The sequence below is a fragment of the Triturus cristatus genome, unplaced genomic scaffold (genome assembly GCF_964204655.1).
Source record: "Triturus cristatus unplaced genomic scaffold, aTriCri1.1 SCAFFOLD_491, whole genome shotgun sequence".
NCBI classification, from domain to species: domain Eukaryota; kingdom Metazoa; phylum Chordata; class Amphibia; order Caudata; family Salamandridae; genus Triturus; species Triturus cristatus.
Window position 1 is genome coordinate 5091 of NW_028187504.1, and position 144179 is coordinate 149269.

General features: G+C 48.2%; 1 long non-coding RNA gene across 1 annotated transcript; it reads left to right on the top strand.

The window, feature by feature from the left end:
- The first annotated feature begins 14081 nt into the window (after window positions 1-14081).
- Window positions 14082-72949, top strand: LOC146771121 (uncharacterized). The gene is made up of 4 exons (XR_014975220.1): window positions 14082-14178; window positions 23444-23488; window positions 70754-71027; window positions 72723-72949. It is a non-coding gene; the product is annotated as an uncharacterized LOC146771121 (long non-coding RNA).
- Window positions 72950-144179: the final 71230 nt, after the last annotated feature.

The window sequence follows — 144179 nt, forward strand, 5'->3', positions numbered from 1 at the left end:
TAATCTCATCCAAATATGTAACAGCCCTACACACGACAAAGGGTGCGATTCTCGACCTAGTAATCTCAAATGTGGACTCCACACATCTCCACTCTATCCTCCCATGCGACTGGTCTGACCATCACATTATCTCTTTCCAAGTCTTGGAAGAGGTCAAACGTCTCCCAACACAACCCCTGAGAACTAAGATCTGGAGGAGAAACCTGAAAAACGTTGGCTCTATCCCTTTAACATCTACTAACTCAAACCCTCTATATCCCCGGATGACCTAAACGATGTCCAGGGGCTGACCAATCACTACTTTCACTCCATGAAAAACCTTCTTGATAACATAGCACCGCCTCAACTGAAAAGAGCTTCCACAAAAAACTCAAAACCTTGGTACGATGGGAGGCTAAATAAAGATAGACGCTCTCTCGGATTAATTGAACGGCGTTGGAGAGCTTCACCCTCAGCTGACCACCTCAAGCTTGTAAGATGCTCCAGAAACTCCTATTTTAGGAAAATCAGGAAATCTAAAACAGACTTCTTCAGGACTCAACTAGATCAAGCCAAGAACCGCCCCAAAAAGCTCTTTGATCTTATCAATACCCAAACCAAGAACATACCCAGTCTCCCGAACGCCATCCCTTTTACTCTACCCACCTGTGAAGAATTTGCCTCCTTCTGGCTTCTAAAACAGAATCCATAAAATCAGATCTACTCAAGGACCTATTATCCATCTCGGACTTGGACAAGAACTAATCTGTGCCGCTGGCACACAAACTAACATCCTCCCAAAATTCATCCTCAAAAACGCCACTTGGTCCCTTTTCAACACTTGCAGTGAAAACGCCATATTAAAGGCACTAACCTCTCTGAAACCCTCTCTATTTCACAGACCTGCTCCCGGCCAATTATTTAAGACTTCATTCCCCTTGTACTACCTCTCTGGACCAAGATCATAAATACGTCCCTCCTTCAATGTCTCATTCCAGACAGCCTGAAAACAGGTCCGGTATCGCCTATCCTAAAGAAAACAACAGCTGACCCCTCGGACCCTAATAACTATCGTCCGATCTCGAACATATCTATGCTAGCTAAACTCCTGGAAAAATGTGTTAACTTGCAGCTTAACAGGCACATTGATCAATTCAACCTGCTTAACCAATTTCAATCAGGCTTCCGTGCAGGTCACAGTACCGAATCAGCCATGACACATAATTGACGACTTCAGTTAGCTATGAGGTTGTTTCGCTCAACAAATTTGAAAGCCCAACAATATAAAACCCTGTTTAAGTTGTATTTTACGCTAGAGAAATTGTTTATTTGGGGTAAAAGGGAGAATGATAACTGTCCTAGGTGTCAGGAAGGGCCAGCAAATTTAGTACACATGTTTCAGCAATGTGAGAAACTAAATGTAATTCGTGGGGAAATTGAGAAATTTTTGGAGATGCTGTTAGGAGTTAAGATTAATTTATCCCCTACTCTTATGATAATGGGAATGGACAGTAAGTTGGGGCTGAATAAAGAAGCAGAAGCCCTTGTTTTTATTGCTGTTTCGGTTCTTCGGATTCTTATCTCCGCGGGCTGGAAAGACACACAAGCGCCGGTGTTTCATATGTGGCTTGCAAGACTTTTGGGTATACACAATATTGAATCTTCCCTTTTTGTTCATTGGGGTAGGAAAAGAAGAGAAGTGGGACAGAATTTGTGGGCTCCATTAAAAAGATGGAGGGAATCTAATCTGTAATACTTTGCTCAGTTAATAGGATCCAAGTATGTTAATTACAGAACTATATTATTTATTTTGTATAAACTATTCGAATGTGATTGTAAAATGTAAAGTGTATATTGTTTTTGGTACCTGGACAAATAAAAAAAAAAAAAAGTAAATTTTCGAAAAGATAGCATGTATTCTTTGGACTTGACTCCATGATCGCTTTCCAATTGTAGCTCAAAGTCAAATTCTTAATTGCTTCATTAGCAAATATGAAAATTAACTTTTCAGTGCACTTAGTTTAAAACAGGTAAATATGTGAATTTAAGCATTATGAATAGATAACATTTTATCAGAATGCCTTGTTACATAGACATTGGCAAAATGCAAATGTTTATTTAAACCTGTTGCAGATATTGTTTTTTTTGTGAAACATTACATCAATTTAGCATGAAACACATAAAAGGTGATGGGAGGAGTGCTTGCAATTTGTCTAACCACTGCCATTTGCTCTGGGTAGCATCCCTACCCATCTTTCTTTTGCTCACCATGCCACTTCAGTTTGGACCCACCCAGCTGGAAATCAGTCTTGCTCCTGTTCCTCATGGGAACAGTACAGCCCGAACCGCCAAACCAGGTCCCCCCTGAACCAGAACACATCCAACACAGGATCGGTCTCACCCTGGGTATGGGCTCATTAGCCAGGTACCCCTTGGTTCCAGTGACACATGGAGCACAGACCCCACGTCTGGGCATACCCATGCCACTGAGGGCAGTACATGAAACACACAAACGGTGATGGGCAGAATGCTTGCAATTTGTCTAACCATGGGCAATCGCTCTGGGTAGCATTCCAACCCATCCTCCTTGTGCTCACCATGCCGCCTCAGTTTATACCGAGCCATATGCAAATCAATTTTGACTCTGCTCCTCATGGGTTGGCAGTACAGGCAGAACTGCCAAGCCAGGCCCTCCCTTGAAGGGCACATTTATAATATGAGACCATCCCTCAAACCGCTGGTACACCGAAATACCCACTTTGACTGTCAGTGAGGGGCCCACTATATATAGAGATGTTAAGGTTCCAAGAGGGTGCTGGATGAACCCGTGTTGGAATAATTAATTTGAGTCCTTCCATGAAAGCTTTGATGGTTAAAATTTTAAAAATTGAGAGATGCTGTCTATTTTAGAGGTAGGCAGCAACTGGAGAGAGGTGGAACCATATGAAAGTGTGCGCTAAACTAGCTTTTTGTAAACTAAGCAGGTAGCAGACAATGTCCTGTACTGTGGCTTTTAGAGGGTCATTGTGAGAAGGTGGCCTGATATATGCTGTCCACTAGTTCTAGTGGGCACCTTGTATCAGTCCAAACAACCCCTTATGGTGAATGGTTAAAGACAACCTTATATGAAAGCTATCCTAGTGGTAGCTATGGAGAGCAGCCTTCAGGCTAAGTCTTGAAGGGATGTAAAGCAGCTTGTTTTACCAGTCTATAATCTCTTGAATGATCAAACGAAAGGACAACCACACCAGGTATATATTTAAAATACATGTATTTAAGATAACACACCCCTCTAGTCTGTTTGAGACTGGAGTTCGAAGTACTTAATTTACAAGTTAGCAATCGATAGTAAAAGCACAAATACACGTTAGGGCCCTAGGGGCATACCAAATCATATACCGATAAAGTGGTATAAGAACCATGACTGAACTAGACACAAGGCCTAGAGCCTGTATAATTGCTGGGACCCCAAGGAACCACCCAAGGTAGTGACACGGGACCCATGGGGGCCGTGTGCAGTGTGTAAACACAACCGCGGGTTCCCGTTGGCTTCTATGGGCAATGTCGCGGTTGGAAGTTTAAAGTTTAGGGACACTTACAATCGAGTTAGGACCAAACCCTTTTGGACTTAGGAATTTCTAGGGCTAGCACCCACGGGAGCACCAGAGTACTCGTGTTACCTCAACCAGGGAAGCCGGGTGCATAGGTGTCTTTTGGTGTTGGGTTGTGTCGTCTATTTCAATGGAAGCTGGAGAAGAAGTGCTGCTTCCGTGAAGTGGAGAGGTGTCCAAAGAGATCCAAGCCTGGATCTAGGATGGAAGGAACCTGGAAGCAGAGGGGACAGAGTCTGGGTCACTAGCCAGTGCCCGAGGGCAGGATGGACCAATGCCCACAGATGTTGGGTGCTTCAGGTGAGTTGATGGGTGTCTTGACTCTTCAGCCACGAGGTCCAGGAGGTGCCGATGACAACCAGGAGCTGGATTCGAGCTGTCCCACGAAGTTTGTCGAGTGTTGTGGTGTCAGCGACCAGATTGGACCCAACAAGCCTTGGCAACGGCAAGTCACTGGAAATCAGAGAAAGGACTGCAGTGCAGACCATCAAGGTCTGAGGGACTCACCCAGCAAGGGTAAGTCATGGCACATCTTGAGCAACCAGAAAAGCCCAATTAGGAGTTGCCTTCGTGGGGATCTACTAGCCAACGGGCTAGCGATCGCGAAGGAGCCTCGAGCGGTCGCACTTGAAACTGGCCCACGGGTCACTCGTGGAGTGGAGGCCAGCAATCTTCAGTGTAGGAGGTGCTCAAGGCTGGGGCTACTCGGAGCCCAAAGCACAACTTCGAGGAAGTCCCAGAAGATAGTAGTGTTGCAAAAGTTCACGATGTCCAGTGGTCACAGTTCTACGTCACCCACGATAGCCACGGGCCTCAGCTTTGCTGTGGACTCAGGGTAGCCTTGGGGAAGTCTGAAAATCCACCTCTGGTGATGCAAAGACTTCGGCAGGAGCTTCAGTGATGCAGACCAGTCAGTTGCTTCTTTGGTGCCTGCCAAGCAGGGGAGTCGCTCCTTGTCCCCAAGGGAGATTTCTTCAGTCTTCTAAGCAAAGTAGAGCATCGAAGGTCCAGGATATATGTTGCAGAGTTTCTTCCAGGGTAATCTAAAGGTGCAAGTACTGGGTTCCCATACTTATACAAAGTTTAGGGGTTGGACATACTCTAGGGACCCACCTATGGGAGGGTTTGGAAAGAGGGGTGGTTACACCCATTTCCTTTGTCCAGTTTCACGCCAGAGCAGGGGCAGGTAGCCCCTGCAACCAGTTTGAACTGGACTATGCACAGGGACACCAAGTGTGCCCCCAGTGCAGGACTTCAAAGCACCAGAGAGTGCTCCTGTCCAGCCCCAATACACATCTGCCTGTCTGGGGAGGTGGTTGCACCTCCCTGGGACAGGAAACTTATTGTCCAGGCCTCCCCTGCCGGCGTTGCGGTCAGCAGCAGGAGGCCAGACCCGTATCTGTGGCAGAGGCATCCATTTTGTGATGCCAGAGCTGTAGAAAGTCCTGCTGGGTTAGACCAGTGTGAACATCTCTCCCTCTACAAGGGTGGAATGCTTCCCCCGCCGCCAGAACTGGCGGGGTGTAGTATTCCAAACCGTTTGACACCAAACAGAACATGTTTCCGTGCAGCCATCCCAAAGTTAGCATTTACCGCGAGGTTATAATGCACTTAAGAGTATATGGTTGGGCTGCACCACAAACAGCATCAGAGAAGGTACTCTGAACACTGCAGAGGGATTTTGCTCATGCAGGGGCACCCTCTCACATAAAAACCAAGCGCACTCCCTTCAGGATTGTTAAGGCCTGCCATAGGAGTGAATTGTAGGTTTTATATGTGTGCGCAATGGTAGTTGTTAGAAATGTGATTTCTGGCTGGCTAAGGCGTGTGCCAAAGCCAGGCAGGAACCACCACTCTAGTCAGGGCAAGGAAGTTACATGCCAAAGATAACCCCTGCTCACCCCCTTGGTAGCTTGGCACGAGCAGTCAGGCTTATCCCGGAGGCAATGTGTAAAGCATTTGCATTCTCACCCAGCGACAACATCCCAGGCCCACCACAAAAGAAACTCCACACAAGGTTATATAAAAATAGTCTTTGTATTATCATAACTCATTAGAATAGTGAGCACATATTATACACTGTGCCAACTGGCACTGGTCAATATTTTCAAGGGATTATGTACACATGACAGGGCCACATGGACCACTGTCAGAACCATCACAAAGCGAACTTAGTAAAAGTACAGCAGATCATAAACACTGGGAATCACTGTTCTTAGCATCCGCCTGTAACATAAACTACATTATGCACAGTATCACATTAGGCACCAAACGCATTGTACGCCAACCTCATCAACATAACCACATTATGCAATTCTCTCAAGTCTACACACATTAAACCCTAACCTCCTAAGTATAACTACATTAGGGAATAACTCTCACTAGCATAAACCATTATATGCGAACCAACCTCATGATCATAACGCACATTTAGAGGTATCAACACAGGTGTGTAAATCATTCTACATACATTACATTTCCCAGCACCCAAGAATCACAGTAGGGCCTGGCGCCCTATAACTCTAACACTCCCCCTGGCCAACTGGCCATCCAAAAAGGGGGGGCTCAAATACCCGATGTCCCAAGAGTCAGGGCCCGCTGCCAGAGCAGCGAAAGTCACGGGTGCGCAATCTGCGTAGGCCTAAACATTGCAACTACCCACTACTTGCTGGGTAGCTAAAAACCATAACATGGGGGCCTAAACAATGCAGCTGGCACTAATTGCTGCGCAGCTGTAAATATCAAGATGTGGGCAGGGGCTCTTACTGGCCCTGGAAATAGATGTGCCCAACGTTGGAGCCACCTAGGCTCTACACCTCATGTCCCCTGGAGCACACTGGCTCCAGACGTAATTGTGCGCAAACTTAGAGAAAGAACTGGCCCCCAAACACTGTGAAGAGGACTGGCGCTTTAGATAACACTGGCCCCACATCGTTGCAGTTGCACACTGGTAACTGGGGAAACTGAGACCATGGCACGGGCCCCTCTGGGCTCCCTTGTGCCCAAAACAAAACTTCCCCCAAGCACTGGAGCGGCTGGCTCCCAAAACAGACGCCCCCGATGGAGTGGCCCTCTGCCATGTGGGGCCACTCAGGCGGTAGGCGCCGGTACTTGTGCCTCGGTCCCCTCTTCCCCCCCCCAGCCCTCTTCACTCACCGGCTGGGCCGAAGGCAGGACTCTCCTCCTTGCGGGCAGTCTCGGTCAAGGCTGGTGCATGGGACCTCTCCTCCTCCACACGGGGAGGTCCAGCTCTGGTGCCGGCAGCCTCTTCTCTTTACCCGGGGCTCCCAGCAGCTCCCAGGTGCTCTGCTCTTTGCCCGGGCCCTCTCCTGGGACCGGGACTTCAAATACCGTGGCCGCACTCTGCAGGGCACTCGAAGGCGGGGTAGGCTCCCGCCAAGCTTCGGCCACCATTTGTTTGCACCGGGGCTCCCACCAGCTCACGGGAGCCCCGCTCTTCCTGCAACCTCGCTGCCACACGTTGCGCTGGTTACTTCCATTTCCGTACGGCGGCCCCGCCCACAACCAGGTGGGCCGCGGATGGCGGCAGCGATCTCGGGGGCAATGAGGGGTAGGCTCCCTCCGTACAAAACAAAAAAAGAAATAGCAAGCGGGGTGGGCACCCGCTCAATCTAATCCTGGCAAAGTCGCGGGTGGGCACCCGCGCAATTAAGGCATGAGGAGACGGCCATAAGCGGGGTGGGCACCCGATTACAATCATGGAAATAGGTGGGGTGGGCTCCTGCTCGACAAGGCAAATGTGGGGTAATCCCTACGCTGGGGATTCCCTCTGAGGCGACGTGCAGCCCAGTGCTGCGACGATCCAGCGCTCCTCTTTAGAAAAAAATAAAGTGCTTAGCAGCAAAATGAGATAAGCGATCGCCAGGCACTAGGATCAGGACATGCTCCTCCACGGTCTTGGGGGATCTGAGCAAAAGGTCCCAAAACCAGTATTCCAGGCATCCAGTGGCAGGGCAGGGCCCAGGGAGGCAAGCCTTCCCCTGGGCCCCAGCACGCCCCTGGCAGATTCCAGTCCAAAAACAAGAACATTTTCATGGGGTCACAGCCCCTTCTTTTATACAGCATTTTCCTTTGTTCTGCAACTGTAGGGCAAGGGGAGAACCAGATACAACTGGTTCAGGAGCACTTTGTTTTGCCCAGCTCCCCTCTCTATTTACTGGACAGGCCAGGGACATCAGACGCACCACAGGAGGTGGAGCCAGCATTGTGAAGGGAAGGCCCAGCCCTATTCAGGTCCCAGGTGCAACTCCTCCCTCCCATCTACATGCAGATCTCTCCAATCACCACCGGGCAGACTCACCCTGGCTCCTGGAATTACCCAGCCCTCTCAGCTCCTGTCAATCACAAGCCAGACAGGCAATTCACATCACTCAGCATACAGACATGCCAATTTCTAGAAGTGGTACTTCCCCACCAGTCACCATAAATCTGCACACACCATTGCACAGCATTTATTCCCACGAGTTTGCACATACCAAACTCGCCCCTGCACTCCTCTCACCTCAGGAACTACCATGGACACACATATCCCCCATGCAATCCTATGGGAGGGCAGGCCAGTTTCACTACATGTAACAGAGTGCACGCACTTTACACTGGGACACAATGCTAAAAGTGCCTATAGGCCTAAAACTACTAACACTACATAGGGAAAAAGGCCAGGATAAATGCAAAAAGTTTGGGGGTGAACCTGCCAAAAGGGACAGGTCCAACAGTAGTGATATAGGTAGCCTATACCATAGTAAGGGGTGCAAGCACACCCTTACCTAGGCTGCTGTAGCAGACCTGTGGTGCCATTTTGGAGTGCTTCCCAGGGGTGGCATAACACATGCTTCAGCCCCTGGTAGGCCTCTGAGGTACCTATGCCCTAGGTACATAGTATACCATATACTAGGGGCTTATAAGGCACACCAGAATCTACTTGGATATGTACCTAATGTACATGGAAACCATTTTAGAGAGGAAGCAGCTAGGCTGGGGTCCTGATTAGCAGGGCCACAGCCAGACTAAGGTCGAAAAACAGTGAAACACCAGCAAAAAGTGGGGGTACCCATGTGAAGCAGATCCTACTCTCCTACAATGTACACCATCATTCTTTTGAAAATCTTGACACACTTCAAGCACCATGTAGGGGTGGAGTTTGTAGCCAACACCAGCCCTCTTTCCACATGCATAAGTTGAGTATAAGGTAGGGACTGTTCAAAATCTCAAGTTACTTTGAATCATTAGTCTTGGGCGATATTTTAAATATGCTGACAAAATTTGTGTAATGCTCACATTTTGTGTAACTTGAAATTCCCAAAATTACTGGAAATATTCCATTACCCAAGTTAGTTATTCTTGCATGCAAGCCTGGTTTTTGCAGAAGATTTCTTGTCAAAAGACATTTTTTCATTACACCACTCTCTGGTATCCCATGAGGTTTTTTTTATCTGAAGTGTGCGCTCATGTAAAAAAAAAAGAGAAATATCACTAAATTGTTATGGTATTTACATGGCTTTTTGGGAACACATTGTGCAATTTCGCTCACCCTTACATAAAGTAGTGACATTAAATAGAGCTGAATTCAGCAGACAAGGGCTACTCCTCTTGGGGAAAGCGCGTTTATATGACATACATATTTGCTCTTCACGTACTAACATTTAAAAACATTTTTGACAGAGGGCTACTGATAGTTTTATAGATCTACTGACATAAACATAACTCATGCTGGCAGTCAAACTCGACACCTGGGGTGACCAAATGAGCATTGGATGATCCAGTCACTGCTTGGTTCCTGCACGTGGGGCAGTGTAAATTCATGTGGGGTACAAGAGTACGCTACTAGATAAAATGTGAATCTGATATTCGGAGACCAAATTAGTGTGCATATACTAAAATGGAAAGCTTGTATTTGAGTAAAATTCTAGCATTTTTATCAAATTAGCTTTGTTATGCGTTTATTTAGTAACAATGAAAAAATAGTTTTTTCAGAAAAAGACAGAGGTTTTTGTGGGAATGTGTTTAAAAAGATAAGTTTCTATTTAATGGCACATTTGAAATGTTTTCAGGAAATGACCAGTTGATTATTGAGAACGTGTACATGTCGATATACATTTTAAAGTTGATTGTTTTAGTGATAGTGTGTCGTTACAGGCATGTATCCTTTTCATGATGCTGCTGATGCAGTTTTTTCAGACCTTATGTTGGAGGCAAATTCATTTTCTGTATTGACAGGGTTATATAACATGGTAATCGCTGTGTATAACTGATACCCAAGCTCCGAGCGTGTAAGATTGCTTATCACTTAACGGATTTGTTTTTTCAACCTTTACCACGTGGGTGAGCCTGTAATATCTGTCTTGCTTTAATGCCAACTTTCCTGCTACAATAGTTTCTCAGTGCGACTTTTCATTTCCCCATCGTTCTCATTCTAATTTGATTTTAAGCCATTTTATGTCTAAATTGTTTTTGTTATCCAAACCATCAATCGAAGATATAGCAAGTCCCCATCCAATTGTTCTTCACCAGAAGTCTACCTTTAACCTAGCAGGGTACAGACACCAACCATTTCTTAATAAGAGAAAATATCTGTAAAATCATATATAGAATTTCTCAGTCACCCAATGGTCATGTGGAGCAATGAAAAACTTACAAAAGGAAACCTATCCTGGAGTGTAGAATATTCCCCTTGAGCAATCATGGAGGGCGCTTAGTTCCCATGCCTCTGGCTAGTCAGAATTTCAGTTTACTACTCAAGCCTTACCATGTCTTCAGTTGTCCGGACCCTGGGTGTCTCGAATCATCTAGCTGATTTGTTGAGTCCTGTATTTCACTTTCTGTAGCTTGTAGGTGAGCCTAGGTGGTATCTGCTATATGTTCCACCTTCCAAACGCAACTTGTGAGGTCCTCCCTCTTCTCCATGGACCATACTCCTGTTACAGTAATCGTAGTTTTCTTGTTAAGGTCTGGTTTTAGGGTATAAATGAAGCTCAGCAGCATTTTCTCTCATAAGGCAAGTCATTTGTCCTGGAGATTACCTTCCTTCTTGTGTTCTTTTTTTTATTTTTATGTGCTGGAACAGGTCTCAAATAAATCTTCCTTGTTCTGTATCTGCCCCAACATTGTTTTAATCCAACTCCCAGGCCTGCAAGATTTAACGTCTAACCTGCATTCCTAACAGTGGACCAGGAAATAGATTTTTCAGGAGAGCTGTCACCTCCAGGAACACAGGCAGTTTCTGCCCATTGGTGCCTCCACAGGCAGGAACCAAAGATCTTAGGCTGCTCCCTGCCAAGCCCCCCCACCCCCATCCAAGGCACTGCATTTTCTGTCCTTTGGTAGTCTTTCCCTCAGCCCTGCTTGCCCCAGCGACCTGTAATTATGCTTGTGGTTCCATAAAAGCTGGGGGTATAGTAGAACACTAGACATTTCTCTTCACCGCACCTCTACTTGTTACATGGTGCTCCCCAGGTCACACCCCAAACACGGCTATAAATCTACATCATCCACAGTACACAACAACATACGTGCCCTCAAGATATGTTGCAGAGTGGATAGGTGGGTGTCGCAGATGATGTGATCGCTTGAGCCTCTTCTTCTAATTCAGTTAGATTAGAGTCACTGCTCCATATCAATGATCAACTACCATGATCCTTAGTATGCTAGGCTGCCTGAAACCATGTGAGCAGGATGGAGAAGGCAGTTAACAATGGATAAGAGATGCCATCTATGAGCTTGTCTACCTCCATACCCTCTTACAAAGGAAATTAAATGTTTGTAGGAGTGAACAAATGCCCAAAGGCGTCAAGGTGCTAAAGACTGGTTAGTTCTGATGAAAGAGAAGTCGGCAAGGATAACAGGCTCTGTTTATGGAGTCATCGCAACCTTCCTTTTAGGTCTAAAAGCCAGGTTTGAGACTACCGGGGAGGGAGTTATAGAGCTTGGCTGTGACCACCGAGAAGGCTCTGCCTCTCCATCCGGAACTTGGAATTCACTAACAAATTTGGATTTGCAAAGTGGAGTTGCCTGGAAGGAACATAACATTGGAACATTGTTATGGTTCCTCCAGGCCCTGAGTTATGTAGGGCTTTCTGTACAATACACAGGGCTTTAAACCTAATGCGCTTTTTCACAGGGAGCCAATGAAGCTTGCTTAACCCCTTCAGCGCTGCGCGGATTCCCCCGCGGTGCTGAAGGGTTCTAGCGCGGGCGTGGTCATGACGGAACGGTTCCGTCATGAGCACAGCTCAACCGATGCTCATGACGGAACCGTTCCGTCATGAGCATCGAAGGGGTTAATCCTGCAGAGACTGAGTGGTATTTAGGAATATCAATCAATCAGTCTGGCCTCTGCATTCTGTACCATCTGCAGCTTAGTTGATGTCAAGCTAGAACGCATTACAGTAATCAAGCCTGGATGAGATGTAAGCCAGAGCTACTTGTTTGTGCACCAGTAGTGGGATAAAAGGATACACTTTTCCGAAGCAACCTTGGGACGCAGAAGCAGGTCCACACTGTGCGGTTGCCTGAAGGTTGAACAATAGATTATTGTCCACAATCACTCCCAATGTTTTGCTGGCAGAGTACCTAACATTTCTGGCCACCTTGTTCCATATGGATGGGCTAGCTGCAAAAATCAAGACATCTGTCTTGTTTCCATTTAGTCTTAGTTTTTACCCACCCAATTAGTTGCTGCCTTCATACAGTTTTTAAAGTTGGCAGAGAAGGCCTCCATTTCTTTAGTGATTGTTACACTTATTTGAGTGTTGTAGGCTTACGATGTAGCCTCTAGCCCAAAAGATTGTATCAGTTTGACTGGTGGGGAGACTTATAGGTTGAATAAGATTGGGCTCAGGGAGAATCCCTGAGGAACCCCACATGGTAAGGTGATAGATTCTGACTTGAATTGTTTGACAATCACAGTCTGAGTACTGCCCTTAAGGAAGGATGCCAGCAGTTTTAATGCTGAGCCTTTTAACCCCAATTCCTGTAGTAGACAGGTAAGCAGGGTAGGAGAGATGGTATCAAGGCCTGCAGACTGATCCAAAAGGATCAGTGCTGCAGCCTGCCCTGCATTGACCATCAACTGGGAAATGGGCAAATGTCTTGCTTTTTTTCAGAGCACCTGGGCAAGACTTCAAAATACCAGGACACAATGTAAACAAAAAATCAAAATAGGACTCTCTAAACTTTAGTATACCAAAATACTATGTGAACAAAGCTCAACATATTTGCCAAATAAAGGGGAATATTTGCTACAGCAAGTTCCCATAAATCAAATGGCAATAATACACATGTAAAATAAATGGATGTAGTGAATCTATATACACAAGAATAAATGTATAGAAAGAGAACTGTGGGTACACAACGATAAGCCCCTCCTGTCCCTCCTTCCCACCAGGGCTGGAACTTTGTTACCTTCCCTCCTATCCCCCTATCCTTCCTATCCCCCAATCCGCCACTCCCTCCCTTCCACCCCTCCCTCCCTCCCACCAGGGCTGGATCATAGTGTTAGCTTCCCTCCTATTTGCCCATTCCTCCTATCCCTCTATCCCTCCCATCCCCCTATCCCTCACTCCCTCCCTCCCTCCATCCCTCCCTCCCTCCCACCAGGGCTGGAACAGAGTATTACCTTCCCCCTATCCCCCCTACCCCCTCCATCCCCCCTATCCCCCTCCACCCCCCCTATCCCCCTCCATCCCCCCCTATCCCCCATCCCTCCCTCCAGGGCTGGAACGGAGTGTTACCTTCACCCATCCCTACTTTCCACCATATCCCTCTATCTCTCCCTCCCACTAGGGCTGGAACAGTGTTGCCTTCCTCCTATGCCCCTATCCCTCTTATACATCCTATCCCTCCTATCCCTCCTATCCCTCCTATCCCTCCTTTCCCTCCTATCCCTCTATCCCTCCCTTCCACCCCTCCCTCCCACCAGGGCTGGAACAGAGTTACCTTCCCCCTATCCCCCCCTATCCCCCCATCCCCCCTATCCCTCCCTACCCCCCATCCCTCCCTCAAGGGCTGGAACAGAGTGTTACCTTCACCCATCCCTACTTTCCACCATATCCCTCTATCTCTCCCTCCCACCTGGGCTGGAACAGTGTTGCCTCCCTCCTATCCCTCCCATACCTCCTTTCCCTCCTATACCTCTATCCCTACCTTCCACCCCTCCCTCCCACCAGGGCTGGAATAGAGTGTTTTCTTCCCTCCTATCCCTGCCATCCCCCTATCCCTTCTATCCCTTCTACCCCCTATCCCACCCTTCCACCCACCAGGGTAATGATTTGATTGCCCTTGGTTTAGCATTATATGGTTTCACTAATATCAACCATGTTCTCCATGAGAGTTTCTAATGAGATGCTTTGCCTCTGAAAGCGCTACTTGCTATCCAACTCTGCGTGGTAAGAGGGTAAGTATGAAAGAAATGAATGGGTGTGATTTGGAGACGTGTGAATAGTAGTACTTAATCATTGTTTTTTCTTCATATGGTAGAAACACTTTCATGGTGTCTGTGATGAAGGTGAAGAAGATAAACAATCACGTCATGCTGACGACTGTTAGATGTTACCAAAGAAACATCATTCAGGTAAGTCGGTGACTAGAAGGTATACCAAATCTGTGGGCCTCCTGGGAAGCATCTTGGTATATGCTCTAGAAATCCGGATTTAGTTCTTACTCTTTCAACTAGAGGAGCACAGGGTCAGGTTATAGACATACTCTTTTTTTCCCTCCTAAGTGGACCAGGAACTTCAACAACCGTCAACTACACATGTTTAGCCTAGGGACAGTTTGTAGGTTTATAGCAGCTTGCCTTGAGCTAATGCCCTCACTGAGGTGTTTTTGCTCCCAGCAGAGCCACCGCACCACTTTGTACAGTTTGTTCAAGGCAACCTGCCTCTCGTTTTGTATCTCCTCGCTATAACATGAATGTTTAGTACAGGGACAGGTTGTAGGCACACTCTTTTTCCCTCTAGGTGGACAGGGTCTTCAACAACCGTCAACTACACATGACTAGAAGGTATACCAAATCTGTGGGCCTCCTGGGAAGCATCTTGGTATATGCTCTAGAAATCCGGATTTAGTTCTTACTCTTTCAACTAGAGGAGCACAGGGTCAGGTTATAGACATACTCTTTTTTTCCCTCCTAAGTGGACCAGGAACTTCAACAACCGTCAACTACACATGTTTAGCCTAGGGACAGTTTGTAGGTTTATAGCAGCTTGCCTTGAGCTAATGCCCTCACTGAGGTGTTTTTGCTCCCAGCAGAGCCACCGCACCACTCTGTACAGTTTGTTCAAGGCAACCTGCCTCTCGTTTTGTATCTCCTCGCTATAACATGAATGTTTAGTACAGGGACAGGTTGTAGGCACACTCTTTTTTCCCTCTAGGTGGACTGGGTCTTCAACAACCGTCAACTACACATGTTTAGCCTAGGGACATCTTGTAGGTTTATGGCAGCTTGCCTTGAGCTAATGCCCTCACTGAGCTGTTTTTGGTGGCAGGAGACCCACAGTACCACTTTGTACAGTTGGTTAAATGCAACCTCACTCTCCAATTGTTTGTTTTGGCTGTAATAACCATGTTTATTAAAGGGTCAGACTGTAGGCACACACTCTTTTCCCCTTCTAGGTGGACCACGAACTTCGACAAGCATCAACAACACATGTTTAGAGGAGGGGAAGTTTGTAGGTACATGCTTTGCAGCTTGCCTTGTGCTAATGCCCTCACTGAGGTGCATTTGCTGCCAGCAGAACTTCGGCACCACTTTGTACAGTTGTTCAAGGCAAACTCACTCCTGTTTTGTCTCTCCTGGCTCTGCCAAGAATGTTATTTTTTTAACATCTTTATTGGCATTTTACAACATATATTCCAATCATATATTCATAGCACTAAACATGGATGTTTAGATAAATTATGCTGATGCTCATATCCAAATATGCAGGAGTTGTGATTGCAGGCGCTTCTGAATAGAAGCTCATTCAGGACACAGTATTAGATTTGGTAGGTTACTCCAGAGATTAGTTAGTGATTAGTCAAGTCCTTCATTATTATTGCATTAGAATAGTAAATGTGCATTTTATGTTCCTTATATTGATGTGCCTAAACTACTATGGCTAGCAATCAGCAGCTCATCATTTCATCCTCAACCCTGAGAGACGGTCCAGAGACACAGCCAACAAGCGTGAGCAACTGTTAGACGGCGACCTCAGAGGAGCCCGGAAGGGGGTCCTGACTACCCTGAGTCCCACCCGTGTAGTATCGTAGCCGGGCGTTGGCGGGAGATTCCCCAGGGGGAGGAATCTCGCAACTAGGATCGTACTTCTGGCACCACACGACACAGAGTGACCACACTGGATATTCTCAGAAAACAAGCTTTATCAGATAGGTATCACTGCAAATATGTACAAAGTGAGCACGGGCTCAAGAGTCTCGGAAAGGTAGGGGGTAGCGGGACAGTCTCAGGTAACGGTTCAAGCAGGGACGTATCCGGCGCACAGCTCACAATCCTCGAGCTGGGGGATACGTGGTCGGAGTCGGGGTCCGGCGGGACCGTGAGAGTCTGGGGGGGGGAGCCGCGAGTCACTCAGCGGGCTCAGGTACAGGTTCGGAGGTCTTACGATCTTCAAGGAGCCGCGAGTCACTCAGCGGGCTTTGGCACAAGTTCGGAGGTCTTACGATCTTCAAGGAGCCGCGAGTCACTCAGCAGGCTTCGGCACAAGTTCGGAGGTGTTACGATCTTCAAGGGGGCCGCGAGTCACTCAGCAGGGCCAGGCACAAGTTCGGAGGTGTTACGATCTTCCAGGGGGCCGTGAGTCACTCAGCAGGGCCAGGCACAAGTTCGGAGGTCTTACGATCTTCAGGAAGCCGCGAGTCACTCAGCAGGCTTAGGTGGGTTCAGTTCCAGGAGCCACGCACACGTCGCAGGCTCTCGTTGTTCCAGCGTCGAATCTCCCGGACAGTCTCAGAGCACCCCTTGTTATAGGTCGACCCCTCTTTGATGTCCGGAGTCTGTGCAGGCAGGGGTCTCGTCACCTGGGGGCCGCTGGTCGGGGTTTCCTGCTATTGTCTTTTGATCCTTTCAGGGCCGGGTCGGCAGGAGTCCCAGACACCCAGCAGGTATGGAGCCAGCCCGCAGGGAGGCCGGAGGGCCGATCGAAACCCATCGTCCCAGGGGAGTTCAGAGGTGCGATAGAAACTGCTCCTCCCTCTCTCATCCCCTGGAAGCGTGATGCCCACCCGCCGGAGTGGCGCCTCGAGGCCCGGGTCGCGCTGGGGTCGGGCGGCCATCTTGTTGCATGGAGTGGGCACGCGGGCCCGGGGTGGCCGAAAGGAGAGAGGCCATGGACGGGGATGTCCGGGGTTGGTGCGGGTGTCCTGGTGGGAAGGGTCGGCTGGGCCGGGTGCTGGGGTTGCAGGCACCAGGTTTCGGGGGTGCGGGGGCACGGAGGGCCATTCTACGAGGCCGGGTCCAACATGCGTCCCCCCCAGCTGAAAGCCGGAGAGAACTGCCCATCACCTTGGGGGGTTCTCTTCGCTGAAGCGGAAGAACCTGGAGAGGCCGTCAGCATTGGCGTGGTCCGTGCCAGGGCGGTGTTCTACGGTGAAGTCCATTCCCTGGAGGGAGATTGACCACCGCAGTAGCTTGGGGTTTTCTCCTCGCATCTGCATGAGCCATTGCAGGGGTCGATGGTCAGTTTGCACTCTGAAATGAGTGCCGAACAGGTAGGGTCGTAGTTTTTTGAGTGCCCAGACCACGGCAAAGGCCTCGCGCTCTATGGTGCTCCACCTCTGCTCTCGGGGTAGCAGCCGCCGACTGAGGAAGGCGACGGGCTGGTCTAGGCCTTGATCATTCACTTGGGACAGGACGGCCCCAATGCCATGCTCGGAGGCATCGGTCTGGACTATGAACTCCTTGGCGTAGTCGGGAGCCTGGAGGACGGGGGCAGTGCACATGGCCTTTTTTAGAGCATCGAAAGCTTCCTGGCAGGCAGCCGTCCACTGCACCTTCTTTGGCTGTTTTTTAGACGTAAGTTCAGTGAGAGGGCCGACAAGGCTGCCATACCCTCGAATGAATCGGCGGTAGTAGCCCGTGAGTCCCAGAAAGGCTCGGACCTCCGTTTGGGTGATGGGTGGTTCCCATGCCAGGATGGCGTCGATCTTTGGCTGTAGAGGGGCGACCTGGCCACTCCCGACTTGGTGCCCCAGGTAGACTACGGATCCTTGCCCGATCTGGCACTTGCTGGCTTTTACTGTGAGGCCTGCCTGGCGCAGGGCGGTTAGCACTCTCCGGAGGTGCTGGAGGTGCTCACTCCACTCTGAACTGAAGACAGCGATGTCGTCCAGATAGGCCGCGCTGAACTGTTCTAGCCCGGCCAGGACCCTATTCACCAGTCTCTGGAAAGTGGCCGGGGCATTTTTCATCCCGAAGGGCATCACGCGGAAGCGGTAATGCCCGTCAGGGGTGGAGAAAGCAGACCGCTCCTTGGCCCCTTCGGTGAGCGCAATCTGCCAGTATCCGCAGGTGAGGTCGAAAGTGCTGAGGAACCGGGCGGCCCCTAGTCGGTCAATGAGTTCGTCGGCTCGTGGAATGGGGTGGGCATCGGCTCTGGTAATGTCATTGAGCCCCCGGTAATCCACGCAGAACCGGAGCTCGGGGGCGACACCGGGGGCCGCTGCCTTCGGGACCAGGACCACGGGGCTGGCCCAGGGACTGTCAGGGGGCTCGATCACCCCCAGGGTCAACATCTTCGCGACTTCAGCTTGAATGCAGGACCGGACCCGGTCAGGGACCCGGTAGGCTCGGTGTCTCACCGGCGGGCTGTCCCCGGTGTCCACATCGTGAACACACCAGTTGGTGACCCGGGGGGTCAGGGAGAAGAGGTCGGAAAATTGTCTTAGGAGCTGGCGGCAGTCCGCTTGTTGCTGGGCAGTGAGGGCTGGGGAGAGGTTCACTCCCTCCACGGAGCCATCCTGCTCCTTGACACACAGGAGGTCCGGGAGGGGATCCGACTCATCTTCGGCCCCGGCATCGGTGGCCAGCAGGAGGCTCAGTTCTGTCCGCACGAAGTGAGGCTTGAGGCGGTTCACGTGCAGGACCCGGAGGGGATCCCGAGGCGACTGGACGTCCACCAAGTAGGTGACTTGACTCTTCCTCTCAACCACTTTGTAGGGCCCAGTCCATCGGTCCTGGAGGGCGCCAGGCTTCACGGGGGCCATGACCCACACCTGCTGGCCCGGCTGGAACTCGACCAGAGTAGCATTCTGGTCGTACCAGCGCTTCATTTCTTCTTGACTCGCCTCCAGGTTGGCCTCGGCCAGTTCTCGGAACCTCCTGGTCTGGTTCCGGAGGGCCAGGACATAGTGGAACACATCTCGGGGAGTGGTCTGGGGTGCTGCCTCCCACCCTTCCTTAACCAGACTGAGGGGACCTCGGACGGGGTGTCCATAGAGCAATTCAAACGGGCTGAACCCTAAGGACTTCTGGGGGACCTCCCGGTAAGCGAACAGGAGGCAGGGGAGCAGGGCGTCCCACTTACGCCGGAGGGGCTCTTCTAGGCCAGCGATCATCCCTTTCAAAGTCCTATTAAACCTTTCTACTAGGCCGTTCCCTTGGGGATGGTACGGGGTGGTGAACTTATAGGACACCCCACATTGTTGCCACAGGGACATCATGTACCGGGATATGAAATTAGTGCCGCGATCGCTCACGACTTCGCGGGGGAAACCCACCCTGGAAAAGATCCCCATCAGGGCCCGGCCCACCACGGGGGCCGTAATGGTGCGTAGGGGAATGGCCTCCGGATAGCGGGTGGCGTGGTCTACTAGGACCAAGATGAAACGGTGACCTTGGGAGGTGGGGGGGTCCAGTGGCCCCACGATGTCGATTCCGACTCGTTCGAAGGGGGTACTGACCGGGAAGGGTTGGAGGGGAGCCTTGCGCTTCCCCCCACTCTTCCCACTGGCCTGGCACGTGGGGCAGGACTTGCAGTGTGCCTCTACCGCTGCTTTCATCTTAGGCCAATAAAAATGGGTCACGAGACGGCTGTAAGTCTTGTCCTGACCCAGGTGGCCGGCGAGGGGGACGTCGTGGGCTAAGCCCAGGAGGAAATCTCGGAAGCGGAGGGGTACCACCAGGACCCGTCCGGATCCCAGCTCCACCGACTTCTGCTCACTATACAGGATGTTATTCTCCCAATAGATTCGGTGCGTTCCGGTCTGGTCACCTGCGGCTTGGCCCTCGGCCTGGCGCCGCAGCCCGACCAGGGAAGGACAAGTGGCTTGCTCCCGGCAAAATTCTTCCCGGGTGGGCCCGCCCTCGTGGCGCCACTGGGCCAACTCGGGTAGATCCCCCAACTCGGGGACCGGGGCGGGGTCGGATGGTGCGGGTTCGTCGCTGGCGACGGACCCTTCTGATGGGGGAACGGGAGGACCCTCGGCGGGGACGGTACTGGTTTCTTCGGCCGGGGTGCTCTCGACTTCTCTCGGGGGAGTGAGTCGGGCTGTCATAGATCGGGTGGTGATACACACCCACTCGGGGAGTCCCATCATTCCTAGGTGGGCCTTGCGCTCTACATGCTTCCAGGGAGAACTCTCCAGGTCGTTCCCTAGGAGGCAGTCAACCGGCTGGGAGGTTCTTACGGCCACCTTGAGTTTACCTATCACCCCTCCCCACTCAAATGGCACCAGGGCTACCTGACACATACTTTCCCTATTGTCTGCGGATATCACGGGGCAAAAGACATTGGGGAGGATCTGTTCCTCGGGGACTAGGTGCCTGAGGACACCGGTGATACTGGCCCCGGTGTCCCGCAGGGCCTCTACCTGGTGGCCATTGATTTTGACGAGCTGCCCATATTTCTGTGTGTTGGAGGGTAGGAGGCTACCAGGAACCATTTCCCTATCTCCCAGGGATACTAGGGCCATCGCTGCGGGTTCCCACTCCTCGGCTTCCTCAACCTCCTCCCCCAGGGCTACGTTGGCTATCTGTCTCGCAGGGGGGACTTGGGTGGCCATGGGACACTCGGGGTCATTGGCGTAGTGCCCGGGTTTCTGGCAACGGAAGCAGGTGACGGTCACCCGGTGTCCCCGTCTCCGAGGGGGCCCGGTCACTGGTGGGGGGGGCGCCGGGAAAGGTGGAGGTGGTGTCTTGCAGGGGCTAGGCTGGGACTCTCTCGGCCCTCCCTGGTTCCCTCCTCCTCTCTGGCGGGGTGGTCCCTGACTGGTTCGGGGGTACTCTCCTACCATGCCCCGGGAGACCCGGGTGTTGGTCCAGCGGTCGGCCTCCACAGCCAGCTTCCGGGGATCTGTGAGCTTGCTATCCAGCAGATGTTGACGTAGCTCTATGAAGCAGTTCGCAGCCAGGTGTTCCCATAACATGAGATCAGTGAGTTCGGCAAGGGTGGTGACTTTGCTGCCCTTGACCCACCCATCGAAGGCCCGACTAAAAAAGTTTACATACTCCACCCAAGTGGTGCCCGGGATCTTCCTGCAGTCCCGGAACCGTTGGCGGTACATTTCTGGGGTGAGGCCGTATCTTGTGAGGAGAGCCTCTTTCATGTGGCTGTAGGAGGTCTGCAGGGAGAGGGGAAGGTCGAGCAGGGTGTCTCTTCCTTCGCTCAGAAACTGCCCCCACAACCCCGCCCCCCAGTCCTTCTGTGGGATCCGATGGGAGGTCATGGCGACCTCGTAGGCCCGAAACCATTGCTGAATGTCATCGTTTTTATAATATTCCTTGACCACATCCTTGGGGATGTGGACCTTCTGTTCCGCTGGGGGGGTCGTCTCTCGGTTTCCCGAGGGCCTCCCGTCCTCGTTTCGGGCCTTGAGCTCGAGTTCCTTTAAGCTGCGTTCGTGCTCTAGTTGGAGCTTCCTTCCTTCGTGCTCCCGTTGGAGCTTCTTTTCTTCCAGTTCGCCTTGTACGCGCATTTGCTCTACCGCTAGCTTTTTCTCCGCTAACTTCAATTCGCCCTCGATTTTGAGTTTGGCTAACTCGAGTTCATGACTGCGGCTTCTCTCTCTGTCCGCGAGTTCTTCCGGGGATAGGCCCCCGTCTGGTACGATGCCTTGCACCTGATTGCCGCTGCTTTCCCTTGGGGGGGGTTCGGCTTCATCGGGGCGCTCCCCCGTGCCTTCCGGGCGGGAGGCCCCGGTCTCCACCCAAGTTTTCAGTGCTTTCTGCAAGTCTTCCTTAGTGTTGCGGCCAGTGGTAGCGATTTTAAGTTCTTTGCAAAATTGCTTTAGCTCTTTGTGTGTGTATTCTTCTAGCTGCTCCACCTGGAACACTCTGTTGGCGTTGGTTTCTGTGGAGCTCATGGCGCTTCCTTCTGCCATCCTTGTTGGTCGTGCGTCCGTTGTTCACTGTACGATCTCTAGGTGATGGGCCCGAATCCCGTCGCTTGCCACCAATGTTAGACGGCGACCTCAGAGGAGCCCGGAAGGGGGTCCTGACTACCCTGAGTCCCACCCGTGTAGTATCGTAGCCGGGCGTTGGCGGGAGATTCCCCAGGGGGAGGAATCTCGCAACTAGGATCGTACTTCTGGCACCACACGACACAGAGTGACCACACTGGATATTCTCAGAAAACAAGCTTTATCAGATAGGTATCACTGCAAATATGTACAAAGTGAGCACGGGCTCAAGAGTCTCGGAAAGGTAGGGGGTAGCGGGACAGTCTCAGGTAACGGTTCAAGCAGGGACGTATCCGGCGCACAGCTCACAATCCTCGAGCTGGGGGATACGTGGTCGGAGTCGGGGTCCGGCGGGACCGTGAGAGTCTGGGGGGGGGAGCCGCGAGTCACTCAGCGGGCTCAGGTACAGGTTCGGAGGTCTTACGATCTTCAAGGAGCCGCGAGTCACTCAGCGGGCTTTGGCACAAGTTCGGAGGTCTTACGATCTTCAAGGAGCCGCGAGTCACTCAGCAGGCTTCGGCACAAGTTCGGAGGTGTTACGATCTTCAAGGGGGCCGCGAGTCACTCAGCAGGGCCAGGCACAAGTTCGGAGGTGTTACGATCTTCCAGGGGGCCGCGAGTCACTCAGCAGGGCCAGGCACAAGTTCGGAGGTCTTACGATCTTCAGGAAGCCGCGAGTCACTCAGCAGGCTTAGGTGGGTTCAGTTCCAGGAGCCACGCACACGTCGCAGGCTCTCGTTGTTCCAGCGTCGAATCTCCCGGACAGTCTCAGAGCACCCCTTGTTATAGGTCGACCCCTCTTTGATGTCCGGAGTCTGTGCAGGCAGGGGTCTCGTCACCTGGGGGCCGCTGGTCGGGGTTTCCTGCTATTGTCTTTTGATCCTTTCAGGGCCGGGTCGGGAGGAGTCCCAGACACCCAGCAGGTATGGAGCCAGCCCGCAGGGAGGCCGGAGGGCCGATCGAAACCCATCGTCCCAGGGGAGTTCAGAGGTGCGATAGAAACTGCTCCTCCCTCTCTCATCCCTTGGAAGCGTGATGCCCTCCCGCCGGAGTGGCGCCTCGAGGCCCGGGTCGCGCTGGGGTCGGGTGGCCATCTTGTTGCATGGAGTGGGCACGCGGGCCCGGGGTGGCCGAAAGGAGAGAGGCCATAGACGGGGATGTCCGGGGTTGGTGCGGGGGTCCTGGTGGGAAGGGTCGGCGGGGCCGTGTGCTGGGGCTGCAGGTACCAGGTTTCGGTGGTGCGGGGGCACGGAGGGCCACTCTACGAGGCCGGGTCCAACACTAGTGAATTCACAATAGTCCAAAATGTGGGCAGTGCAAAATGTGTGGCTATGCTGTAGGAATGCAATTACAATTTAAAGGAACTAATGTGCAGTCTATTAACTAATCCGTATCTGATACTGTTGGTAGAACTATTAACCTTTCTATTCTTTTTAATTCAGGTGGAATCAACGAAGCCTTTACACTCAACTGGAGCAACAACATAGGTACGTTTACACTTATTATTCTAATGAATTAAACCTAAGACTCTTTGAAAAATTGCCTTTTCAAAAGAACCCTCTGAATACGAAAGGTGAGAGCTATTTGGGGTCTGAGCAACGGAAACAAGGTTTCGAATAACTACCGAGTACAGAGTCTTTATTTTGAAATTGGCCCCCACAGCTGAACTTGCGCAACTGGAACTGGCTTGACTAATCTTTCAACTCTGGAAAGAAGATGCCGATACAATGCCAGCTCGGAAATCTTCTGCCTCGGAGCTCCTTTGAACAAGCATTGGCATAGCCAATAGGTCTCGCTTTTGGGACCTTAAGTGATTTTTTTCAACATCATGCCATCCTCGGTGTAAATAAAAGCAACCTCTGTTATTAAATGTCAATGCTAATCACCGTGAACCATCTGCTTCAAAACACTGTAACATGGTTCAAGTAAATGTTCCATTTTGCGGGGCCTGTTGCTGGCTACAACGGAGTGGGTTTTGGGGCACATTTTGCCAATATCAGCCTATGTTTTGCTAAGAGATGTTAAACATGTGCACTCGAGTCCACGACACTGCAGGAGGCAGGGGAATGAATTAAAAGATGCGCTGTTTTTTTTGTATAAGTTAAAATGTGCGCGAGCTCCATGCGCTTCTATGGCAACATATTTTTCAAAGAAACAAAGGGTAATCGCTCTTCTAAAACACTGTGTGCCATGCTGCAAGTAAGTGTTCCCTTTTGCGTGGCCTGTTGCTGGATACAGAGGAGCTGAGTTTGGGGCACATTTTGCCAGCATCCGCCTGTGTTTTATTGAAAAGTGTCACAGATATGCACTAAAGTTAGCAAGAGTGCAGGAGGCAGGGGAGTAAACGACAAAATGCGCTGTTTTTTTTTGTTGGGCAATTTAGAATGTGCGTAGGCTTCGGGGACAGTGCTGAATTGGTGTTGGTGAAACATCTTCATATACACCTCAGCTTCCACTACCGGGGGGATCTTGGTAGAAATCTCACAAAACCAGATGGTCATATGAACACTTAATATGCAGACAGCGTGCTTGGAAAAGTGTTCGGGCAGAGAGCAGTCGAGTAAAGAAATGACTCTGAAAATTGAATCTCTTTATGTTAGCGGAATATGAGCACAATTGATCAGAAAGGTTCAAGGTCCTGCCGACATTGAAAACTAAGCCATCTCGATTGAGGTATTTAATCTGCTTTCCCATTGCCAACCTGCACTTAAAGCTGTAGCATTACAAACAAGCGCGTGGCAAAATGGAAAGAGAAGCAGGATTCTGGAGAAGGGGAAACACGCTTTCAACATTTATGTGGCAAAAGTGAAAGCGAACATTTATAAACAAAGTCAACTTAAAGACGCTGGAAAAGTGAAAGAGAACGTTTATAAAAAAAAATCAGCTTAATGCGGGCCGTGACTGCAAGGTTGAATGCTGTGCTGTGTGCAGAGCTGGCAGCGTACAAGGTTGAATGTTGTGCTGTGTGCACGCAGAGCTGGCATGCACAAGGTTTAATGCTGTGCTGTGTGGGTGCAGAGCTGGCAGTGTACAAGGATGAATGCTGTCATGTGTGTGCAGGGCTGCCACTGTACAAGGTTGAATGCTGTGCTGTGTGCATGCAGAACAGCCAGGGTACAAGGTTGAATGCTTTGTGCGAGTCGCGGCCGGCATTAATCGTGGGTGGGTGGATCGAGTGGGGAAGTGGTAAATGTAATAATACATTTTAAAAACGTACCTGTCCACCGACCAGGTCACACGCTTTCTTGGCTCCTGCTCTCCTGCCAGGGACAGGAAGCAGGCAGCCTCCCCTCCCTCCCCTGAGCCAATCACAATGCTGAAATGGCAGCATTGCGATTAGTCGGGACAGCACCCAGCCTAGAGCCTATGGGGAGGCCATTTTTACCATGTAGGCTGTATTGCAGCCTGCATGGAGAAAGGGCAGAGTGCACATGGCTAGTATGGGAGGTTAGGCGTAGAATGTAGGAAGCAAGGCTATCTGGGAATGCAGAGGACTGAGATTGCTGGGACAAGTGACCGTCATGGATAGCTTGCTGTGACGTCCTTCCTCCATTCTTTAATTCCTGCATCCTTGCCTCACTGCATCCTTGCCTCACTGCATCCTTGCCTCACTGCATCCTTGCCTCACTGCATCCTTGCCTCACTGCATCCTTGCCTCACTGCATACTTGCCTTCCTGAAGTCTTGATAGTGTTTTTCCTGCAGAGTGAAATTACACCTCAAGACCACTAAGACAGGCTTCCCATGTGTTTTTCTTGAGTCCTCATCAGGTTATTTGGGTCTGTCGAGGACACGTGCACCTACACCACAGTGATTGGTTACAACCTTCACCTCAGCAGGCAGTTTCAAAGCTGTTGGTTGGTGCAGCTGTTACAGTTTAGTTTTTTATTCAGCTCGTAAACTTTATTTGTTTTTTTGATAAACCATAAGTCACATATACACACAAAGATGCAAAGTATTTAAAAAACGAGTTTAAGACATAAAACCAACAATGAGCAGCTATTCGAGGTAAAACATAAAACGTTATCAATTTTCAAGACACCGTATCTCCGCAATAAAAACATAGTGCTATTTTTTAGTGCAAACTTTCTTGGCTAGACAACAGTGTATAAACTAGAGCAAGTAAACATTAGATAAAGTGCATAATAGCTTTCCACTGAAACTACATCTTTCAAACATTAGATAAAGTGCATGGTGGCTTTCCAATGAAACTGGATATTGACAGGTTGAGAGCCTGTATGCAACTGAGCACTGTTCACAAAGTGTCCTACTTGACACTACTTTTTTTGAAAAATGTATGTTTAATTTTCAGCATTGAAACATGACATACTCTAGAACTTTACACATTATTTTCTTATGTGGAAACGCATAAGAATGTAGCAGTTTGTACCAATACAAATTAATGACATTTAAACAGCATGGATACAAACAGTTTTCACATGTAGCACAATACCAAATTACATGTACTAAACATGATGCAATAACACAAAAAAATTCAACACAGCAGAAATTTTTTTAAATGCCCAATGCATTTCGGAACCAGCCGGTTCCTTCGTCAGGGGCCAATCTGAAAAATATAAAGCGAACCATGTTGCTAGTTAGGATTATGTTGTGGGGGCTCAATCTCAGTGACTCTAATACAGAGCAGACGTGTCTGACAACAAGTTACCTGTTTGTCTGTGTGGTTAAATGTTATCTGCAACGGACAGAAATATGACTGAGTCAGCATGGGCTCAAGTGATGATATATACGTGAAAGAAGATTGTAAAACATAGTCAACTACGCGCTTACCTGGGTGTGCAACACTCGTATTTCTGAAATTATGAAAGCGAACCAGATCATGTTAGTGAAATTAATCAGGACAGGAGTCCTAATGCAAGTGCTCGATAATTGATAGAGGGTTACAGTAGTGGTAATGAATTCATACCTTACGCAAGATGGTCGGCTCTGAAGCTGTTGGAAAAATAATAATTGCGTGTGTAAACCATTAGCGTATCAAGTGAACTATACTAGACGCACAAGATCCTCAGAAGTACAGTCTAAAAAAAGTTGCGTGTAAGGCTAAACGGGTGAAATCTTACCTCCGGAGGTTTTGTGAAGAGCTGCGTAAAGAGAAAGGGAGAAAAAAGGAACGAGTTTTGTTTATAAAAAACGGAAGAATTAACGGAATGGTGTGACCAGAATGAACAGCGTACTCAACCAACGAGAAGCACGTCACAGAAACCTCACCTTAAAAATGCTACGGGGGAGAAATAACGAACGTCTCTGCAACACCAGTGAACGAGTGCAAAGCGTCAGCTGAAAATGCGCTTTTGTAAGAGAAACAATTCAGGACATAAACCGGAAGTACCCGACATAAACGATGGACTAAGAAAGTCTTGGTTTTAATCTAATGAACAGAAGGTTCTCAGTGCTAACATGGGTGCCATGTTGGAACGGAGACGAAACGCTGCAAGATAGGGGGGAAATTCATAAATGCAAGATATAATGAGCGATAAGAGAACGGAACAATCAGAACTAAGAAGTATTTCGTGATCATTACTTTTACGAGCTCCTAGTCTGAACAAATGAGATCGGGTAATGTATGTGGGCATACATCGGTGCCAAGTAGAAACAAAATAATAAAACATCACAGTGCATAAAATGATGACGACTAGGGGATAAAAAAAGAGCAGAGTTCTCTCAGCGGAGATATGTTCAGCAAACTTAAAGTTCCTCATCTTTCGGACTAATAGATCCGTTGGGTAGTGTTAACATATGTGTTGTGTACAATAAACTGTGTGCACAATGTGGATGAAATGCGCATCGAGATATATAGACAAGTGCTGAGAGTTCCTTTGAAAACTGAAAGGTGCGTGGTAACCTAAATAATCGTGCATAAGGAGTTGGTATGTGTGTAACATGATATTAAGTGAGTTTTGCTGTAATGTTCGTAGTTGGTTTTACAGTTTAGAAGCTGGCCTAAGGGGATGCTGACTAGTTAAGAAACTCTTGGTTAAATAAAGCACGACATGTCCATCCGGTCATTGAGACCGGTGGGTGCCATGGTGTCCAGGCTTTTGATCCAAAAAACTTCCCTTTGGAGAAGTCTCAGGTGATTGTTGGTACCTTGTTGTAGCTCCACATGTTCAATTATTTGAAATCTTAGTTGTGATATAGAATGGTATCAACATTTACTCTCTGGTTTCCCAGATGCTATACTCTTACAGAATGCTCTTTCAAACAATGGATGTTGTGAAGGCAGTCAATCAGTTTTAGCAGGACTCTCACCGCCACTTGCTGCTTCAGGGGGATTGTGAGCGCTACGGACTGCGAGGACCAGCAGCCCTTCGGACCTCAGCTGCAGCTTCTTCCACCCTGACTCCGCCCCTCCTTAGGACATTGATAACAGCTCGTGGCCCCCGCTCCGCGGGAGCCACTCGCAGGACTCTCACCGCCACTTGCTGCTTCAGGGGGATTGTGAGCGCTACGGACTGCGAGGACCAGCAGCCCTTCAGACCTCAGCTGCAGCCTCTTCCGCCGTGACTCCGCCCCTCCTCAGGACATTGATAACAGCTCGTGGCCCCCGCTCCGCGGGAGCCACTCACAGGACTCTCACAGCCACTTGCTGCTTCAGGGGGATTGTGAGCGCTACGGACTGCGAGGACCAGCAGCCCTTCGGACCTCAGCTGCAGCCTCTTCCGCCGTGACTCCGCCCCTCCTCAGGACTAACCCCAGATGACTCTCTACACACAGCGCGGGTCGCAGCGCGGGAGAAGCCCGGGACAAGGGCGGGACCGTTTGTGGCCGTTCGTGGCCAGTAGTGGACGGGACGGGCAATCCCTCTAACCTCCGCACTCTGTGTGGTACAAGTGCCCGTATAGTTGTGAGTTCTTGTTGTACCCATGTCCCTTATTAGTTGTGTGCATTAGTTGTTATGTTTCATTAATGTTCCTAAACCCAAAGTGAATATTGGTATCTGTAATATATTGTATCCTAAGGACCTTTGTTATTGCCACTGGCTGCCCTATTGTACGCTTGTCACGTACGAAGATGACTTCCTTAAGGTCTGGAAGGAAGATTGTGCAGGGCAGTACAGGGGGCTGTGTATCAGGGACTCTCGATAATTTCATCACTAGAGCAGTCCGTTTCCTTGAACACGAGATCATTTTAACAGAAAAAAGACTGTCTTTAGAAATATCAGCGAAGAGATCGTCTCTTGGTAACATCATGGCAGCCGTCTCTCCTGAATGCAGGCAGCCTCAACCCGTTTCTGATCTGCTGCCTAGTACTGTGCAAGGGATGTTGGACACAACACATAGCACTTTGGAAATCATTCCTGATACTATAAACATTTTAGAACCCAGTCGCTTATCTGTCAATTCTAGTGTTATTCCCTCTTTGCCTCCTATTGAGCAGCCACGTAAAGTTATTTCGAGTATGGGTAGCAGGCCCCAGTCTACCAATGGGAAAAGAAAACGTGTGGGAGTGCCATCCAAAGGCAGACGTGCCAAAGTGCCCAAAGCGTTTAAACCTGCCAACCCATGTAACGATCCCCAATCCCATATGTCTCGTAGTACCCCTCCCGTTGTTGGGAGTCTTATGCCCAGTCAGCCCTCCCCTATTATGCCTAACGTCAATTCTCTGCCTACCGGCTTTTTTGAGTCTCTGGACCGATTGCTTAAATCTTTCTTCTTACCACTATACGAGAGAGTCAAGCAACTCTCCACTTCCATTGGGAAACTGGAGAGTACTGTGCTCACAAACACGACTCTTTCGGAGAAAACTTTAGCGACTCCGCCAGGTTCCGAGATTTTACCACCTCCTGGTTCAGCCGTCAAAACAGGGTTTGTTTCTAATGGTCCTACTTCCCCGGCTAGTGTATCTTCCTACCCACCTGCCCACAAAGATCATGTCGTGGAAGTTACTCATACACCTGTTGGCGCTGTTATGTCCAATAAACTAGCTAGTAATGTTGTTATCAATAAGAGCAACAATACAACAGGGCAGACTTCTTCCCAGGGTGAAGGTCCGTTTTTAAAACTTCCATGTATCAATCTTCCTCCTGAGTCCTCACCCTATACTGTTATATTGGCTGGTGTTCCAAGGCTCCCTCAGGTAAAGATTGAGTCCCACAGCGAGTTGAAGAATAAGGTGATTCACTGGCTAAATGTGAATAGGCCTTTGCCACCTAGACTAAGTGCGGAAATTTTGTCTGTACGTAGGGTGAGTTGGTTGGGTATCAAAGTAAAGAAAGTGGAGGGAGATTGTATAATCCTTAACTTTCGGGACCCTAGAGTGGTGAGTCATATATATTCCCATCCTAATACCTCGAGCGTTACTGGAATACACACCTTGGATTTGTCCTATTTCTTTTCTTTTGACTTTCGCGACACACGTTGCGATTTGTCTACTGGTTGGGAAAGGGTCAACAGGGGCTTTTTTCGCTGTCCATCCAGATTGGATTTCCATCTCCCATTGTCTAATCATTTTGCCCCGTTGAGTAGTATGGAAGGGGTTGATTGACTGTCAACTAATTTTACTAATTTGGGTTGTGTGAGTAAAATTGCTATTGGCCCTGGATGTTCTGCCAGTACGGGGACCGTAAGTTGTAGCGGGCCCAGGGTGGTACACCTGGGTATGGGTGACACGTATTCCAACACTGCATATGTTTCTCTCATTGTGCCCCCTAGCAATTTTGATTCCTTTCTACCAGCACTGGAGTGTTTAGATAATCCCCAGGGCAAAAACTTTGTTAACCCCACACCCATCGAAACCGAGACGGTACCTCTTACTCGCGCGTTGCACAATGATAGATCATTAATTTCACACATAGATCCTTGTCCCAACGAGCACGAGTGTTTGGAACCTGGCAACACTGTAAACCATTCTGCCGCACAGGGTTCTTTACTTGCCCATTTGCCAGCTGTTACAACTATTTCCCCCCTTCTTACATTGGCCTCGTGGAACATTGCCGGTCTAAGAAGTAAAATTGTAATGGAGGAGTGGTCTGCCTGGGCGAATAACCTCGATATCCTGGTCTTTCAGGAAACGTGGGCTGTGGACCCGATTTACTTTTCTGGTTATGTTAATTTTTATAAAGGGGCCTCTAGTGGGATAAGGGGTCATCCTTCGGGTGGTCTCTGCATATGGGTGAGGCAAATCCTTAAGTATAGTCTCACCGAACTGGCCATTGATAGCCATTGATAGCCCCGACATTTTGATCATCTTGTTGCAACTTAATGATGATCCTAATATCTTGATTATAAATGTATATAATAGGGGCCTACCAGGCGGGTGAGGTACTAATACTTTTCTACAATTAGACGGGTTCTTGGAAACAGTCAACCCCTGCACAAATGTGATAATAGTGGGTGATCTAAATTGCTGTTTCGAACCTTTGTACACTGCTTGGGACTCACTTACACTGGAAGTGGACGCAAATTGGAATATTCCACCTCTTGACCTTCCCCCCATCAAGAGGTGGACTGAATCTGCTATTCAGTGGATGAGCTTGTGTATGGGGCGTGGCTTTAGGGCAGCCAACGGACGGACCCTCTCTGACAAAAATGGCAAGGATACCTTTGCCGATGGTCGTCGTTGTAGTAGAATCGATTATGCCCTAATTAAGTTTTGGTCCACTTTAAATGATATGGTGATTCTTGATCGCCCCGAGAGCGACCACAATCCTTTAGTTCTGAGTTTTCTGTTTTGCCCAGCCCATAGAAGTGAACCATCCGAGATAGTTACTGCTGACGCCCTCCTAACTAATAATCAACGGAGAGTGCGCTGGGAAAAGATTGCTATCGATAGTGCAGTACTCACCGAAATTAGCTCGAAAGTTTAATGTGCGTTGGAAGCCCTTCATTCTCTCCAGAGCCAAGAGGCTGTCGTTGGCGAGTCTACTCATATTCACGAAAACCTATTTTTAGGCTTCCAGGCTCTTTTTTCTAAACCCTGTAAGGTTAAGAAATCGTTTTTACCAAAGCAAAATCCTTGGTATAACAAAGCATGCCGTGAGTCTTATGGCAAACCGAAATCCACCATTAAATCTAAAAATCAGGCCAATATCAGATTAGCCAGGAAAGACTACAGTAAGGCTAAAGTCTCGGCTAAACAAGATTGGGACAACGAACATTGGAACGACCTTTTGGTCGCTAGTAAACAAAGAAATCTGACCATGTTTTGGCATATTGTGAAGTGGGGCAACTCTCCGAGTTCGCAGGCTCCCTCAAACCATGTTCTCCCCGAATCTTGGGTGTCGCATTTTGAGTGCCAGTTCTCGGATACTAATCTGGTTGAAGAGACTGTTCCTCCCATCTTACAGGACATGTCCACCCTCCAGAACCTTACATTCGATTGTAAAGAGGTCGAGATGGCTTTAACCAAGGTTCCTAGTAGCAAGGCACCGGGCATAGATTGTGTCTCCGCGGATCTTTTTAAATTTGACCATAGTAATTGGGTGCCCTATATTGCATTCATGGCAACTGCTATAGCCAAAGGGGCTGTCATCCCTGAATCCTGGAAGGGCGCCGAGATACTGCCCATCTTTAAGAAGGGTGATCGCTCGTGCCCGGGGAATTACCGCCCGATTAGTTTAATTGATTCCGTTCAAAAAATTATTGCCAGGATGATCCTGGCAAGAATTCAGTCATGGATTGAGCAGGAGGATATCATCTCACCTCTGCAGGCCGGGTTTAGACCCTGTACCAGTACCATCGACCAGGCGTTCAAGTTCCAACTGATCGTCTGGAAAACGGTCTATCTTTGTGGCGGTACTCTGTACGCCGCTTTTGTTGACCTCCGGTCAGCCTTTGACTTAGTCAATAGGACTAAACTTTGGGGGGCTCTAGCAGAGTTAGGGATGCCTGCTGACCTTTTGAATATTGTCATTAGGTTGCATGACAATAACTTTGCACAAGTACGATGGGGGAATCAAGGGCAGGTCACTGACAGATTCAAAGTTAATAGGGGTGTTGGGCAAGGGTGCGTCCTTGCGCCTACTCTTTTTCTGTTATTCATTAATAGAGTTGTGCAGTACTTTTCATCTACATCCACTGACGCCCCCACGCTGGGCGGTATAAAAATCCCACTACTCATGTTTGCCGACGACACCCTACTACTATCCCAGACTCAGTCTGGGTTACAGGCGGCTTTGAACGTATTTGCCAACTTTTGTTCTGACTTCGACCTGCTAGTTAACGTCTCAAAAACTAAGTACATGGTCTTTAACAAAGGGAAAAGTGTGAAAGGTCATGTTACCATGAACAATGATTTACTCGAACGTGCCAAAGTTATGACTTATCTGGGGGTTGTTTTCGAAAACAAGTTGAATTGGAGGCCACAAATAGATGTCCTATCTCTCAAATTTGCCCAGCTCTCTGGGTGCTTGGTTAAAGAACAGAAACAGTCCCAGATGAAAATGATAGGTCCTGCTAATAAAATCTATAATGCCAGGATTAATTCTGCGATCCTTTATGGTGCAGAACTCTGGGGTTTTGCTGATCTTTCCCCTTTGGTCAAGGCACAACACAAATTTTTGAGGATCCTCACTGGTCTCCCCTGTTCAAGTCCAGTGAAACCGCTCCTGCTGGATCTTGGTTGTTATTCTTTTGAAGATATTGCCAGGTTTAAACCATTGGCTTTTTGGAGGAGACTATGGACCGTACCGGAATTAGGCCCCTATGCAAAGGCATTTTTGGATGTTCGCTCTATTCTGGGCTCCGGTAACATTGTGTGGTTCAAGCAAGTTAGTCTGCTATTGGAATCCATGGGCCTGGGACTGACCCTGCTAATAACCCTTTTCCTCCTAAAAAGCTCTTTAAAAGCCTTTACTGGTCTATGGTACTTCAGAAACAACTATCCCTTGTTCCAGCAGAGTCTTTGACAGGCAGGTTTCTTGTGAGGAAAAAAGTCCCACTCTTAGAAGCCTATTGGGACATTATTACCAGGCCCAGTGACAGGAAACTTTATCATCAACTGAGGGTTGGCACCCTACCCACCAAACTGTTTAATAAAAAATGGAAGGGTAAGGTATGTGACTCCTGTCGCTGGTGTAAAGACTGTGCTGAATCTGTGGGTCATATATTTTTTGTCTGCCCGGACTATGCAGCCCCCGGCATAATGGCTCAAACCTATACGTCGCACTTTGGGCACTAGACTGGGGCTTGAGGCTTTAAGAATCTTAAGATCTGATACTGGTGAATGTATCGTAGTCGCCGTGGCCAAATTCTTGGGTTGGGTTTGGATTATTAGAAATAGGAATCACTAGATACCAGTGTTGTGTTTAATCATGATCTTATTTCTTTTGTGTCATTTTGGAACCGTTTTTATCTTTTATCTTGTATGTAATGCTTATTTTTACATTGTAATGTCTTTTTATGATGAAATTGATCGAAAATAAAGACTATTGAAATTAAATGAATGCTAAATGGGAAACGAAGTTAGGTAAAACAGATCTAGATATTTCTCAGGCTTTAGAACTTTCAAACAGCATCTTTATATCAGGAAGCTTACGGTCCCAAAGCTAAATGGCACTGTTTGACTTGTACTATACCCCGGCCAAAATTGCTAAATGGGAAGGTAGAGGAGGTCATCATTGCTCGAGATGTGGGCTGGCAGCTGCTAATGATTTACATATGTTTTTTTCTTGTCCCAAACTGTATATATTTCTCCATGATATAAAAGTTTTTTTAAATTCCAAACTCAATATCTCAGTTGTTCTCTCGGCAGAGCTTGTTATATTTGGTTGTGAGAGCAACCGTTTGAAGCAGAGAACTAGGTATGAAATTGCTTTTTAGTTTACAGCTATGTCTGTGGTAAGGCTGTCCATAACATCGGAGTGGATAAGCCCGGATGCCCCTACTTTCTTAAATTGGAGAGCAAGGATTCTGGCTCTATATAATTTAGAATCAGCTATTTTTTAAGATGGGGTAGAAGAAGGCGTGAGATGGGGCAACGCATTTGGGACCCTTTGGAAAAATGGACTAAGGAATAGTCAAAATTGGGTTGGCTAAACACGAATTTACCTATTGTATTATGCTTTAATTACTTTTTCTTGTGCTTGACCTTACCATCCCTTGTATTTGCTTTTGAAGTTAACTGTGGAGGAATGTATTATGTATTGTAATGAGACCATGTTTTTGTTCTTTTTTATTGTTAAACAATGTTGTTTGTTCCAAGCTTCTTAATAAAAATATTAAATAAAAAAAATAAAAAAACAGAGTAGATAGAAGTGGCAGGACCATGGAACATGGTGGGCAAAAATGATGGAGCAGGGGCACGCACAAATACATCGGAGGGCAGGGGGAGGGAGAATAGGGGCAGCAAGCTAAGCACAGAGGCTAAGCAGGAGGTCAATGATGGGGCATAGAATTGGGCAATGTAGGGCAGGAGGAGTGGACTGGTACATCATACTAAATTGAGGGCAGTGGCAGCACATCAGACCATGCATGGCAGGAGGGAGGAGGATAGTCCATGGATTCACACAACAGAGGATAGGGAGGTGGGGGGTGGAGCAGCAAGCTAACTGTTAAAAAAGAAATTATCCACATTTTCCTTACCCCGTGTGCAAAAGGTGCCCGAAGTGCACCTTTTGTGCATGGCATAGAGCTAATTTGATCATCTAATAGATAACCTTTCACAACGAAGCGCATAATATGTCCTCCGTGTGTGGACGATGCGCGATGCGCATCGTGCGTACATGGCCCAAGGCATGGCCCACGGCACTAACTGCGTAAAGTGGGCGCGCGGTGCGCTTAGCGCACCGCATGCTCACTGTGTGCGAAGCGCACCGTGCGCGCACGGAACGAACTGCGTGAAGTGGGCGCGCATGCCACGAACGGCGTAAAGTAACTTAGCATTTAAAAAACCGTACAAATTCACTGAAAAAACCATAGGTTTCACACACGTTAAAGTTAGGAATTACCATTTAAAAAACCTTGCAAATTCACTGAAAAAACCATAGGTTTCACACATGTTATAGTTAGCTGGACATTTCACTCGTAAAAAACCATTGAAATTCCCCCGTTATAGTTAGTGCAGGCAACTATAACTCACGCGACCGCAATCCTCTGCTGATGACATATGTGTCTTTATGAAAAAAAAATATTTGCAATATATGTATAGCTAAAATTTAATGGAAGAAGACATGGGCAAATAAGTGTCTAAATACAGTATTAGCATCAGCAGAGAATTGCGGTCGCGTGAGTTATAGTTGCCTGCACTAACTATAACGGGGGAATTTCAATGGTTTTTTACGAGTGAAATGTCCAGCTAACTATAACATGTGTGAAACCTATGGTTTTTTCAGTGAATTTGCAAGGTTTTTTAAATGGTAATTCCTAACTATAACGTGTGTGAAACCTATGGTTTTTTCAGTGAATATATATATATATATATATATATATATATACATACATATATATATTATCTACTGGCGGTCGCCAGTAGACAGTTATAGTTACAACCTAGTTTCCATAGGAAATCTCAAAATTCTATTTTGAATATCTTTGGCGCCGGTTGACGATTCCTCGCGAAACATTGAGAATTTATGGCAAATGTGTGACATATCTGAATACCTTCATGATGGAATCAAAGTAAAAAGCTGAAAGCATTTCCTACTGAGGAGACTGCAGTACATGAGGAAATTAGGAAACTTCATAACAAATAAATCTCCCAAGATGGCCACCGGAGACAAAAGAGCCCAAATGTAGCCCAAAATCACCCAGATGTAGCCCAAATATAGCCCAATGACAGAAGTGTGCAAAACACTTATTATTTTGTGTTTTTGCAGTGTTATATAGTGCAGACTTGTCAGGTATTGGAGTGCTTTACATGAGCATTGGTTACATCACACAAGAACAAATTCATTTTGGTTGTAGACATGGGGAGACTAAGTGATTTGACCAGAATCACAGAATGTCGAGCTGAAGCAGAAATTTCAACCTGGTTCCCCAGTTGCAAAGTCTGCAGTTCTGGAAGTAACACCACATCCTCTCCCCTAAGTGCAACATTTAATCAAGTGGTCAACTGGATAAAAAAACATAAAGATAACAAATAATTTAAAAGTGCTTTGTCGCTATTTGAAAACTCATAAAATATGTCCTTATTTTAGTCTTTTAGAGCACTAACCATAATTTTGATGCCAATAAGACCCTCTCATATATGTAATTTCTAAAGGAAATGCTCTAGGTATTACAGTTTTGATTACATCAAGATGATGTCAGGCGTTCCACACTTTTGTAATAAATATTGAATGTTAGCAATCTAGTTGTTCATTAGGATACTGTTGAGAGGCAGAGGCCAGGGGCAAGGACTCTGAAAATTGAAGGCAGGTAGGAGGGTGCAAAGGAAAAATTTAACCACACTGAGCAGGCAGGAAGGGCCGTGGAAGCACAACAGACTATGGAGGGCAGTGGAAAGGGGGGCAGGGGCAACAAACCAACAATACAGGACTTGCAAGAGAGGCTGTGGCAATGTAATAGACCATTGTGGGCAGAAGGAAGAGGCAATGGTAGTACAACCATACATGCCAACAGACCCGATTCAGCCAGGAAACGTCCAATGTGTTTAAGCTCAAATGGGCTTTATTTGATCTGTCTCCTGTCTACAATCTCCTCTTTTTCAATGTAACTCAAAGGGGAAAATCAATACCCTAGTTTTTTTTCAAAATCTCCCTCTTACCAAGTTCAAAATGTTCGCAAGTATGGTACATTGGATCATGAAAGGAAATGGGGTAGGGACATGGACTTGGATAACAGAGGACAGAAGGGACATGGAGAGGTGCACCAAACTGATCCTCCAGGGCAGGCATCAGGGTTTGCAGCAGCACAATACACCACACAGGGCATGCAGGACGGGAGTGCAGCACAACAATCCATAGAAAGCAAGAGGGAGGGGACAGGACCATGCATATGGACAACAGAGAACAGAGGGGCAAGAGGCAATGGTAGCTAGCTGACCATAATGGACAGACAGGAGAGAAAGCTGCAGCATAACAGACCATATAGGGCAGGAGGGATGGATCAGGGGCATTACAATGGAACAGACAAGCCAGGAGGGAGGGAGTAGGGGTCTGCACATGTAAACAGAGGGCTGGGGGCAAGGGGGCAGGGCAGGAGCAGCAAGATAGCCATGGAGGTCAGGCAGGATGGGCACTAGAAGCAAGACACACCATGAAGAGCAACAGTGAGACTGTGATGGCATACACACAGACCATGGAGGGAAGGTGGGAGGGGGTCAGGGGCAGCTAACTGACCACACAGGGAAGGTGGGAGGGGCCATGGCAGCACAGAAGACCATGCATGGCAAGTGGGAGGGTTAGTGGCAGCACAATGGCTATGATGGGCAAGAAGGAGGGTGCAGGGGCATGCACAAAGGACGATGGAGGATAGAAGGGAGGGTCAGGACCTGTGCACAGACAAGAAAGTTCAGGGGAAGGGGCCTCACAACAGACCACACGGGGCAGGCAGGAGGAGCAGTTGCAGCACAACAGACCAGGGAGGGCAGAAGGGTGTGGCAGTACAATGGACCATGTAGGAAGGGAGGAAGAGGATAGGGGCATGGCATTTGGACAGGCAGGGTGGAGGTGGCAGGGACAGGTTACAGTCATCTGACAATGCTAGGCAGGTGGGAAGGGAGTGGCAGCTCAACAGAACACTCAGAGTAGATAGATAGTGCCAGGTCCATGGAACATGGTGGGCAAAAAGGATGGAGCAGGGGCATGCACAAAGACATCGGAGGGCAGGGGGAAGGAGAATAGGGGAGGCAAGCTAAGCACAGAGTTTAAGCAGGAGGTCAATGATGGGGCATAGAATTGGGCAATGAAGGGCAGGAGTAGTGGACTGGTACATCATACTAAATTGAGGGCAGTGGCAGCACATCAGACCATGCATGGCAGGAGGGAGGAGGCTAGTCCATGGATTCACACAACAGAGGATAGGGAGGAGGGGGGTGGAGCAGCAAGCTAACTGTTCAGAGAAGGCGGGTATTAGGAATTTTATTGTTTTTAAAACATTGTGTCTGTGCGAACTACTTAAAATATGAACAAGTATGCAGCATAATCTCACTTTTATTCAGGAAGAAGAGGACGTTTGTGACTGTGACTCCGGGCTCACTTGGCAGAAACACCCACAGACCCTCCACGCCCTATCGCAAAATGTAATGCCCGTGAAAAGGGTAGGTGAACACAGTGTTATATAGAACATAGTCCTGAGAGCACGATTGAAAATGAAAACTAGATATAGTGTATGGTATAAACTATGCACCAAAAAGTGTGATATAAGATGAACCGGACGTGAAATATAATATGCAATACATTGTGCGCAATGACAGATTCATTGGAGAGCGCGAGATAGCACAGGCACTAGCGCGTGCTATGCGATATGCGCCTTGGAGTGTAATATGCACAGGGCAGTGTTGTGTAACCTAACTAGTCTCTAAAGTTGTCATATAAAATATGTGCTGGGGAGTGTAACGTTGCATATGCACTGTGACAAAGATATGGATCCCAGATTGTAATATGTATGGCATAGCACTGTGCGTTATAACATAGGCATCGAGGAAGGCACGTTAGATGGGGCAATATAACCCGTGCGAAGACAAGTGTGGCATGACATCTTCACGGGGTGGTGTTACAGTGCACATGGGCTAGAGAGTGTCATAGCATATGCACTAGCTAGTGGAATACAACACAGAGGTGTGTGGCACTCAGCAGGCAATGGTGGGTGTAACACAGCATTGGGCTCTGTCAGGAGCGCGCTGTGACTCTCAAGTGATGTTCGTCCCCTTTCCAGAGAGTAAAATAAAAAGTATTACACATCCGGCAGTGGATGTGTGTTTTATTAACCGTGAAGGGGGTTTATTGCATAGTTTTGATCGAATGTTTGTCGAATCCCCTTTGAATGGCTTGGTGTGCATGTGTATTAAATGTGCCCGTCAATAGCTACCCATGTTTGTATAAATAAACGACAAGGGTGTCTACCGGGATTAGGCACGGTAGGGCATCAGACATGTCAGAGCTTCACTAGTGGTGTAAATACATTCCACGTGGATTCATTGTATGCATAGTCACCTTTTAATGAATATCACGCAAATCGTCATGGTGATAGGTACGTACGGTTTGTCCAGCATGTCCTAGGTGTGTCTATAAATATATATTTTTTTAAAATAATAAAAAACAGTGGCCGGCCCTGGGGATTGGGGTCAAAAAAATATAATTAGGAGACAGGCCCTGGGGGAAGGGGTCATCAGGGCCAATAAATTAGAATTAGAAGGGGAACCACACAGCCCCCCTTCTTAAAAAATTAAAATAAATAAAAGACTGGCATCGTGCCGGAGGCCATGCCCCCTCCGTGCAGCACTCTGCAAACGTGCCCCCAACAGGCATCTCCAGTATGCGCCAGGGAGCTGCGCTGCAGACAGGTGTTCTGAGGCCAAGCCCCTTTTTACACCTCTCTGCAACGCAGCTCTGTGGCGCTTACTGGAGGTACCTAGTGGTCTAGTTTGACCCTAGGGACCCTTAGGATTCAAGGGGACTTAATCTCTCAACTTAGAACAGCCACAGGGCGCGTTTACACAGTGGTGAAGGGAGGGGACGGGGCCTGAGGTGACGTGTGCAAACACGCACTATGGCACGTTTTAAATTGGGGATATAATTTCCCTTCAATATTGAGGGCCCCTGGGGGCTAACTAGCCCACCAAGTGCTTCCAGTAAGCGCCACTGAGCTGCATTGCAGAGAGGTGGTCCAGGCCAAGCCCCTTTTTACACCTCTCTGCAACGCAGCTCTGTGGCACTTACTGGAGGTACCTAGTGGGCTAGTTGGACCCTAGGGACCCTCAGGATTCAAATGAACTTAATCTCCCAACTAAAAACGGACACAGGGCGTGTTTACACAGTGGTGAAGGGAGGGGACGGGGCCTGAGGTAACGTGTGCAAAAACGCCCTGTGGCCTGTTTTAAGAGGTAGTTTTAATCCCCATGCCCTATTATATACTAGGGGCTTACAGAGGAGGTCATGCTAATCACAGGGGGACCCCAACGCATAATGTTCCCTAGTGTATGTAGGTGTTTTCACTGTATTCTAAGTGTCTTTTAACATAGCACTGGCTCTAGGACTGGTTAGTCAGACTCAGTTACCACCAGTATCCATCTGAAAAAGTTGAGGGTACAGGATGATTTTGCAACAAGGCTTCTTTCTGCTCTTCTTTTTGTTCTTTCTGCACGTTATCCTTCTTCCTGCACTTTTCTTCGTCTTTGAGGACTTTTGTTGCTTCTTTCTGCACTTCTTTTTTTTCTTTCTGTGCATTTTTTCTTCTTTCTTCACATGTCCTATCTCTGTAGGCATAGTTAGAAATTAGCATTTAAAAAACCTTTGAAATTCACAGAAAAAACCATAGGTTTCAGGCAATGTTATAGTTAGGAATTAGCATTTAAAAAACCTCAGAAATTCACTGAAAAAAACATAGGTTTCAGGGGTGTTCTAGTTAGCTGGACTTTTCACTTGTACAAAACCATTGAAATTCCCCCGTTATAGTTAGTGCAGCTAACTATAACTCGCCCGCCCGCAATGCACTGCTGATGACGTCACATATTACATCACTCATGACATGGTCAGTGACATCACTCATGACATCACAAGTGAAAAGTCCAGCTAACTATAACACCCCTGAAACCTATGTTTTTTTCCTTGAGACCCAGAAGGCAAAATCCCAACAGCGCCAAAGACTCAACCAAAAGCGCAGATTGCGACGACAAGCACACCGCAAACACCAGGCCAAAAAGGAAAAACAACAAGAGATGGAACAAGTAACTATAGTACCACATCAAGTTACAGAGTCCATAGAATCATCATCTGTTGTTAACCTTACTAGCACGCAACTTAGTCCAGCTGAGATCAACATTTTACATCTTGGTCTCTCGTTCAGCCCAGGTAGCAACTTTAACTACTCTAAAACCCGGATCGATTTATATAAATTGATCCGTAAGTTAATGCTGCAGAAGCACTTTCTACTCAATCCTAACATTCAGAGACCATGTCTTACACCTATGTTGGATGTGCAACAAGGATTGATTGATAACGATTTGGATCTAATGCAAGACCTTCAGCAGTTGAGGTATGAGGGCTCTAGTTCTGATTTCACGGAAGAACACCTAACCCTGAATGTGCCTGGTCATACCAAATTCAAACCTAAATCTACCTTCACGCCTTTTCACGAACTTTCTGTCTCAGGGATCAAAAAACTATACTCATCTACCCTGCGTGAAAAATTTAAATACACAGCACGGAACAATTGCTACTTCCAACTTGTCAGCAAATTGCAAGCCGATAATAACATCATCATACGTCAATCTGACAAGGGGGGTAATGCAGTGCTTTGGCCTAGGGACCTATATCTGGAGGAAGCCCATAGTCAACTTAATGATTCCCTTTGTTACAGACGCTGTGATGCAGCTACAGTGAAGGTAGCCAGAACTGAATTCTATTCCCATCTTGTTGCCTGGAGGAGCACAGGATTACTAAGTCAAGATGAACTGAAATTTCTTAAAAATGACTTTCCAGTAATTCCTGTCATGTATTTTATTCCTAAGATACATAAGAACTCTGAGAAGCCACCAGGCAGGCCAATCATCTCGGCACGAGGTGGACTTTGTGAGAATACCTCTGTATATATTGATGCCTTTTTGCAGGAACATGTTAAGACTTTGCCATCATATGTGCAGGATACAAGCGATTTTTTAAGGAAAATAGCCGGGTTTAAGTGGGACCCCACGTTTTGGTTGGTTACACTGGATGTAACCTCCCTCTACACCAGCATCCATCATTCTGATGGTGTAAAAGCTGTCCAGCACTATCTGGGGACCCGACCTCTACATATGGTCAATCACAACAAAATGTTGTTAGCTATGATTTCCTTTTGCCTGCACAACAATTTCTATGTTTGGCAATCAATTCTTTCAGCAGGTCAGAGGTGTTGCCATGGGGGCCAGCTTTTCTCCCAGTTATGCCTGTCTCCATATGGGCTACTGGGAGGAGCTGGTCCTCTATGGTCAACATCATGATATCCTGTCAAAACATGTAATCCATTGGTATCGTTTTATAGATGATATTTTCATGGTTTGGCAAGGCACAAAACAGCAGATCCTTGACTTTATCGAGGTTATCAATTCTAACACCCTTAATCTTAGCTTTACCTCAGATATTAGTCAAGATAGTGTTCTTCTTGGATGTTGAAATCTTTATTGATTATGGCAAACTCAATACACGCCTCTTTAGGAAACCCACCGCGGGTAATACGGTTCCCCATGCCACAAGTCACCATCCTGTGCATCTTATTCGCAGAATTCCCTACAGGGAGATGCTGCGTATCAGGCGCATCTGTAGCACAGAGTCTGATTGCCTAGCGGCACAGAATTTGAGTAAATCACGTTTCCTAGCGAGGGGCTACTCTGTTTCAACGATTGACAATGCCATACGCAAGGCTAACTGCTTGTCTAGAGAGGAGACCCTGATCAACAAGGGATCAATTGCTACACCTATTCACACCAGGGAACCAGTTAGATTGATCTGGACATACAATCGTCAACACCAAGCACTCAGAAAAATTCTGAAGAAAAATTGGAGCTTGGTTTGTAATGACCCTGTCATTGGGGATCTAATGGCAGCTAGTCCAAACATCACCTTCAGGAAATCTCGCTCTATGAGCGATGCTTTAGTTAAATCTAGTCCTGAGTTAGGTTCCAATACAACCTGGTTGCAGTCTTGTAAAGGCTTCAAAAGATGCCCCAGCTGCAAAGCGTGTAGACAGGGAGTTAACAAGACGCAGTTCACGATCCCGTTCTGCGAGATTCCTCGTCCCATCATAAAACCACTCACTTGCAAGACCGAGTACGCGGTGTATGTGCTGGAGTGTCCGTGTGGCCTGCAATATGTGGGCAGTACCAAGTTGCAGGTCCACAAACGGATACTCCAGCATATACGGGCAATCAATGGTAGTGATGCATCTTATCCGGTGGCACGCCACTTCAAAGAACTACACAATAACAAAAGTGAACTATTAAAGTTCTTTGTCATTGATGCAGTGCTCCCTTTAAGACGTGGTGGCAACAGAGAAGCATTGCTTCGTGCCCTAGAAACGAGGTATATCCTTGAACTAGACACGAAGACACCGCAGGGCCTTAATTCTAGTGAAGACCTCTTTACTTGCCTTTAAATTGGGTTGTATCAAATTTGACTCCCTATGTGTTAAGCTGCATTGCGTTGTCGGTCACACCTCCTCCACCCACTGTTGGTTTTAATAATTTTAGATGACACATCTTTTTGATATACTTTGTATTTTATATGTCTTCTCTGCATCTAGACATATTTCGACACTTGTCAGAATATTGGTTAAAACATGGATTAGAACAAGGGCTCCTATATATGCACTTCACAGTAACCTCACATGTTACTTTAGGGCTTGTAGGCTGCACTGCGTCTCTAAGGCAAGTATGAGTAATTGTGCAAGATGTGCTGGTTGACAAATCAGTGTTCAAATTGCCAGGGTGCGTCTAACTCAAATTTGTTAGATTATACCCACTTGGGTTTGATGTAATCTGCTTAATATTGCAAATTGTTTGTTCGCTTTGTATATTTAGGAAAGCATCAATATTCAATTCTGTTATAAACAACTTTATCGCTTTCTGTTACACTTGCACGAAATCAAAAAACAACAAAAAATGTTGTTTCAAGTTATTTTAACATGAGTTACTTGCCAGTAATGATGAAATAATTTTATCATATAATAATTTTATCATATGAAATTTGTTTTTCAGTATTTTAACTGTTTGACGCAGATGCTTTTGACATTACTGCACTGTTGTGATGTTATCCAATGTTTAAGAAACTTTTCTATGTCTATTCATGCAGGGTTTGAATCAGCCAATTGTGTCATTCTATTAATTAGCATTTTGCACTTTAAAAAGCGGGATCACAACTCCCATGGCGTCATGTGATCAAGGCCTCTGGTGAGGCTGAAACGCGTCATGCAGGCGGTGCTGTGAATTTAATAAAACAATCTACTCACTCGCTATCAGGGTCGGTTTCCGTTTGTTCCCGCTCTCCTTCAGGATAGTTGGTGTGCAGGAGTGCTCCAGGCGGAATCCTCGTCATATATATATATATATATATATATATATATATATATATATATATATATTTATTTATTAGCATCAACTACCTCCTATGCATTCAGAATGATTAAGAAAATTCTCCCCTTTTTGTTGGCTGATAGGCAGCGGACTGTAGTTACTGCACTCATTCTGTCCAGGCTTGATTATTGTAACAGCCTTTATTTAAACATACAGGAACGTTTTTTGAATAAATTGCAACTTTTGCAAAATGCGGCAGCAAGGTTGCTTACTGGCACACCCAAATGTGCCCCTATTACTAAGGAAATCAAAATAATTAATTGGTTGCCGGTTAGGAAACTAGTGCGTTTTAAAGCTCTATGCACTGTTTACAAGGCACTTCAAGGCACAGGCCCAGACTACTTGAAACGGCAAATGAGGTGGTACTCACCCAGAAGAAACCTTCGCTCCTGTGGAGGCAAGTTGGTGATAGTACAATCCATTAAAAGCGCCTCATGGGGGGGAGAAGCTTTGTTTATGCAGCAAAGGCCTGGAATGACCTTCCCCTATATTTGAGAAATGCCACCAACCTCCATACATTTAGGAGGGGATTGAAAACCTGGCTTTTTAACCTGTAACATTGCCTCCTATTTTAAATGCTCAGAGAATAGTGGTTAGCGCCAGGACACCCTCGGGTAATTGCAGCGCTTAGAAATACCTATAACATAACAACATAACATTATCACAAAAAACATCAACATGAATCTTTAAGTGGGATAATCCTCACCTCTGTGTCCTTATCAGAATTGAAAATTCTTGATGCGTAAGCTAGAACATTTTACATTCTATATCAGGACCGGAGGCTCTGATTATTTTTGTTCCAAGCTGTCCCACAACAGATGTTATATCCACAGTAGGCTTATGGTAGAAATTTCTCGATGTGGACAAGGACGATCAACCCACCATCGATATGATATCCTCCAATCTGTAACCCAATGATTTTAAGGCCATAGCGCCCCTCAGAGAATGGGCACCAAAGGCTCAGTGAATAAACATTGTATTCAAATAGCTAAGGTGCCCGCAGAAACTTGGCCAAATTGTCTGTGTAAGGCAATTGACAATTGCCTACTCAGGTGTTGACGAAACTCCCTTGTACGGTCTTCATATTCCTTCAGACATCTTACCATGCAAAGATTGTGGTTATGCGGGAAAGAAGGATACAAAACATATCTATTATTAGTCTTGGTTTGTTTAGAAATAGGGGAAAGACATCCAAGAAGGAGAAAATACTCTACATGCCAAGACATTCGAAAGCCTTTTGCAAGAGCTCAAACAGACTAACATCGTCAACTTTGCTGACAATTATTTACGGGACAGGTCCTCATTACAAGGCCAATTTTTCAAACATTTAAGGACCTTATTCACATCCAACAAAACGAAATATCTAGGTTCGGGGGGAAAATTTATCTGAATCCCTCTCATCAGTTTACAAACAAAAGGGTGATCTCCAACTGGCATATCTTCCAGTGGAGAATGCCCTACTGAAATAGCTGATCGCTAATTATTCACCGACCTATACGCCAGACCAGGGTCCGCCAATTGCGGCAGAACATTAACTATCATGCTTAATTCCTCCTCCTTGGGATCAGTTCCCCGTTCAATACACCAACTAATCCATTTGCGCCATGCTGAAGAATATTGTTTTAAAGCATTTGATGACCAGGCTTGTTGAATATATAAGTGAGCTTGTGGAAAAAGCCTGGCAGACACCAGTGCTCCCTGAAACTCTCCAAGCCACGAGGCTCAGTTGTCCTGTTAGAATCAACGAGTGCTCCATCCTGAGAGGATCTGTCAGAAGTCCCTGGCACATTGGGATCCTCTCGAGAACATTTCATGCCATGTTTAGGAGGACGAGGAACCGTGGCTGTGCCCTCCACAAGAGAGTTGTGAGAAGTTGGTCTAGTATATGCTGTCCACTAGTTAGAGTGGGCATCTTCCACCAGTCCAAACGACCCTTATTGATGATTAGGTCAAAAACAACCTTTAAAGAAAGCTATCCTAGTGGTAGCTGTGGAGAGCAGCCTTCAGGATAAGTCTCAAAGGAATGTAAAGCAGCTTGTTTTACCACTCTATAACCCCCTGCATGACCAAATGAATGGAGAACCACACCAGGTATATATTTAAAATATATGTATTTAGGTTAACATACACTCCTCTAGTCTCTTTATGAGACTGGAGTTCGAAGTACTTAAGTTACAAGTGAGCAATCATCAGTAATAGCACAAATACACGTTTGGGCCCTAGGGGCGTGTGGTAAATATTTAAATTACCTGTACTATTTTTATGCGGTAAAGTCTATAAGAATAACTCAGAAAAATAAGAGGCAGAATCCGTGGTATTTGAGGTTCTAAAAAGGCTTTATTCCTTACAAGGAATTATGGTTCGAACCATGGCAATCGTATTCCATCACCACGAAGGTTCAGGAAGGGATAGGCAATACATTATTGACAGGCAACCATATATATAGTAAAATGCATTTACAGTAAAGACAGATGCAGTAGGCGTAACAGCTGATAAGAAAGATAAGAATACACATACGTAATGAAAAGGCGTTACAATAGGCGTGCATAAAGGCGTATACTAGAGACGTCATTAAGATGATATCATAAGTGGGTGGATCCATAAGAGAATCCTGCAATGTCAGCAGAAATACTTGGCAGAGATGCGCGCGCAGCCGCATGACGTGTGATTGACGTGTAACTAGAGGGTGAAAGGGACTTGACATTGAGCCCTTCATGAGGAGACAGAAGTCTGGGATGTCAGGACAACCTAATCCTAAATCGTATCTAATATCTTGTGTTTAAAGAACTATACTATCGGGAAGGAAAGGTCTCTCGGACAGAGTCTATTCTATGCTGACTGCTAGTGCGTGTACAAGCGTCTATGTGTCTACATGAGATGCGTGGGGCATGGGCCTTCCATGGTAACAGGAGCTATGAATTACTTGCACGGAGACAGTGAGGCCGGGCCCTTTGCTCTGTAGCTGGAAAGATGTTTACCTAAACTACTAGACAGGAATGTATTGGATGAGGAGCGGAGCAGATAACTTGAAGGCTGAATAGAGTCTTGGCAGGCAACAGGCTGAGCCGGGCACCGTTAGCCGTGCAGGGAGTAAAACAAAGGTCATGGATACAGATGCGAGTCCAGGCTGGAGCTTTCAGAGGCAGAAAGCAGAAAAAGGATCGATGGCAGAATTCAGGGCCTACTCGCCAGAGCTGTGAAATAAGAAAGGTGCACCATAAAAAGTCGGTGGCCAAGCATACTTAGGAACGGAATATCCGACCCATTCATGGCGGATCTGAAAGAGGACATGTTAACGTTGGACGCACATGTATTTGCGTCTTCATAGCTGGATGTGGAGGGAACATACATGTACTTGTAGCATGTACATGGAGCCGTTGGGGTCTAAGATAGGGGACACAATTGATCATAAAATTCATATTTCCTCATTCCCTCCTTGTCCCCTACGGACCCTTCATGAAATATCGATCTTCATTAATCCATCAATCTGTTCATATAGCATCATTTGCTCTTCTTTCTTCTTACAAGATCTTGAATGAAAACTTGAATGTGGAATACACGATGTGGCACACAGGCCGCAAATCGCTGGCCCACATTGGAGACACAGGCAACAACTGAATATTATGAGAAAGCCAATACCTAGGAAGGATAGGATCCTCCATCCCCAGGCTGACAACACGCTCCAAAGCCAACCGGACCAAGTCCAGGTGCCTGGATTCTGGTGTATCTGGCTTACAATCTTATGGAGACGAGTTATGGCTTTATATACTGATGGCACGTTTTGTGGAATGAAAATACAACAACTCGATCCGATGACTCTACAGGCTCCGCCCCTATCGGCTAGGATGACGTCAAGGACAAGACGATTTTGAAGAACAACAATCCGCATCGCAGACTGCTCCTCTGTTAAGTTGCCTAGGGCGGAAGTAGTTTCATTCACTACTGCTTCAAGGGTTCTGGTTAATCTACGTATCAGTTTACTATTAGTGACAACACCTATGTAGGGAAAGAAACCTTTATTGAAATCTGTGTATTGCTCCCATGCCGTTTCAGTGTAGTCGACAATCGGGAGATCTCTCTGCGGTCTATTATGTACTAAATGGGTATTCCTATGATAATCAGGAGGGGCTAGGAAAACAGGTGGCAAAAGGAATGCAATGTAACAGGTACCATCCCAATCTGGAGGTAAACGTATATATGCGGTATGACCACATATGAAGTAGGAATGACGGGAAGCTCTAAATGTAGACTTGCCTTGATCACTGAATTCGATCACAGTAGTGCATTTACTATGACCCATGTATACTGAACCATTCTTTCTTACACATAATTCACCTTTAACTGGAAATACTGACATAGCAGGCAAGACTGGTGTAGCTTCAGATTCAACATTCAGAATCATGAGGTTAAGTGTAAAGTTACCTAATCCATATACTTCATTTTCTAGATCAGTTCCTGTTCTTTTGGGAAGTCCCTCCTTGTTAGGGTAGCAGACTTTAAGTAAAACTGAGTTCAGGTTTCCCCATACCCTGTTGTCTTGGTAAACTACGGCATTTGAACCTAAAGAGTTAATCAAACTAAACCATGCTCCACAGGAGCCATTGTGTGTGAACGGATACGGAAAGAGAGGCAGAACTCCCTTGTATTTCTGATAGGGAGGGAGTCGGCCACATATCCAACAGTTTGTAGCGTTACTGGTCTGATGGGAATGATGTAACATACCAATGAATGTGTTATTACGCAGCGCAAATCTGTAGGACAACTCATGTGGAGGCAATTCACTAAAAGAATGTTCGGCAGTAACATTGAAAGCACGCTTAGAAATAGGGTAGTATATGTGCAACAGTATACTAGCAGCAATAATCAAAAAGCTTAGAAATAACATAATCAACAATGTCACCACACAGTGACTACGAAGTGATTTACAGTATTCATGTTTCTTGAGCTGTTTCTGTCTATTTCTCTCTCTATTTCGGTCTAGAGGATACATGTCAGAGACTAATTCAACCGATTCACCTTGGAGAGGACTTAAACAATCAAATTGTCTGACTTGCTAGACCTTAGTTTCAGTTTATATTCTTGTTGTTTGGTAGTTTCAACCAGGGGGAGTTTTGAATCAGTCTGTGAGGGAAGGCAGGGCTGAGAGTTCAGTTCAGGTAGTGGTCCATGAAATTTCTTGATAAGGCTCGAATGTAGCCAACCCTTGCGACCCTCAACCTTCACTGCTGTCCTTGTGGTTAGTAAAACAAGTTTTGGTTGTTGCCAGCGAGGCTCCAGCGGGCTCCTCCTGTCGAAGTTTCTTACAAGGACCAGATCCCCTGGAATCACTTCATGGGGCTTCACCTCAGTGTTATCGGGAAAAGCTGCAGCTACCTGTGAACGACAAGATTGTAGTGCAGACATCAAGGAAGCCAGGTAATCTGTCAGCATATTACAATCAACATCATTGATTTTACGAGGTATAGGCGTCCCCCACATATTTGGTGGCCTACCAAAGATCACCTCGTACGGGGATAGCCCTGTTCGAGAATGTGCTACCATTCTCATGTAAAAGAGAGCAACTGGTAAAGCTACTATCCAGTCGACACCTTTTTCTCTACAGATTTTCGAAAGTCGTATTTTCAGAGTCTGATTATGACGCTCCACGAGACCTGCTGCCTCGGGACCGGACACAGTGGAATTTCCATTGATAGCCTAACAAGAGTGAAACGGGTTTCATTAGCTCGGATGAGAACGGCTGACCGTTATCTGAATACACAGCACGGGGCAAACCATACCGTGGGAAGAATTCACGAACCAGCTGCTTGGCAGTGGTCGGAGCAGTGTAATCTGAGACTGGGTAGGCTTCTGTCCAACGGGAAAGCGCACACACAACTACGAGGACATATTTGAATCCTCGACAACGTTCCATCTGGATATAATCCATCTGGAGGACTTCAAAAGGGTGGTCGGGAGGTTGAAATCCACCTTGTTCTACGGGAATGCTTTTACCTGGGTTGAACTGACAACAAATCATGCAAGTACGCACTTTCTGTTTGGCTGCTGCTCGTAAGTGTTTGTTGAACCAAATGTGTTGAATACTATCTAGCATAGCTTTTTCTCCTAGGTGCGCTGGACTATGTATTGTGTTAATGATAACTTGAACCATGGAATCGGGGAGAAACCATATAGATTTTCCCTTCGTCATCCATCCCTGATCTGTTTGGATCCCTCCTAGTTCAGTCCATTTCTTGATTTCCTCTGGTGTAGCATGTCTGTATGTCGATTACATCAAGGGCGGGATCCTTAACTGTCATGCAGTGTGTCGATGTCGGAACTATTTTCTTTGTCATGTCAGTTGCATGAGTCCGATTCTGAGCTGTCTGTTTAGCTGTTCGGTCTGCTAGGTCGTTACCCTGGGAAATAATGTCGGTAACTTTAGTATGGGCTTTGCACTTCATAATAGATATCGCAGTAGGTAGATGTATTGCATCTAATAGAGCTTGAATGAGGGGACCGTGTTGAATGTTGGCACCATGAGAAGTCAAATAACCTCTCTCTCGCCAAAGGACGCCGAAGTCATGAACGACTCCGAATGCATAACGTGAATCTGTATATATGTTAACTTTCCTATTTTTGGCTTGAATACAGGCTTGTGTCAGAGCGATGAGCTCTGCTGCTTGAGCTGACAAAGTGTCAATACAGTTTGTCTCAATAACTTCAGTGTCTGTTGTGACTGAATAAGCGGCCACTAACTCTCCTGTACTTGTTCTCATGCATGAACCATCTACATAGAATGTCAGGTCTGGATCTGATAATGGAATGTCTGTCAGGTCTTGTCTGGGTTTCGTCGTAATAGTAATGACTTCAATACAATCATGTGTCAATGGGTCTGTTCCACTTACTGGTAAAAGTGTGGCAGGATTTAATGTACTACAACGTCTAATTTCTATGTGTGGCTGGAACAATGTTAGTTCGTAACCGGTCAGTCGTGCTATAGTCAAGTGTTGTGTTTGTGTCCGGTTCAAGAGAACCTCTACTGCGTGTGGTACTTGTACTGTTAATTGATGTCCCAATACTATGGCATCACTTTGTCTGATCGCTAAAGCTGTCGCTGCAACTGATTTTAGGCACGCAGGCAGAGCCTGAGCTACCGGATCTAATGTGCAAGAAAAGTAAGCACACGGTTTGTGTGAACCTGCTTGTTCCTGAGTGAGTACTGATAAGGCAGTACCTTCACGTTCTGTAACAAAAAGTGTAAACGGCTTACTGTAACATGGTGTCGCTAAAACAGGTGCTTGACATAAGGCTTTCTTTAAGCTTTCAAAAGCTTGTGTATGTTCCTGAGTCCAAGGGAGGACAGTCGATGTCGCTGCCTCCTGGGTTGTCAACTGAATGAGTGGTTTTGCTAAAAATGCATATTGGGGGATCCACTGCCTACAGTATGAAGTGAGGCCTATGAAGGCCCGTACCTCCTTTTGTGTCTTAGGTGTTGGCATGTTTATAATTAACTGGATGCGGTCAGGTGTGAGCTGTCTCCCCCCCTTGGACAGCAAGTGCCCAAGGTACACAACTTGCTGGACACAGAATTGTAGCTTCGAAGGGGACACCTTGTGTCCCTTGTCGGCCAAAAAATGTAAAACCGTCAGTGATGCTTTTTCACATTCGGGTTCGCTTCGCGCGGTGATCAACAGATCATCGACATACTGAAGCAGGGCAGTGTTAACTGGCATGTGGATACTGTCAAGTTGTCTTTTCAGTGCTTGGCTATAGATGCTGGGGCTTTCTGTGAATCCTTGAGGTGCGCGTGTAAATTTGAAGCTTCGTCCATTTAAACAGAATCCGAACAAATATTGGCTTTCCGGATCGATTGGGACGCTAAAGAAGGCGTTCTTGAGGTCAATTACAGTAAAGAACGTTGCTTCGGAATCAATAGCTGTTAGTAATGAAGAGATATCTGGGACCACGGGGTATTGTGGTACACTGCATTTATTTATTTCGCGCAGGTCAATAACTAATCGATATACTGGGGGTGCTTTCGGGTCAGTTCTTTTAAGAATCGGAATAATCGGAGAATTACATACATTGGAGTCAGTTTCCACAACCATTCCTTGTGCAATGAGCTCGTCAATGATTTGCAGCAAAGCCACTACGGCATCTGGAGGTAACTTGTATTGTCGAATTCGTGGTAATACCACTCCTGTTTTGAGTGTGACTCGATATGGTGTAATGTGCATACAACCTACATCAGTGGGGCCTTGTGCCCATAAGTGTGCAGGTAGATTCTGTAACCGGTGATCCATATCTTTTGACACGTAGTGACCTTTAAAGTCACGCAAAAATAATCGTACTCCTTCCGCAGAACAACATATTACAGCTCCTAGAGCTTTCAGTGTCTTTATACCTAACAAATTTTCTGGACATGATTTAGTAAGCAATAAGTCTGTAGTCCGTGTTAGCGGACCAACTGTAAGTGGAATTGGTTGCGACACTTCATTAATAATAGGCTTTCCTGAAAAACCAAGGGAAATATTCTGTGAGCCTGAGAGGGGTGCCCCTGGAACTTCGTTGTGACTTATAGTCGTTCTGCTTGCCCCTGTATCAACTAAAAACTTTCTATCTTTCCCTAATACGTGACTATGTACATAAGGTCCCTCTTGATCTACAGGTACCTCAATAAGGGGTAAGCCAACTTTCCTCTCTAGGCTGTTTCATGTGTATCGCTGATAATCTGGATAGTCAGTTTGTGCATACTGGTACATCTGTTGTGTCGTGTTTTGTGTTGCGGCAATAGGCTGTGACTGTGATACTGGTACGGTCTGTTGTGAAACTGGCATAGGTTGTACATTCTGAGGTACTGGCTGTTGGATCTGATCCTGTCTCGTTGGATGCGGTCTCTCCTTGGTTTTACCCGTAGAGATATTGTGTTTCAGAACTGCACAATCGTTTATATAATGACCTGGCTGTTTACAATAGTTGCATGTCCCTTTTACAGGAACTGCTGAATTACTGGACTGTGTTGTACCCTTTTTATTGCTGTCAGCTGGAACTGACTGAGCAACGAGCATTTTCATTTTCGTGTCTTTCATACGTCTGTGTTCGTGTTCTTGTTCTTCTCTAATTCTATTCTGGTGATACTGTAACATTTGTAACATCTGTGAAGGAGTGTTAGCTTGCCAAGTGCTCTCGACTTTTAATACTCTATTCTTAACTTGGGGCAGGGAATTCTCGACTAGTTTCGTTACAAAAAGATGTGGATATGACTCGCTATTTGCCTTTATGCCACTATTAATACCAAAACATTTTTCAAATCGGGAATAAAAATCACTAGTGTCTTCATCGGGTTTCTGTTTACAGGCTGAAATTGCACCCCAGTCTTCCTTTTTTGTAGTTAATAAACGTGGCAGTACTTGCACTAACAATCCTGGTAATGCTTTAGTTTTGTCCCCAAGCCCTCGTCCTGCAGTTCGGGCAGTCTCTTCGTTTTCTAATGCGGTCCAATCAATCTTTTGGTCTCCCACCTCCCACTCTTTTTCTTTGAGTTTCTCATAAATACCGGCAGGCAATAATACTTTTAATATTTTCATAATGTCAGGATAGGTGTAATCACCCATGAGCAACATGTCTTTGATTTCACTGTGAAAACCTGCTGGATCTTTATCATGGCTCGGTACTAATTTTTTCATTTCCAATAGTTCTATTTTAGTTATGGGCGTGTACACACACGCGTGAAAAAGAATCATCCGTATTTTTAACTGGGTGTACTTCTCGTAAGGGATTCTGTCTGTCTATGTAATACATTTTTCTTTCCATGGAGGGAGCTGAATCATGCTCTGGACATAAGAAGGCACTGTATCTGTGCCGATGTTCTAGAATTTCTTTAATTAGATCGGTACCCATACCTCTCCATTTATTCGTGAGTAATTCTATCAGTATATCAGGTAGGGGACCAGGATCGGAGTGTTGGCTTTTATATAGTATAAGGAGGTGTTGTATCATGTATATACCAGTTAAACGCTGTTCGTCTGGTGTAAGATTCAGAAACGTGTGTGCTAACGCATCATCACTGTATTTCTCAGAACTGTCAGCCCATTGTACTGCTGACCTGGCTAATTCTTGTTCATCCATAGAATCAAGCACATGGTACCCCCTTCGCTCTCGAAGTAATTTATCAGTGGCCTGGAATAAGTGTTCAGGGGTCCTAGCATTTGATATAGCTGTTTGAAAAATTCTGTTACATCCTGGATGTGTCGGACGTATCGCATTATTAAAAGATCTTCCTCAACCTACATAAGCTATCGTTTCTCTAGCTGGTAATTCTAATTGTCCTGTAGTTATTTCTGACTGTTCCTCCTCCTCTCCCTCTGATTCAGTTTTATCTTCCTCTATTCTTCTTTCATGTATTCGTTCTACTTCTTTTCTGATCTTTCGGCACATAACTTCTATACTCTTCTGTTTATCATGTTTTCCCTCTGATATATTCTGGCCCCATCTGGTAAGTACTTGTATTTCCTCCTGATCTACCTCAGGCCTATCTCTATTTCTGATCAAGCAATTTATGAAGAAACGTAACAGTAGTTTCTGTATATCCACTTTCTGGTATTCCATGGCCTCGCCAATACTTTCAGGACCTTGCCCTGTTTGGACAAAGCGATATATGTTGTCTAGATGAGCAACCATTCCTGGTAGTGTCATTAAATAGATCGAAGCTCGTCGTATACGTAGTGATGACAGCAACATTCTGTCGTGTTTACCGGGCACTGGATCATATCTACAATCTGGAAGAGTCTCATTAAATATTTTGTGATTAGCTTGAGGTGTACGTTGGAGTGCTAAATCCCTATAAGTCAATCTAGGTACTGGCGGCGGCGTGGTAAAACCTCCTGTCGCACCTCCTGAGGTGCCTAGTCCAAAAGGATTTGTTGGATGTAAATTAGAGAGTGTGGATGCAGGAAGGACTGTAGAAACGGACGGAACACTTGAAATGTGAGGAGGAGTTTGTTGCTGCGGAGGTGGAGGCGGATGATCTTGACGTTGAACGTTGTCAACAGGTGATGCGCGTTGATGCGCAATATTAACATATTCGGGTGCTGCATCGTCTAAATAAGAAGAAAGGAAAATGTCCTTTGCGGTCTTGGGATGTGCTTTAATCGGGAGTAATGGAGGTGGCAGATCTTTTGGTACCTCCGGGGTGGCCTTAGGTGAACCCTCGGCCAGAAGAGGATACATACCATTCATAAGAGTGTTTCGTTGTCTGTCTACTTGTTCTGTTTTTACTCTGATACCTTCCTCAATTAATATGTTTTCTCGGGCTTTGCCTGACTTCCCCCTACTTTTCTCTTCCTTTCTGAACTCTTTCTCTGTGCGTCTATGCGATTATTTGCTTCATAATTCGATGGCATCTTTCTGTGACTGTCTGGCTTTCTTTTTCCATAATAATTCTTCTATTCTCATGATGCAATCTGCATCCCAGGTCCCAGCGACGGGCCATCTCTGATTCTCTGCTAAATCTTTGGTGTAGTCCACCCATAAATCAAGATATAATATGGCATCTAGGCCATGCTTGTGGTACATAAAGTACCCTGGAGTGTCCCTAGGTGGAATGGGAACGGCTTCTTCGAGTATCCCTTTTCTAGTTTTTATCTGTCTTAATTTTGAAAAGAACGGCATCTTAAAACCTTGCTGCTTGATTCTTACTCGAACTTTTAACACTTGGACTTGAACATAATTAGTACAGTAAACACAATAATGAAAATTGAACAATCATTCATACCACGACATTTTTTTTAAAACATATTAAAACATTTAACATTTAGAACGAACAACGATAATTAAAATAAAACTAGTTACTGACATAATACTAGAGGTACTAGATAATACTGAATGTACTAGATGTACTGCTAAACATAACAGATGTACTGCTAAACAGTACAGATACACTGCTAAAACAGTGCAGACCGGATCTGTGTACCCAAACCCGTCTTGCCCGGCACAAACTAATGTGCACGTCTAAATGCGTCCCCAGCAACGGTACTCACCGGGAAGCACGGAACGGAAGGCCTCGGAAACTGGACTGGACTGGATCGGACTGGACTGGACTCGACTCGTGACATAGGTACTTCGGAAACTTCGGAACCTGGTGGGCCTCTGTATACCTCGGATCTTGCTCTCTCAGCTAGGCTCTGGTCGGGATCCTTCGCACTCCTCACCGCCTCGTCTGGGTGTTGATCGCAGCCTCAGTCACTCCCGCTTGGCCGGAGGGAGATACAGGAAATCCTGCGGGTACGCGTAGTTGTCCGTCCAGCTGTGACAGGAGACCGGGCCTGCAACGCACCTCCGGCGCGTGAGATGGGGAAGGTGTCCCTATTCGGGCACCAATTATGTGGTAAATATTTAAATTACCTGTACTATTTTTATGCGGTAAAGTCTATAAGAATAACTCAGAAAAATAAGAGGCAGAATCCGTGGTATTTGAGGTTCTAAAAAGGCTTTATTCCTTACAAGGAATTATGGTTCGAACCATGGCAATCGTATTCCATCACCACGAAGGTTCAGGAAGGGATAGGCAATACATTATTGACAGGCAATCATAAATATAGTAAAATGCATTTACAGTAAAGACAGATGCAGTAGGCGTAACAGCTGATAAGAAAGATAAGAATACACATACGTAATGAAAAGGCGTTACAATAGGCGTGCATAAAGGCGTATACTAGAGACGTCATTAAGATGATATCATAAGTGGGTGGATCCATAAGAGAATCCTGCAATGTCAGCAGAAATACTTGGCAGAGATGCGCGCGCAGCCGCATGACGTGTGATTGACGTGTAACTAGAGGGTGAAAGGGACTTGACATTGAGCCCTTCATGAGGAGACAGAAGTCTGGGATGTCAGGACAACCTAATCCTAAATCGTATCTAATATCTTGTGTTTAAAGAACTATACTATCGGGAAGGAAAGGTCTCTCGGACAGAGTCTATTCTATACTGACTGCTAGTGCGTGTACAAGCGTCTATGTGTCTACATGAGATGCGTGGGGCATGGGCCTTCCATGGTAACAGGAGCTATGAATTACTTGCACGGAGACAGTGAGGCCGGGCCCTTTGCTCTGTAGCTGGAAAGATGTTTACCTAAACTACTAGACAGGAATGTATTGGATGAGGAGCGGAGCAGATAACTTGAAGGCTGAATAGAGTCTTGGCAGGCAACAGGCTGAGCCGGGCACCGTTAGCCGTGCAGGGAGTAAAACAAAGGTCATGGATACAGATGCGAGTCCAGGCTGGAGCTTTCAGAGGCAGAAAGCAGAAAAAGGCTCGATGGCAGAATTCAGGGCCTACTCGCCAGAGCTGTGAAATAAGAAAGGTGCACCATAAAAAGTCGGTGGCCAAGCATACTTAGGAACGGAATATCCGACCCATTCATGGCGGATCTGAAAGAGGACATGTTAACGTTGGACGCACATGTATTTGCGTCTTCATAGCTGGATGTGGAGGGAACATACATGTACTTGTAGCATGTACATGGAGCCGTTGGGGTCTAAGATAGGGGACACAATTGATCATAAAATTCATATTTCCTCAGGCGTACCAAACCACATACCAAAAAAGTGGTATAAGAACCACAACTGAACTAGACACAAGGCCTAGAGCCTGTAGAATCGCTGGGACCCCAAGGAACCACCCAAGGTAGTGACACAGAGGACCCACGGGTACTGCATGCAGTGCGTAAACACAACCGTTGGTTCCCGTTATCTTGTATGGGCAATGTCGCGGTTGGAAATTTAAAGATTAGGGACACTTAGAATCGAGTCAGGACCAAACTCTTTTGGACTTAAGAAGTTCTAGGGCTAGCACCCACGGGAGCACCGGAGTACTCGAGTTACCTCACCCAGGGAAGCCGGGTGCATAGGTGTCTTTTGGTGTCAGGTTGCGTCGTCGATTGCAATGGAAGCCTGCAAAGAACTGCTGCTGCCGTGAAGAGGAGAAGTGTCCGAAGAGATCCAAGCCTGGATCTAGGATGTAAGGAACCTGAAAGCAGAGGGGACAGAGTCTGGGTCACTAGCCAGTGACCGAAGGCAGGATGGACCAATGCCCACAGATGTCGGGTGCTTCAGGTGAGTTGATGGGTGTTTTGACTCTTCAGCCACGAGGTCCAGGAGGCGTCAACGAAGTCCACGAGCCGGATTCGAGCAGTCCCACGAAGTTTGTCTTATGCTGCTGCGTCGGCGACCAGATTGGACCCAACAAGCCTTGGCAATGGCAAGTCTCAGGAATTCAGAGAAAGGACTGCGGTGCAGACCAGCAAGGTCTGAGGGACTCACCCAGTGAGGGAAAGTCAGGGCACGTCTGGAGCAACCAGGAAAGCCCACTTAGAAGAGGAGTTGCTTTCGTGGAGACCTACTAGCCAATGGGCTAGCGATTGAGAAGGAGCCTCGAGCGGTCGCACTTGAAACTTGCCCACGGGTCACTCGTGGAGTGGAGGCTAGCAATCTTTGGTGCAGGAGGTTCTCAAGGCTGGGGCTACTCGGAGCCCAAAGCACAACTTCAAGGAGGACCAGGAAGATAGTGATGCTGCAAAAGTTCACGGTGTCCCGGGGTCACAGTTCCACGTCACCCACGGGCCTCAGCTTTCCTGTGGACTCAGGGTAGCCTCGGGGATGTCTGGACATCCACCTCTAGTGATGCAAACGCTTTGGCATCCGTAGGGAGCTTCAGCGATGCAGACCTGTCAGGTGTTTCTTTGGTGCCTGCCAAGCAGGGGAGTCACTCCTTGACCCCAAGGGAGATTTCTTCAGTCTTCTAGTCAGGATATAACATCGAAGGTCCAGGATATATGATGCAGAGTTTCGTCCAGGGTAATCTAAAGTCTTAGGGACTGGATTCCTATACTTATACTAAGTTTAGGGGATGAACTAACTCTAAGGCCCCACCTATGGGTGGGTTTGGAAAGAAGGGTGGTTGCACCCATTTCCTTTGTCCAGTTTCACGCCAGAGCAGGGGCAGGTAGCCCCTGCAACCGATTTGAACTGGACTATACACAGGGACACCAAGGTGCCGATCACGATCCGGTAAAAAATTTCCCCGTACGACTCGTATCCGGTCTTTTTATCGTACGAATCGTACAAGTGGCGTACAAACTGCCAATCACGATTCGCATGGTAAAAAGTCCATACGAACCGCATTGGGAATTATTCCCCACACGTCCTCGGGTCGGAAATTGTGTCCGACACGTCCTCGGACGATTTACCGTACAAATGTGAAAAGTGAAGTCCGACCGCGGAATCACGATTCATCCCGTGCGTCCGATGTTACAACCGTATGGAAAAAACACCGTCCGCACTGAACTCCCATAGCAACCATGGAGACATTTACCCGCATACGCGCCCAACACCCCCCCAGCCCTCCGTGTATGTACGAGACGTACCCCCACCCGTGAATGTATGGAGCGTACCCCCACCCCAACCGTGTATGTACGACCCGTACCCTCACCCACGTATGCATGGAGCGTACCCCCACCCCAACCGTGTATGTACGACCCGTACCCTCACCCGCGTATGCATGGAGCATACCCCCACCCCAACCGTGTATGTATGACCCGTACCCTCACCCGCGTACATATGGAGCATACCCCCACCCCAATCGTGTATGTACGGACCGTACCCCCACCCCAACCGTGTATGTATGACCCGTACCCTCACCCGCGTACGTATGGAGCGTACCCCCACCCCAACAGTGTATGTACGACCCGTACCCCCACCCCAACCGTGTATGTACGACCCGTACCCTCACCCGCGTACGTATGGAGCGTACCCCCACCCCAACCGTGTATGTACGACCCGTACCCTCACCCGCGTACATATGGAGCGTACCCCCACCCCAACCGTGTATGTACGTACCGTACCCCTACCCCAACCATGTATGTACGACCCGTACCCTCACCCGCGTACGTATGGAGCATACCCCCACCCCAACAGTGTAAGTACGACCCGTACCCTCACCCGCATACGTATGGAGTGTACCCCCACCCCAACAGTGTATGTACGACCCGTACCCCCACCCCAACCGTGTATGTACGACCCGTACCCTCACCCGCGTACGTATGGAGCATACCCCCACCCCAACCGTGTATGTACGTACCGTACCCCCACCCCAACCGTGTATGTACGACCCGTACCCTCACCCGCGTACGTATGGAGCGTACCCCCCACCCCAACAGTGTAAGTACGACCCGTACCCTCACCCGCGTACGTATGGAGCGTACCCCCACCCCAACAGTGTATGTACGACCCGTACCCCCACCCCAACCGTGTATGTACGACCCGTACCCTCACCCGCGTACGTATGGAGCGTACCCCCACCCCAACTGTGTATGTACGTACTGTACCCCCACCCCAACCATGTATGTACGACCCGTACCCTCACCCGCATACGTATGGAGCGTACCCCCACCCCAACCGTGTATGTACGTACCGTACCCCCACCCCAACCGTGTATGTACGACCCGTACCCTCACCCGCGTACGTATGGAGCGTACCCCCACCCCAACATTCTAAGTACGGAGCGCACCCCAGGCCCCAACACCACCACCTTCACACAACATTGCGCATGTACGAGTCGTACCAAGCCAGACACAAGGACAGCACTGTACAACAAAATGGCCGAAGTACACACCGTACACACGTTAAAAACGCACGTACACAACCAGGACAAAGCAAAACAACACAAGAATACACCATTCGAATGGCACAATGCCACAAAACTTGTCCAACAAGCACAAAAACACATTTACTGACCTGCAACTGCCAAAATCCCAAACAGAGGCCCAAAACACAACCACTCCTTATAACACACCCACCCAAACTTCAAACACAGCCACACCCACCAATGGACCAATAAAAAGGGCCCACACACACAAACCATGAGCCTTTGCAACAGACTCACTGCTGCCAGACCCCACAGACAACCTACAGCACCATACTAGAACGTTTACTACACCTTACACTTGCACACCTTCGCACAACCACCTTCACAAACACCCCCTCATCACATTCACACACACACCCAAACAACCACATCCCACACACCCACAACCATCCACACACCCCCCCCACCATCCACACCCACACCCCTCACCATGCCCACTAACAAGAATCCAAAGTTCACTAGCCGAGAGTTGGAGGTCCTTGTCGATGAAATCCTCAGAGTCGAGCCACACCTCTTTGGAACATTGGTCAGACAGACCAGCATTTCTGAAAAAACAGCCATGTGGCAGACGATTGTCGATGCTGTGAATGCTGTTGCGGACACCAGAAGGACCAGGCATGAATGCCAAGCCAGGTGGTACGATCTGCGGAGGAGGGTCCGAGCCAAAATGACCGATGACCACAACCAGGCCAACGTCACTGGAGGAGGGCCGCCCCGCAGACCCGTACACTACCATCCCTGGGAGGAGAGGGTGATGGCCATACTGCCGGTGGTGGCAGTGGACGGATTAGAAGGACTCCGAGACCCGGGTGAGTACACAAACAACTCACCTCACATGGGGGGAACGTCATCCACAACCAAACTCACAAACAGGCACGCAACCACCCCAAGCCATCGCATGACTCAACCACACTCCATGAAAATGCACATGCCACTGGTGCCACCATGCCCCATGCACCCAGCTGGACAATGCCAAGTCACAGGCCACAGAAAACACCAACACAAGACACGGTAAGCCGGATGGCGGGAGTGTGGGCCCCAAAAATCATATAGTGCAACTCAGAAGCAGACAACCATGCCCCCTGCCCATATGGCCTAGGTCACAGCCAGACAAACAGTGTGTCCCCACACAGGAAAGACTTGCCAGCAAATGGCGGATGCCTTGCCTTAACACATGGGGGTGACGGCACGTTCTTGCACATGACAGCAGCTAATGAACAGCCAACACTGTGAAAGAGTGGCAGCACACACCACCACAGCAGCAGCGCAGACACAGACAATACACCCAATGGGTGCCTAGAGATCAGAAACAAACTCACATGAACAAGCCAAGGGCCATTCAAAGATCTGCAAAAAGTGTGTGCCTAGGAAGCTGGGCTGAGGTGACAGAGGGTAACACACAGAGGGAGGGAGAGGGGGAGAGAGAGGGAGGGAGACACAGGGAGACGGACAGAGGGAGAAGGCTGACACACAGAGGGAGGGAGAGGGGGACAGAGAGGGAGCGAGAAAGGGACATGCAGGGAGAGCAAATCAGCCTTGGGGGTTGTGGGAATGTCTGCTCGTCAGCAGGTGGACTGCGTGCATGTAGACAAGGGTGGCCAGTGCCAGAACCCCCCCTCTTCTCCATGGCAAAACACAGGGCCATGTCACAACCTGTGCACGAGCACAACGACAGCTACCTGCATTATCTAAGTGTGTGGAACCACTCCATGTGCCCACGTGCAGTGCAACACAGAAGGCGCCAATGCACGGCTCGCCACACCTGCCCACTCCACTGCTGACTGCAGTCACAATTGATGCAGCAAGTAAGACTGTGCCACACATAGGTAAAGTCGCAAAAGCTGTGGCCAAGGGACATACCCATGCACAAGTGCACTGTGAGTGGAATGCAAGACATATCCAAATTCCCAGAGGAAATGTGCCAACTTAGAAACCAATGAAACATGGATGTTGCATGGAACAAAATTAACATTGTCTCTCTCACACACAGGTCAATGTCGTGGATCACCCCCCAACACTGGGGGGGAAGACTCACAGGACCCGGCTCGGCGGGATGACGGAGCCACCGGCAGCGACGACTCTCACCACTCTGTGGACGAACCCGACCCCGACCAACCTGGCCCCTCTGGTGTCCAACGACCTGCAGCACCTGCGTCAGGTACAACTGGGCCAACCACCACCCCCACTCCTGCCACATCCCAGGAGACACCCAGGATCCCTGCCCCACCACCACATTGCAGCCAGGCTGGCCAAGAGGGACACGGTGTACCGGGCACCCAGGAGGAGGCAGGCGACAACGCCAATGCCACCCCTCAGGGGTCCCGGAGACCCGATGTGCCCACAAGGGCAGGCCAGGTGCAAGTGGGCAGGGGTAGTGGGAGTGGAGGACGGTGGAGGCGCGAGCCTGACCAGTTGGCTGGGGAACCGGTATATTCCCATGTCCGCAACATCCTGGACACATACCGGCAGAACACCACGGGCATGGCCCAGGTTGTGTCCACCCTCAACGAGATGAAGGGGACCCTCGATGAGATCAAGACACAGCAGGCCCAACAACATGCGGAGCAACATGCCTATCTACTGCGACACCAACGGCGGATGGAGGACGGACAGGCTGAGCTCTTGACGGTGTTCACGGGAATTCACAGTACACTCCGTCGGATGGCCGACAACATGGGCAACCCTCCCTGTGCCACCAGGCGTAGAACATCACCACCCACAGGGAGGGATGAGGAGGAGGAGGAGACATCCGACGGAGCATCCCAAACATCGTCACGGCCTGCTTCTGAGGGTCCCCGCAGGAGGGCGGGTCGTCCACGGAAAAGACCGTGAGGGTCGGCGCAACAGCACCATCTCCCAGGACACCTGGCCTGGCACCTGGCCCACTGGAGCAACAGCAGCACAGCAGCAAAAGACATTCTCTGCCACATGGACTTACTGGTCACTGTCTGACCAATGTTGACAAAGACTGTGGCATGGACTCTGAGGATTTCAAATGGCAAGGACACCAACTCCCCTAGTGAACTTTGGATTCCACACACCCGGAAAGCCCCTCATGTCATACCCCCCCCCCCCCCGGTACCCCAACCAAAATAAAAAGTTACACCATAAAGAGAAGATGCCTACCTTTTGCATTATTACCTTACATGTGTCTTGTAAAGTCTAACCATGCCTGAGTTCTCATTTGACTTCAACCATCCACACCCTGGGGCCTGAGTCTGGCACAGGACACACATGGGTCACATTGTATTAGGCAAGACAGACATGGAGCACCATACACACCCGTGATGGGCCCAACCAGCTGAGGGGGTGGCCGCACAACCATGCCGACAGACATTTTGAGTACAGCGACAGCCATACGCAGAGGTCAGGGATCATGTGGAGTGTCCTGGGGGGCACCCAGGTATGTGTGGACAGGTGGCAGAACCATGACCTGCAAGCTTGAGTCAGGTGGATGCAGAGAATGGTGGCCTGGCCAACATTGGATGCATGGGGATGGCACATGTCACAATACCCACACAGTCATGGACATCATGCACAATACACAGTCTAATCCCACACAAACAGCTTGCATCTTGTCACTCTACACATAGACACATAGCCACTGTCACGGAAAACCATGCCAGACATGCCGGATGCACCGTGGCAACACACCAGCATTGACTGAGAATAGGCACCTTGGAGGCATAGGGACACCTTTATTAGTCATGTATTCAGGATTGCAGAGGCAACTCGGAGTACACATGAACGGGTCATGTGGAGTAACATGTGGGTCCAACACTGGAATCCCCCTTCTGCAGCACAAATGCGTGATAGCCATGGAACTGGCACACAAGTGTCGGCTAACAGCTAAACACCCCCTGCTGCTCACGGAGAGACTGCCATACACCATTGATCCGCTGATGTGGAAGTCCCACACCATGTCAAGCCAATGCAAAGCGTATGTGTCCGAGGGCAGTGTAACACACATTGATGCCATCATCACATTCCACAATCCCATCACTGATGACTGTCAACAAGTCTGACCATCTATTCAGGTGTACCCAGCAGCATGTCATGTGTACCATGGTGATGCGACATGTCTGCAGAGGAACCAAACATCGACAGGGGCAGTGTGCATACATCGTAAACAACTGCCACACCCAATACACCCCTGATGCATCCCTTACCCTAAGGAGACTTCCAAACTTGTCCGTGCGTGTAACGCTGAGTCAGCACACGATGACGTGTCCATGAGGAATAGCAGTGCCACAACAATGCAAGCAGCAGACGGCATGCGCAAGTACCTGGGGAAGAGAGACACACAAGAAGTCAGCCACAAAAAGCACAGCCACTTGCATGTGCATGTACTCGACACATGTATGGATGACAACATGCTAGGTCACAATTATGACTGGCACCATCACTCCAGTGACACATCCACACACACACCTCTGACTCAGGTGCCATACATGCAGATGGACACACACATCGCAACACATGCCACACGGGGACCAATGCGTGCACACACAGACACTGGTACTCACCACTAAGCAAAGAAGTCGCGTATGAGCCGAGTCCGGATGTCCTCTTGCGGAACCACATCCTCCACATCACTAGCCCCATTGCCAAGACCTTCGTCCTCCACGGGTGGATGGTCCTGATCATCTTGATCCAGGATGAGTGGCACAGCTTTCTCAACTGCCATGTTGTGCAGCATGCAGCAGACCATGAAGATTTTGCAGACCTTCGCCGGGGCATATGGGAGGGCGCCGCCGGTCTTGTGGAGGCATCGGAATCGGCTCTTCAGGAGGCCAAATGTCCTCTCTATCACTCGCCTTGTCCGGCCATGGGCGGTGTTGTAGCGGAGCTGGGCCGGTGTGATGGGGTTGCGGAGAGGTGTGATCAGCCATGGCATGTTGGGATAGCCAGCGTCCCCTACATGGAAAGCACATGGACATAAGTAGGACAGGAGAAGCGGTCGTGCTGGAAGTCTACGCAAAATACAGGACAGACGGAGTGTACCCACCAACAACACATGCTCGTTCGTTGCGCAGCTGCGTCATCCTTTCAGGCACCCTGCTACGCCTCATGATGTAGGCATCGTGTGCTGATCCTGGAAAACGAGCACAGACATGTGAAATCACCATGTTGGACAGACACACCACAAGGGCATTGATGGAGTGGTAGTGTTTGCGATTCCTGTACGCTACCTCCTGTGCCTGTGGTGGTACCAAAGCCACATGTGTCCCATCTATGGACCCAATGACATGGGGCATCCCTCCCAGGGCATAGAATCCACGCTTGACACCAGTCAACATTTCAGGGGTTGGGAAATGGATGAACTCATCCAGGTGAAGCAACATGGCCTCTAAGAAATCATGCAGCACACGGCAGAACATGCTCTGGGACATGCCACTAACATGAGCAATGGTATTTTGAAAGGTACCCGTGGCAAGAAAATGTAGGGCTGCCATTACCTTCAGCTTGGGTGTCAGTGCCTTAGGATACCTGTGCAGCGGTTGCAGGTGTGGTGCCAGCCTCGCCGTCAACTCCAGAATCAACGGTTGGGGGAAGCGGTAGCACCGGATACAGTCATTCTCCCGCATGTCAGCCAAGTCCGGAATTGCTCGGGGAAGAGGCGGCGCTCTGCAGTAATTTGGAAGTGACAAGGAAGAGTGAGTGCACTACTACAACAATTTTTGGGTGCTGAGCACATGTTAATCTGTCAATACACATATGCGACATACGGAGTGAGGTATGTGCCACATGCCCTGGACACGAATGGCTTCCAGGTGACACTCCTACCAAGACCCAGCTACACACGGAGATTGTGAACCTCCACATACCATGGCATGGGATTAGCTGTGTCCCAGTGTAAGTGAACAGCCAGACGCAACACAGGAGTGACATACATCAACACATGAGCAGAAGTAGGATGTCGATTGCAGAGACTGGTAGCGGAACACTAGAGCCACAGGTCACATGACATTACACTAGGACAGCCCACACACCTTGCCAATAAGGTGTACATGTAATGACTCAGCACACATTCATAGAGAGGATGCAGACATGTCCTTGTTACGCTACTCCGTGTGCCATGCAAACATACGCACCTCACATCCGATACCACATGTGGCCTGGTGTGCGGAACAGTGTGCCATGTCCATCTACACACAGACACATGTTGGTTGCTGCAACAGCTGATGCTTTTGAGGGAGCTCCAACATCAAGCAAATGGCCACCCCCCACACATACATGACATAGTCACATCGTGCACCGTGGGTAGTCACATTTCTGGTGTGGTAACCCCAGTAGCGGGCATCAGGGGACACTTGCGTGTGTTGTTGACTGTGCCATGCCAGTGACGCTCATCCCAAGTGTGCAGTACGACATGCACACATGTCAAAGGAGTTAAGGCCATGCTTGGCACACATTGCACCGTCACACATAACATCTGTACTCATCTCATCATACATCTGGTGCCTTCTCCACTCAGGAGTAATGTGCCACATCACAGCCTTTCACACCTGTGCCCCACACATGTAGTACTGCCCAGACAATGCCTCGATGTCCATCCATGGACAAGTTTGTCAGCCCTATTCCTTCCTGTGTGCTGCCTGTCACCACTGTGATGTGTGAAAGGCACCGTACTTTCGCTCAGAGGGCCTATGTATGTTCCCTATCACCATGGGAGTGCTGCCGTATGTGTACCCATAGTGATAGTGAGTGTACAGGCGTGTGTACAGTCAGTCTCACTATGGGTGTTCTCGTGTATGCGTACTCATAGTGGTACGGACCGTACAAACGCCTGTACGCTCACTATCACTATGGGTGTGCTCGCGTATGCGTACTCATAGTGATAGTGAGCGTACAGGCGTGTGTACGGTCTGTACCACTATGGGTGTTCTCGCATATGCGTACTCATAGTGGTACGGACCGTACACACGCCTGTATGCTCACTATCACTATGGGTGTGCTCGCGTATGCGTACTCATAGTGATAGTGAGCGTACAGGCGTGTGTACGGTCCGTACCACTTTGGGTGTTCTCGCGTATGCGTACTCATAGTGATACGGACCGTACACACGCCTGTACGCTCACTATCACTATGGGTGTGCTCGCGTATGCGTACTCATAGTGGTACAGACGGTACACACGCCTGTACGCTCACTATCACTATGAGTACGCATACGCGAGCACACCCATAGTGATAGTGAGCGTACAGGCGTGTGTACGGTCTGTACCACTATGAGTACGCATACGCTAGCACACCCATAGTGATAGTGAGCGTACAGGCATGTGTACGGTCCGTACCACTATGAGTACGCATACGCGAGAACACCCATAGTGATACGACCGTACACACGCGCGTACGCTCACTGTCACTATGGGTGTTCTCGCGTATGCGTACCCATAGTGGTACGGACCGTACACACGCCTGTACGGGCCGTTGCTATGCATTTGTGGTGCCCTAGGGCCCCGGTACGCACCGTACCTGTGTGTGAAACTCCAAATTACATAGGGGACACATGAGGGACAAGTATAAAGGCCTACATGCATGCTGGTTGTCATGGAGACCAAGTTTAAAGTTTGAATTTTTTTAAGCAGGTGCACAGCAGTAGTCAGTTTGAATGAATCTACTTTGTTGCAATGTGGTTCTGGAGTTGACATCATGCTCAAGAAAAAAACACAATAAGAACCTAGCGGTGCTAGGTTTGAAGGGATTGGAGGAAACATAGGATGCAAATGTGAGTGACCAATCCCTCTGTACTCCTGTGCATGAAACAGGCCAGCAAGGCAGATATAAGGCAGCCAGGTCCCATGAGGGAGCACTTGCCTGCACATCTTTGTATTCGACGACCCAGCTGCTGCTACTGATTCCCTGGAACCATGTCAAGGTCTGTGGAGAGGTCACAGCCTTTCACCCTGGAGGAGAACCTGGCTTTGCTGGATGTGATCCTCCCACAGTACCCCCTGCTGTATGGCCGACCAGGGTATCAGGAGAGTGCAGAGTCTACTAGCACAGACTGTGTCCCTTGTTTGTGACTGTGACTTCTGGCATTGTGTCCAGGTGTGGCACACATGCTATGTACTGTAGGGGGGGTCCCGGGGGGGAATGCCTGATGTCTCCCAGCCAGTGCATGCTGTGGTGCATGTATGCCGTCCTCACTTGCATTGTGTTTACTGTGACAATCACTGCATGGTGCATGCCACATTCTGCCTGTCTTGTCCTCCTGGGAATGTAGCCTCTACAGTCCTCATTTTATGATGTGGTCAGCCCAGTGTGACAGGTGACTGTACCACAGATGTGTGTTAGTTCTGTGTACCTGTGCTGAGAGTGTCCACATGATGTGTTCGTACCCTGGACATCGGTGTGTGTGTAAGTCCCCTGTCATGAGGGTGGGTGCATATGTGGAGTGTGGCACCCGGGCTGCATGAGGGATGGATATACCCTGCCCATGTGATGTGAGCAGGGAGCAGTGCTGTGTGTCTGATGTGCAGGGCCAGCCCCACACCTGTGAGCCCCCCGTCTAGTGGCACATGTGCAGAGTGAGGTTTGTCGCTGCATGTGGCAATGGCAGGTGCATGTCCTGTGCCTGTGTGTGTCTGTGTACTCTGCTGCGTTAGCGTCAGTGGCCTGTGGCATGTGACTGCTTTGAGGTGCTGCACATTATCCTGGTGTAGCTTGTGATGCACAGTGTGAGCCTCGATCATTGATTGTGTCATTGCCCTCATTCCACCTGTGTACTTTCAATGGCACGTACTGCTTTTGCCCTTCCCCAGAGGATCATGTCCCTATGACAAAGGTGCAATGCGTTGGATGCATACTATGCCTTGTTGTAAACAGCAAATTTGTTCCAATATGTCTCTCTGTGACATGTGCCTGGTGTATTGATGTAGTGTCACTTGTTCATCCTCACAGGTAGGCGCCTCTGCCAAGAAGCAGATATGGTTGACCGCCGTCAGTGCCGTGAGGAGTGCGGATGGTCGCAAGCGGCGCCTGGCCCAGGTGAGGAAACGCTGGCAGGATATCCGGTGCTGGACGCGGAGGATCGCACGGGTCCTGCTGGGGGACTCACCTGAGACCCATAAGAACCGCGGGTGCCGCCGTCTGACCCACATCCACAAGCGTGTGCTGGCGGTGGTATTTCCAGACTTGGACAGGCGCTTACAGGAGAAGCAGCAGCAGGAAAGGGGTAGGTACATGTGTGTTTGTTGTGTGTCACCAGCATTTGTAAGTGCACAGTTGCATGGATACACTGCCAGGGTTTAAAGGTCCTGTGCAGATCCAGTTACCCACAGTATAGCGGTGCTCTCCTGCCTCCCTTCCCCTCCTTGCAATGTGTTCCCTGGTCTGTGTGTAGTCACTCCTTCACAAGGTAATGTAGGCTGGCGCTTTCTCCACGTGAACTATGCCTGTAGCATCATGCGTGGGGGTGGTGTGTAACAGGTTTTGGGACCTTGCCTGTGCACTGTCCAGTTCAGTACATGTGGGTTCCATGTCAGTTGGCACTGATGCTGAGTCCAGACATGGGAGTTAGTCTCTCAAGTGTCATGCCTCACAGCACACATATCCTATGTTGTGCCCTGTGACATGATGTGCATGAGTGTGCGATACGCATAGTGCAGGAATGGTGGCGTGCGTTGCAGTCATTCCCATTCAGGACCATGGAGTTGTGTGGCCACTACTATCCCCTGGGGCATGTTTTCATAGGTGTCATGTGTGTCATCACAAAACGTGGACACTCTCAGTGTCTACAGCATAGGTTGTGCTCTGTGCCATTGTCCCCTGGCACCATGTATATTGACGTAAAATGTAGTACAAGTGTCCACTGTACAGCCTGACCTGAATTTCCTTGTTCATACTCACGGTGGCCAGTGCCTGTGTGTCTTGTTACAATCATCTGATGATGGCCATTTGTACATGATTATTTGGACAGGCGCACCTTGGGTATTTGGCGTCCAATCTTGCATTTATGCAGCCCCTGTGTATTTCACCCAGACTAAGAGATTTAAGTGCCACCTGTGTCTCAACAAATTGTCTCATGTAGGGGGTGGTTGGTGCGGGCAAAGCCTACATGTCAAAACCAGAATTCTCCTTTCTAGGTCCGGCCAGTGTGTGACGTTAGCCTGTCTATATTAGCTAGATCACAGTGCCACTAGAGTCTCCTCGTATCGGGGAGAGAATAGTTATTGGCAACCTCAGAACATGACAATCCTGATCCCTCAGAATCGTAGAAACAATATGCTATCTTTCGCTCAGTCATTCGTGCTCACTTAGTTTGTCTCAGAGATACACTGAATAAACAGTCTGGGAATTTGAATAAGTATTTATTGAACGGTTGTTATTCTAGTGCAGTATAAATGAGCTGCAACAACCATTAGACAGTAGCAGAGATATATGATTAGCAGTACTATGAAAGTAAAGGAATGGTCGAGTTCTACCATCTTCAGAAATCATGAATATATACATGTTTATGAAACACATGATAAAAGTGCGTACTCCTACGATGTCTCCCTAACTAGATGTACCTAAATGTACCTAGCATCTGTGTAGGCATTATGCCAAGAATCCCTCTAGGATCTAGTCCACCCCATTACCGAAAGTGGTCTAGGATCTGGACTCGCTGGAACGCATATCGTGGCTATATATGTACCCCACCAGATGACCCCGAATGTGACAGTCCCCCCTCAACATAACTTCCAATTATCATCCTCCTATGTTTATATACCTTGGTATCGCTGTGTGCCCTGTCATTGAACTGTTGGAACTGTACCTATGTTGAATATGCTGAATATGTTTAATAAAAAGAATTTATAATAAATAAAAAAAAATAAGCTGCTCATTTTTTTCTTTGGCAGCTCATTCATCTTTATTCCTTCTGTTGCAGATATTAGCTCCCCATGAAAATCACAGACCGCCTCTCCTTTTTGAAATATGCGTAATTCAACGGCCTTCCTTCTTCGTCAACAACAGAGACTCCACTCCACCGTTGGTGACTCAGACATGAGTTAATTGGTTTATCACCAGTTGGAGATGTGCTTTCTGTCATCGGTTTCCAATTCTGGATTAGCTCTGCAATCTCTGGTACATCATTGCATTGCATTTGATTAAAAAACTTTAGTACACATTTTTCTCTTGGTTGCCTTTGCGGGAACTGTTCTGTGATTTAAAGAAACAAAATAAATTGATATCAGTTTCTAAAATTTTAACTTTTCAATATATTTCAGCATCTCTAAATGTTTACTTACTCATTGTTTCCTCCTTTCTTAGAAGTTGCTGTTTCAGTCTCCACTTATCATATGCAAGCCTCTCGTGAGCACCAACCAGTGCACTTCGGTCTTTTTTAAATGGTGGATTCCCATTCAAAGTCACAGGAAATTCTTTTTCAAAATGTATGAATACACAAATACTAGTGTTTTTGGGTTTAAGGGAGCAAAGTCACTTCTTCCACCCAGCCCAAGGTGCTCAAAATTGGGTCGATATCAGGTTTTTCCCTTGGCTGGAAGCTGAAAAAAAAACTTCAGATAATACCAAAGGTAGATAGATCACATGAAAGGATCAGACCTGACCTTTCTAAGAAGTGTATTTATATCTTGTGCACTTAAACAGTGTCTCTGATATCCAGCCTGAGCTATTTGACAAATTAGCAAACCTCGCTAGAAGCGCTCACTATTAGCGAGTTTTGCTAATTTTCAGTACCAACTCTAATGACTGTTTGCAGGTCCCTGTGGCCACCAGGACCCCATAATATATCTCAGGTGATATAGCAAGAGTGGCTAGGGCTCATTTCCAGCCTCCAGTTACATGTCTGACTCCTATTTCTGACATTTTGAGGTGTTTGGTGTCAAACTCATTTTTCCATTACAGGCCATAGAGCTCAGAGTCACATCACATTCCTAGTTCAAGCTGGAAAAAAACTTCATATGGTATCAAAGGTATATACACCACATGAAAGCATCAGACCTGACCTTTCTAACAAGTGTATTTAGGTCTTGTGCACTCAAACAGTTTCTCTGATATCCAGCCTGAGCTATTTGACAAATTAGCAAAACTTGCTAGAAGTGCTCACTATAAGCGAGTTTTGCTAATTTTCGGTATCAACCCTCATGACTGTTTTTGGGTCCCTGTGGAACCAGGACTCATATTATTCCTCAGATGATAAAGCTTCAGAGTCTGAGACCCAAATGTAGCATCCAGCTACCTGTTTTAGTGATATTTGTCATTTTTTTAGGTGTTCGGGGAACAGAGTCACTTCTACAGAAGGCTATGGTGCTCCAAGAGGTCAAAAAATATATAATACAAAATCATTAAAAAAGTATATAGGTACAATTGCAGTGTGTGGAATGCTATGTGCACTTACAGTGTCCTGTGTACCTCCAAAATGAATTTCTAACACTTTTGAAGTCTACCTAAAGAAAAAAATGGCTAAGTCCCAAAATATTATTAATGCATCAAAGTGTTAAAAAATGCTCAAAAATTGATTAAAATACAAATAATTGAGTGTTACAGTGGCCTAATTACATTATAAACACACAATGAATGAAACAAAATGAATAGTTTCAAAAATAAGTTCGGGGGACAACGTCACAGTTGTGTCCGAGGTCGTGGAACTCTGAGCTGGGTAAAACTTCAGCTTAAGGGCCCTCCCCATGGAGATCAAAAATATTAATACATCAAAATCATTTAAAAACGATGTAGGTGCAATTGCAGCTTTCTGAATGGTATATAAGTGCATTTGCACTTTTCTGTGTATTTCCAAAATGAATTTCTAACACTTTTGAAGTCTCCATGAAGTGAAAAATGACTTAGTCCAAATACATGATTGGTGCATCAAAGTGTTCAAAAACAGTCAAAATTGGGATAAAATGAAAAAAACAAAGTGCTACAGTGGCTCAATAGCATGCTAAACATATAATGAATGATATAGAATGAATAGTTTTACAAAAACATTGAAAATTGTTCTTTTAAATTTCAGGGGGACAAGGTCACGGAAGTCATGGAACTCCGAGCGTGATAAAATTTCAGCTTTCCCCCCTTATGGAGGTCAAAAATGTTATTACCTCAAAATCATTCAAAAACTATATAGGTGTAATGGCAGTGTCCTGAATGCTATATAACTGCATTTGCACTGTTCTGTGTACCTCCAAAATGAATTTCTAACACTTTTGAAGTCTCCGTGACCTGATAAAAAAAGGGTTGGAAGGGGGTGTGAGTTCTTTGTCAGGCCTAATTTATGTCCAGCGACCGTGGAACGGAGGTGGCAGCTCCGGCAGTTAATTGGACCATTGCAGTCTAAGGGAGCTCAGGTGTTTTTGTTGTTTCCCTCAAAGCTAAAAATCATTTTTCAGGGTCAGACAAAGTTTTTTGACTCAGAAATTCAGGCTAAGGTGTATTTGGATTCATTGTAAGGATACAGTTCTCTCTCACTGCTCTTGATTTTGATGTCTTTTTCAATGAAGGGTCCAGGGGTCCTAGGGGAATGTGTTTGTTTTTAGGGAAGCACTGCACCACACAAAGTATTGGGTCTCTTGCTGTAACCCAAAATAAAATGTTTTCTTGAGTTTTTTGGTTCTCTTGTTGCGCTACGGTTGCGGTGCTCATATATCTTTGCATGTGTAATTAAGGGCTTGTTTTTTGGCTTTTGGTTCTGGCAGTTGCACAGGAGGGGACGGGTGGTTAACCAGCCTTTTCATCGAAAGGACAGAGTCCTTATGCCTCATTTGGGGGGGGGAGGGAGGTAGGAGGGACGGAGCAGGAGGGGGGTAGGGAGTGATCAAGGGGGTTAGGGAGGGTTGGGGTTAAAAACATTAAAAAAGAAGCTGGAACTAACAAAGTACTCATGGTTTTTACACAGCATGTCTTTTTCTTGTTAAATGCAAATATTTGTGGAGGAAGAGCTGTTATTTTTATTGTTTGGTTCTATTTTTTTCAACATAGATGGCACAGGGCAAAATTCGTAAAGGGACTTGGAATATCTGTGGCCTCAATGATGGCAAAAAGAGGGGATTATTCTCGAAGGTTATCCAGGCTTTCCACCTTGAGGTGGTGTGTCTGCAGGAAACGCATGTATCTTGGAATGATCGGGCATATTTAAAAATTCCTGGGTTTGACTTAGTTGTGTGCTCTCGACAATCTGCTAGGATTAGAGGGGTCGCAATTCTTTTGAGACATGGATCTGGGGTATGCAGTAGAACTGCACAAGTTAGTAATGGTAGATGGGCAATAGCTGAGTTGGTGGTTAATGGCAGCCCCATGACTGTTTGTACAGTCTATTGCTCAAACTCTGAGGATCCAGCAGTTCTACACTATTTAAACGTGGAATTGGCACTTTGGCCTCATCCTGTATGTTTTTGTGGGGATATGAATATTAACCTCTTAGCTGATTTTAATTTAGGAGGGTCTCAAATTTACACTGGTAAGAAACATAGAGTTTTTAGGGCTCTCCAAGCTCTGGTTTAAGAACACCGTCTGATTGATTCTTGGTTTTATAATAATAAACACTTAGATGGCTATACTTTCTTTTCAGTCCCCCATAATAAGCTGGTTCGTTTAGATTATGTTTTTGTATCTGACCAGGTGGTAGAAGCCACATCTATCTCAGTCTTACCCAGGATACTTTCGGATCATAATCCTTTGATAATTGAATGCACAATGAGGGGTACCCAAAAGGTTCCAAGGACTTGGACTTTTGAGAGGAAATTATTACTGGAACAGTCTTATATAGATCATATGAAAAATTGGATGAGGGAATTTTTAAAAATCAATAAAGATACAGCTGTACATACAATAGTCTGGGACACGTTTAAAGCAGTGGTAAGGGGGGGGGAAACGAAAAGTTTCTCATTCTTTAGGAGAAAGTTAGTTCAGGATCAGACTAAGCGGCGTATTGAGGAATTGGGGACCGCAGAGACTCAGTTGGTATGCGCTATAAGAGAGGGTCGTGAGATTCTGGAAATTCAGTCACAGATAGCTAGAGTAAGGACCTCTCTGTTGGAATTTTTTTGGCAGGATCTTGCGGCAAAGTACGTACAATTTAGATCGTAGATGTTTGAATTTGGGGAAAAAGCTGGCAGGGTTCTAGCCAAGCGGTTGCATGAAAAAGGATTGGCTAATCACATTTTAAAGATCCAGGACTCCCAAGGCTGTATACAGGACACACCAGAGGGGGTCATTGAGGTCTTTAGGCAGTTTTATTGCCGTCTGTATTCACAGGAAGATGTTCTATCCAACATGGAGGTAGAAATAGAAGACTTTTTACAGTATCTCATTACCACTCAGCAAAATGAAATTCTTTCAGCTCCTATAGAATGGGAGGAGGTCGAGTTGGCAATTAAGTCTCTAGCCAGTGGGAAAGCTGCAGGTCCGGATTCCATTCCTCTTGAGTTTTATAAGTTGTTCTGTTCGGAAATTCAAGCAGAGATGCTGACTATTTTTAGAGGAGCACAGGGAGGACATATACCAGATTCCTGGCGACAAACATCTATAATTCTTATTAAAAAAAAGACAAACCTGAATTGGACCCTGCATCGTTCCGTCCAATATCGTTAATAAATGTGGACAGTAAAATATATTCGAAAATTCTAGCCACTAGACTAGCAGCTGTGATCTCTCCTTTAGTGTCCCTATGACAGCATGGTTTCATCCCAGGTAGAGACACAGCCGACCATGTTCGGCGTGTAATAGCTCTTTTAGATTGGGCTCAAACCACACACTCTCCCCTTGGAGCTATCCTGTTGGACGCCGAGAAGGCGTTTGACAGGGTCGCCTGGGGGTTTCTGTGGGCAGTTCTGGGATGGAAGGGGTTTAGTTTGGAATTTCTCCATGCACTCCAGTCGTTATATATATCTCCGGAGGCGACTCTCTCAGTCTCAGGATTGCGATCAAGTTCTTTTTGCAATGGAAGGGGCACTCGACAAGGTTGCCCTTGTTCGCCCCTTCTGTTTGCTTTGTATATAGGAGACTTTTTCGCTGAGATTGTTGAAAACAACGTGAAAGGAAGGAGAGCACAACTGCTGTATAAGAAACCCCTCACCCACCTACCTAGTAGGTGGCATGCTTCATCAAAGGGGCCCAACTGGATTGTCTAGCACAATCCAGTTGTGCTACAACGCCTGAGATACAGCGGAGCAGGGTTATGAGCAGTGAGTGAAGTGCTATATGTGAAGTGATTAAGAGTTAAAAAAGTCTCTGGGAAATGCCCTATGAAAAAACTTTAATTATAAGGGTCCCAGGACTAATGTAAAAAAAGGTAGGGGGGATATAATAAGGAATGTTATTTTCCTTGTATCCCTAGAAACTAAGGTCAACTAGTTTCAGCCTTCAACATAGTTCTAGAGGCTTTCGTCAGGACCAGCCAAAATTGAAGAAAAAATAATTTTGGTGAATGGCCGTAAAAATAATATATAGGCCAAGTGTAAGTATCAGCACACACCCTAAAGTGTGCTGTGAGTGTTGCTGAACAAGCGGAACCGATCGCCGCCCTAGGTATTTCGGACCTGGTCTCCCTTTCTAACTGCAAGCGGAGAACCACACGGCGTTCTAAATCCAGAGGATTAACTACCTCTCTACTCAAGTAATCAAAAACGGAGTTACTGTGAGTACCTCATCACAACACTCACAGCACACTTTAGGGTGTGTGCTGATACTTACACTTGGCCTATATATTATTTTTACGGCCATTCACCAAAATTATTTTTTCTTCAATTTTGGCTGGTCCTGACGAAAGCCTCTAGAACTATGTTGAAGGCTGAAACTAGTTGACCTTAGTTTCTAGGGATACAAGGAAAATAACATTCCTTATTATATCCCCCCTACCTTTTTTTACATTAGTCCTGGGACCCTTATAATTAAAGTTTTTTCATAGGGCATTTCCCAGAGACTTTTTTAACTCTTAATCACTTCACATATAGGACTTCACTCACTGCTCATAACCCTGCTCCGCTGTATCTCAGGCGTTGTAGCACAACTGGATTGTGCTAGACAATCCAGTTGGGCCCCGATGATGAAGCATGCCACCTACTAGGTAGGTGGGTGAGGGGTTTCTTATACAGCAGTTGTGCTCTCCTTCCTTTCACGTTGTTTTCAACAATCTCAGCGAAAAAGTCTGCTTTGAGTCATGAAACTTGTCCATTTTGTTTGATCATATTGTTCTGGGGAAGAGGACAAGTTTTTCTTTTCCTCGCTCTCTTGTTGTTCTCATTTATTTTTTTTTTTTTTTTTTTTTTGCTTTGTATATAGACCCGCTTTTAAGTAAAATAGAGAAATGTGTAGAAATATCTCCAGTCAGGGTTCCTACAGCAGAGTATAAGGCATTAGCATATGCCGATGACATTGTAGTATTGACTAGCAATGTGGCACTGGCATTCTCTGCTATCAAGAGTCTTACAGAACAGTATGGACATTTGTCTGGTTATAAACTCAATGTCACTAAAACTCAAGTGATTCAGTCAGCATCTATGGGTCCGTCTGATGCCCCGGTGGTACAGACCGCGGGGTACTTAGGGGTTAAAATAATGGCTGCAGTAGAAAACATTCCAGATTTGAATATTTTGCCTGTAATTAAAGTAATTAACTCGATGTTGACAAGGATAGATAATCTCCATCTGTCTCTATACGGTAGGGGAAATGTATTGAAAATATTGGTCAATGGCGTAGCTAGGCGGGGGGGCGGACCGCCCCAGGCGGCACTATTTTTGGGGCAGCGGCGGTCACTGGTGGCCCGTCGTGGCGGCCTTTATAATTTATTTGGGGAGTGGGGACACTCACTGTCTGACACTTTACAGTAGTGTCAGTCAGTGTCCCAAGTCCCCAAATAAATTATAAAGGCCTCCGCAACGGGCCACCAGTCAATCAGACTACGGCCCAGGCCAGACGTCACCAGATCAAGAACAGACACCCTCCCGATTCAGGCGGGAGAATACCGATGTTAACGCTAGTCTCCCGCCTCGGGATTCCTGCAAGCAAGATTCCTCGGGGTTTCAGCTGACAGGGCTTCCAGCAATAGTCAGAGTGGCAATGCAGGGGCTCTAGAAGGGGTGAAAAACCAACAAAGCCTCATTAACCAGCGAATGGTCTTTTAAAGACCTGTGAAGTACTGGGGGCGGCTGTGTGTGTTCACGGGAAGCTGTCTCAGCGTGTCAGCCCGGGCTGACACACAGGGGGGTGGGGGCGGTGGTGTATGCAATGCCAGCAACCTTTCAGGCCAGTGAGTGCACAACACTTGTATCACCCTCTCTCTGCCTTCCATCACGCTCCATGCTTCTGAAAGGTATGAAAAAAACATGCATTTGCGTTTCAAATGCCCGATCCTGCAGCAGCACACTTCCAAAGCCCATACATGACAGTAACCTGATTCAAGGCCCCATTCTCCCGATTTATTTTTTTTAAACTCCCACTTTGCTCTTCTGATATGTTGGCATGTATCAGAGACAGTAAGTGACACCTGCGGGGCCTGCCCTCAGTGGGCCTGCCACCCCACCCACTCCCTATTATGCCACTGACACCTTTTGGCGGCCGCCTGGGACACTATACGCCGAGGATCACAGCTCGGCATTTAGTATCAAATTGGCACCCTCTGCTAGAGTGGGACCCGATCGCTGGCGCCAGTCTATCAGGTCACGTGAACAGACTCCGACAATGTTGCACCTATCGTACTCAGCGTGAGGCAGGCACCGTTATGTGTTTTTTTTTTTTCAATTTCCTGCTAATGGACCTGCCCCCCAGGAGCTGTCCGTGCCGCCGGCGGGAGTTTGGTTGTCCTCTCTCCCTGACCTCGACACCTTCAGGGCAGCCACGGCAGCAGGGTGGTGTAGCATAGAGTTGCCACACACTATCGGCTTGGATTTCCTCGAAGTGCAGGGGCCTCCCTTTCCCAAAGTTTTCAGTTGGTTCGCGTTGTAAGGTAGGAAACATTTTTTTCTTTTAATAATAGTCGCGTTTGTTTCAGCTGTTGTGGTGCAGGGTCCCGCATGTTCAGCACGTGAGTCTTCCCTCTGGGTACAGTCCTGGGTACAGTTAGTGATGGGGGCTGCCTCCAAGTAAGTGAGACTGTGCCAGCCTTGCATGATGTCAGCGCACGCTTACCTACCCGCAGCCGGCTACTCATGCCTCCGGGAAGGAGCTGGAAATCCACTGTTTACTTTAGTGTGCTCGTCTTCCCTGCCACTGTGTGATTTCGGTTCCTCACCGGGTGACCATGTGTAGGAAATCGTGTCATACGCGGTGGCACCGTGTGAGTTGGCAGGTATGAGTTTGCATTGACTCAGGTAGCAACAGAATCTTCTATGGACCTATTACTGCTAGACTTTCGGGGAGGGGCACGGAAGTGCAGATGTAATGGTGAGAGAGCTGTGGGGGGCATTGGCTGTGCTATTATGTGCGGGAGGGGGTAGCTCACGAAGAGTGTGAGAGGACCGAAGCAATGAGAATGGGAGTTTGTAGTGTATTGTAATTGCATAGAAAGTGTCACTTTATAACTCCTAGAAGCCTTCCTATATGTTGGACACTATTGTGATATATGTTTCTAGAGCAACAAAGAAAAAAGATGCCCTTATCAGATTTGAGGACCACTGATGTCCCTTCTGCAGAAGTAAACACCTTCTACTGCTTACGTGATATTCTTAAGAAGAGCCTGTGTGTTCTCTTTAATGTCACAAAGGATTTATTGGGATTTTATATGTACAGGAAGATACAGTTAATAAAGTACAGATAGGGCCTGTGTGTTCTGAATGTGAATGCACTACTTACCCTCTGTACTCACTCTGTGTGTCCAATCAGAGATGCAGGGATCGGGGATTTTCCGCAGATTGGGGGCAGGTAGACAGGGAGGGGGCGCGGCGCGATGCAGGAGAGACTGAGAAAGGAAACCAGAGGCACAATGTACCAGGAGAAACGAAAGAGAGAGGGGAAAGGAAACCAAGGAGAGGGAGAGGCAGTAAACAGTGTCGGAGGAGGGGAGGAACGAATGAGAAAAAGATCAACGAAACAGTAGTAAATTCTGGGAGTTCAGAAATGGTAGGTCTGTCCCATCCTTCCCTGCACGCATGGACAGGAGATTAGAGATCGGAGTAGCAAAGGGAAGAGACGAACCAAGAACAAGGAAACATTAAGAAAAGGAGGTGAAAGGAAACTATTTTAGGGGTGTGCAAAATGTACCTAATTTGCTTTTGTGTAAATCGCAAAATATCAGGAACATTCCAGAAAATTATGTATCATTTTGTGAAATGCAAACCCATCATTTAGTGCTATATTTGAGCGCAAAATGCATCCTAGCCTCAATTTTTGATGCAACAACGTATTTTGCATTTTAAAAAAGTGCAAAATAAACTGATTACTGCAAACTATAGCTGCTCATGTTGTGGTTGTTCGCATTGTTCCTGTACCCCTGTGCTATAATTTTATGACGATTACACAACATGGTCCAAGTTTGGAAATTTTACATAGCAAAGTTAAGGCGAAATTTCCAAAATGATATAGATTTTGCCAGCATAATTTAAATTTCGCCCAGGTCCAAAGGTATTACAGTACAGTGAAAGCGGTACAGAAGAGAATGAAGGAGATAAAAAGAGCCAGAAAAAGCTGGAATGGGGGTGGTGTAGCGCAAGAAAGAGCTTACTGTTCGAAAAAAGATGACAAGGATAGAAGGGGAAAGGAAAACATTAGAAGGAGAGCTGCCAGGAAGTGTTTAGAGTGCAGGTTGGCACCGTGGAAACCCTATGCTGTTAGACATCTCATGGTGTCCCGTGCCTAGTTTGAGTCACACATCAGGGCATTTTCTTCCTTGTATTGCAAAGCATGTAATACCTCCTTCCCACAGATTCTTTAACATTGTTTGCAGTTTCCCACTATTAGCAAAGAGTGGAGTTTTTCGCAATGTAATTCGCAGCACAGTCGTTCTTTTGCTGCAGCTTCCCAGGGCATGATGGCAGATTTAAATGACCTGATAGAGGAAATACCAAGGCACAGAAATTAATTCGGTTGGAGTTTTGAATAATCAAATCGGTAACAATTTGTACAAAGCAACATGTTGAACTTTCCACAGTATGCACAAAAAGAAGGAGAAAAATAGTAAGCTAGAGGGTTGGATGAGAGTCCACCCTCAAATCCACCGGCACGTGGTGTCAGCTGAAGCTGCTGGGCAGGAGTAGGTCAGTGATAAGGGCTGGCAAGTACAAGGAGTGAGCTGAGGGAAGGTATAAACAGAGGCCATGTGCCCCAACGTACAGTCAGCACAAACTTGCAAAGACATACAGTTTTACAGATAAAACTAATATAGCGCAAAAACGATGTGTGGAAATCGGGTCTCAATCAATCAAACAAACAGGATTTGTATAGCGCTACTTATCACCTGTAAGGGTATCTAGGTGCTGGAGGGTGGGGCGGTGCTGCTGATGAGGGACTTTAATCGAATAACCATGGTTTTAGGCCCTTCCTGAAATCCTGCAGGGTGGCAGTCTGTGTGTTCTCCTTTGTACTGCCGGTCACCAGTGTATTCAACTATGTAGTCTTGGATCGTGTCATGTATGTGCATGTAACTTGCATGATCAAGGTAATTATTAGCGGCGATACTACGTGTCTCTTGGTCCTTTTTCCCCAGCACCCTCCTCCCCTTACCCCCCCCCCTACCCCCTCCCCCCCGGGGCTGCAATCTGAGGGATAGCCCCGGGCGCCACAAGCTCTAGCTACGCCCCTGATGTTGGTCTTACCAAAGTTTTTATACCTCTTCAGGACCATTCCATTGGAGTTTTCTCATGCAAGCTTAGCTCAAGCTGAAAGGTGTTGTCATAGATTCCTTTGGGGTTACCATCGCCCTCGGTGAGCAGCTAAATGGATGTATCTTCCGAGGGAGAGGGGAGGATGGGCAAAACCTAATTTAATGCTGTACTATTGGTCAGCTCTTCAACACTTTGCCATACCGCAGGCCCTCTATCTTTGAAATAGGATTGGGAGAAGAAGCTAGGGGGATATTTGTTTGTGTATTGGAGCCCAGTTACTACAAAAAGACAAAGTTCAAGGTTATAATAGCAATGTTCTCGCTTTGGCGTAAGATTCGTCGTAAATATTTGATTCCTAAAATCAATAATTACACACCCCTTGCTGCGGCAGGACTTTTACCTCCCATTTTTCAAGATTTAATCTTATTCAGGTGGTTTTCACAGGGAGTAAGGACGCTGGGAGATCTTGGAACTGAGGGAGTATTGGCTTCTTGTGAGTTTTTGAGGGAGAAATTCAGTTTAAATGTACATGAGTTTTTTTAATTACTTACAGATTCGTAGTTTTGTAGAGAAAGCAAGAGGGCAAGATGTTGGTTTTTTCAAGAAAAATCTACTCATGGAATTGATATTAAAATGCTCTAGAATAGGCACGCTGTATCAACATTTACTCTGGTTTCCCAGATGATATACTCTTACAGAATGCTCTTTCAAACAATGGATGTTGTGAAGGCAGTCAATCAGTTTTAGCAGGACTCTCACCGCCACTTGCTGCTTCAGGGGGATTATGAGCGCTACGGACTGCGGGACCAGCAGCCCTTCGGACCTCAGCTGCAGCTTCTTCCTCCGTGACTCCGCCCCTCCTTAGGACATTGATAACAGCTCGTGGCCCCCGCTCCGCGGGAGCCACTCGCAGGACTGTCACCGCCACTTGCTGCTTCAGGGGGATTGTGAGCACTACGGACTGCGAGGACCAGCAGCCCTTCGGACCTCAGCTGCAGCCTCTTCCGCCAAGACTCCGCCCCTCTTCAGGACTAACCCCAGGTGACTCTCTACACACAGCGCGGGTCACAGCGCGGGAGAAGCCCGGGACAAGGGCGGGACCGTTTGTGGCCGTTCGTGGCCAGTAGTGGACGGGACGGGCCACCCCTCTAACCTCGGCACTCTCTGTGTGGTACAAGTGCCCGTATAGTTGTGAGTTCTTGTTGTACCCATGTCCCTTATTAGTTGTGTGCATTAGTTGTTATGTTTCATTAATGTTCCTAAACCCAAAGTGAATATTGGTATCTGTAATATATTGTATCCTAAGGACCTTTGTTATTGCCACTGGCTGCCCTTTTGTACGCTTGTCACGTACGAAGATGACTTCCTTAAGGTCTGGAAGGAAGATTGTGCAGGGCAGTACAGGGGGCTGTGTATCAGGGACTCTCGATAATTTCATCACTAGAGCAGTCCGTGTCCTTGAACACGAGATCATTTTAACAGAAAAAAGACTGTCTTTAGAAATATCAGCGAAGAGATCGTCTCTTGGTAACATCATGGCAGCCGTCTCTCCTGAATGCAGGCAGCCTCAACCCGTTTCTGATCTGCTGCCTAGTACTGTGCAAGGGATGTTGGACACAACACATAGCACTTTGGAAATCATTCCTGATACTATAAACATTTTAGAACCCAGTCGCTTATCTGTAAATTCTAGTGTTATTCCCTCTTTGCCTCCTATTGAGCAGCCACGTAAAGTTATTTCGAGTATGGGTAGCAGGCCCCAGTCTACCAATGGGAAAAGAAAACGTGTGGGAGTGCCATCCAAGGGCAGACGTGCCAAAGTGCCAAAGTGCCCAAAACGTTTAAACCTGCCAACCCATGTAACGATCCCCAATCCCACATGTCTCATAGTACCCCTCCCGTTGTTGGGAGTCTTATGCCCAGCCAGCCCTCCCCTATTATGCCTAACGTCAATTCTCTGCCTACCGGCTTTTTTGAGTCTCTGGACCAATTACTTAAATCTTTCTTCTTACCACTATACGAGAGAGTCAAGCAACTCTCCACTTCCATTGGGAAACTGGAGAGTATTGTGCTCACAAACACGACTCTTTTGGAGAAAACTTTAGCGACTCCGCCAGGTTCCAAGATTTTACCACCTCCTGGTTCAGCCGTCAAAACAGGGTTTGTTTCTAATGGTCCTACTTCCCCGGCTAGTGTATCTTCCTACCCACCTGCCCACAAAGATCATGTCGTGGAAGTTACTCATACACCTGTTGGCGCGGTTATGTCCAATAAACTAGCTAGTAATGTTGTTATCAATAAGAGCAACAATACAACAGGGCAGACTTCTTCCCAGGGTGAAGGTCCGTTTTTAAAACTTCCATGTATCACCCTATACTGTTATATTGGCTGGTGTTCCAAGGCTCCCTCAGGTAAAGATTGAGTCCCACAGCGAGTTGAAGAATAAGGTGATTCACTGGCTAAATGGAAATAGGCCTTTGCCACCTAGACTAAGTGCGGAAATTTTGTCTGTATGTAGGGTGAGTTGGTTGGGTATCAAAGTATAGAAAGTGGAGGGAGATTGTATAATCATTAACTTTCGGGACCCTAGAGTTGTGAGTCATATATGTTCCCATCCTAATACCTCGAGCGTTACTGGAATACACACTTTGGATTTGTCCTATTTCTTTTCTTTTGACTTTCGCGACACACGTTGCGATTTGTCTACTGGTTGGGAAAGGGTCAACAGGGGCTTTCGCTGTCCATCCAGATTGGATTTCCATCTCCCATTGTCTAATCATTTTGCCGCGTTGAGTAGTATGGAAGGGGTTGATTGACTGTCAACTAATTTTACTAATTTGGGTTGTGTGAGTAAAATTGCTATTGGCCCTGGATGTTCTGCCAGTATGGGGACCGTAAGTTGTAGCGGGCCCAGGGTATGGGTGACACGTATTCCAACACTGCATGTGTTTCTCTCATTGTGCCCCCTAGCAATTTTGATTCCTTTCTACCAGCACTGGAGTGTTTAGATAATCCCCAGGGCAAAAACTTTGTTAACCCCACACCCATCGAAACCGAGACGGTACCTCTTACTTGCGCGTTGCACAATGACATATCATTAATTTCACACATAGATCCTTGTCCCAATGAGCACGAGTGTTTGGAACCTGGCAACACTGTAAACCATTCTGCCGCACAGGGTTCTTTACTTGCCCATTTGCCAGCTGTTACAACTATTTCCCCCCTTCTTACATCCTTCTTACATTGGCCTCGTGGAACATTGCCGGTCTAAGAAGTAAAATTGTAATGGAGGAGTGGTCTGCTCGGGCGAATAACCTCGATATCCTAGTCTTTCAGGAAACGTGGGCTGTGGACCCGATTTACTTTTCTGGTTATGTTAATTTTTATAAAGGGGCCTCTAGTGGGATAAGGGGTCGTCCTTCGGGTGGTCTCTGCATATGGGTGAGGCAAACCCTTAAGAATAGTCTCACCAAACTGGCCATTGATAGCCCTGACATTTTGATCATCTCGTTGCAACTTAATGATGATCCTGATATCTTGATTATAAATGTTTATAATAGGGGCCTACCAGGCGGGCGAGGTACTAACACTTTTCTACAATTAGACGGGTTCTTGGAAACAGTCAACCCCTGCACAAATGTGATAATAGTGGGTGATCTAAATTGCTGTTTCGAACCTTTGTACACTGCTTGGGACTCACTTACACTGGAAGTGGAAGCAAATTGGAATATTCCACCTCTTGACCTTCCCCCCATCAAGAGGTGGACTGAATCTGCTATTCAGTGGATGAGCTTGTGTATGGGGCGTGGCTTTAGGGCAGCCAACGGACGGACCCTCTCTGACAAAAATAGCAAGGATACCTTTGCCGATGGTCGTCGTTGTAGTAGAATCGATTATGCCCTAATTAAAGTGGAGTTTTGGTCCACTTTAAATGATATGGTGATTCTAGATCGCCCCGAGAGCGACCACAATCCTTTAGTTCTGAGTTTTCTGTTTTGCCCAGCCCGTAGAAGTGAACCATCCGAGATAGTTACTGCTGACGCCCTCCTAACTAATAATCAACGGAGAGTGCGCTGGGAAAAGGTTGCTATCGATAGTGCAGTACTCACCGAAATTAGCTCGAACGTTTCATGTGCATTGGAAGCCCTTCATTCTCTCCAGAGCCAAGAGGCTGTCGTTGGCGAGTCTACTCATATTCACGAAAACCTATTTTTAGGCCTCAAGGCTCTTTTTTCTAAACCCTGTAAGGTTAAGAAATCGTTTTTACCAAAGCAAAATCCTTGGTATAACAAAGCATGCCGTGAGTCTTATGGCAAACCGAAATCCGCCATTAAATCTAAAAATCAGGCCAATATCAGATTAGCCAGGAAAGACTACAGTAAGGCTAAAGTCTCGGCTAAACACGATTGGGACAACGAACATTGGAACGACCTTTTGGTCGCTAGTAAACAAAGAAATCTGACCATGTTTTGGCATATTGTGAAGTGGGGCAACTCTCCGAGTTCGCAGGTTCCCTCAAACCATTTTCTCCCCGAATCTTGGGTGTCGCATTTTGAGTGCCAGTTCTCGGATACTAATCTGGTTGAAGAGACTGTTCCTCCCATCTTACAGGACATGTCCACCCTCCAGAACCTTACATTCGATTGTAAAGAGGTCGAGATGGCTTTAACCAAGGTGCCTAGTGGCAAGGCACCGGGCATAGATTGTGTCCCCGAGGATCTTTTTAAATTTGACCATAGTAATTGGGTGCCCTATATTGCATTCATGGCAACTGCTATAGCCAAAGGGGCTGTCATCCCTGAATCCTGGAAGGGCGCCGAGATACTGCCCATCTTTAAGAAGGGTGATCGCTCGTGCCCGGGGAATTACCACCCGATTAGTTTAATTGATTCCGTTCAAAAAATTATTGCCCGGATGATCCTGGCAAGAATTCAGTCATGGATTGAGCAGGAGGATATCATCTCGCCTCTGCAGGCCGGGTTTAGACCCTGTACCAGTACCATCGACCAGGCGTTCAAGTTCCAACTGATCGTCTGGAAAACGGTCTATCTTTGTGGCCGTACTCTGTACGCCGCTTTTGTTGACCTCCGGTCAGCCTTTGACTTAGTCAATAGGACTAAACTTTGGGGGGCTCTAGCGGAGTTAGGGATGCCTGCTGACCTTTTGAATATTGTCATTAGGTTGCATGACAATAACTTTGCACAAGTACGATGGGGGAATCAAGGGCAGGTCACCGACAGATTGAAAGTTAATAGGGGTGTTAGGCAAGGGTGCGTCCTTGCGCTTACTCTTTTTCTGTTATTCATTAATAGAGTTGTGCAGTACTTTTCATCTACATCCACTGACGCCCCCACGCTGGGCGGTATAAAAATCCCATTATCCATGTTTGCCGACGACACCCTACTACTATCCCAGACTCAGTCTGGGTTACAGGCGCCTTTGAACGTATTTGCCAACTTTTGTTCCGACTTCGACCTGCTAGTTAACGTCTCAAAAACTAAGTACATGGTCTTTAACAAAGGGAAAAGTGTGAAAGGTCATGTTACCATGAACAATGATTTACTCAAACGTGCCAACGTTATGACTTATCTGGGGTTTGTTTTCGAAAACAAGTTGAATTGGAGGCCACAAATAGATGTCCTATCTCTCAAATTTGCCCAGCTCTCTGGGTGCTTGGTTAAAGAACAGAAACAATCCCAGATGAAAATGATAGGTCCTGCTATTAAAATCTATAATGCCAGGATTAATTCTGCGATCCTTTATGGTGCAGAACTCTGGGGTTTTGCTGATCTTTCCCCTTTGGTCAAGGCACAACACAAATTTTTTAGGATCCTCACGGGTCTCCCCTGTTCAAGTCCAGTGAAACCGCTCCTGCTGGATCTTGGTTGTTATTCTTTTGAAGATATTGCCAGGTTTAAACCATTGGCTTTTTGGAGGAGACTATGGACCGTACCGGAATTAGGTCCCTATGCAAAGGCATTTTTGGATGTTCGCTCTATTCTGGGCTCCGGTAACATTGTGTGGTTCAAGCAAGTTAGTCTGCTATTGGAATCCATGGGCTTGGGAATTCTTTGGACTGACCCTGCTAATAACCCTTTTCCTCCTAAAAAACTCTTTAAAAGCCTTTACTGGTCTATGGTACTTCAGAAACAACTATCCCTAGTTCCAGCCGAGTCTTTGACAGGCAGGTTTCTTGTGCAGAAAAAAGTCCCACACTTAGAAGCCTATTGGGACATTATTACCAGGCCCAGTGACAGGAAACTTTATCATCAACTGAGGGTTGGCACCCTACCCACCAAACTGTTTACTAAAAAATGGAAGGGTGAGGTATGTGACTCCTGTCGCTGGTGTAAAGACTGTGCTGAATCTGTGGGTCATATATTTTTTGTCTGCCCGGCCTATGCAGCCCCCCCGGCTAAATGGCTCAAACCTATATGTCGCACTTTGGGCACTAGAATGGGGCTTGAGGCTTTAAGAATCTTAAGATCTGATACTGGTGAATGTATCGTAGTCGCCGTGGCCAAATTCTTGGGTTGGGTTTGGATTATTAGAAATAGGAATCACTAGATACCATTGTTGTGTTTAATCATGATCTTATTTCTTTTGTGTCATTTTGGAACCGTTTTTATCTTTTATCTTGTATGTAATGCTTATTTTTACATTGTAATGTCTTTTTATGATGAAATTGATCGATAATAAAGACTAATGAAATGAAATGAATGCTAAATGGGAAACGAAGTTAGGTAAAACAGATCAAGATATTTCTCAGGCTTTAGAACTTTCAAACAGCGTCTTTATATCAGGAAGCTTACGGTCCCAAAGCTATATGGCACTGTTTGACTTGTACTATACCCCGGCCAAAATTGCTAAATGGGAGGTAGAGGAGGTCATCATTGCTCGAGATGTGGGCTGGCAGCTGCTAATGATTTACATATGTTTTTTTCTTGTCCCAAACTGTATATATTTCTCCATGATATAGAAGTTTTTTTAAATTCCAAACTCAATATCTCAGTTGTTCTCTCGGCTGAGCTTGTTATATTTGGTTGTGAGAGCAACCGTTTGAAGCAGAGAACTAGGTATGAAATTGCTTTTTAGTTTATAGCTATGTCTGTGGTAAGGCTGTCCATAACATCGGAGTGGATAAGCCCGGATGCCCCTACTTTCTTAAATTGGAGAGCAAGGATTCTGGCTCTATATAATTTAGAATCAGCTATTTTTTAAGATGGGGTAAAAGAAGGCGTGAGATGGGGCAATGCATTTGGGACCCTTTGGAAAAATGGACTAAGGAATAGTCAAAATTGGGTTGGCTAAACACGAATTTACCTATTGTATTATGCTTTAATTTCTTTTTCTTGTGCTTGACCTTACCATCCCTTGTATTTGCTTTTGAAGTTAACTGTGGAGGAATGTATTATGTATTGTAAAGAGACCATGTTTTTGTTCTTTTTTATTTTTAAACAATGTTGTTTGTTCCAAGCTTCTTAATAAAAATATTAAATAAAAAATAAAACAGAGTAGATAGAAGTGGCAGGACCATGGAACAGGGTGGGCAAAAATGATGGAGCAGGGGCATGCACAAATACATCGGAGGGCAGGGGGAGGGAGAATAGGGGCAGCAAGCTAAGCACAGAGGCTAAGCAGGAGGTCAATGATGGGGCATAGAATTGGGCAATGTAGGGCAGGAGGAGTGGACTGGTACATCATGCTAAATGGAGAGCAGTGGCAGCACATCAGACCATGCATGGCAAGAGGGAGGAGGCTAGTCCATTGATTCAGACAACAGAGGATAGGGAGGAGGTGGATGGGGCAGCAAGCTAACTGTTCAGAGAAGGCGGGTATTATGAACTTTATTGTTTTTAAAATGTGTGTCTGTACGAACTACTTAAAATATGAACAAGTATGCAGCATAATCTCACTTTTATTCAGGAAGAAGAGGACGTTTGTGACTGTGACCCCGGGCTCACATGGCAGAAACACCCCATAACCCTCCATCCCCCATCGCAAAATGTAAATCCCGTGAAAAGGGTAGGTGAACGCAGTGTTATACAGAATATTGTCCTAAGAGCACGATTGAAAATGAAAACTAGATATAGTGTATGGTATAAACTATGCACCAAAAAGTGTGATATAAGATGAACTGGGGTGTGAAATATAATATGCAATACATTGTGTGCAATGACAGATTCATTGGAGAGCTCGAGATAGCACAGGCACTAGCGCGTGCTATGCGATATGCACCTTGGAGTGTAATATGCACAGGGCTGTGTTGTGTAACCTAACTAGTCTCTAAAGTTGTAATATAAAATATGTGCTGGGGAGTGTAATGTTGCATATGCACTGTGACAAAGATATGGATCCCAGATTGTAATATGTATGGCATAGCGCTGTGCGTTATAACATAGGCATCGAGGAAGGCACGTTAGATGGGGCAATATAACCAGTGTGAAGACAAGTGTGGCACTTCCATCCGCACACCCGCATTTAAAACAACAGAATTCACTCACCTGCCGCTTGAGCAGGACTTTTCTTCTCTGTCCTCCAAGTCACGAGCGCCATCTTGGATCGGTCTACATCCAAATTCCTGAGTGCCATCTTGCATCACGCATCCACACTCTCAGACGGGGAGACTATAAAATTAGAAGTAATGCAAGCGCGCAGCTGTTCTTGACATTACGTTTAGTCTCAGCCGCAGGAGTGAGTTGTCACAGGGACATTACCTGGTCTAGGGGTATCTATTGTTGCCTATTCAGGGACATTCGTTGCTGCTAAATTTTATATGTTCTCTTCATTGCTGCTAGCTCACTGATTGAATCTTTTACTGTGTCTTACTGTGTTTTTATTCGCACTTCCATCCGCACACCCGCATTTAAAACAACAGAATTCACTCACCTGCCGCTTGAGCAGGACTTTTCTTCTCTGTCCTCCAAGTCACGAGCGCCATCTTGGATCGGTCTAGATCCATATTCCTGAGCGCCATCTTGCATCACGCATCCACGCTCTCAGACGGGGAGACTATAAAATTAGAAGTAATGCAAGTGCGCAGCGCGCGCGCGCCCCCGCAGCGGGCGTGCCGCAGGCGCACCAGAGGCGCGCCAGAGGCAAGCCCGTCTGCGCCCGTCCGCGACCGGACTCGGCCCAGGGCCTTAACCTCTGGCCCGTCAGTGCGCTATTCTTCTCTGCAATTACGACAGTGGAACCTTGGCCATTCCGATCAACATTGTATCATTCGGCCTCTCTCTACTGTAGTGGGCGTCATCCCCCACCCCCTGTCCTGGGTGTCACTTTCAACTTCCGCAACCTTGCACTCCTGGCTCCTCAGCCTCCTCTGCCTCAGACCCTCCTAGCAACACATCCTCTCATGAATTGCACATAACTCAATTCCATGGCTGTCGAGCAGCGCTCATTAATACGCGCTCCCTTCCATGTCACAGTTTACAGATCAGCGAATTTATTCTCGCCCATGATCTTGACCTCCTTTTTGCCACTGAAACCTGGGGAGACGCTGGGTCAGGACCGGACTTTTGCCTGGCAACCCCTGAGGGCTACAGTGTTGCTAGGCATGATAGACATACAGGAAGAGGTGGCGGACTTGCTATCATTTATATTAATCTGTACCGTACTACACTTGATCCCATACAGTCCACTAACTGTGAAGCAGCCACTTTTACTATTAATATCAAGCATAAACCAGCCCTCAAGGGAATCCTGCTATATCGACCGCCTGGGCCCCGAAATTCCTTTCTTGCTACACTTTCTGATTTCAATGACTTTATCATAAGTTCGCCGGAGTATATGTTATTAGGAGATTTTAACTTCCCTCTGGAAGAACAGGATAACCATGAAACAACTCAACTTACTGCTGATCTCCTTACTATAGGACTTCAACAATTGGAGAAGGGAACTACACACCAGGCAGGGCACACACTAGATGGTCTGTTTACTAGCAACCCAGACATCTCTGTACTGGATATTCTTCCTCTTACCTGATCAGATCACAGGGCCATTATTTTTGGAATCCACACCCGGCACGCTAACCCTCCCCATTCCAGGCCACGAACTAGGTTAGGGACCCGCGCCTGGAAAAATGCGGATATCCATCAGATGGCAGATATCCTGACACTATCCTCTCCTTTGGGGATAGTCAATTCTGTTCACTCAGCCTCCAATTTCCAAGACTGGATCCGGAACGCTGCTGATCAGGTGGCTCCGGAGAAGTCTATACGACCTAACAGAATATCCCCATCGGCGGCTTGGTTTACCGAAGAGCTTAGGCTCCACCGACAATACTGCAGGAACTTAGAAAGGCGCTGGAGGAAATTTTACTGCCCCATAGCCAAGCAGTCCTATAAAGACGCTCTTACAATATATAAAAAAGCTATCATTGCCCGAAAAACTGCATTCTTCTCGGCTCATATCGAAAATGCTAACAATTCTGCGAGAGAATTGTTTTCAGTGGTCACCACCCTGTCCACCCCCTCTACGGCCTGTCCACCCCCTCTACGGGACCTGGGGTTGAGCCTTCTCAGTCTCTATGTAATGCTCTGTCCAGCTTTTTCAATACTAAGGTGGCAGATATATATTCATCTTTTGCAGGGAACGTGGGGACAAGAGTCGGAGTTTGCAGTGATGAAGAACCAGCCACTGACTATGATTCCCTCTCCTTCTTTGCTCCCACTACGCAAGATCAAATCAGCAGACTTATCTCCACTACCAAGTCTGGCTCCCCTTTAGACCCCTGCCCTCCTTCAGTAATGTCTAACCTCAGTGAGGTGATCTCATACCCACTCATGAAAATCTGTAACACCGCATTCCAAACTGGCCGCTATCCAGATCCTTGGAAGAAGGCTGTGATTAAACCCCTTCTGAAGAAACCCTCCCTGGACCCCACAGCTCTGGCCAGCTATAGACCTATAGCCTGTCTCCCTTTTCCTGCCAAAATATGCGAATCTCTGATGAATAAACAACTCTCAGACTTCATCGATACCTACCAACTTCTCGATGAAACGCAGTTTGGCTTTAGGAAAGGTCATGGAACTGAGACCGCTTTAATAAAAGCCTCAGATGAGATCAGAGCCATTATGGACCAGGGAGGTGCGGCTGTCCTGATCCTCCTGGATTTGTCCGCAGCCTTTGACACGGTCGACCATGCTATTCTGGTCGATCGTGTCACAGCTCTGGGGATAAACGGTATGGCTAGAGATCTCATTTCATCTTTTCTCGCCAACCGCACCCAGACAGTGAAGCTGGGTAATTTTTATTCTCCTGTCTCTGCACTCCCTTGTGGAGTCCCACAGGGCTCCTCGCTAAGTCCAATGCTATTTAATATCTATGTAACGGACCTAGCGAGGGTAATAAAGGCCCATGGGCTGCGACTTACATCATACGCAGATGACACCCAACTGGTTCTGGCAATCCACAAGGATGGCCCAGTGGTTGCAGCTAATTTTCAAAGGGCCATGCTTGCTGTCGGTACCTGGATGTCCTCCAACTGTCTGAGGCTTAACTCGGACAAAACCGAGGTTATGACCTTCGGTAAACTCTCCCCGGATTGGTCCTCTGCCTGGTGGCCTAACCAGCTGGGCTCTCCACCTGTCCCAGTTGAAAAGTCCAGAAACCTGGGAGTTATTTTCGACAGCAAGCTCTCATTCAACCTTCATGTCAACAAGGTTGTGTCATCTGCGTTCTTTATTCTAAAGACAATTAGGAAAATACTGCCTTACCTTCCCACCTCAGCTGGGAAGACCCTGGTCTCCACCCTTGTGTTTTCCAAAATCGATTACGGGAATGTCCTCTTCTTAAATACCCAGAAACGCGTTCTATCTAAGCTGCAGTCTATTCAGAATGTGGCTGCAAGAATTCTTCTTGATATCCCTTGCCGCCAGCCAATCTCCCCAGCCATTTGTCACCTACATTGGCTAAGAGTAGAGAGCCGTATTAAATTTAAGGCCCTCTGCATTGCCTATAAGGCAGTGCATGGCGTTGGCCCAAGGTTTCTGACTGAAGCGTTCCAGTTGTATAGTCCTAAGAGACAGCTGAGATCCGCCAACATCTGCCTGCTTCCAGTACCTCGTACAAGAACGGCAACCTGGGGAGACAGACGCTTCCTGGTTGCCACACCCAAGCTCTGGAACCTTTTGCCACTCGCCATAAAAACTGCCCCCAATCTGATAAGCTTTCGTAGGCTCTTAAAGACATGGCTGTTTAACCAGTAATCCTGCGGCTCAGTCTCTCCTTTTGTCACCTGCGCCGAGACACCTCCGGGTATTTGTTTGCGCAATAAAAATTTTGAAAATAAATAAAAATTTTGAAAATAAAATAAATGACATATTCACGGGGTGGTGTTACAGTGCACATTGGCTAGAGAGTGTCATAGCATACGCACTAGCTGGTGGAATACAACACAGAGGTGTGTGGCACTTGGCGGGCACTGGTGGGTGTAACACAGCATTGGGCTCAGCCAGGAGCATGCTGTGACTCTCAAGTGAGGTTTGTCTCCTTTCCAGAGAGTAAAATAAAAAGTATTACACATCCAGCGGTGGATGTGTATTTTACTAACCGTGAAGGGGGTTTATTGCATAGTTTTGGTCGAATGTTTGTCGAATCCCCTTTGAATGGCTTGGTGTGCGTGTGTATTAAATGTGCCCGTCAATAGCTACCCATGTTTGTATAAATAAACAACAAGGGTGTCTACTTGGAGAGTACCCACCGGCGGGGGCACCGGAATTAGGCACGGTAGGGCGTCAGACACGTCAGAGCTTCACTAGCGGTGTAAATATATTCCACGTGGATTCATTGTATGCATAATTGCCTTTTAATGAATATCACGCAAATCGTCATGGTGATAGGTACGTACGGTTTGTCCAGCATGTCCTAGGTGTTTCTATAAATATATATATTAAAAAAAACAAAAAAAAACAAAGGCCGACCCCGGGGAATGGGGTCCCCGGGGCCATAAGTTGCCTGAGGCCATGCCCCAGGGGTTGGGGTCCCTGGGGCCGATTAAGGCCTCGGGAGGGGGGCCACGCGGCCCCCTTCCAATTTTTTTTCTTCTGAAAAACAAATTAGGGGGCTGGCTCTGGGGGATGGGGTCCCCAGGGCCAATACATTAGAAAAAGAAGGGGGGCCACACAACCCCCCTACTTAAAAAATAAATAAATAAAAGACCGGCATTGTGCCGGAGACCACACTCCCTCCTTGCAGCACTCTGCAAACGCACCCCCTGGCGAGTTGTAAGTTGGGGAGTTAATTCCCCTTCAATACTGAGGGTCCCTGAGGGCCAACTAGCCCAACAGGTATCTCCAGTATGCGCCAGGGAGCTGCGTTGCAGACAGGTGTTCTGAGGCCACGCCCCTTTTTACACCTCTCTGCAACGCAGCTCTGTGGCGCTTACTGGAGGTACCTAGTGGGCTAGTTTGACCCTAGGGACCCTTAGGATTCAAGGGAACTTAATCTCACAATTTAGAACGGCCACAGGGCGCGTTTACACAGCGGTGAAGGGAAGGGACGGGGCCTGAGGTGACGTGTGCAAACACGCCCTGTGGAGTGTTTTAAGTTGGAGAAATAATTCACCTTCAGTCCTGAGGGACCCTGGGGGCCAACTAGCCCACCAGGTGCTTCCAGTAAGCGCCACTGCGCTGCGTTGCAGAGAGGTGGTCTAGGCCGTGCCCCTTTTTACATCTCTCTGCAACGTAGCTCTGTGGCGCTTACTGGAGGTACCTAGTGGGCTAGTTGGACCCTAGGGACCCTCAGGATTCAAGGGGACTTAATCTCCCAACTTAAAACGGCCACAGGGCGTGTTTACACAGTGGGGAAGGGAGGGGATGGGGCCTGAGGTGACGTGTGCAAACACGCCCTGTGGTGCATTTTAAGAGGTAGTTTTAATCCCCCTGCCCAATTATATACTAGGGGCTTACAGAGGAGGTCATGCTAATCACAGGGGGACCCCAACTTATAATGTTCCCTAGTGTATGTAGGTGTTTTCACTGTATTCTAAGTGTCTTTTAACATAGCACTGGCTCTAGGACTGGTTAGTCAGACTCAGTTACCACCAGTATTCGTCTGAAAAAGTTGAGGGTACAGGATGATTTTGCAACAAGGCTTCTTTCTGCTCGTCTGTTTGTTCTTTCTGCACGTTTTTTCTTCTTTTTTACATCTCCTATCTCTGTAGGCATAGTTAGAAATTAGCATTTAAAAAACCTTTGAAATTCACTGAAAAAACCATAGGTTTCAGGCACGTTATAGTTAGGAATTAGCATTTAAAAAACCTTAGAAAGTCACTGAAAACAACATAGGTTTCAGGGGCGTTAAGTTAGCTGGACTTTTCACTCATACAAAACCATTGACATTCCCCCGTTATAGTTAGTTCAGCTAACTATAACTCGCGCGCCCACAATGCAATGCTGATGATGTCACATATTACATCACTCATGACATGGTCAGTGACATCACTGATGACATCTCAAATGACATCACTGATGACATCACTGGTGAAATCATCCTTGTGATAGAGTGACAGACCTCCACTCACCCTAATATAACCTTTGATACACACATTCAAAAATAGAAACTAAAATTTTCCAAACACCACTCATCCATAGAGTTACTCACACACATAGTAACTCATGCTAATAAAGAATCAAACATCCATTTACTTGCATATACAGTTATACACACACCACCACACTTTCTTCTACAGAAACTTACACATACTTAGTCTTTTAAAGAATCACTTATAGATACACCCACTTATTCATACAGGAACTCTTCCAATCTCTCACGCTCACATATACTCACTTATATACACCAATAGTCACATATACTAGTTTAAAACATATGTAGTTACTCATAAATACACTATTGAGACAGTCATTCACTTACTAATACACCCATACACACACTCATCCACCCATACAGTCCTACACACATGCTGTCTTCAACTCATACAAATAGTGAGTCACTCATTCATGCATCTATGCACTACGTAATACCCCCTACCAAACCATACAGACACTTAGACACTCATGCTGATACTCAAAAAAACAACTAATAACCTATATAGACACTCATGTAGCTACTCACAAACCCATGCAGCCACTTATCACAAAATGAGAGACTGATACAGATATTTACATATTTAAACATTACTCACTAAGCCATGTATTCATAAGGTACACTTAATCAGTCAGTTATATAATCAATTTTTCAAAACAAAATCATTCATTTAGACACTTACATACCCATTTATTCTTCCATCGACCTTTAGATATACATATATAAAACATATTTAATTTTCAGAAAAACACACATTCACTGGATGATGTCATCAGTGATGTCATTTGAGATGTTATCAGTGATGTCATGAGTGATGTCACTGACCATGTCATGAGTGATGTAATATGTGACGTCATCAGCAGTGCATTGCGGGCACGCTAGTTATAGTTAGCTGAACTAACTATAACAGGGGAATTTCAATGGTTTTGTACGAGTGAAAAGTCCAGCTAACTATAGCGCCCCTGAAACCTATGGTTTTTTCAGTGAATAAATAAATATATGTATATATATATATATTTTTTTTTTCTTCAAAACAATACCCTTTGAGGCATAGAGTGACGCATAAATTATGCAAAAAAAGAAGCAGAGAACTCTGGGTTTCCTCCACCTAAACTTGAGAACTACACAGAGTTCTTGGCTTTTTTGTGTGTATATATATTGCTTTTACTCATTTCAGGTTGGCTTGATTGGTATTTTACCAACTCAAAGCTGTAATACTGTGCCTGGAGTGGTAATTGGCTTTTGTCATTTTACAGCTCGGCAAGGACAGCACTGTGCTAGTCCTATGCTTAAAGACTTTGCTGTACAAATGGCAAAAGACTTTGTCCTTTTCTATCTCGGCGTGGATGGCACTGTGCTAATCCTATGCTTAAAGATTTTGATGGAAAAACAGACATTTGAGGTGAGCAGATCTAGAGTGTCGCTGGTGTTGAGAGTGCTCCATACAGGAGCTGCTTTCCACCTAAACTTGAGAACTACCCAGAGTTCTCTGCTTCTTTTTTGCATATATATATATATATATATATTACCTACTGGCGGTCGCCAGTAGGTAGTTATAGTTAGGACCACGTTTCCATAGGAAAACCTCAACATTCTATTTTGAATAACTTTGGCGCCGGTCGACGAATCCTCGCGAATTTCTCAAAATAGGTGGGGCGCTACGCTCCGCTCCTACCCTGAAAGTCTCGGGGGGGATCCGTCAAGCGGGGGCTGAGATAAAAGGGGGGTCCCAAAACGCGTTTTTCCCATGCATTTTTCCATAGGACCTTTAGAACGAGCTACAGCCCGAACGGCTGAACAGAATTACTCAAAATTTGGCAGAGAGGTAGTCCCTAGGTCAAGGAAGTGCCTTTTGTAGGTTTGGTGTAAATCTGTTCAGTAGATTCTGAGAAAATAGCCTTTAAATCAATATATATATCTGAGCCCGCTTACGGTACGCTTACCGTACGCTTACGGTAAGCGTACGGTGGCGTGCGCGAGCGCGATTCTGATTGGCTCTTAGATCTTAGTAAACATTCGAATCGGTCGAAACCAGGAAGCGGCGGCCGCCATTTTGTGTATTTCACTCTGAAAAAAAAGAGTGAAAACAAGGAAAGGGGGCAATGAGGAGAGTTACAGACCCCCTAACATTTGTAAGGGGGTCAAAGAAGGACAGAAAAGTACAAAGAAAACATTTATTGATTTTAAAAAAAATCACGGGGTACGCGTACGGTAAGCTTACGGTAAGCGTACGGTAGAAAAAAAAAAAAAAAAAAAATGAAAATCAGATTTAAGTGTTTAGATATTAGGGGGCTCTAAAAAGAGCCGTTGTGTTTATGAAATGATTTTTTAGTGGTACCTACAAGTAAGTACCGATGCAGAGTCTAAGGTTCAAGAGGAAGACTCTGTTCCCTTCATCATTGAAGTGCACACCATCTCCTCTATAAATGTCTTGCATGTCATAACGCAAGTTGTTGTGGTAAATGGCACCCATACCATAGTCACGGAGGAAAGCAGAAACAGATTTGTTGACGTGCTTTCTTGCTTTGTCATCGCACCGCGTGCCCACCGTGCGTGCACGGCACTAACTGCGTAAAGTGGGCGCGCGGTGCGCGAAGCGCACCGCGTGCTCACTGTGCGCGCACGGTGCGCGAAGCGCACCGTGCGCGCACGGAACGAACTGCGTTAAGTGGGCGCGCACGCCACGAATGGCGTAAAGTAACTTAGCATTTTAAAAACCGTACAAATTCACTGAAAAAACCATAGGTTTCACACACGTTATAGTTAGGAATTAGCATTTAAAAAACCTTGCAAATTCACTGAAAAAACCATAGGTTTCACACATGTTATAGTTAGCGGAAATTTTACTGATAAAAAACCAATGAAATTCCCCCGTTATAGTTAGTGCAGGCAACTATAACTCACGCGACCGCAATCTTCTGCTGATGACATATGTGTCTTTATGAAAAAAAAATATTTGTAATATATGTATAGCTAAAAATGTATGGAAGAAGACATGGGCAAATAAGTGTCTAAATACAGTATTAGCATCAGCAGAGGATTGCGGTCGCGTGAGTTATAGTTGCCTGCACTAACTATAACGGGGGAATTTCATTGGTTTTTTATCAGTAAAATTTCCGCTAACTATAACATGTGTGAAACCTATGGTTTTTTCAGTGAATATATATACATTTATATATATATATTAGCATCAACTACCTCCTATGCATTCAGAATGATTAAGAAAATTCCCCCCTTTTTGTTGGCTGATAGGCAGCGAACTGTAGTTACTGCACTCATTCTGTCCAGGCTTGATTATTGTAACAGCCTTTATTTAAACATACAGGAACGTTTTTTGAATAAATTGCAACTTTTGCAAAATGCGGCAGCAAGGTTGCTTACTGGCACACCCAAATTTGCCCCTATTACTAAGGAAATCAAAAAAATTAATTGGTTACCGGTTAGGAAACGAGTGCGTTTTAAAGCTCTATGCATTGTTTACAATGCACTTCTAGGCACAGGCCCAGACTACTTGAAACGGCAAATGCGGTGGTACTCACCCAGAAGAAACCTTCGCTCCTGTGGAGGCAAGTTGGTGATAGTACCATCCATTAAAAGAGCCTCATGGGGGGGAGAAGCTTTGTTTATGCAGCAAAGGCCTGGAATGACCTTCCCCTATATTTGAGAAATGCCACCAACCTCCATACATTTAGGAGGGGATTGAAAACCTGGCTTTTTAACCTGTAACATTGCCTCCTATTTTAAATGCTCAGAGAATAGTGGTTAGCGCCAGGACACCCTCGGGTAATTGCAGCGCTTAGAAATACCTATAACATAACAACATAACATTATCACAAAAAACATCAACATGAATCTTTAAGTGGGATAATCCTCACCTCTGTGTCCTTATCAGAACTGAAAATTCTTGATGCGTAAGCTAGAACATTTTACATTCTAAATCAGGACCGGAGGCTCTGATTATTTGTGTTCCAAGCTGTCCCACAACAGATGTTATATCCACAGTAGGCTTATGGTAGAAATTTCTCGATGTGGACAAGGACGATCAACCCACCATCGATATGATATCCTCCAATCTGTAACCCAATGATTTTAAGGCCATAGCGCCCCTCAGAGAATGGGCACCAAAGGCTCAGTGAATAAACATTGTATTCAAATAGCTAAGGTGCCCGCAGAAACTTGGCCAAATTGTCTGTGTAAGGCAATTGACAATTGCCTACTCAGGTGTTGACGAAACTCCCTTGTACGGTCTTCATATTCCTACAGACATCTTACCATGCAAAGATTGTGGTTATGCGGGAAAGAAGGATACAAAACATATCTATTATTAGTCTTGGTTTGTTTAGAAATAGGGAAAGACATCCAAGAAGGAGAAAATACTCTACATGCCAAGACATTCGAAAGCCTTTTGCAAGAGCTCAAACAGACTAACATCGTCAACTTTGCTGACAATTGTTTACGGGACAGGTCCTCATTACAAGGCCAATTTTTCAAACATTTAAGGACCTTATTCACATCCAACAAAACGAAATATCCAGGTTCGGGGGGAAAATTTATCTGAATCCCTCTCATCAGTTTACAAACAAAATGGTGATTTCCAACTGGCATATCTTCCAGTGGAGAATGCCCTACTGAAATAGCTGATCGCTAATTATTCACTGACCTATACGCCAGACCAGGGCAAAACATTAACTATCATGCTTAATTCCTCCTCCTTGGGATCAGTTTCCCGTTCAATACACCAACTAATCCATTTGCGCCATGCTGAAGAATATTGTTTTAAAGCATTTGATGACCAGGCTTGTTGAATATATAAGTGAGCTTGTGGAAAAAGCCTGGCAGACACCAGTGCTCCGTGAAACTCTCCAAGCCACGAGGCTCAGTTGTCCTGTTAGAATCAACGAGTGCTCCATCCTGAGAGGATCTGTCAGAAGTCCCTGGCACATTGGGATCCTCTCGAGAACATTTCATGCCATGTTTAGGAGGACGAGGAACCATGGCTGTGCCCTCCACAAGAGAGTTGTGAGAAGTTGGTCTAGTATATGCTGTCCACTAGTTATAGTGGGCATCTTCCACCAGTCCAAATGACCCTTATTGATGATTAGGTCAAAAACAACCTTTAAAGAAAGCTATCCTAGTGGTAGCTGTGGAGAGCAGCCTTCAGGATAAGTCTCAAAGGAATGTAAAGCAGCTTGTTTTACCACTCTATAACTTCCTGCATGACCAAATTAATAGAGAACCACACCAGATATATATATAAAATATATGTATTTAGGTTAACATACACTCCTCTAGTCTCTTTATGAGACTGGAGTTCGAAGTACTTAAGTTACAAGTGAGCAATCATCAGTAATAGCACAAATACACGTTTGGGCCCTAGGGGCGTACCAAACCACATACCAAAAAAAGTGGTATAAGAACCACAACTGAACTAGACACAAGGCCTAGAGCCTGTAGAATCTCTGGGACCCCAAGGAACCACCCAAGGTAGTGACACAGAGGACCCACGGGTACTGTATTCAGTGCATAAACACAACCGCGGGTTCCCGTTATCTTGTACGGGCAATGTCGCGGTTGGAATCTGAGTCAGGACCAAACTCTTTTGGACTTAAGAAGTTCTAGGGCTGGCACCCACGGGAGGACCGGAGTACTCGAGTTACCTCACCCAGGGAAGCCGGGTGCATAGGTGTCTTTTGGTGTCAAGTCGCGTCGTCGATTGCAATGGAAGCCTGCAAAGAACTGCTGCTGCCGTGAAGAGGAGAAGTGTCCGAAGAGATCCAAGCCTGGATCTAGGATGTAAGGAACCTGAAAGCAGAGGGGACAGAGTCTGGGTCACTAGCCAGTGACCGAAGGCAGGATGGACCAATGCCCACAGATGTCTGGTGCTTCAGGTGAGTTGATGGGTGTTTTGACTCTTCAGCCACGAGGTCCAGGAGGTGTCAACGAAGTCCACGAGCCGGATTCGAGCAGTCCCACGAAGTCTGTCGAGTGCTGCTGCGTCGGCGACCAGATTGGACCCAACAAGCCTTGGCAACGGCAAGTCTCAGGAATTCAGAGAAAGGACTGCGGTGCAGACCAGCAAGGTCTGAGGGACTCACCCAGTGAAGGAAAGTCAGGGCACGTCTGGAGCAACCAGGAAAGCCTACTTAGAAGAGGAGTTGCTTTCGTGGAGACCTACTAGCCAACGGGCTAGCGATCGCGAAGGAGCCTCGAGCGGTCGCACTTGAAACTGGCCCACGGGTCACTCGTGGAGTGGAGGCTAGCAATCTTTGGTGCAGGAGGTACTCAAGGCTGGGGCTACTCAGAGCCCAAAGCACAACTTCAAGGAGGACCAGGAAGATAGTGTTGCTGCAAAAGTTCACGGTGTCCCGGGGTCACAGTTCCACGTCACCCACGGGCCTCAGCTTTCCTGTGGACTCAGGGTAGCCTCAGGGATGTCTGGACATCCACCTCTAGTGATGCAAAGACTTTGGCATCCGTAGGGAGCTTCAGCGATGCAGACCTGTCAGGTGCTTCTTTGGTGCCTGCCAAGCAGGGGAGTCACTCCTTGACCCCAAGGGAGATTTCTTCAGTCTTCTAGTCAGGATATAACATCGAAGGTCCAGGATATATGATGCAGAGTTTCGTCCAGGGTAATCTAAAGTCTTAGGGACTGGATTCCTATACTTATACTAAGTTTAGGGGATGAACTAACTTTAAGGCCCCACCTATGGGTGGGTTTGGAAAGAAGGGTGGTTACACCCATTTCCTTTGTCCAGTTTCACGCCAGAGCAGGGGCAGGTAGCCCCTGCAACCGATTTGAACTGGACTATACACAGGGACACCAAGGTGCCGATCACGATCCGGTAAAAAATGTCCCCGTACGACTCGTATCTGTTCTTTTTACCGTACGAATCGTACAAGTGCCGTACAAACTGCCAATCACGATTCGCATGGTAAAAAGTCCATACGAACCGCATTGGGAATTATTCCCCACACGTCCTCGGGTCGGAAATTGTGTCCGACACGCCCTCGGACGATTTACCGTACAAATGTGAAAAGTGAAGTCCGACCGCGGAATCACGATCCATCCCATGCGTCCGATGTTACAACCGTATGGAAAAAACACCGTCCGCACCGAACTCCCATTGCAACCATGGAGACATTTGCCCGCATACGCGCCAAACACCCCCCCAGCCCTCCTATGTACGAGTCGAATCCCCACCCGTGTATGTACACCCGTGTATGTACGAGACATACCCCCACCCGTGAATGTATGGAGCGTACCCCCACCCCAACCATGTATGTACGACCCGTACCCTCACCCACGTATGCATGGAGCGTACCCCCACCCCAACCGTGTATGTACGACCCGTACCCTCACCCGCGTATGCATGGCGTACCCCCACCCCAACCGTGTATGTACGACCCGTACCCTCACCCGCGTACGTATGGAGCGTACCCCCACCCCAACCGTGTATGTACGGACCGTACCCCCACCCCAACCGTGTATGTACGGACCGTACCCCCACCCCAACCGTGTATGTATGACCCGTACCCTCACCCGCGTACGTATGGAGCGTACCCCCACCCCAACAGTGTATGTACGAACCGTACCCCCACCCCAACCGTGTATGTATGACCCGTACCCTCACCCGTGTACGTATGGAGCGTACCCCCACCCCAACCGTGTATGTACGACCCGTAAACTCACCCGCGTACGTATGGAGCGTACCCCCACCCCAACCATGTATGTACGTACCGTACGCCCACCCCAACCGTGTATGTACGACCCGTACCCTCACCCATGTATGTATGGAGCGTACCCCCCACCCCAACAGTGTAAGTACGACCCGTACCCTCACCCGCGTACGTATGGAGCGTACCCCCACCCTAACAGTGTATGTACGACCCGTACCCCCACCCCAACCGTGTATGTACGACCCCTACCCTCACCCGCGTACGTATGGAGCGTACCCCAACCGTGTATGTATCTACCGTACCCCCACCCCAACCGTGTATGTATGACCCGTACCCTCACCCACGTGCGTATGGAGCATACCCCCCACCCCAACAGTGTAAGTATGACCCGTACCCTCACCCGCGTACGTATAGAGCGTACCCCCACCCCAACAGTGGATGTACGACCCGTACCCCCAACCCCACCGTGTATGTACGACCCGTACCCTCACCCGCATACGTATGGAGCGTACCCCCACCCCAACCGTGTATGTACGTACTGTACCCCCACCCCAACCATGTATGTACGACCCATACCCTCATGCGCGTACGTATGGAGCGTACCCCCACCCCAACTGTGTATGTACGTACCGTACCCCCACCCCAACCGTGTATGTAAGACCCGTACCCTCACCCGCGTACGTATGGAGCGGACCCCAACCCCAACATTCTAAGTACGGAGCGCACCCCAGGCCCCAACACCACCACCTTCACACAACATCGCGCATGTACGAGTCGTACCAAGCCAGACAAGAGGACAGCACTGTACAACAAAATGGCCGAAGTACACACCGTACACACGTTAAAAACGCACGTACACAACCAGGACAAAGCAAAACAACACAAGAATACACCATTCGAATGGCACAAAGCCACAAAACATGTCCAACAAGCACAAAAACAACACATTCACTGACCTGCAACTGCCAAAATCCCAAACAGAGGCCCAAAACACAACCACTCCTTATAACACACCCACCCAAACTTCAAACACAGCCACACCCACCAATGGACCAATAAAAAGGGCCCACACACACAAACCATGAGCCTTTGCAACAGACTCACTGCTGCCAGACCCCACAGACAACCTACAGCACCATACTAGAACCTTTACTACACCTTACACTTGCTCACCTTCACACAACCACCTTCACAAACACCCCCTCATCACATTCACACACACGCCCAAACAACCACACCCACACCCACACACCCACAACCATCCACACACACCCCCCCCACCATCCACACCCACACCCCTCACCATGCCCACTAACAAGAATCCAAAGTTCACTAGCCGAGAGTTGGAGGTCCTTGTCGATGAAATCCTCAGAGTCGAGCCACACCTCTTTGGAACATTGGTCAGACAGACCAGCATTTCTGAAAAAACAGCCATGTGGCAGACGATTGACGATGCTGTGAATGCTGTTGCGGACAACAGAAGGACCTGGCATGAATGCCAAGCCAGGTGGTACGATCTGCGGAGGGGGGTCCGAGCCAAAATGATCGACGACCACAACCAGGCCAATGTCACTGGAGGAGGGCCGCCCCGCAGACCCGTACACTACCATCCCTGGGAGGAGAGGGTGATGGCCATACTGCCGGTGGTGGCAGTGGACGGATTAGAAGGACTTTGAGACCCGGGTGAGTACACAAACAACTCACCTCACATGGGGGGAACGTCATCCACAACCAAACTCACAAACAGGCACGCAACCACCCCAAGCCATCGCATGACTCAACCACATTCCATGAACATGCACATGCCACTGGCGCCACCATGCCCCATGCACCCAGCTGGACAATGCCAAGTCACAGGCCACAGAAAAACACCAACACAAGACACGGTAAGCCGGATGGCGGGAGTGTGGGCCCCAAAAATCACATAGTGCAACTCAGAAGCAGACAAATATGCCCCCTGCCCATATGGCCTAGGTCACAGCCAGACAAACAGTGTGTCCCCACACAGGAAAGACTTGCCAGCAAATGGCGGATGCCTTGCATTAACACATGGGAGTGACGGCACGTTCTTGCACATGACAGCAGCTAATGAACAGCCAACACTGTGAAAGAGTGGCAGCACACACCACCACAGCAGCAGCACAGACACAGACACTACACCCAATGGGTGCCTAGAGATCAGAAACAAACTCACATGAACAAGCCAAGGGCCATTCAAAGATCTGCAAAAAGTGTGTGCCTAGGAAGCTGGGCTGAGGTGCCAGAGGGTGACACACAGAGGGAGGGAGAGGGGGAGAGAGAGGGAGGGAGACACAGGGAGACGGACAGAGGGAGGAGGCTGACACACAGAGGGAGGGAGAGGGGGACAGAGAGGGAGCGAGAAAGGGACACACAGGGAGAGAAAATCAGCCTTGGGGGATGTGGGAATGTCTGCTCGTCAGCAGGTGGACTGCGTGCATGTAGACAAGGGTGGCCAGTGCCAGAACCCCCCCTCTTCTCCATGGCAAAACACAGGGCCATGTCACAACCTGTGCACGAGCACAACGACAGCTACCTGCATTATCTAAGTGTGTGGAACCACTCCATGTGCCCACGTACAGTGCAACACGGAAGGCGCCAATGCACGGCTCGCCACACCTGCCCACTCCACTGCTGACTGCAGTCACAATTGACGCAGCAAGTAAGACTGTGCCACACATAGGTAAAGTCGCAAAAGCTGTGGCCAAGGGACATACCCATGCACAACTGCACTGTGAGTGGAATGCAAGACATATCCAAATTCCCAGAGGAAATGTGCCAACTTAGAAACCAATGAAACATGGATGTTGCATGGAACAAAATTAACATTGTCTCTCTCACACACAGGTCAACGTCGTGGATAACCCCCCAACACTGGGGGGGAAGACTCACAGGACCCGGCTCGGCGTGATGACGGAGCCACCGGCAGCGACGACTCTCACCACTCTGTGGACGAACCCGACCCCGACCAACCTGGCCCCTCTGGTGTCCAACGACCTGCAGCACCTGCGTCAGGTACAACTGGGCCAATCAGCACCCCCACTCCTGCCACATCCCAGGAGACACCCAGGATCCCTGCCCCACCACCACAATGCAGCCAGGTTGGCCAGGAGGGACACGGTCTACCGGGCACCCAGGAGGAGGCAGGCGACAACGCCAATGCCACCCCTCAGGGGTCCCGGAGACCCGATGTGCCCACAAGGGCAGGCCAGGCGCAAGTGGGCAGGGGTGGTGGGAGTGGAGGACGGCGGAGGCGCGAGCCTGACCAGTTGGCTGGGGAACCGGTATATTCCCATGTCCGAAACATCCTGGACACATACCGGCAGGACACCACGGGCATGGCCCAGGTTGTGTCCACCCTCAACGAGATGAAGAGGACCCTCGATGAGATCAAGACCCAGCAGGCCCAGCAACATGCGGAGCAACATGCCTGTCTACTGCAACACCAACGGCGGATGGAGGACTGACAGGCTGAGCTCGTGACGGTGTTCACGGGAATTCACAGTACACTCCGTCGGATGGCCGACAACATGGGCAACCCTGCCTGTGCCACCAGGCGTAGAACATCACCACCCACAGGGAGGGATGAGGAGGAGGAGGAGACATCCGACGGAGCATCCCAAACATCGTCACGGCCTGCTTCTGAGGGTCCCCGCAAGAGGGCGGGTCGTCCACGGAAAAGACCGTGAGGGTCGGCGCAACAGCACCATCTCCCAGGACACCTGGCCTGGCATCTGGCCCACTGGAGCAACAGCAGCACAGCAGCAAAAGACATTCTCTGCCACATGGACTTGCTGGTCACTGTCTGACCAATGTTGACAAAGACTGTGGCATGGACTCTGAGGATTTCAAATGGCAAGGACACCAACTCCCCTAGTAAACTTTGGATTCCACAAACCCGGAAAGCCCCTCATGTCATACCCCCCTCCCCCCGGTACCCCAACCAAAATAAAAAGTTACACCATAAAGAGAAGATGCCTACCTTTTGCATTATTACCTTACATGTGTCTTGTAAAGTCTAACCATGCCTGAGTTCTCATTTGACTTCAACCATCCACACCCTGGGGCCTGAGTCTGGCACAGGACACACATGGGTTACATTGTATTAGGCAAGACAGACATGGAGCACCATACACACCCGTGATGGGCCCAACCAGCTGAGGGGGTGGCCGCACAACCGTGCCGACAGACATTTTGAGTACAGCGACAGCCATGCGCAGAGGTCAGGGATCATGTGGAGTGTCCTGGGGGCACCCAGGTATGTGTGGACAGGTGGCAGAACCATGTCCTGCAAGCTTGAGTCAGGTGGATGCAGAGAATGGTGGCCTGGCCAACGTTGGATGCATGGGGATGGCACATGTCACAATACCCACACAGTCATGGACATCATGCACAATACACAGTCTAATCCCACACAAACAGCTTGCATCTTGCCACTCTACACATAGACACATAGCCACTGTCACGGAAAACCATGCCGGATGCACCGTGGCAACACACCAGCATTGACTGAGAATAGGCACCTTGGAGGCATAGGGACACATTTATTAGTCATGTATTCGGGATTGCAGAGGCAACTGGGAGTACACAGGAACGGGACATGTGGAGTAACATGTGGGTCTAACACTGGAACCCCCCTTCTGCAGCACAAATGCGTGATAGCCATGGAACTGGCACACAAGTGTCGGCTAACCGCTAAACACCCCCTGCTGCTCACGGAGAGACTGCCATACACCATTGATCCGCTGATGTGGAAGTCCCACACCATGTCAAGCCAATGCAAAGCGTATGTGTCCGAGGGCAGTGTAACACACATTGATGCCATCATCACATTCCACAATCCCATCACTGATGACTGTCAACAAGTCTGACCATCTATTCAGGTGTACCCAGCAGCATGTCATGTGTACCATGGTGATGCGACATGTCTGCAGAGGAACCAAACATCGACAGGGGCAGTGTGCATACATCGTAAACAACTGCCACACCCAATACACCCCTGATGCATCCCTTACCCTAAGGAGACTTCCAAACTTGTCCGTGCGTGTAACGCTGAGTCAGCACACGATGACGTGTCCATGAGGAATAGCAGTGCCACAACAATGCAAGCAGCAGACGGCATGCGCAAGTACCTGGGGAAGAGAGACACACAAGAAGTCAGCCACAAAAAGCACAGCCACTTGCATGTGCATGTACTCGACACATGTATGGATGACAACATGCTAGGTCACAATTATGACTGGGGAAATACACATCACTGGCACCATCACTCCAGTGACACATCCACACACACCTCTGACTCAGGTGCCATACATGCAGATGGACACACACATCGCAACACATGCCACAAGGAGACCAATGCGTGCACACACACACACTGGTACTCACCACTAAGTAAAGAAGTCACGTATGAGCCGAGTCCAGATGTCCTCTTGCGGAACCACCTCCTCCACATCACTAGCCCCATTGCCAAGACCTTCGTCCTCCAGGGGTGGATGGTCCTGATCATCTTGATCCAGGATGAGTGGCACAGCTTTCTCAACTGCCATGTTGTGCAGCATGCAGCAGACCATGAAGATTTTGCAGACGTTCGCCGGGGCATATGGGAGGGCGCCGCCGGTCTTGTGGAGGCATCGGAATCGGCTCTTGCAGGAGGCCAAATGTCCTCTCTATCACTCGCCTTGTCCGGCCATGGGCGGTGTTGTAGCGGAGCTGGGCCGGCGTGATGGAGTTGCGGAGAGGTGTGATCAGCCATGGCATGTTGGGATAGCCAGCATCCCCTACATGGAAAGCACATGGACATAAGTAGGACAGGAGAAGCGGTCGTGCTGGAAGTCTACGCAAAATACAGGACAGACAGAGTGTACCCACCAACAACACATGCTCGTTCGTTGCGCAGCTGCGTCATCATTTCAGGCACCCTGCTTACGCCTCATGATGTAGGCATCATGTGCTGATCCTGGAAAACGAGCACAGACATGTGAAATCACCATGTTGGTCAGACACACCACAAGGGCATTGATGGAGTGGTAGTGTTTGCGATTCCTGTACGCTACCTCCTGTGCCTGTGGTGGTACCAAAGCCACATGTGTCCCATCTATGGACCCAATGACATGGGGCATCCCTCCCAGGGCATAGAATCCACGCTTGACACCAGTCAACATTTCAGGGGTTGGGAAATGGATGAACTCATCCAGGTGAAGCAACATGGCCTCTAAGAAATCATGCAGCACACGGCAGAACATGCTCTGGGACATGCCACCAACATGAGCAATGGTATTTTGAAAGGTAGCCGTGGCAAGAAAATGTAGGGCTGCCATTACCTTCAGCTTGGGTGTCAGTGCCGTAGGATACCTGTGCAGCGGTTGCAGGTGTGGTGCCAGCCTCGCCGTCAAATCCAGAATCAACGGTTGGGGGAAGCGGTAGCACCGGATACAGTCATTCTCCCGCATGTCAGCCAAGTCCGGAATTGCTCGGGGAAGAGGCGGCGCTCTGCAGTAATTTGGAAGTGACAAGGAAGAGTGAGTGCACTACTACAACAATTTTTAGGTGCTGAGCACATGTTAATCTGTCAATACACATATGCGACATACGGAGTGAGGTATGTGCCACATGCCCTGGACACGTATGGCTGCCAGGTGACACTCCTACCAAGACCCAGCTACACACGGAGATTGTTGGACCCGGCCTCGTAGCCTAGCCACCCCTGTCCCCGCACCACATAACCTGACCCATGCACCTCACGCAGCCCCCGAGCCCACGGCCTAGCTGATCCTTCCCACCAGAACACACACACACCCGACCCGGACTTCCCCGTCCGTGGCCTTCCTCCTTTCGGCCACACCGGGCCCGCGTGCCCACTTCATGCACCAGGATGGCCGCCCGGCCCCAGCGCGACCCTGGCCTAGAGGCGCCACTCCGGCTGGGGGACATCGCGCTCCCATTGGGATGAGAGAGGGAGGAGCAGTTTCCATCGCACCTCTGAGCTCCCCTGGGAAGGTGGGTTTCGATAGGCCCGTCGGCCTCCCCGAGGGCTGGCTCCACGCCTGCTGGGTGTCTGGGACTCCTCCCGACCCGGCCCTGAAAGGATCAAAAGACAGTGGCAGGAAACCCCGACAAGCGACCCCCAGGTGACAAGACCCCTGCCTGCACAGACTCCAGACATCAAAGAGGAGTCGTCCTATAACAAGGGGTGCTCTGGGACTGTCCGGCAGATTCGCCTTTGGAAACACCTGAGCCCTGCTGAGTGACTCGCGGCTCCCTGAAGATCGTAAGACCTCCGAACTTGTGCTTGAGCCCTGCTGAGTGACTCGCGGCTCCCTGAAGATCGTAAGACTTCCGAACCTGTGCTTGAGCCCTGCTGAGTGACTCGCGGCTCCACAAAAAGATCGTAAGACCCCCGACTTGTGCTTGAGCCCTGCTGAGTGACTCGCGGCTCCCACAGACTCTCTTGGTCCCGCTGGACCCCGACGACGACAAGTGTATCCCCCAGTTCGAGGATTGTGAGCTGTGCGACGGGTACGCCCCTGCATTTGATCCATATCCCCAAAGACTGTCCCGCTACCTCCTACCCCCCTCCAAGACTCTGTGAGCCCGCGCTCCACTTGTATATATTTGCCTTGCTGATCATAAAGATCCTACAACTCCGATCGGATAAAGATTTGTTCTTAAGAACTCCCGGTGTGGTGTCTCTTTGTCGTGTGGTGCCGAGTGTACGATCCTAGATACGAGATTCCTCCCCTGAGGAGCCTCCCGCCAGTGCCCGGCTACGATACCTCGAGGGTTGGTCTCAGGATAGTCAGGGCCCCCTCCGGGCTCCTCTGAGGTCGGCTTCTAACATTGGTGGCAAGCGACGGGATTCGGGCCCATAATCTAGAGATCGTACCGTGAATGGCTGACGCACTACCGACAAAGATGGCAGAAGGAAACGCCGTGGTTCTCACAGAAAACAACACCAGTACCGTGTTCCAGGCGGAACAACTGGAGGAGTACACACACAGAGAACTGAAGCAATTCTGCAAAGAACTCAAAATCGCTACCACTGGTCTCAACACCAAAGAAGATATGCAGAAGGCACTGAAAGCTTGGATGGATTCTGGAGCGCCCCGCCCAGAAGGAGCGGTGGAGCCCCACGACGAAGCTGGATCCTCCCAAGGAGAACGCAGCAGCAACCAGGTGCGGAGCTTCGTACCAGACGGGGGCCTATCCCCGGAGAAACTCGCAGACAGAGAAAGAAGTCGCCATCACGAACTCGAATTAGCCAAACTCAAAATCGAGGGCGAATTGAAATTAGCCGAGAAAAAGCTAGCAGTGGAACAGATGCGGGTGCAAGGAGAACTAGAAGAGAAGAAACTCCAACGGGAACACGAAGGAAGGAGACTTCAACTGGAGCACGAACGCAGCTTGAAGGAAATGGAGCTAAAAGCAAAAAGCGAAGAAGCGCGGCCCCCGGGGAACCGAGAGGCGGCCTCCCCGGCGGAGCAGAAGTTCCACATCCCCAAGGATGTGGTCAAAGAATATTACAAAAACGATGACATTCAACAGTGGTTCAGGGCCTACGAGGTCGCCATGACCTCCCATCGGGTCTCGCAGAAGGATTGGGGGGCCGGGTTGTGGGGACGATTCCTGAGCGAGGGGAGAGATACCCTGCTCGACCTACCAACCTCCATGCAGACCTCCTACGACCACATGAAAGAGGCCCTCCTCACAAGGTACGGCCTCACCCCGTAGATGTACCGCCAGCGGTTCCAGGACTGCAGGAAGATCCCGGGCACCACCTGGGTGGAGTATGTAAACTTCTTCAGCCGCGCATTCGATGGGTGGATCAAGGGCAGCAAGGTAACCACCCTAGAAGAACTAACCGACCTTATGTTGTGGGAACACCTGGCTGCGACCTGCTTTGTGGAACTGCGCCAGCATCTGCTCGACAGCTAGCTCACAGATCAGAGAAAGCTGGCTGTCGAGGCGGATCGCTGGACCAACACCCGGGTCTCCCGGGGCCCTGTAGGAGAGTACCCCCGAGCCAGTCAGGGACCACCCCGCCAGAGAGGGGGGGGAACCAGGGAGGGCAGAGAGAGTCCCAGTCCAATCCCCCGAAAACCCAACCTCCACCTTTCCCGGCACCCCCACCAGCTGTATCCGGCCCCCCCCTGAGACGGGGGCACCGGGTGACCATCACTTGTTTCCGTTGTCAGAAGCCCGGGCATTACGCTAACAACCCTGAATGCCCCATGGCCCCACACATCACCCAGGCAGCACCCCCCGCTAGACAGATAGCCAATGTAGCACTAGGGGAGGAGGTTGAGGAGACCGTAGCGTGGGAACCCGCAGCCATGGCCCTAGTATCCTTAGGAGATAGAGAAATGGTCCCTGGAAGCCTCCTGCCCTCCAACACGAAGAAATATGGGCAGCTTGTAACGATCAATGGCCACCAAGTAGAAGCCCTTCGTGACACCGGGGCCAGCATCACCGGGGGTCCTCAGTCATTTGGTCAACGAAGACCAGGTCCTCCCCAACGTCTTTTGCCCGGTCATTTCCGCTGATAATACGGAAAGTCTGTGTAAGGTAGCCCTGGTTCCTTTTGAATGGGGAGGGGTGGTCGGTAAACTGAAAGTCGCAGTGAGAACCTCCCAGCCAGTCGACTGTCTCCTGGGGAACGACCTGGAAAGTTCCCCCTGGAAACAAGTCGAGCGCAAGGCCCACCTAGGGATGATGGGTCTCCCTGAGTGGGTGTGCGCCACCACCCGATCCATGGCAGCCCGACTGACCCCCCTTGGGGAAGTCGACGACGCCCCGACCACTGAAGACAGGATGGTCCCCGCCGAGGGTCCCCATATCCCCCCACAAGGAGGGTCGGTCGCCAGTGACGAACCCCCACCTTCCGACTCCGCACAGGTCACCGAGTTAGGCGATCTGCCTGAATTGGCCCAGTGGCGCCACGAGGGGGGCCCCTCCCGAGAGGAGTTCTGCCGAGAGCACGCTACCTATCCTTCTCTGGTCGGGCCCCGGCAACAGGCAGAGGCCCAGGCCGCGGGCGACCAAACTGGAACGCACCGGGTGTATTGGGAGAATGACCTTTTGTACAGCGAGCAGAAGTCGGTGGAGCTAGGATCCGCCCGGGTGCTGGTGGTACCCCTACGCTTCCGAGACCTCCTCCTGGGCTTGGCCCACGACGTTCCCCTCGCAGGCCACTTGGGCCAGGACAAAACCTACAGTCGCCTCGTGACTCACTTCTACTGGCCCAGAATGAAAGCAGATGTGGAAGCCCACTGCAAGTCCTGTCCCACGTGCCAGGCCAGTCGGAAGAGCGGAGGAAAGCGCAAGGCTCCCCTCCAACCCTTCCCTGTCGTCAGTACCCCTTTTGAACGGGTCGGGATCGACATCGTGGGGCCTCTGGACCCCCCAACCTCCCAAGGGCACCGCTTTATCCTCGTCCTGGTGGATCATGCCACCCGATACCCTGAGGCCATACCCCTGCGCACCGTCACAGACCCCGTGGTGGGCCGGGTGTTGATGGGAATCTTTTCCCGTATGGGTTTTTCCCGCGAGGTCGTGAGCGATCGCGGTACGAACTTAATCTCCAGATACATGACGTCCTTGTGGCAACAATGCGGAGTGTCCTATAAATTCACCACCCAGTACCACCCCCAAGGAAACGGCCTGGTAGAGCGGTTTAACCGGACTCTGAAAGGGATGATCGCGGGCCTGGAAGAGCCCCCCCGGCGTAAGTGGGACGTCCTGCTCCCCTGCCTCCTGTTCGCCTACCGAGAGGTTCCCCAGAAATCCTTGGGGTTCAGCCCCTTTGAGTTACTCTACGGGCACCCCTTCCGGGGGCCCCTCAGCCTGGTCAAGGAAGGGTGGGAGGCGGCGCACCGAGGCCACCCCCGAGATGTGTTCCGGTACGTCCTGACCCTCCGAAAATAGACTAGGAAGTTCCGAGAGATGGCCGAGGCCAACCTGAAGGCGAGCCAGGAAGAGATGAAGCACTGGTACGACCAGAATGCCACTCTGGTCAAGTTCCAGCCGGGACAGCAGGTATGGGTCATGGCCCCCGTGAAACCCTGCGCCCTCCAGGATAAATGGACCGGGCCCTTCAAAGTGATTGAGCGGAAGAGCCAGGTCACGTACTTGGTGGACGTCCAGTCACCACGGGACCTCCTCCGGGTCCTCCACGTGAACCGCCTCAAGCCCCACTTTGTGCGGACGGAGCTGAGCCTCCTGCTGGCCACTGATGCCGGGGCCGAGGAGGAGTCGGATCCCCTCCCTGATCTCCTGTGCACCAAAGAGAAGGACGGCTCCGTAGAGGGAGTGAACCTCTCCCCATCCCTCACTTCCCAGCAACGTGAGGATTGCCGCCAGCTCCTAGGGCAGTTTTCTGACCTCTTCTCCCTGGTCCCCCAAGTCACCGACTGGTGTGTCCATGACGTGGATACCGGAGACAGCCCGCCGGTAAAACACCGAGCCTACCGAGTCCCTGATCGGGTTCGGTCCTGCATTCAAGCCGAGGTCTCGAAGATGTTGACCTTAGGAGTGATCGAACCCTCAGACAGTCCCTGGGCCAGCCCCGTGGTCCTGGTCCCGAACGCAGCTGCCCCCGGAGTCGCCCCAGAACTCCGCTTCTGCGTGGACTACCGGGGACTCAATGAAGTCACCCGAGCCGATGCCCACCCCATTCCCCGAGCCGACGAGCTCATTGACCGACTCAGGGCTGCTCGGTTCCTCAGCACCTTCGATCTCACCTGCGGCTACTGGCAAATTGAGCTCACAGAAGGAGCCAAGGAGCGGTCCGCCTTCTCCACCCCGGATGGGCACTATCGATTTCGCGTGATGCCCTTCGGGATGAAAAATGCCCCGGCCACCTTCCAGCGACTGGTAAATAGAGTCCTGGCCGGGCTGGAAAAATTCAGCGCTGCTTATCTAGACGATATCGCAGTTTTCAGTTCCGAATGGAGTGAGCACCTCCAGCACCTCCGGAGGGTGCTAACCGCCCTGCGCCAGGCAGGCCTCACCGTGAAAGCCAGCAAGTGCCAGATTGGGCAAGGTTCGGTAACCTACCTGGGGCACCAGGTCGGAAGCGGCCAGGTCACCCCTCTACAGCCCAAGATCGACGCCATCCTAGCCTGGGAACCCCCCACTACCCAAACGGAGGTCCGAGCCTTTCTGGGCCTCACGGGCTACTACCGGAGATTCATCCGGGGGTACGGCAGCCTAGTCGGTCCCCTCACGGGACTCACGTCCAAGAAACAGCCCAAGAAAGTGCAGTGGACCCCTGCCTGCCAAGAGGCGTTCGATGCCCTAAAAACGGCCATGTGCACAGCCCCCGTCCTTCAGGCTCCCGACTACTCCAAGGAGTTTGTGGTACAAACGGACACCTCCGAGCATGGAATTGGGGTCGTCCTGTCCCAGGTGAATGACTAAGGCCTAGACCAGCCCGTAGCCTTCCTCAGCCGAAGGCTGTTGCCCACAGAACAGAGATGGAGCACCATCGAGCGCGAGGCGTTCGCCGTAGTCTGGGCCCTCAAGAAGTTACGCCCTTATCTGTTCGGCACCCATTTCAAGGTCCAAACCGACCATCGCCCCTTGCGATGGCTCATGCAGATGAGAGGAGAAAACCCCGAGCTACTGCGGTGGTTAATCTCCCTCCAGGGGATATATTTCACTGTGGAACATCGCCCTGGTACTGACCACGCCAACGCCGATGGCCTCTCCCGGTTCTTCCGCCTCAGCGAAGAGAACCCCCAAGAGAATGGGTAGTTCTCTCCGGCTTTCAGCTGGGGGGGACGCGTGTTAGACCCGGCCTCGTAGCCTAGCCACCCCTGTCCCCGCACCACATAACCTGACCCATGCACCTCACGCAGCCCCCGAGCCCACGGCCTAGCCGATCCTTCCCACCAGAACACACACACACCTGACCCGGACTTCCCCGTCCGTGGCCTTCCTCCTTTCGGCCACACCGGGCCCGCGAGCCCACTTCATGCACCAGGATGGCCGCCCGGCCCCAGCGCGACCCTGGCCTAGAGGCGCCACTCCGGCTGGGGGACATCGCGCTCCCATTGGGATGAGAGAGGGAGGAGCAGTTTCCATCGCACCTCTGAGCTCCCCTGGGAAGGTGGGTTTCGATCGGCCCGCTGGCCTCCCCGAGGGCTGGCTCCACGCCTGCTGGGTGTCTGGGACTCCTCCCGACCCGGCCCTGAAAGGATCAAAAGACAGTGGCAGGAAACCCCGACAAGCGACCCCCAGGTGACAAGACCCCTGCCTGCACAGACTCCGGACATCAAAGAGGAGTCGTCCTATAACAAGGGGTACTCTGTGTCAAGAATTCCTGTCATGCGAGGGGAAGAAAACGGTAACCAGCGAAAACGCACTACATCTCCCAGGATGCTTAGCGGTTGAGAGGTTATGTAAACAGGAGAGCTGTTACATAACTCCAGGAAAACACGCCGTTATGTAAACAGGAGAGCTGTTACATAACTCCAGGAAAACACGCCCTTATGTAAACAGGAGAGCTGTTACATAACTCAAGGAAAACACGCCCTTATGTAAACAGGAGAGCTGTTACATAACTCAAGGAAAGCACGCCCTTATGTAAACAGGAGAGCTGTTACATAACTCAAGAAAAACACGCCCTATAAAGGGAGGAACCGGGAGGTACAACGCTGTCGGATATTGTGTTTACACCGACGTACCTGCTTCGTGAAGAGCAGTGTTCCGGAGTGGTGCTCCAGTAAGGCAAGAACGGAGGTAGGTCGAGTCGTTACTCCCTGGGCCGTGTCTTGCCCCATCGTCACCTGTGAAGGACCCGGAAGCTCTACCGGTCCACCATTGAGCTTCGCTTCTTGACTCGGCTGAGTCAAAGCGCAGTGGCGCTTTTGCTGGTTGGAGTCGTAACTCCCAGCCAGACCAGAGATACAGGGACTGCCAGCTGTAACGCACACCAGGAGGTGTTTGCCGCGTTACAGACTCGGAAGTCCACAGGATCGATCGATCGAGCGGCTGCTCTCGGTTCAGTCTTCTTGCTATTTGATTGGGGTATCGGTGACGCATCACCAGGAGGTGACTCCGCGTCCCGGTGCAGTCTGAGGAAGAGGTTGAGCGGCTGCTCCCTTCAGGTAGAGACCCCGGCTGGGTGTTTCCCTGACTCCTCGATTCTCCCCAACACTCTTCGTGCCCCTCACAGCCTACCGATTGGCATTGTCGGCCATTTCATTTCTGCCCTCTGTTGGCATACGCCGGGATCGGCGTATATGCAGAGGACGGTTAGGACCATCCGTGCGGTGGGCTGGTAACGTACTTAGCCTGGAGGATTCCAGTGACTATAACTTTTGTTTATCTTTGTATTATTTTTGCCTTCATTAAAATAACTAACCCTTCACAAGTGGTTGCGTCCTCATTATCGTGTCTGTTAAACGATCCTGAGGCGTTCAGGGCGTTACACTCTGGGACTGTCCGGCAGATTCGCCTTTGGAAACACCTGAGCCCTGCTGAGTGACTCGCGGCTCCCTGAAGAGCGTAAGATCTCCGAACTTGTGCTTGAGCCCTGCTGAGTGACTCGCGGCTCCCTGAAGATCGTAAGACCTCCGAACCTGTGCTTGAGCCCTGCTGAGTGACTCGCGGCTCCCCGGAAAGATCGTAAGACCCCCGACTTGTGCTTGAGCCCTGCTGAGTGACTCGCGGCTCCCACAGACTCTCTTGGTCCCGCTGGACCCCGACGACGACAAGTGTATCCCCCAGCTCGAGGATTGTGAGCTGTGCGACGGGTACGCCCCTGCATTTGATCCATATCCCCAAAGACTGTCCCGCTACCTCCTACCCCCCTCCAAGACTCTGTGAGCCCGCGCTCCACTTGTATATATTTGCCTTGCTGATCATAAAGATCCTACAACTCCGATCGGATAAAGATTTGTTCTTAAGAACTCCCGGTGTGGTGTCTCTTTGTCGTGTGGTGCCGAGTGTACGATCCTAGATACGAGATTCCTCCCCTGAGGAGCCTCCCGCCAGTGCCCGGCTACGATACCTCGAGGGTTGGTCTCAGGATAGTCAGGGCCCCCTCCGGGCTCCTCTGAGGTCGCCTTCTAACAGAGATTGTGAACCTCCACATGCCATGGCATGGGATTAGCTGTGTCCCAGTGTAAGTGAACAGCCAGACGCAACACAGGAGTGACATACATCAACACATCAGCAGAAATAGGATGTCGATTGCAGAGACTGGTAGCGGAACACTAGAGCCACAGGTCACATGACATTACACTAGGACAGCCCACACACCTTGCCAATAAGGTGTACATCTAATGACTCACCACACATTCATAGAGAGGATGCAGACATGTCCTTGTTACGCTACTCCGTGTCCCATGCATACATACGCACCTCACATCCGATACCACATGTGGCCTGGTGTGCAGAACAGTGTGCCATGTCCATCTACACACAGACACATGTTGGTTGCTGCAACAGCTGATGCTTTTGAGGGAGCTCCAACATCAAGCAAATGGCCACCCCCCACACATACATGACATAGTCACATCGTGCACCATGGGTAGTCACATTTCTGGTGTGGTAACCCCAGTAGCGGGCATCAGGGGACACTTGCGTGTGTTGTTGACTGTGCCATGCCAGTGACGCTCATCCCAAGTGTGCAGTACGACATGCACACATGTCAAAGGAGTTAAGGCCATGCTTGGCACACATTGCACCGTCACACATAACATCTGTACACATCTCATCATACATCTGGTGCCTTCTCCACTCAGGAGTGATGTGCCACATCACAGCCTTTCACACCTGTGCCCCACACATGTAGTACTGCCCAGACAATGCCTCGATGTCCATCCATGGACAAGTATGTCAGCCCTATGTACGTTCCCTATCACCATGGGAGTGCTGCCGTATGTGTACCCATAGTGATAGTGAGCGTACAGGCGTGTGTACGGTCAGTCTCACTATGGGTGTTCTCGCGTATGCGTACTCATAGTGGTACGGACCGTACACACGCCTGTACGTTCACTATCACTATGGGTGTGCTCGCGTATGCGTACTCATAGTGGTACGGACCGTACACACGCCTGTACGCTCACTATCACTATGGGTGTGCTCGCGTATGCGTACTCATAGTGGTACGGACCGTACACACGCCTGTACGCTCACTATCACTATGAGTACGCATACGCGAGCACACCCATAGTGATAGTGAGCGTACAGGCGTGTGTACGGTCCGTACCACTATGAGTACGCAAACGCGAGCACACCCATAGTGATAGTGAGCGTACAGGCGTGTGTACGGTCCGTACCACTATGAGTACGCATACGCGAGAACACCCATAGTGATACGACCGTACACACGCGCGTACGCTCACTGTCACTATGGGTGTTCTCACGTATGCGTACCCATAGTGGTACGGACCGTACACACGCCTGTATGGGCCGTTGCTATGCATTTGTGGTGCCCTAGGGCCCCGGTACGCACCGTACCTGTGTGTGAAACTCCAAATTACATAGGGGACACATGAGGGACAAGTATAAAGGCCTACATGCATGCTGGTTGTCATGGAGACCAAGTTTAAAGTTTGAATTTTTTTAAGCAGGTGCACAGCAGTAGTCAGTTTGAATGAATCTACTTTGTTGCAATGTGGTTCTGGAGTTGACATCATGCTCAAGAAAAAAACACAATAAGAACCCACTGACTGTGCTAGGTTTGAAGGGATTGGAGGAAACATAGGATGCAAATGTGAGTGACCAATCACTCTGTACTCCTGTGCATGAAACAGGCCAGCAAGGCAGATATAAGGCAGCCAGGTCCCATGAGGGAGCACTTGCCTGCACATCTTTGTATTCGACGACCCAGCTGCTGCTACTGATTCCCTGGAACCATGTCAAGGTCTGTGGAGAGGTCACAGCCTTTCACCCTGGAGGAGAACCTGGCTTTGCTGGATGTGATGCTCCCACAGTACCCCCCGCTGTATGGCCGACCAGGGTATCAGGTGAGTGCAGAGTCTACTAGCACAGACTGTGTCCCTTGTTTGTGACTGTGACTTCTGGCATTGTGTCCAGGTGTGGCACACATGCTATGTACTGTAGGGGGGGTCCCGGGGGGGGAATGCCTGATGTCTCCCAGCCAGTGCATGCTGTGGTGCATGTCTGCCATCCTCACTTGCATTGTGTTTACTGTGACAATCCCTGCATGGTGCATGCCACATTCTGCCTGTCTTGTCCTCCTGGGAATGTAGCCTCTACAGTCCTCATTTTATGATGTGGTCAGCCCAGTGTGACAGGTGACTGTACCCACAGATGTGTGTTAGTTCTGTGTACCTGTGTTGAGAGTGTCCACATGATGTGTTCGTACCCTGGACATCGGTGTGTGTGTAAGTCCCCTGTCATGTGGGTGGGTGCATATGTGGAGTGTGGCCCCCGGGCTGCATGAGGGATGGATATACCCTGCCCATGTGATGTGAGCAGGGAGCAGTGCTGTGTGTCTGATGTGCAGGGCCAGCCCCACACCTGTGAGCCCCCCCCGTCTAGTGGCACATGTGCAGAGTGAGGTTTGTCGCTGCATGTGGCAATGGCAGGTGCATGTCCTGTGCCTGTGTGTGTCTGTGTACTCTGCTGCGGTAGCGTCAGTGGCCTGTGGCATGTGACTGCTTAGAGGTGCTGCACATTATCCTGGTGTAGCTTGTGATGCACAGTGTGAGCCTGGATCATTGATTGTGTCGTTGCCCTCATTCCACCTGTGTACTTTCAATGGCACGTACTGCTTTTGCCCTTCCCCAGAGGATCATGTCCCTATGACAAAGGTGCAATGCGTTGGATGCATACTATGCCTTGTTGTAAACAGCAAATTTGTTCCAATATGTCTCTCTGTGACATGTGCCTGGTGTATTGATGTAGTGTCACTTGTTCATCCTCACAGGTAGGCGCCTCTGCCAAGAAGCAGATATGGTTGACCTATGGTTGACCGCCGTCAGTGCCGTGAGGAGTGCGGATGGTCGCAAGCGACGCCTGGCCCAGGTGAGGAAACGCTGGCAGGATATCCGGTGCTGGACGCGGAGGATCGCACGGGTCCTGCTGTGGGACTCACCTGAGACCCATAAGAACCGCGGGCGCCGCCGTCTGACCCTCATCCACAAGCGTGTGCTGGCGGTGGTATTTGCAGACTTGGACAGGCGCTTACAGGAGAAGCAGCAGCAGGAAGGGGGTAGGTACATGTGTGTTTGTTGTGTGTCACCAGCATTTGTAAGTGCACAGTTGCATGGATACACTGCCAGGGTTTAAAGGTCCTGTGCAGATCCAGTTACCCACAGTATAGCGGTGCTCTCCTGCCTCCCTTCCCCTCCTTGCAATGTGTTTCCTGGTCTGTGTGTAGTCACTCCTTCACAAGGTAATGTAGGCTGGCGCTTTCTCCACGTGAACTATGCCTGTAGCATCATGTGTGGGGGTGGTGTGTAACAGGTTTTGGGAACTTGCCTGTGCCCTGTCCAGTTCAGTACATGTGGGTTCCATGTCAGTTGGCACTGATGCTGAGTCCAGACATGGGAGTTAGTCTCAAGTGTCATGCCTCACAGCACGCATGTCCTATGTTGTGGCCTGTGACATGATGTGCATGAGTGTGCGATACGCATAGGGATGGTGGCGTGTGTTGCAGTCATTCCCATTCAGGACCATGGAGTTGTGTGGCCACTACTGTCCCCTGGGGCATGTTTTCATAGGTGTCATGTGTGTCATCACAAAACGTGGACACTCTCAGTGTCTACAGCATAGGTTGTGCTCTGTGCCATTGTCCCCTGGCACCATGTATATTGACGTAAAATGTAGTACAAGTGTCCACTGTACAGCCTGACCTGAATTTCCTTGTTCATACTCACGGTGGCCAGTGCCTGTGTGTCTTGTTACAATCATCTGATGATGGCCATTTGTACATGATTATTTGGACAGGCGCACCTTGGGTATTTGGCGTCCAATCTTGCATTTATGCAGCCCCTGTGTATTTCACCCAGACTAAGAGATGTAAGTGCCACCTGTGTCTCAACAAATTGTCTCATGTAGGGGGTGGTTGGTGCGGGCAAAGCCTACATGTCAAAACCAGAATTCTCCTTTCTAGGTCTGGCCAGTGTGTGATGTTTGTCTGGACATACACTCAAGGTGCAGTGAGCCAGTCATGGTGGGCATGTTTTCAGTATTACCTATGCAGCATGTGCCTCAAGTTCATGGATATGGTCCCTGCTCATCCCTATTTTCGGGAACGCTGTGTGGTGCAGATGCAGTGCTGGATTGTCCCCAGGGCCTGGCTCCTATGTCAAACTCCATTTCATTGTTTGGTTGGATAGATGCACAGCAAATTTGTTGTACCTGTGATTATATTAGGTTTAGTTGATTTTTATGGTGCACCAAAAGGTGGCGCCGAGGGTCCAACGGCGTCTAGAACATAAGTTGAAAAAGTGATACTAGAGGTTCTCTAGAGTCATCCCTTTATGGTCACACATTTTGTTGTCTTTTCCACAGAAAGAAAGACTTCCACTCTGTTAATTCAATGGTTTGCAGGTAATTTATTTCATTAGCACTTTGGCTTAATTTCGAGCATAATTTGTTATTCTTTCAAATATTCTCAAACGTTTTTATCCCAGGCAATGTCATCATCATTTATCCTATCCAATGCATTTCGGGCATTAGGGTCATGCCCTTCATCAGGGAGTTGACACTGTAAAACGGAATGGGATACCGTAAATGTGGTATAAAACAATTTGTATCATAAGTAATATCATTGTGGTGTGACATCATGAAAATTAAATAAGGCAATACGAGCAAAAAACATGAACAGGCTTACAAACAGACATGATAATGGTGTACACTCAAGGTGAACATTGACATGAGAATGAAAACGTCACTTACATGCCTTTCTGTGTCTTGTTTTTAAGATCTGTAAAAGAATGGTAGGGTTCGGTTAAACTATGGGTGTTGGGAGCTACGGCATTGTGCTGAATAAATATGGGTCTATCCTAGCTGATGGACTAACCTGAAAAGGAACTCAAACGTGCTCGAGTCCGTTACTCGTCTTCCGTAGCGACGGCACGAAGATTATCGGCCGCGCTTTGCTATTTTAAAATGATTCCGATCATGTGATGTGTCACATGACCATTGACGGGAAAGAAAGACTACAGCTAATCGGTATTCTACGGCCGGGGGGTCAATCTTAATTGCGGGAATCACCCGTTAGATGAGAAAGTGGACACATTAAACAGGTGGAGGGTGTGTGAAATTAATTTAGGTGGTCATCAGCTTCCAAAAAAAAGTGGTATGAAAATAAAGGAAACGAAAAAATGAAAAGGTGTTGGGAACTCATCGGGGCGCAAACCTGTGTAGATATGTGTACATATCATCTCGTTTTGTGAGTGGTGCCACTAGCGCATCTGGCAGGTTTACAGGGAAAGTGCGAGTACAATAAACAATGATACGGTGGGTGTCAGATATGATTGTGAACGAACACAGTGTTCACGAAGGTACAGTCTGCGGAGCAATTAATTACAAATAACAAGAAAATTCAATTCTTTCATTCAAACCTGTCGGTTTTTGGGTGGAAAGTTTTTGAATCCAGTGGTTCTCTCTTCTAAGGATATGTTTAGAATTGTCTCTCCCCTCAAATTTCCGGACTGTTTCGAGTATAATATATTTGATTTGGGAAACATTATGATTTTCTTCTACGAAATGAGATGATAGGGCTGATTTTGTGTTCTTCAATCGAATGTTGGATTTATGTTCTGTTAGTCGTATCTAAATGCGACGCTCTGTCTTACCCACGTACATCTTCCCACATGGGCATCTTATCCCATAAATTAAATTGCTGGATTCACAAGTGGCATTCACCCTGAGTTTAATAGGATGACCTTGTGAGGGATGGCATATGGTGTTTCCTCTGATTATGCTGTTGCAATTGCCACAGTTGAGGCAAGGTATGGTTCCTGAGTGTGATGTAGTATCTGGGGGTTTATTCTGTAAAATTTCACCCAAGTTCTTTGCTCTAGTGAACGCAAATATTGGTGATAGGCTAAATGACTGTTTGAAGTCTGGTTCCATGTTCAAAATTGACCAGTGTTTCAAAATGGTTTGTTTGTATTTCTTACTAGCTGTAGAATATTTTGATACCACCACAGTGCGTGTTTGATCTGTTTTTACCTTGGGGGGTTAAGAGTTTAGATCTGTCCATTTTATCGATTCTTGTTTTGGATTCTTTCACTAGAGTTGGTGGGTAACCTCTCGAGATGAATTTGTTGGTCATGTCTTTAAGTCTGGTTTTGAGGGTCTTTTCGTCAGAGGTGATTCTTTTCACTCTAGCCATTTGTGAGAATGGTAAATTCCTGATGAGGTTAGGTTCATGAAAGCTTGAGTATAGTAGCATGTTATTCCTATCAGTGGGTTTGACATATAGGTCAGTCGTGAATCCATCTGGGGTAATTGATACTCTAACATCCAAAAAGTTGACCATGGTATCTGATATGTCCCATGTCAATTGAATTCGTTGGTCTATATCATTGAATTTAGTCAATTCCATTATTAGTTTCTCCTCTGTGTTTGTCCAGATGATAAAGAGATCGTCAATGTATCTGATTATCATTTTGAGGTTGTCTGTCCATTCTTTTTTAGAAAGTATGTATTGACTTTCATACCACTGCATGAATATGTTAGCATACACGGGTGCTGCCAAATTGCCCATAGCCATGCCGGTGAGCTGTTGGTACCAAGATTCATTAACTTTAAAATAACTATGATACAGTATAAAGTGCATCAGCTCCATGAGAAAAGTCTGAAAATCAAGGTCTAGTGCTGTGTTGAGAAGGGCAGTTTCCATTGCTTCTATGCCCATGTCATGAGGTATGCTGGTGTATAAGCTACGTACATCTGCTGTGCATAAAATCACTTTTTCAGTAGGGTTCAAAGATATCTGTTGTGGTTTCCGTAAGAATTGTGAGGTATCTTTGACATAAGTTTGCATGGATTGTACTGTGGGTTACATATATTTGTCTATCATTTGACCGATTGGTTCGTGTAAGCTCCCTCTTGTTGATACGATCGGCCGCATTGGTGGGTCATAGGTATTTTTGTGAATCATCGGAACCATCCGTAGTGTTGGACTTTTTGGATTCGATGTTGTGAGAAAATTCTTCGTTCTTTCAGTGATGATGCCTTGTTTCTGAGCTCCATCGATGATGATTTTTAGGGTTTTGGAATATTCCAATGTTGGATTGTAGTCAAGTTTACTGTAGGTGTTGATATCTGTGATGTGTTCCATCACTTTAGCGTTATACATCTCAGTGTTCATGATAACCATGGCTCCCCCCTTGTCAGCTTTGGTGAATGTTATATTGTTATCAGTAGCCATTTTGTGAAGTGTATCCAGATCCTTTTGTGTGGTGTTTCTTCTTTTTGGTTTAACATGTTTGATCTTGTGGAGGTCTTGCTTGACTAAATTTTCAAATAAATCCAGTGTCTTGTGGCTTATCGGAGCTTGAAAGGTACTTGGGGGTCGTAGTCCTAACAATTGGTCTTTTTCAGGTTGTGGACGATCCGGTAATGTATTATCGAAAAAATGTCTCAATCTGAGTTTACGCATCAGCTTGAAGAAGCTTACTTCCAGTTCCAAGTTATCCGTTGTGGTGGTAGGTACAAAAGATGTTCCCTTTTGTAGTAATTCTAGTTCGTAAGAGTTGAAGTGTTTATCACTTATGTTAATAACTAGTTGTTCTGTGGTTGGTTCTTTTTGGACCTTTTCTCTTTCTCCTTCTCCTTGGTTGTTGCTGACGTGCTCCGTGTGGTCGGTGGTTCTCTTTCTTTGTCCTTTTCTTGTGCTTCTCCTGGGTCTCCTTTTTGGGCTTGGCCCTGATCTAAAAAAGGATTAGTTTCAGTGGTTCTACTGGTGGTAGGTTCTTCAATTGGTGTTTTGTCTTGTGCTGTTCGAGTAGGTTGAGGTTTACGTGGTTTTTGGCTAGTCTCACTGTCAGTAGATGATGTTTCTGTGTTGGAGTTGTATGGACGATTCCTGCGTTTTTGGGCGTAAATATCAGCCCATGTATAGACTTCCCCTAACTGGTAGTCGAGGGTGTCCCTCTTAAATTTACGGATTTTCCGTTCATTGAATTCTTTTGAGTGTCGATCTATTTGATTTTTGATATCGTCCAAGGTTGTTCTTAATTCATCTTCCGTCATCATTTTGGAGAGCTCAGATGGTGTTTCCTCTATTTCCGTGCTAAGTTCTTCTAGTATAGTGGATAGTTCTTGTATGATCAATAAGATCAAGTCTAGTGAACATTTGTTCAAAATTTCATACCAGCGTTCTTGAAACTTTTTAGAATGTTTGCAAAGAGAAGGTTTCAGTGCAATTCTTAAGCCTCGTGGTATGCGTAAGTTGCGGTGATATTTTATGAGAGTACTGGCGTGAAGTTGTTGATTGGTTTTCCTTTTAAAAAGATACAGTAATTGTTTGATATTTTGCTCCTTGGACCGCCTTGTGGTTTCCTGTGTAAGTTCTTCCCTGATTAAAGAATACATTTGATCCGCGTCCTTGGCTTCAAACGCAAAAGTGGAGGCTCTGGCCTCTGTGCTTTTAGATATGTCCTCGTAATAGCTCATTATGTAAGTTAGTTGTATGGCTGTTTCGTGCGTGCTATCTTTCCTGGGGACTCTGCGTGAGTAAATATAATTGTTTGATTGGATAGATGCACAGCAAATTTGTTGTACCTGTGATTATATTAGGTTTAGTTGATTTTTATGGTGCACCAAAAGGTGGCGCCGAGGGTCCAACAGCGTCTAGAACATAAGTTGAAAAAGTGATACTAGAGGTTCTCTAGAGTCATCCCTTTATGGTCACACATTTTGTTGTCTTTTCCACAGAAAGAAAGACTTCCACTCTGTTAATTCAATGGTTTGCAGGTAATTTATTTCATTAGCACTTTGGCTTAATTTCGAGCATAATTTGTTATTCTTTCACATATTCTCAAACGTTTTTATCCCAGGCAATGTCATCATCATTTATCCTATCCAATGCATTTCGGGCATTAGGGTCATGCCCTTCATCAGGGAGTTGACACTGTAAAACGGAATGGGATACCGTAAATGTGGTATAAAACAATTTGTATCATAAGTAATATCATTGTGGTGTGACATCATGAAAATTAAATAAGGCAATACGAGCAAAAAACAATGAACAGGCTTACAAACAGACATGATAATGGTGTACACTCAAGGTGAACATTGACATGAGAATGAAAACATCACTTACATGCCTTTCTGTGTGTTGTTTTTAAGATCTGTAAAAGAATGGTAGGGTTCGGTTAAACTATGGGTGTTGGGAGCTACGGCATTGTGCTGAATAAATATGGGTCTATCCTAGCTGATGGACTAACCTGAAAAGGAACTCAAACGTGCTCGAGTCCGTTACTCGTCTTCCGTAGCGACGGCACGAAGATTATCGGCCGCGCTTTGCTATTTTAAAATGATTCCGATCATGTAATGTGTCACATGACCATTGACGGGAAAGAAAGACTACAGCTAATCGGTATTCTACGGCCGGGGGGTCAAACTTAATTGCGGGAATCACCCGTTAGATGAGAAAGTGGACACATCAAACAGGTGGAGGGTGTGTGAAATTAATTTAGGTGGTCATCAGCTTCCAAAAAAAAGTGGTATGAAAATAAAGGAAACGAAAAAATGAAAAGTGTTGGGAACTCATCGGGGTGCAAACCTGTGTAGATATGTGTACATATCATCTCGTTTTGTGAGTGGTGCCACTAGCGCATCTGGCAGGTTTACAGGGAAAGTGCGAGTACAATAAACAATGAGACGGTGGGTGTCAGATATGATTGTGAACGAACACAGTGTTCACGAAGGTACAGTCTGCGGAGCAATTAATTACAAATAACAAGAAAATTCCATTCTTTCATTCAAACCTGTCGGTTTTTGGGTGGAAAGTTTTTGAATCCAGTGGTTCTCTCTTCTAAGGAGATGTTTAGAATTGTCTCTCCCCTCAATTTTCCGGACTGTTTCGAGTATAATATATTTGATTTGGGAAACATTATGATTTTCTTCTACGAAATGAGATGATAGGGCTGATTTCGTGTTCTTCAATCGAATGTTGGATTTATGTTCTGTTAGTCGTATCTTAACCGAACCCTACCATTCTTTTACAGATCTTAAAAACAACACACAGAAAGGCATGTAAGTGACGTTTTCATTCTCATGTCAATGTTCACCTTGAGTGTACACCATTATCATGTCTGTTTGTAAGCCTGTTCATGTTTTTTGCTCGTATTGCCTTATTTAATTTTCATGATGTCACACCACAATGATATTACTTATGATACAAATTGTTTTATACCACATTTACGGTATCCCATTCCGTTTTACAGTGTCAACTCCCTGATGAAGGGCATGACCCTAATGCCCGAAATGCATTGGATAGGATAAATGATGATGACATTGCCTGGGATAAAAACGTTTGAGAATATGTGAAAGAATAACAAATTATGCTCGAAATTAAGCCAAAGTGCTAATGAAATAAATTACCTGCAAACCATTGAATTAACAGAGTGGAAGTCTTTCTTTCTGTGGAAAAGACAACAAAATGTGTGACCATAAAGGGATGACTCTAGAGAACCTCTAGTATCACTTTTTCAAACTCCATTTCATGTCATTTGCTATTGTGTCATGCTCTCCATGGATTTTCAGTGGCATGGTGGGTCAACCAACTCTGTGTTGCATGACCTACATCTGTACCTTGTTTGGTAGATGTTACTGATCTTTCTTTTCAGGCTATGCACTGTAACCTATGTAGATTGGACTCATGTGACATATGTATACAGGTGTGTGATTAATTGCTGTCTCTTCACCTTGCCCACAGCATCGTCGGGGGACACGGAGGGAGACATGAGCACAGACGGAGCGGAGGGCCCAAGCACCAGTGCCAGGGTTGACATCGTGGCTGGCACATTGAGTGGAACTGAGGCAGAGGAGAGTGAGGCTGAGGACCTGTCCACTGGCACGACAGAATATGAGGCTGACGGGTCCGAGGATGATCTCTCCGAGTGGGCGGAGGCTGCACCAGCAGGTGACAGCGGCACTACATCTCACCCCGCCCCCTCCATTGCCACCAGCCGCCTCCCAATTGCTCGTGTCCCTTCCAAGCGTGCCCGGTCACCACATGTCTCCTTCCTGCCAGGCACCGCACCCCCTGCCCCTGTCTCCACTGCTGCCGCCAATGCTGAGTCTGTGGACATCCAGCGGCAGTTGCAGGTTGGTCAGGCTGCGATGCTTAATGTCCTCCATGGCCACAGCCAAGTGCTGAACAACATGGAGGCATACTTGGAGGGCATTTTTTCATCGCAGGCTGACCAACGCAACTTGCTGAGGTCCATTGACTCGACACGGACTGCAGCAGTGGGTCTCCTGAAGCGCTACGTCCAACCCCCTACCCCTGACCCATCCACACTTCCCACTCCTATGCCTGTCCCACGTACACCCAGACGTCAGCATGCACCCACCACAACAGACACAGGCACCATACCAGCAGGGAAGGTCATACGCACACCTCCTGGCACGCACACACAGGGTGAAGTAGGCACACCCACTGGGTCGGGGGGCAAACGTAAGTCACACAGCCATAGTGGGAGTCCGCATTCCACAAATCCACTCCCTCCAAATCCCCTCCCCAGCTCTCCTGGCCACATATCCGGCAAGGACTCCTTCATGGCCGCTCTGTCCCTGAGCCCCACTGTGACACCACCCCGCAAGCGGTCAAGGGAGTCCCCGGTCAGGGTGGTTGAGTCCCCCCCTGTCCACACCCTCCCCCAGTGGCGCTGCGACCCATCCCTCCGCCCCCCCCTCCTTGGGGCCTGTGGTTCCTTCGGGTGCAGGGGAGACGCTGGAGGACCTTGCTAAGGTGTGCAGCGAGATCCTGGCCTCCGCCTTTGGCCCTGCCCCACCCCCTGTGGTGGAGTCCTCCATCCCTGCACCCACAATGCCTACCCTTCGCCCTCCTGTCCCTGCGGTGCCTGGTCCTTCCCCCCAACATGATGCCCTCCCCGCTGTGGAAGACGAAGGAGTCTGACTGTGCAGGCAAGCTAGGGGACACGCGTCCCACTGTGTCCCCCGTCCAGCTGTGACTCATAGACTGCTATATGGGCTTTGTAAATATTGGACTTTCTACGAATACACTATTTAAGATCATGCTGATTAAAGCCATTTTTGTTTCCTTTGAACACTACTGCTTTTCTGATGTTGCTGTTGGTGGGGCTGCTACATGTTTTTGGGTGGTAATCATGTGTTGGGTGTGTGGGAAATGTAGTAGTGTGCTGGTCATAGGGGGTACCCTGGTATCTGTGTGCCATCACAAGTTGTTAGCTAGGTTTCTCTGTTCATGTAAGCAGTTCCTGCATGGTGAAATTGTCCCAAGGTCTGTTCCTTCCTCTGTGTACCCTGACATCTTCCCTGCAGGGTGTTCCCAATATTTAGCGCTGAGCTGTGTCTACATTAGCTGGGTGTGTGACGGACCCCTTCAACTTTGGCCATGCATGCAGAGCGATGTCTCCACCTGCATCATTCGTGGCATCCTTGGTGATCACTGTACTTGTGTATGTAGTCTGTTGACATGACTTCATGTGGACATGTTCCCTTTTAGGCTGTAGGCATGTGTGTACTCCCAGCCTCGCACACATGTTACATGTACTGCAGGGTCATTGTGCACCTGACTGACAATTGTGGCAATTGGATCTGTGGGTACTCCACCCTTTTTTTTCCATGGGCACTGCTGGGGGCCTCTGCACCCACCCCTCCTGTCTCTGGGCACTGCTGGGAGTGATAGGCACACACCCCTCCTGTGTCTGGGCACTGCTGGGAGGACTCTGCACACACCCCTCCTGTCTCTGGGCACTGCTGGGAGTGATAGGCACACACCCCTCCTGTGTCTGGGCACTGCTGGGAGGACTCTGCACACACCCCTCCTGTCTTTGGGCACTGCTGGGAGTGATAGGCACACACCCCTCCTGTGTCTGGGCATTGCTGGGAGGACTCTGCACACACCCATCCTGTCTCTGGGCACTGCTGGGAGTGATAGGCACACACCCCTCCTGTGTCTGGGCACTGCTGGGAGGACTCTGCACACACCCCTCCTGTCTCTGGGCACTGCTGGGAGTGATAGGCACACACCCCTCCTTGTGTCTGGGCACTGCTGGGAGGACTCTGCACACACCCCTCCTGTGTCTGGGCACTGCTGGGAGGACTCTGCACCCACCCCTCCTGTCTCTGGGCACTGCTGGGAGGACTCTGCACCCACCCCTCCTATTTCAGGATATGTAAGCTTAGAACATACACGGGTGTGGGTTCGCTCCATGCATACGAGGTGGGGGTAGGGTCCGTACATACACTGTTGGGGTGGGGGTACGCTCCATACATACGCGGGTGTGGGTACGGGCCGTACATACACGGTTGGGGTGGGGGTAGGGTCCGTACTTACACTGTTGGGGTGGGGGTACGCTCCATACGTCCGCGGGTGAGGGTATGGGTCGTACATACACGGTTGGGGTGGGGGTACGCTCCATGCATATGGGGGTGAGGGTACGGGTCGTACTTACACTGTTGAGGTGGGGGTACGCTCCATGCATATGCGGGTGAGGGTACAGGTCGTACTTACACTGTTGGGGTGGGGGGTACGTTCCATACGTACGCGGGTGAGGGTACGGGTCGTACTTACACTGTTGGGGTTGGGGGTACGCTCCATACGTCCGCGGGTGAGGGTACGAGTCGTACATAGACTGTTGGGGTGGGGGTACGCTCCATACATACGCGGGTGTGGGTACGGGCCGTACATACACGGTTGGGGTGGGGGTAGGGTCCGTACTTACACTGTTGGTGTGGGAGTACGCTCCATACGTCCGCGGGTGAGGGTACGGGTCGTACATACACGGTTGGGGTGGGGGTACGCTCCATGCATACGGGGGTGAGGGTATGGGTCGTACTTACACTGTTGGGGTGGGGGTACGCTCCATGCATACGCGGGTGAGGGTACGGGTCGTACTTACACTGTTGGGGTGGGGGTACGCTCCATACGTACGCGGGTGAGGGTACAGGTCGTACTTACACTGTTGGGGTGGGGGGTACGCTCCATACATACGTGGGTGAGGGTACGGGTCGTACTTACACTGTTGCGGTTGGGGGTACGCTCCATGCATACAGGGGTGGGGGTACGGTCCATACATATGCGTCCCCACGCAATGTGATGCTTGTGCAGGCCGTACCCAGGCCTTTGCCACGTGGGTACAGCCGTCCCGCCATTGTTGGGATGACGTAGGTGTGGGCGTGGTACGACTCATACCCACGCTCTTAAGGCGTGGGTACGGGACGTACCTGTATTGTTGTGTTGCCGTTTCGCGTCGTCAAGCACTTCCGTTGTGGCGGACGCTGGCTTTGCTGGACACGCCCCCACCCCCTCGTAGTGACCAGGGCCTGGGGTCAGGTATGTCCAGGGCATGTGTGCTGTGTGACTTTGGTGGGGGTTTTGTGGCCTGCCCCTGCTCCAGCCCCCCCACCACTTTCCCCCCTCCCTTTGTTGTTCTGACCTTCTGCGGCGTCTGCGTCGTAACCTGTGGAGGAGGTCGACTGCTATGACGGCCGGGATGACACGTGGGTTCGGGTCCATGTCTGTCCGTCGCGTACAGGTACTCCTTGTTCGCGTCGTCCTGATTTCCCGGCAGTTTTTGGCTGCCGGAAAATATTCACCGTGCGGGATGACGTCGGTGCGAATCGTGATTCCTGGTTCGTGAATGGCAGGCTGCGTGCGTCCCGACGTCACGTCGGCGCTTTCCCGGATCACATTTGTATATTTATCTTCGTCGGTCGGGGTTTTGTACGATTCGTACGGAAATGGTGTTTCCGTGCGAATCGTAATTCCAGGTTTGTATATTTTTAAGACCGGGTACGCGTCGGACGGAGAATATGCTCCGTCCGACGGTTCGTACCCAGTTTTTACCGGATAGTGATCGGCACCCAAGTGTGCCCCCAGTGCAGGACTTCAAAGCACCAGAGAGTGCTCCCGCCCAGCTCCAATACACATCTGCCTGTCTGGGGAGGTGGTTACACCTCTCTTCGACAGGAAACCTATTGTCCAGGCCTCTCCTGCCGGAGTTTTGGTCAGCAGCAGGAGGCCAGACTCGTGTCTGTGGCAGAGGCATCCATTTTGCGATGCCAGGGCTCAGAAAAGTCCTACCGGGTTTGACCAGTGTGAACATGTCTCTCCCTCTAGAAGGTTGGAATGCTACCCCTGCCACCAGAACTGGTGGGGGTGGGGTGTAGTATTCCAAAGCGTTTGACACCAAACACGACATGTTTTGATGCAGCCATTCCAAAGTTAGCATTTACCGCAAGGTTATAATGCACTTCAAAAAGTATATGGTATGGCTGTATCACAGAACAGCCATAAGAAAGGATTTCCGAAAGCTGCAGAGGAGCTCAGCTCATGCTTGGGCACCCTCTCACACAAAACCAAGCACTCTGCCTTCAGGATTGTCAAGGCCTGCCATAGGAGTGACTTATAGGTTCATATGTGTCTATATATATTTGTGGATATAGGTAGCCTATACCTAGGCTGTCCGGAATTCGGTTTCAACCGAATCTGACTGACAGTACCCTACCGGATGAAAATCAGCTGACCCGGTTTAAACCGAGTGTCACTGATTTTCATAGTTGACGGGGGAGAGGAGCTGTTGTGGACTGCCGTCTCTCTGACTGCGGCCGCACCCGAGTACTTCACAGGTCTTTAAAAGACCATTTAGATAACGAGGCTTTGTTGTTCTTTCGCCTCTTCTCAGAGCCCCTGTGGGCGGGGCTGAGCGCAGAAACCGGGTAGGTTGTTAAGATGAACTAGTAGCCCACTTAGAGGGCCCAGTAGACAGCTAACTCGTCGAGGGCAGACTAAGAGGGAATACTCGTGAATGGAACACGCACACACTGATAGTTCATCCACTTGTTGCATGCCTTCTGTAGTTTTCGCCACAGTAAACAAAGTCTGGCATCCTCACAGCACTAGTCATTTTCTTATTACAGCGCGTGCTCAAAGTAAACAAGGTAACGTCATTTACCGTCGTAAAAGCGTAGTTTGCCGCCAGTGCACTGCGGGCAGACATTATAGCTGCAGATGCCATTGGATATGATGGCGCCTCAGTGCGTGACTCCCAGGGTATCAAGTTACTGGTGTCACTAAAAGTAGCATCAACAAACCATGCACGTAATGAGCTGCCAAGAAGCAAACAACTTTCCAAATATACTGTACATTGCTTGGTGCAGTACATACGTGTTAGTTGACACGTTTTACACGCAAAATATACGAATACAAATGTCCGTTACTGCCTTGGGTTACAGGAGCTGCCGTGTCCGTGTGGGCCCGTAGTCACTCGGCTCGGTTACTCACCCGTCATCCGCCTGCTGTCGAGATGATCGGGCGTCTGGCGTTCATTTTCCTCCATGTCTTCTGGCGGTTGCCCCTGCAGTCCCGACAGAAGCTTAAAGCCCCCCAGATCTGCGTCATGCAGAGTATAAGCAGCGGTGTAGCGCTATTACTCTAGCCCGTGCAGCTCCCTGAAGTACAGCGCCTCACAAAACGCAGGTCCATGCTCCGTGAAATGCCGCCCCACTACTGAGTGGTTACTGACCGGACAAGCCGGCTGCAGCTGCCGCTGCTTCTGCTGGACAGCCCGTGAGCAGGAAGGGCCCCAACAGGTGATGCGCCTGTCTGCTCGCGCGCTCCTCTATTACAAATATACCTGGCACTGGAATTGTGGAGAACGGAGCGTCGCGCGCTGATCAAATTTACACCGCTGCTGGATCCCAACTTTGTGGCATTGTTTTTGCGCTCTATTTAGGGGTGCGTATTCTTCTTTACGACGTGAGCATAGAGTATTTCGGATGCTTAAGACCTGTTTTGAGTGCTACATTTTAGCGACTTAATTGACAACACATTTGTTGAGAAATCCCTCCACTTTTAATGAACTCCAAGAGCCCACACATTTCCTGGATTTTTAGCTGGTAAGAACACAACAGGTCGCAGATAAAAGGAGGAGTAACGTTAAACATTGTTTGTGTTTTGTTTTGTGTCATGTTTCTATGCACTTTGATAGCTTAGGTCATGGAACTGGAATAGTGAGGGACACATTGATAACGTTGGGAGAAGTGGTTGAGGCGGGATCCTGACATGTCCTATATTAACTGCAGATGTTGCACGTGATTTTAATACATATGAGTCGCATAAAAACATGTCAAAAAGTCTGCAGATTGCAGAAATACAGGCTTTGTGATTTGTGGAAACATCGTTTATACATCGTAAAACTAGTTCTGACTCACAGAACATCTTCCGTGATTCAGGGCGAAGCACAAATAGAATACTCCACCCCCTCCTGTTTGATGGTCACAGTGGGGGGTATCAGAGGTCTGTGACGCAACTGTGCTGCAAAACCTTTGACTGTTACTGACCCAAACGTGACAGTTTCTCCTTTAGGAATCGCGTAGTTTCAGGGTGAGTTTACAGTGGTCCAGGGGACCACTCTCCAGTGTCTTGCCAGCATGTCAATTACAAAAAAAAAAATAAAAGCAGCGCCTGTTCCTTTAAGAGACAAGGGATGCTTAAAACATGATGACATGTTGGGACTACCAACACAGGCACGGAGGCCTGCTGTCTATCTTAGGCCTCTGTCGTACATTCGAAGAAAATTCAATAAGATGTACAAAATGTGACATGCATCATTAATATTCATGAGGCTGGAGGTTTTTCACTCTCTACAAATATATATGTTGTGATGTGATTCATTTATATGTCATAAACATTTCAAATTGAAGAGCAGATTGCAAAGCAGTCGGTACCCACTGTGCATCCTCATTTGCAAACTGCCCTGGAGTAGGATGTATAATGTAACAACGCGTACCATTACAACGCGGTATGTTACATTGCGGTTTTAACAACGCAAGTCGTTACATCGACTTGCGTTGGAGGGCGCTGGACATAGGAATAGTGTGAATTACTATTCCAACTCCAGTCTATGTACAGTAGGGAATGTGTTGGAATAGTAATTCACACTATTCCTTAGCCTACAGCGCCCTACAGTGCAAGTCGGTGTAACGACTTGCGTTGTTAAAACCACGATGTGACCATACCGCGTTGTAATGGTTGCATGGTAAAGGATGTTTCCCCCTGGAGTATAATGGGCTCCTATAACTTCTTTGCACTTCTTGTCCAGGCTAGATGTTTTCAAATGGCGATGGGGAACGGAGAACTCTAGCCAACTGTACTGGTCCATGTCTGGCCAACCAGTACAATAATAAAAGCAAAGCGTTCCATAAACACCGTTAAAACACCGTTTCAGTTGTTTTTATGGGGCGAAAATGAGTAACCACTGAAAAGCACTGTTTTTTTGAGGTTTTGAAATCACTGGAAAACACTGAAAAAACACCACCAGAATTCACCAAAAATAGAAACTGAAAACAGGAAAGCCTACCTATACCACTGTAAGGGGTGCAAGCACACCCTTACCCAGGCTGCAGTAGCAGACCTGTGGTGCCATTATAGAGTGCTTCCCAGGGGTGGCATAATACATGCTTCAGCCCCTGGTAGGCCTCTGAGGTACCTATGCCCTAGGTACATAGTATACCATATACTAGGGGCTTAGAAGGCACTCCAGAATCCAATTAGATATGTACCTAATGTACATGCAAAACATTTTACAGAGAAAGCAGATAGACTGGGGCCCTGAATAGCAGGATCCCAGTCCAACTAAGTTATAAACCAGCAAAAGACTAGGAAACAAGTGGGGACAACCAAATAGTCAGATTCCACCTTCCTACACTTCACAACTAGCATCTTCATTTCTTAACTTTGAAGACTGCTTTCCTGGTTGCCATCACCTCCACCAGAAGAGTGAGTGAGATCCAGGCTCATTCTTGTAAGCCTCCTTTTCTGTCAGTCCATCCGGACAAGGTTGTGCTTCGCACTCATCCTTCCTTCTTGTCAAAAGTGGTCACTGCTTTTCACATTGGGCAAACTATCACCTTGCCCACTTACTTTCTGCCTCCGCACCCTTCCAGAGAGGAAGAGAGGCTCCACCGTCTGGACCCAACACTTGTGCTTTCATTTTACCTGAATCGCACACAACAGCTCCGGGTGGATGATCAGCACTTTGTTGGCTACGTAGGCGCCAAGAAAGGCCGGGATGTCCACAAGAGGACTATCACCCGCTGGGTTGTCTTGTGTATAAAAGCCTGTTATTCTCTGGATAAAAAGGAACCTCCGTTGAGGTTGCGCGCCCATTCTAACAGCGCGACAGCAGCTACTACTGCATTGGGACGTGGTGTCCCCCTGCAAGACATCTGTCAGGCAGCCACGTGGGCCTCACTGCACACTTTTACCAAGCATTATTGCCTTGACAGTCCAGTCCGGAGAGACACCTTCTTTGGCCGTTCTGTTCTCTGTGACTTTCTGGTGTGATTTTTGTTTGCAGACCCACCACTGGGGTTGGTATTCCTGGGGTATCTATTCTAAGGTAAGGAATCTATCACTAACATGTGTCTTTCAGATGCACAAGTTGCTTACTTATGTAACGATATATCTGTAATAGACATTAGTTAGTGATAGTTTCCTTACCGCCTCACCCATCCTCCCTGTTCGCAAACGGATTTCTAGGGTTAAGGTCATCCCTTTCAGGGCCCTAGTTTCAATGCACCAGTGGTCAGTATCTTCCATGGTTCTGCATTCCTGGCACGGAAAGTCGTGTACAGGACTGACGTCAGCGCGTGTGGGCGCGTCTAAGTAGCTCCAGCGACGTTATCTCGGCGAATACGACGCCAGCGACGTACGCAGAGCTGTACGACGGCACCTACAGACGCGCACGGGTACTGCTGACGAAAAACTTTCCGGATCCAGTCGGACGCCTGGGGATATTCTAAGGTAAGGAATCTATCACTAACTAATGTCCCTTACAGATATATTGTTACACAAATAAGTAACTTGTGCGCTTCTGCAAATGGACACGGTGCCCAGGGGTTCAGGTTGCACGGTCCCCACGGGGGATACGGGTCTCAGGTTTGCTGAGCACACTAGTTGACCTCGAGGACACTTGGAAACCCACCTCCTGTGCTGCAAAAGTCTTTGGAGTCCTCAGGAGTTTCGGAGATGCAAACCGGTCAGGTGTCTTTGGTGCCTGCTTAGCAGGGGAGTAACTCCTTTTCTCCAATGGAGATTCTTCAGTCATCCAACGCAGTGTAGATAGTCGAAGTACTTGGTCTCTGTAGTAGAGTTTAGTCCAGGTAAATCTAAAGTCCTGTAGCCAGGGGTTCCTACTTTATACCCAAGGAAGGGGTGGGACAAACTCTAAGGACCCACCTATGGGCGGGACAGGACAGAGGGGTGGCTACACCCAAGTCCAGTTTGGCGCCAGCAGGAGCAAATGGCTCTTGCAACTGGTTTGAGCTGGACTATGCACAGGGACACCAAATGTGCCCCCAGTGCAGACATCAACGCACTCTCAGGGTGCACCCACCCAGCCCCAATACACGAAACCCTGTCTTGGAGGTGGTTACACCTCCCTGTGGCAGAAAACCTATTTTCCAGCCTTCTCCTGCGTGAGTTTCGTCCAGCAGCAGGAGGGCAGACTTGTGTCTGTGGCTGGCAGCATCCATCTTGTGATGCCAGGGTCGAGAAAGCTGGTACCGGGTGTACCGGTGTTGTCATATTTCTCCCTCTAGGAGGGGTGGAATCATACATCCCACACCAGTTACTGGTGTGGCGGTATGATTCCAAGGTGTTTGACATCAAACACGACAGGTTTCTGTGCAGCTGTTTTAAAGTTAGCATATTATAATGCACTTAAAATTATATGGTAGGCTGCATCACAGAACAACCCCGGAGAAAAGAATCCGAAGGCTGCAGAGGGGCTCTGCTCATGCATGGGCACCCTCTCACATAAAACCCAGCAACCTGCCTTCAGGATTGATAAGGCCTGCTATAGGGGTGACTGATATGTTTATGTGCAGTGATAAGGTAGATATAGTGAACCTATATCTAAGTAAGGGGTGCATGCACCACCTTACACAGGTTGCAGTGGCAGACCTGTGGTGTCAATTTGAGTGGCCTCTCAGTGGTGGTACAATACATGCTGCAGCCCCTGGGAGGCCTCTGGGGTGCCTATGCCCTAGGTACATAGTATAGCATATACTAGGGACTTATAAGGGTACTCCAGAATCCAATCTGGAGTGTACCTGAAGTACATGAGCAACCAATTTAGGAAGAAAGCAGATAGACTGGGGTCCTGATTAGCAGGATCCCAGTCAAACTAAGTCGAAAACCAGTAAAACACCAGGACAAAAGTGGGGGTAACCATGCAGTCAGATTCCACCTTCCTACAGGAGTCACTAATATTATCTCTGCTCTGATGACTGGCCTCATTGCAGACTGCATCCCCTTTCAGCTCCGGTGCCCCTAAGTCTGTTCCCCGACATCCATGGACACTTTCTGGTTGAACTTTGGTGGCGACGGAGTCTATGGACTGGGGTTTGTCTTCATCATCATGTCAGTGATACCGACTTTGTGACAAAAATGAGGCTGTAGCATTCCACTCCTCTATTTGCTGCTTCCGGACGGCTTCTGCCCTCTGCATCATGCCCTGGAGGACACCTTCCACTGTCCCCCGCAAGTCTTTGCCACATCCACCTTGTACATCGATGCGGACCCGCTCACCACTTCATGTGCCCCTATCTCACTGCACCACAAGTCACTGTCCTGTGCCGGTGTGCCTGTGCCGGCCGCAGTGCATCCGGGGCCACTAACTCTGTGCAGCTCAAGTCAGGGACCCTGTCTGCTGAGATATTGGATGGTCTCTGAGACGGTGGCCTTGGGTCATCAAGGCCATGTGTCTGTGGCCCTCCGCTGCCCGTTGCCTCCGGCCTCAACTGCAGTCCACCAGGTCTCACACATCAATTTGAGTCCTGACCGGCCCTGATGTCGCATCACCGCAGGAGGCACATGCCACCACCGCCAGGACCACCTCCAGGCAACGATTGCCAGAGTCTAAAGTGTTTTACTGCCAGACTATCAGAGTTGGTCACACCTGTTGTGGATGCCATTGTCTGCCTGATACCCTGCTCAGCACTCCAGCTGCCACTGACACAGGGCACCACAACTCATGCACCATTTTTGATTGAGTTGTGTGCTGTGGAGACCTCACGCAGCAATGTCACCTCATGCAGTGTGTGAGACCTGGGACGATGATGAGGAAGATGATGCAGGTGTAACACACACCACTGCAGCTGCATCAGGTATTTACCGAAAGGACACAATCCTAGACATTTTCTTCACATGAGCAAGCTCAGCTCTAGTGCCCCAACATCAGTGCACTGCAACTCACGGATACTTCTGTTTAAATGTTGGGTGACCTCTGTACTTGCTCCGGCTACCAACATGATGCTCCGCAATTGTCTCTGTAATGCTTGGTGTTCTCTGTTTCCGTATTCATGGTGTTCACTGTTCAAATTGTTGCCAGCATCAGCAACTCCGTGTGGGCTGGCTTACACTCACCCCACACGCATCCAGCACAGGCATCACTGTACCAGTGTCCCTGCCAATAAAGTAGCCGGGCGCACATGCCCGTAGCCAGTTCCACAAACTATCTGTGTGTCCGTGTGGTCATGATGTATGCATGAGGGTCCCTGGGCCTACTACATTACATTGTGCTGTGTACAGCAGACGCAACCATGTCACCGCTGATAGCGGGAAAGACCTTGGACATGCAGTTTGTCATCACCCGCTCAATATGTGGGAGGAGTGGACTGTGCTGTCGTACGGAGGTCCAGCATGGGGATGTGAATGATGATTACTGGGCTCTGTGCGTAGTTCATTGCAGGAAGTGTGCATGTGTCTCTGTTGAGGTGTGTGTCTCTGTTGTGGGGTGTAGGTGGTCCCTGCTGGGACTTGAACACCCACGTGTGTGATCTAGTTCGGCTGCCATGTGCTCTGGCCCCACCCGCACCTGTTCGGCCACCTCCTTTTGGCATTCTGACATCTGGCATTGGAAAGCGATGTGTGCCGAGGTGGAGTGTTGGGAGCCAGCTGTGGAGGAGAGTGCTCCTGCTGTGTGGTCTTTGCAGGGGCTGGTGTCTCCTCTAAGTAGCTTGGCTGCACTGGCCTGGGGGTGGGTTGCCTGAGATGTCCATGGGCTTTTGTAGTGTGTCAGTGTCGAGGGTGTGGTGGTCCTCTCCAGCATCACTGATAAGTAATCTGGTATGATCTGTTGGAGGTGACATTGTGTTGACATGTGTTGTCGCATTCTTCTGGTTTACAAGCAGATTGTATGACGATGTTCATTGTGACTGTTTCGGAGGTG